The following is a 135,282-nucleotide window of genomic DNA, read 5'->3' as shown; positions in this document are numbered from 1 at the left end:
GAAGCAGGAAGAGATAACAAAGAAATCTCAAGGAGAGAGTGACTGAAGCAATCTTTTGAGAGACAGTATTTAGGGACTTTCCTTTCTGTGCCAATGACTTTACCGCATTCCTGCACATCACTGAACCCTTCCTAAGAGCTGAAACACCTCAGGCACTGCTATGTGAAATAATCCAGCAAAACATCCGAGCAGCCTGCAGCTGAGAGAGCCGAGCAGCCGCTCTGCCTGCTAGAGACACCGCAGAGCAGCTTGCAGGCAGCAAACACAGCTGATGGGGACAACTGGCAGAGACCACAGCTGACAGAGGCAGCTGCAAGCCAGCCCAGCGGGCACGGGGGTGGTGAGCAGCCAAATGCAGTTGCAAACTTCAGCCTAAAGCACAGGGTCCTTTCTGGCTTCTCCATACCAACACAGAGTGGTGACACAGTAAGATGATACAGCACCAGCCAAGCTCTCTCTTTTGGGACAACAGCTTGATTCCCGATTAGGTGGATTATATGATGACGTGTGGGGGATGACTAAAGGAGGAGGGTTCTGCAGCCAGTATGCTCCAAGGGAGGGTAGTTTTACCTGCTGCAAATTGTTTTGCGCCCAATCCCTTAAAAGTTTCTATTATTTAAACTCATGTGTGCAAAATATTTTTCGTCAATGGGGAAAAATTTTCCTTGTTTAGGTGCATTGATTTAATTCCCCTGAGTTTCAGGCTGACACTCAGACTCCTGTTCTGTATTTCCAAAGGCCCCTTGGAAACAATATCTGCTGCTTGTGGCCCGTCTGTGCTTGGGGTAAGGACTACAACTCATCTCCTATTCTACAGCACTATCAAATGTTTACAGCTGCTATCCATCTTGTCTCCACTTCCATGTTCAACATACTGCTCTCTAAAATAGAGCTTTGTATATTAGGTGAATCATCTGTATGTGTTTGCATTGAACTACACTGCACCATTATTCCAGGAAATCCAGTTTACCGTGAAATTCCAATCACTTGATAGAACTACTTTTTTTCATTATTAATGGTCTCCATCATGCTTCATCTCTGAAGTTTCCCAGTAAAGGATAAACACATGGCTTAGAACTGATCCTGCAACACATCATAATAAATACTCTCTAGAAATACTTTCTGAGTCATAAACTTTTTAGCATGTGCTGCATTCATTTTGTATAGTGCTAATTTTTAATCAACACATCATTTGGTGAGAAATTATATCAAATCCTTTAGTAAAAGCTAGATGTATTACATTACATTGTCTCCATTCACAGATTTTATCAATAGAAGTAATTATCTGCCATTATTTGTTTTCTATGTGCTCTCTGTTGCCCGTCTTCTGCAGTTATCTTTAAAATCCACATGTTGAACCTTAGCCTAATTTAATCTCTTTGAGGCAGGAACAATTCCAGTGTTAAGACAGTGCAGAGCACAAAGGGAATTCAGAGAACTACTAATAATAACTCTATGCCAACTATTCTTCAGCTCTCTGTTGTGATCTAGTTGTTTCACATTTATTGCATTATTTTGGCCAGGGCAGAATTTGAAGTACCAAGTCCAGAAAAGGACTTTGGTACCTACCAGTTACATCCTGAAGTGCCTATATTATAGGATTCTTCTTCTAAGAATTTTAAAGCCTATGTTAGAGGTTCACACTTCTTAAATGGAACATATATACATGCAGACACCTGGAAAAGACAGATAATTAGAATTTTTCTACAGATAGTAGTAGCAAGTAGTTATTCTGCATATAATGAGGCATTTGTGACCCTCACAGAATGGTGTAGTGCAGAGGAGCATCGTCATGGTGTGATAGCAAAGGCCCTGCAAATGAGGAGATGTGATGCCAGGCGTGGGAGCAGAAGGTGAAAAGAGGGGCTTGGGATGCCCACCTGCTGGGGACCCCAGTGTTGTAACAAGGTCACCAGTAGCTGGTAAAGAAGTGAAGACTGAGAGCTGGGCAAATCCAAGAGAGCTGAAAAAGCAAATCATACCATATACAGTAAATTTGAATGTAAAATGGAGTTGCAGACCAATAAAGTGAGAGCTCGCAAGAGCAGGTTTGAAAAACAGCCCCAGGTGAGGGTTCTTATAGCAGGGAGGAAGAAACCATCAATATCATACACCTCCTTCCAGCAAAGAAGTAGAAGAAACTCCATCAATAACATCACACTTCTCCTGAAAAAGGGCATGAGATGCTGATGGTAAAATAAAACTCTCTTCTTCTCAGGCAATACTGATGCCATCAAACACAGGACCAAACACAAAATCCTAAGGCAGAGCCCGATGACAGAGCTAGATAGTAGGAAGGCTTTGTACAACAGTTTTGACTCCATTGCTAATGTCATTCTGCATTAATTGGATAATTTGTACTGTGGCATGTAGAACTGTTCTGACTAGACTAATCTTAATAACTGCCTGTTGTATGGTAATTAGTCTTAAGATTTTCATTAGACTAACAATAAATTCTTGGCTTCCCATATAAGGTGTGTTTTCTTTCCTGCCTGTAACAGGATTTTGAGTGCAACATTGGTCTGAAAATTCACTTTCATGTAATAACCATGGTATGGAGCAGTGGCTACGTAAAGAATCACCACATCACAGTTTAATTCTATTAATTTTAACTTTATTTTCTTCTAAGCAAATAATTTTTAAAAGATATAATTCTTTTCCGTAGTCATAATTCCACTTATTTAGCTATGTAACTTCTGGAATTCTAAAGTGCAGTAAAAATTATGTCTATAAAATAGAAGCTGTCCCTCTTATTGCAACACGTTTTTTACATATCTAATCTATTCCTCAATATGACAAATAGATCATGAAAGTATTTCTTTCTCTGTGATTGTAAGCAAAGCATATGCATTCCATTGACATAAAGAAAGAAAAAGGATTAAAGAAATAGGACACAATTAATTAAAATCTGAACAATTCTGCAGCCCTAAAATGAGATATTTATTTTTCAAAGGCCTCTCTCTGCAAAGGGGAAAGGATATTTAGAAATGTTTTAAACATCAAAAAAAAGAGAATTAAAGAAACATGTGTATCTCCTATTTGTGTAGTAGAACTACTTCTACTATTTTTCATTTGCATTGCAGATACAATTTCTCAGAAAGCACACTGGGAAAAAAAGCCTTTGATGGAGAAGTGATATGTGTTAGTATTTGCATTTCTCACCCTATCTCTCTTCCTTTACTACAAAAGAAGATTCAATTTAATTAATTCGATTTAGATAGCAAATGTCTGTACGAAGCTTATTTTGGAAAGCAACTATAAAAGGCACAGCATATTTTGAGAGAGCTTTTCAAAGGGTACTAAAAGGGTAATATTAGAAATTCAGCTTCAGACAATATAAAGAATAGGGCAGATGTAAAGTGCAAAGATTCACTGTGTAGTGAAATATATATCTAAGTTTTGGAGAGTAATTCAAACAGACCCTTATGCTGTATTTACTTTTTAGGAAAACCAAGGGCCATGGTGCAGACATAAGGCTATGGTGCAGAAGGTGGTTATGGCTTGGTTTCTACAACCTCAGAGACTCTTTTAGTATATTAAGTTCCTGGAGTGCTTGGAAAGTTGCGCCAAGGCTGATATTAAGACCATTACATTCTGCCTATGGTTTGGACTTCTGAATGAATGAGATAAAAAATAATTATTTAGTTAAAAAGAACAAATTGAGCTAATTTTTATACTGTGACTAATTTTTATTTCTTTATGTTGTGCTGTGAAAAGCTATCACCAGACACAAAAAATCCCAACAAAACAACTGATCAGGTTTGAGAGAATAAGCAATAAAGATTTTTATCACATTGCTTTGCTGTTTGAGAGAGGCTCCCATGCCAGGCCAATAGGAGCCTCAGGGATTTCAATGCAGACCAATGCACAGACCTGTGCTTTGGGTGGATGTGCCCAGACACGGGTGAAGGAGGGGATCTGAGGAGCTGGACAGCAGCTCTGCAGCAAAGATCTTGGCAGACCACAAGCTGAAAATGAATAAGCAGAGACGTCACCCTGGGCACCACAAAGGTTAACAACACCTGGAGTTGCAATAGCAGAGCCAACACGATTTTTTCCCCCAGATCACATCCGTGAATAGCATTGAGATCCTTGCTATTAAGACAGTCAAGTGCAGAGACACATCAGTGCAAGATCATTAAGATGATTAGGAAGCTGATGATTAGAATATAACAAGCAAGAAGAGCAGAGGCAGCTCTCCTTGTGTAGTCTGGAGATGAGAGGGATGAGTCTGACTGCTGCCTTCTATTACCTGAGTGGAGCTATCTTATGATATCCGTGAGAGTTGCTTCTGAGGTGCACTACAGAAGGGACAACAGGCAACAGTCACAAGTTGCAGCAAGGGAAACCTGAACTGGATATAGGGCAAAATTTTACAGATGGTTAGATGCTGGAGAGGGCCACCTGGTGAAGCTGCACCATCCCTGCCTTGGAGAGTTTTAAACCCCAGCTGAACAAGGCTCAGAGAAACTTTACTTTGCTTTGAAGTTGGCCACGCTCAGAGCAGGAGGACTGGATGAAACATGAAGGTCACTTTCAATCTCAGCGATCCCACCATTCTTTAATAAAACCCAGTAGGTTTCCACATTTTGGATACTGTGAAACAGTGCTTTTCCTGCTAAGTTAGCTGCCATGCTGAGATGGCTTTGTGATGCAAAGCTGTAATTAAGGTTCATATTAGATTTATAGTTTGACAAACATCTACAGCAATAAGTAAAATGAAAGCTAGTGAGTTTAAAAAGCTGGATAAAACTAAGCTTTAGATAATAATGAAGAATAACTAATTTGCATCATTAAGGTGCAACTACCTGGAAGGACTATTAAGACAAGACTGAATAGAGATGTTAGAGCCGTAGAATAACTACGTAAAACATGTTTTTAATTTGAAAAGGGATGATAAAGTAGGTTTTGATGCATGACTTCTAAAATTTCCTTGCCATATCAAACTTTCATGGTGTGAGTGGCTTCTCAGCCAATACTAAGCCAAGGCAAAAGACAGTCTTGCAGAAGGTAAACTCAAGATTACTGATGAAGCTGCAAAAAGAATGCTGAGTTCTCAGCTATAGCTGAGAGTCACTCTTTCTGACACATAGTACATGATCCAGTTGTTGATATCTAAGTGGCACCAAGGAGAACACTTGAGTTGGGAGTCTGCTTCTACAAGGTGCCGGGTAGCAGAGAAATTTTATTCTGTATTGAATTAGGGCTGGTTTTTGGAATTAAGAATGCTGCAAGACTAAAACTGGACTGAGTGTTAGGATTAGTATTATGTGTAGCAATTATGTAGAATTAGCAATTATGTGTAAGGAATTTATCCTTGTGTTAGGAGGCCAAGCTTGTTCTCTCTATAGATTAATATTGAAGCATATATAATATTTTTCGAAAGGCTTTTAAAAAGGGGAAACTTTTTTAAGTACACTATTTTTTAGTGCCTTGGCCTTTTAAAGGGTTATTTATGTTTCTTGGGAAACACACAAACTGGACTAAAAATATATTTTGCAATCAAACTTCTCCTAAAATTACTGTATAACTCAGCATAGCTATGCTAATTATATCACTATGAAAAGATACACCAAAACTGTAAATTATTAAGGATCTAAAGTTAATATTTAAAGCATAATATTAATTTGTACTGAATTATCTGTTAAATTCAAGAGGGTTAATTAGTTCATTGTTCATTTCAGTTCTGTTGAGTTCCTATATGGATGAATTTGGCCTAGGGTGTTTAAAAACCAATATGTTCAAGAATAATTTTTTTTCTAATTTTTCTCTTAGTCATGCAAAGTAAGATTAATTTACCATTTTTAAAGCTACTGAACTAGCAAATTTAATTTTTTGTGTGTTTATAGTTAAAATCAAATATATAAATATGAAATGGGGAAACACTATTCAAATAATTATTTTATTTTATTTTTTATTTCAAGGAGGTTTGTGTTTACCTCTGAGAAAAATCCAGAATGCAGTCCATGTGATAATTTTCAAATCTGTCACTTACTTTTTCTTTACATTTGTTTTAGTGTTCTTTGGTGGTTTGTTTTCTTTTTACTTTTCTTTTTTACACACACACAAAAAAGTATTTATGAAGTTACTTTCTCAGCTGTGAAAAATGCTGGTTGTGCTGGCAGCTAGCCAGCATCTTTTTTTGCAGAAGAAACCTTTAACACAACTGTTCTGTGGTTACCTAAATAGTTGAATCATTTTCACAGAATTCTTGCTACTGTGATTTGGGAATGTATGCTGCTGGTATCTGGCAATTGCCCCAGACTAATTAGTTCTTTATTTTTGGAGATGAATGTTTATTCCATAGTTGGATAAATAATGTGTATGAAGTTACTTTAGGAAAAAAACTACTATTTTTATCAGGATGCAAAACCTTTCTGAAAAGAAGAGAAAATAAAGGTTCTCATTTACCACAGATACAGAATTATAGGTCCTGACAGCCATCAGCACAGCTAAGTCTGTGGTGCTGATACAGTTTAATTTTTCATATTCTCTTAATAACAGAATCTAATTTACCTCCACTTTGAGAGACATTGTGCAATTCCAAGTGGTATTTTAAAACTGAAAATAAGTAATGGATCAGGTTTCATTTGAGTAATTTGTGGATATGAGTTGGTACACTGAGACAGCAGATTGTGACTCGTGAGCAAATGGCAATATTGTACTTCTCACACAGGCAAAGCAATAGTGCAATAAATCCACTAAACTCAGCAAATGTTCAGTGTGAGCTTTACACCTCACTTAAGAGGGAGACAGCTGCTGCCCAACAACACAGTTATGAATTCAAGCATATGGTTAAATGCGTTCCTGCATTAGTGCCACAGTTGTTCTGGAAGACAGTCAAATTCATTACACTATTTGGGCTACAAATTTTCAGCCTCATTAAAACCTTAATTGCTTGAATGTTGCCATGAAATGAAGAAAATCCAGTGGACAGTGTTCCCAAAAGACAATCCACATGCTGTCAACTGTTTGTTTAACATATTTTAATGTCATGGAAATAAAAGTAAGATTCATGAATGAGGGAATAAATGAGGATGGAAAAAGAAGTAATATTCTTAAGAATTCAGTTTCCCATCTGAGATTCTTCTCTGTTTCCATGAAAAGAAAAGAAACAACTCTCTGAAATTCTCATTTCTTCTCTAGATATTTTAGTGACTTGCTAAATGTCATTCCTATAAGTCACGCTGCCTTTTTGGTAGTTCATTAATAAGGTAAAATCAAACTATATCAAAAAATAGTGTTTGGTAACTGGAATGGTAACTGTCATTATAAAATGCAATCAAAATAAATGATGTAAAGTTGGAAAATTTAATTCATATATATAAATGAGTCATGAGTGATTAAAATCAGCTTCTCAGAGAGTTGGTGTATTCACTTTGGAGCTTGCTTCTGATAAATGGGCAGAAAAAGAAGACCATGCCCTGCAGTAATTGTATTTCTTCAAAATATCTTGTGTACAAGGACCCCCTTTTGCTGCAGAGATCTCCCAGCTGTGTAGGCGATAGCCAGGCTTCCACCCCACACACTGAGGGGCAGAGCAACCCAGACCACTGCACAGCTCCTCCCCTACCCAAAAACCTGGTGTCTGCACAATGGGAGGAAACTATGGGCTCTGTAGAACCCAACCATACCGAGTAGGTCAGAAAATTGCCTTTACGCTAAGATTATAAACTTTCTTTGAGTATCAGAACAAAAAGCCCCTACTGCTAGAGGCCTTTGCTAGAGGTGAAAGCCAAAGTGATTTAACGGATTAAAGTCTGCTTCGCCAGACTGAGCATCTGACCTTGAAGCTCCTATCGAGGAATGATGATTGATAATTGTGAGAGTGGAGGTGTTTAATGATATTCCTAGTATTTCAGCTATCGTTACTTGAGTCCTTGTAGGTGGAGACATAAAATCAATTGTGGAAGCCAAATCAACATCACAGATAGTACTGGTAGGATCTGTTACCCTCTCAAGAAAGTCTTTCAGCTGGGAAACAGAATATTTTATATCCTCTCAGTATTGTGAAATCTTTCCAGACACAATTCCTTCACTTTCTATAACCCAGACAATAGGACCCCAGTCTGTGGGAGAGGTTGCACTTTCTGGTTCCGTGTCTAACAGTGGGTTATCAAATATGACAGAGTTTTTCCTCTATAAAAATAGAACCATGTTCTCTTTTTGCCCAAGGGGCATTTGTTGGTTTCTTCCACAAAACAAGTATAATCTTGGGTAAAAAATAATCAAGAAGCAAATAAAGTAAATCAAACACAGCTTTCAAAATTAATTTAGGACAGAGCTTCACTGTAAGCCTGACTGCGTGAAAAATAGTACATGGAGGGACCTGGCAACATGCTTGGATTTCATTGATCTTTGAAGGAATACACAAACACTCACCCTCATTTTTTTCAGAATTAGGAAGCAATAGACATGGTATGGGCACATATAGTGACAGTTTTTTTGAAATTCTACTATCTTGGCTTACAGTGAGAGATTCATGAAAGAAATTGCTTAAAACACAAACAGAAAAGTTTGTGTTTGCTTCTTGCTGGCTATTTAGAATACATAGTGTTACCCTGACTTCACTGGGATCCTTCTGGGAAGCTGAAATGATAAGTGAATCTGATATATCATACAGATTATATATTTATGCGAGTTCAAGTTTGTGACTATTGACAGGCAGTAGATCCAATATCTACCCAGATTAGTCCACGTCATCACCCTCACCATGTACACATTTGTCTGAATATTTACAGGTAGGTAATAGATCAGCAATTGGTGCTCCCTCACGAAATCTGTGTTGGAGTCTATTAAATCTGTGCCTATTTTGGCAGAGTTACTGATTTCTTCCATGCCTGAAACAGTGTGACCTGATGTCTCCTCAATGTTATCAGGAAATACATGAAGTCATATGCATGAGTAATGAAAGCCACAACCACAGGGATGGAGAAGGATGGTTCAAATGTAGCACTTTGGGTGTTGCTGCTGTTGGGTTCAGAATTGCTGTAATGATTTTTTCCTAAAAGAACTGAGTTTGACTTCAGTTGCCATGAAGAAAACAACTGCATAATATATCTATTAGCTGTAGAGGCTAAGTGTGCCAATTTAGAAAGCAACTTTTACATATGAAGACTTGGCCTCCAAAAATGTGTTGCTAATGGTGGCAGTGATTTTATGAATATTCTGGAAGCATACTGAGGGAAAATATATAGGTAGAGATTAAGTAGAGAAACTGTGAAGTATATTATTCCTAAAAAATTGGTAACAGTCAAATATTTTCTGCAAATCAGCTGGTATTTCTTAGAAATATGAAAAGCCTAGAGGAGAGTGGGCATGGTAGGGAAGGAAAAAATAATTTCAATCATCAAGAGTAGTCCAAAGAATGGGAATTGACTGAAGAGGAAGAAGTAGATTCTCCTCTTCCTCTTCTGAGAATAAAATACTTTCCTTAAGTGTTCAGCTGACCTTGTGACGAACATGCTGAGGTTTCGTTTTGGGGCTATCTGATCTTATGTTCATTTAAAAGAACATTGTTTTTAGAATTTCTGAGATAAATCATATACATCATATACAGACAATCTTCTTGTTACCATCCCTTCTGCCATACTAAGCACCCTTTAGCAGCACCTGAAATTTGCTGCCATGAGCTGATCATGAATTGTCTTTCTAGAAAAATTGCTTTAAATGCATCCTTACATTTTTCTGGCAGCCTGTCCATAAATGAAATTCCTCTGTTCATAGTTGTAGAGACCTTACTATGCAGTGCTATGTTTAAGATGTGAAATGGATTCCATGACACCTCCTGGATGACTCTGAGGGTGTTTCAGGGGTCTTTGCCATTTTGAAGAGCTCTTGAACAAACTGACAACTGTATCAGGAACTGGAATGGCTACGCTGACCCTATGGAAGGACACTTTCCTTAGGATATGGTTGTGTTGCTGATCTCTCTCCTCTGGCCTGGATCTAACTGGAAGAAAATTTGAAATAATCCAGGAAACTTACCTAGTGCTAAAGATGCTTTGATACATAGCATAGCCAAATCTGGTGTAGATAAATATAATATAGTGAGACAAGAATATTTGTTGGATAGCTGTCCTTTGTGTCTTTGAAGAGGGAAAGTGGTATATATAATTTGTAATTTTATTCTGCATGGAATCAGTAGAGAGGTATACAAACAAATGCATTACTAATTTTTTCATGGTACAGAAATGGTGAAATTATTAGCTGTCTCTGCACTGATGACTCACTAACCTTCCTCATGCTTATGCCACGGTGACAAGGCACTCTTTTCTCATGCAGACAGCGAGGATAGGTTTCAAAGGCATTTAAACATAGAAGGCCAAGACACTTTTTACTGACACCTGTGAGGCTGCAGACACAAGCCCTTGAAAAACTAGTATTTAAAGTGAAAACCTTGAAGGAATGGAGACATTTTCTTTATGTCTAACCTCTGAGTCTGACACCTCCTTTACACTTTACTGTCACAAAAATAGAAGTTCATCAGTATTTCTGTGTTTTGAAAGATTACAAAATCATGGAGCTACAGGAGATAATTCACACTAGAAGAATAAAGGGACTAAACATATCCATCTGCATGTTGTAGCACACATGGTTTTTAAAGCCTGTGGTCAGTATTAGACACAGTGCTTGTTGATGATTCCAGTAATGATGGTTCCACTTATCCTAGCAAATACTAAATTCCTTGTCTTTGTTCAGTGAATTGAAACAATCAGCAGTAGTAAAGAAGAAGGAAGTTAAGTATAGTAATCAAAGGCAGCAACGAATGATATAACAATTTTCAAACTGTAGTGTGCATTAGGATTGTTTCAGTACTATGTTCAGCTATCAGAAAGTACCAAGCTATGGCTGAGTTCATTCCATTCTTCAGGCTCTTGAAAGAAACTGTTTGGTAGCAGCCAGGATAAAAATATGATGTTCAGTGGATGTTACTTAAGGGAATTATTGAACAAATATTTGAAGAAGAACCAGAGAATATGGTATGTTCATTACAAATTCAGACTTAGTGTGTCATTATCATGAAAATGCTGGTGTGTCATAGTCACAGTTGTTTTGTTCCAATAATGCTGAAGCTCATTTCTAAGCTCACTCCACATACTCTATCACATCTACAAAAGAAAAGATGTCATTTCCAGTTCCTTGACTTCCTACAGATTAGTTGGTGTTGGTTTTCTGTGTGCAGTTTTTTTATTTTATTTTTTTTCAGGAGTGCAAAGATTTAATCATAAAACTTCTTTTCTTGAGATGTCTAATAATGATCTGCAAGGCAGAGAGCTGAGGGGGTGGAGGGGAGTAATCAATGTTTGCATCCTGTGGCATTTGGCTTCAATTATACTCCTGAAACCTGGAAGCAGTGATGTTTTAAAATAATCATTCGGTGTTACGCATTACAGCTATTCTGGATTCTCTAGTTTGTTCTTAGTTTATGCTATTACTGCAAGTCTATCCCTCATTCCTTAAGTTAGGTTGCAGATATTGAAACAAGTTATGTAGGTATCTGATAATTAGCAACAGCTAACAATAATAAAGTAACAATCACAAAAGAAAGCAAAGAAAATATGTCCTGCTTTCCACTGCAAAATTTTCACAGATTCACTGATGTCATTCAAATGTCAGCTTAGCATATATCACACACAGCCCTGGTGTTTCTTTTGCACTTTTGTCTGATAGGTATTTTACACATAAATTCCAGATACTAAAACTGCCTCTGTCCTAATAACTGGGTATTATTCCAGTCCCTGCACCTCAGTGCCATTTAAGAATGAGAAAATACAAGGTGCCTCTGTGGAATTATAATATTGCATATTTAGCCCCATTGGTGCACATCTTTTGTCTACCGCTTGATTTAGTTTTTAGTTTCTTTCTTTCCCATATAAATCACTTTGTGCATGAGAACTATGTACTTACTCAAAGGCAAAACAATAGAAGACAAAATAGCTGTGCCTTTATAACCATGATGACAGAAGATAGATATCTCCCCAGCAATACTGAAGATTTGAATTTCCTTAACTCCTCCATTATTTTCATAGGATGCTTTATTTATGGAATCATCCATAACCAATTATTTCCATTTTTCTAAGTAGAATAAGATACTAAGATCAGATAATATAAAAAATGATCAAAACACACCCCCACCAAACCAAAAGTAAAGTGGATTAGTAGGGCATAATACAAGATCATATCACACTTACACGATATACTTTTAAGTTACTCACACCTATAGTCTTATAACAGTTATATATAGTGATGTACTATATAAATTTTTTTCTTAATAATTGTTCTTTAGGTTTTTTGTAGCTTATTTGTACTTGGCATTAGCCTCTCAAGACACCAGTGGTCCTTCACCCATTCCTTCACACTGCTGTATGGACAAAGATAATAGTGAACTAAATTCGTCTTTGGGGTTTTTTGTGGGTTTTTTTGTTTGTTTCTTTGTTTTTAGCAATTTCAGCTGTAGGCTTACTGTTTTGGCTCCCTGAAGACATACCTAGAATATTTGTGAAGGTATGTTGTTTCTTGGCTGTACTGAAAACTTCAGACATACTGGTTTAAGAGGAAATACCTTAGAAATACCTGATGAGAAATTGCTCTGTGTTTAGTAACTGGACAAGAGAAGGAAAATAAAGAAAAGAGATTCATGTGATAAATTCCTGACAACAAAGAGCCAGAAGATTAGAAGTGGGGTGTGGTCAGAAGTTTCTGAATAAAAATATCAGTGATCTCTTCCTTGACTTTCTGCCACTGGAGCTTTGTTTCAGATGTGTGCTGCACACAGGGAGTATCTATCCTGTACTGAAGAACACATTACTGTCTTCTGAATTCCCACTACTGCTCCTTCCCTTGGCTAGGAGTTAACCAGGTGTTGACATTTGGATTCTCTCACCATCATTATTTTGTTGTACTACCTAGGATCATGCATTGAACTTGAATTATAGCAACAAAAATCTAGAAATGAAATTCAAAATGGATGTATTCAGATAATGTTTGTGCCTTTGGAGTCACATTTGTCTTTTACAAATAAACACATTAAACTTCTTTATTTCTACATGTAAAACTATTAACAGACAGAGGAGTAGAGGACTTCAGTACATGATTTGGGGTTATACTGTATGATCTTTGACCTGTCCTACATATTCTGTGACTACAGATACGGCATTTAATTTGCCTGTGCCTTACCTTCCCACCTGTGGCATGGGGATGGCAGAGCTTCCATCTCTCTCCAAATTGCTATGATGAAAAATGAATATTGGGGGCTGCTGAGATTTGGGCATTGGAATGGGCTGCCCAGGGATGTGGTGGAGTCACCATCCCTGGAGGTGTTTAAGAAGAGACTGGATGTGGCACTTAATGCCATGGTCTAGTAGATGAGGTGGTGTTGGGTCAAAGGTTGGACTCAATCTCAGAGGTCTTTTCCAACCTCGTTGATTCTGTGATGCCATTCTAATGGATGCAAATTAAATACATGACATATAAGATGATGGAGCTGTTGCAATTATTGTGAATCATTATGAACAGATCCAGGGCAACTGAACTGGTGGTCTTGAAAAAAAAAGGAAAGGGCCTACACACGTGCGATAGAGTGAAATTCCCGTTTCTCATGTGTCAATGCACTAAGCAACCAAAGCAAACCCACCTCTTTTCCCTCCAGTCTTTGCAACTGTAGCGGCTGTTGGCTTTCCGAGGGCCATCAGCACGGAGGTGTTTCCCTTTCCCGGTGACTCCCGGCGGAGCATCGCCCCGCCCCGCCCCGCCCCGCCCCGCCCCGCGGGGCCGCTCGGTCGCGCCCCCTGGGGGCGGAGAGCCCGCCCCGCAGCCCCGTCCGTGTCCCGCCGTCGGTCCCCGCAAACTCCCCGCGCGTTCCTGCCTGGGCGCGTTTGCCGTCCCGGCCTCGGGAGAATTAACCCGCCTCGCCGCAGGGCGCTGAAGTTCGGGACGTCACCGGCCAGGGCGCGGCCCGCCCGCACTATCCGCAGCCGCTGCATCCCGCGTGCGGACCCGCTCACTCACAAACGCAGGAGGAGGGGATTCCCCGGACGGGACGGGACGGGACGGGAGTTTCCGTACAGGGGCCAAAGGGGAAGAGACGAGGGAGACGCAGAAGCGAAATCGCTCGGCACACCTCCCCTGGCTCTGCCTCCACCGGGGTCCTTCCCCGCCCCGCACCCTTTGGTGCCGGTTTTCCCCCCGGGGGGCTCCGCTCCGTGCCCGAGCTTCGGCCGTCGGGCTCCCCGCGCCCAGCGCGGTCACGCGCGGCTCCCGCTCGCGGTGACGTCACCGCCCCTCTCCCGCTCCGCCGCTCCCGCCGGCGGCCGCAGCCCGCGGGTGCGGGGCGGTGCGGGGCGCTGCGGGCCGGGGCTCCGCGCTCACGGGGCTCCGCGACGCGGGCGGCGGCGCCGCGCTGTGGAGGCCGCTTGGCGCCGCCTCTTCTCTCCGTCCCTCCTTCCCGCCCGCGCCGCGCTGCCCCATGTTCGGGCTGGAGAAGCCGGCGGGGCAGCAGAAGCCGGGCAGGAGCGGTGGGCTGCCGAAGATGGCGTCCGTGGGGGATTTTAACGTGCTCAGCTCCAGCATCCCGGCCACCAAGGTGGAGCTCTCCGTGTCCTGCAGGTACGGCGGCGGCTCGCTCGCCCCGCGGCGTCGGAGGGGGCGGACGGGCGGGCGGGCAGGTGCCCGCGGTGCGCCGGGCAGGGCGGTGTTAGCGGAGCGGGGAGAAGAAGGGGCAGCGCGGGACGCCCTCCGGACGCCCGGCGCTGTGCGAGGCGCTTTCCCTCTTGCCCTGCCGAGCTGTCAGCGCAGCCTCGGGCAGAGCCTGGGAGCAGCCCGGGGCCGGCTGCCAGCCCGCTGCAGTCCGCTGTCCCTCACCGGGCGTGCCCGCCGCAGGGAGCTGCCGGCGGACCCCGGGGCGAAGCGCCCGCTCCCGCAGCGGTTTCGGGCTCTGCCGAGACGGGCAGCAGCTGCTGCCGCCCCGCATCCCGCCCGCGCCGCTGCCGGCATGGGGGAGCGGGAGTGGCGGCGAGGAGCGCGCAGAGCGCGTTCTCCGGCAGGTATTTTAACTTCTGGAGCTGTCCCAAGTGCCGTGGTGGGGACGGAGAACTCCCGTCCGGAGAAATCCTGTCGTAAGTTCTTCGAGGCGCTCTTGCAAAACTGTTACGGAAGCGGGCGTGTTCTGTTGCTTCGTCACATTTTATCGTAACCCTGGTGCCGAGAAATTACGAAAATGCCACCCCGTAACGCCAAATCTAGTATACGCGGGTTTGTTCCTCGGCATTTGTTTACTGGTATTTCAGAAATCGTTCTTTCTCTCACAGAGCGCAGAGAATTCCCTATTAGAGGTCTAAAAATAATTTTATCTGTGGGCTTTTATATTTGTATTTTCGTTCACATTCGCAACTTCTTAAGTATTCCCTAGTAATTGCAGAGCGGCGGTTCCTTTCACCAGCAGAATTGGCAGCTTCTAGCGGAAAATTTGAACTGTTAGTGTTGTTTGCTGCTGGGAAATGAGACAAAGTTTCCGCTACAGACCGTTGCATCATTTCCTAATGTAGCTGTCCGAGAGTTGCTGCTGTTAGCAGTACTTCTACTAGGACAGAACAGCAGCGCTCTAAACTTGAATTGTCAGACCACTCCCTCTCTTTCCATAGTAAATAAAGTATGATTTGATGTTTAATCAAGGGTGCGTTTCAAAAGAAGGCTGAAGCAATGAGAAATAGAGTAAGACTGAATTTCTAATACTGAAACAGTCACTAGGCTGTCATATGAACAGCCTGGTGTACTTACTGCTTGTTTCTGCAAAGTTCACGGGCGCCAACCCTGGTCCAGTGAAAGGTGTGCCGCTATGTGTAAAAGCAATCCAGGACCTTTAGTGTTACTTTTAGCTTCTTCAAATAACCTGTCACACTTACAGATGTCAGAACTCTTATGCTGGCTTTGATCTAGTTCCCTTATTCTGGGTGTACCTTTCATTCCAGGTATTCTTTTTATATACCTGCAGTGTTTTACAGTGATTTGAGAATCCATCAGGTAGTTACAAAGAAACGTAGTTATAGGACATAGTCAATAAATTCTGACTTTACTTGTAACTAATTTCAGTGTATAGTTTACACTGTTAATTTCTCTGTAGATATCATCAAAATACATGTCTGTTTTGTTAAAACTGCCTTTTTTTTTCTTGTTTAAGAAATAGTCTCCCTGATATGTCTTGATGTCAAGGGTAGGAGGATGGGAATTTCCATGGTGATTCCTTCCTTCTCTATGTGCTGGATGACAGCTTTTGATTACAAAATTGTGCTTCAAAACGGGAGTGTAAAAAAGAATGACATTGGGGCAGAGATTACTGATTAGCACATGTTTGTGATTCATCTGTAAAGACATTCACTGGCTAAAGCTTGTGAAATGTAGTGTTAAATTAAATTGTGAAAGACTTCAAGAGCAAACTGCAAAGTTCAGAGAATGCTGAAAATTCTTTAATAATTAGCAGTTGTGTATTCCTAAATACCTGGAGAGAAGTGCTTTTATAACAGTTTGGGTCATGACATTTCTTTTCCTTGATAACCAAAGAACTGTAGAACCAATTTGGTCACAAATTAACATCAACAATTATTAGCTGATAACTATTACTTCTTCTTAGATGTTTCTTCTTTTTTTTTTCTTGTTTTCATTATAGGAGATGAGGGAAGTTCTTCTAGTTTGTATAGGTGGTGTAACTTGGTGGTCGATGAAGCACTGCAGGCTGTTTGTGCCACAAAATAAACCTGGGACTCTGGGCAATGTTCTTTCATGTCTTCTTCTTCCTGTATGTCTTATTCATAAGGGTAGAGCTTCTATTCACTTAGCTTTTAATTCTGTGTAGTCTGTCAGCGCTTCCGGAGTTAATCTGCCCTGCATGCTCATGCTGCCAATGTTATCAAAGTAGCCAGGTTCAGTACTATGCAGATGGAATTGCACTACTTCTTATTCTGCAAGCCAGCCTGGTTTAGCTTCAGGGGAACATCAGGTAGGAAATGTGCATCTCATGGGATGAAAAATTGTCTATCAAAATTGTAAAATCCAGGAAATTTTTTAATATCAGGTGATATTCTTTCTGGGATTTTGCTATGACTAAAAGCTTTTAATATCATTCCCATAGCTTATTGAACACCAGCATTGGCTGTAATTTTACAAATGCTAGAAAAAGCAAGAAATTAATTTAATTCTAGCTATTACTATTCAGTGCCTAGCAAATAAAAAGTTCACAATTCTTTTCTGGCTCTGTAAGATGTAGTTTATCAGGAATTTGTAGTCTTTGGCTCAAGAGCCAGATCTAATATGGCAGAAAAACTTCCATGTATCATCCCAGAGGATCATCTGGTGTTGGAAGTAGTCCACTGTTGTCTGGATCAATTGTTCTAGTAGCCATCTCCTTCTGTGCCCTGTTGCTCCCTTTGTTGTATGCCCTGAAGGACATTCATGGTCTGAAGAAAATCTTACTGTCACCTGCCATGTGATCTTTATTAGTTTCAACCTGGCATAATTTTGCACAATTATCATGTGGTGAAGGACCAAGACCTTTTCCATCCAGTCAGTATGGAAGAGAGGATATAGCCTCTTTTTCTTCATTATTGTTTTCCAGCCCAAAGATTCCTCTTCCTCTAGAGGGGTGTTTGCACTGGATACTGATTTTGGGCCTGTGCCTAGACTTGAATCTTCTTTTACCGGCTGTGTGTGTAAGTTTGTGCTCCTATGTGAGTTTCAGGTAAGCTTCAGGCCATGTACCTGTCATCCTGTTTTCCCTCTGGTGATGTTCTTCACCGATTCCAATCTAGTTAAATCTTGGAAAAACTTCATATTCCGTTCCTATCTTCCCTAGTATGAGTGCAGTTACTATGTGTTGACTGAACTAGTGCATTTAGTGCTGAGAACACAAGTAGATGGTGGATATCGCGTATCATGATGTTTGTGCTGTGTGTGAACTTAAAGTTCAGTGAAGTTCAGTGGGCTCAAGTTTTTTAATTTTTTGTTATGATTTATATAATGATGATTTCTTCTCATCATGGTTACTGTGTGGACCAACCTAGTTTTTTTCTTGTAGTACCTGATTAAGCCACAGCCATTCTGAAACCTTATGTTTGAAAAAAGGCGAAGAGTTTTAATTTACATATTAATGTTTATTTACTTACTGAATGAGAAGTTATGAATCAATTATTTTCTTGAGAGCAATTTTTTTAATATCTATAGGAAAGTGAAGCTGAGTTTTATAATATTATGACTTCTAGTAGTGTATCAGAGATGACATGGTTATCTGAAAGATGGTAAGTGTCATAAAATATTGACACAGTACAGGGTCACTTTGCTAATTCAGAAGTTTGCTACCACTCTGAAAGGCTTTATGCTCAGTCAGGCGGTGTGTCCGTATTGTTCTGGTTTATACTGGATAGGGTCTACACTATATTCCCACACTAGGCATAATGTGCATAAAGGCACCATAAACTTCTTATCATGGTTAATTCAACAGAAATACAATTGGTTGTCCATGCCCGTTTTGGATCAATTCTATGCCGCTTCACAATTTGTACAGAAATCTAACGTGAACGAATGAGCTGAATGGAATTAAGCAACCCTTATTCTCAGTAATTAAGATAATTTAATTTCAAGTTTCTTGCACAGAGGAATAAAGCATACTACTTCAGAATTTTTGCTTTTCCTTTTCTTTGGCAGTCTGAAAGTTTTAACCAGCCACTTCCTAGTGGTTACAGTACCTAAAAGTATGTTTAATTATATCTTTGTTTGTCCTGGGCATTGATTTCTGGCAAGATCATATCTCTCCAGCTAGGATACTTACCTTCTGCTTCTTTTAGTGAAATATTAATAGTTCAATGAAAGTCCCTGTCACAGAAAGACACAATGATTAAAAAAAAGATAAAATCATAACCATCATAACAAATTATTGAGCTTGTAGCTCTGTATGGTAGAAAATACAGAATATAAAATTAATCCTGATTATAAGCCTGTTTTTGATTTTCCTGCTTTCTTTGTGTATGTGCTTCCAGATTGGATTAAAAGTCCATGGAGTGGTTATGTGTGACTGGCAACAGAAGGTTGATCTTACATGTTTTTTCTTTGAAATGAAACTGCCTAGACAACCAGCTTGCTTCAGCTGAGAAAAATTACTGTATCGTGAGAAAAAAATATAAATGGGTGACATTGTCCTTCAAAATAGTCATGGAGGTACACTTCTGATAGGCTCCATGGTTTGGTTTTCAGCTGTGTGTCTATATTGTTTGAAATTTAAACATGAAGCCATGTGACTTCTAGAATTTAAGGCAGATCTTTTGCCCTGTAAATTCAGTCTTGGGATTGTTGGGGCAGGCTGTTATGACCTGACCCTGAGATGGGGTAACTGAGGTTCTTGTTAGTAGATCCCTTGGGGCAGATTAGAGTGAAAAGACACTGAATGACCAGTGGCAGGTAATTCATATATGGCAGGTTTATTTTAGAACAAATTGGTTGCAATGGAAAGGAGGTATGTAGTCATTTTGGTTATTATCTAGAGAAATATAACAATATAAAAGTATAAAAATATCGCTTAAGAAAATATATAAGGAAAAGAAAAAAAAAGGTGGATGAAAAAAGAAAAAAGAATAGATAGTGGAGAAGAAAGGTATCACCACCTGTGGATCCAGCAATGATACTTGATGATCGCAATTTTGATGTCCCTCGGTTGAGGTGATGGGCACAGTCTTGATCTGTTGGGGGTGAAGAAGCCCTTGAAACCTAAAGTTCAGTGGGGTAATATATGTTCAGGTTCAGGTGGGAAAGTCCAGGTACCTCTCCTGGGGAGAGAGTTTTACAAAGTCTGACGCAAGGCTGTGAATCATGCACAGTCCTCTGGTGGAAGGCCCCAGAAATGAGTCTGGGGGTGATTCGGGGTCTTTGATGGTTTGTGACACCATCTAAAACATGACCACTGTTTTTCATGCCTACATAGTTGAGCCAGTTGTGCTTTATCAGAAGGGATGAATACCTTCAGACTTATATGTGAATGTCCCAATACCTCTCCCCCTGGCGGGAATTTTACAGCTGAGCCTTATCAGGAGGGAGGACATTGGCTTGACTAAAAGCATTATCCCACCTCCCAGGATCTGCTACTTACCGGCCCTTTGGCCTTTTCCCTTATCTGGCTCAAAAACCATCTTGTCACTAAACAAAGGTGTGTTTGTGTGGTTGTCCTCTGGTGGTGGGAATACACCCCGTCTGCACCTCGGCTGTTATGCAGACCAGAGGTTGCACCACCACACACACAAAAGCTCTCCTTCTCCCCTTTGACAGGGGGTGCAAACCTGGCCTCAGCAAAGCACCCTGCTGCTTTTGCAAATCTGATTGTTAGAGTCATTAACCTTAAACATTCCAATCTTTCACACAGGCCCCAGGTTTCACACTAACTGTGCAAGTCTCAGGACTTGTCAGGTTTTGTCTAAACTTGTCTTTGTCTACAAGGAGCTTTGTTTGGTTTTGCTTAGCTGCAAACCCAAACCCAGTGGACTTTTTCTAGCAACTGGGTGGCTACTCCTTAGTTTCACTTGGCTTGTCCTTGTGTAATTGTGTGGTATAACCATGTTTCTTTATACAGATAGTAGTAGCAAGTAATTATTCCGTGTGTAATGGTGTATTTGTGACTCTCATAGAATGGTATAATACAGAGGACCGTTGTCATGGTGTGATAGCAGAGGCCTTGCAAGTGGGGACACATTATGCTGGGTGTGGGAGCAGAGGGTGAAAAGAGAGGGGTTGGAATGCCCCCCCTACTGGGGACCCCAGTGCACTAAAGAGGTCACCAGTGGTTATTAAGGAAGTGAAGACTGGGAACTGGACAAATCCAAAAGAGCTGAAAGAGCAAGTCTCAAGCAGATGTTAGACACACTGCATAGAGTGTACAGTAAATGTGGATGTGAAATGGAGTTGCAGGTGGATGAAGTAAGAACATGTTAGCTCATATAGGAGTCCTCAGAGCAGGGAGGAAGAAGCCATGAACATCATTCTCCTTCTGAGACCATCTGCTCTGCCCCTACCACCACTGTAAACTTCATGCTTCTCCCTGGACAGGATGTGGGACACTGATGGGTGGCTTACTGTAACACCCTCCCACAGCTGAAGCCAATAGTCTTAGGCTTCAGAAGGGATAAAGGGAAGCCTGGCAGCAGGAAATGGACCAGATACGAGCAAGTGTGCAGTGACTTTAACTGTATTTTTATGAAGATTTTCCGTGGTAGCATTATTTTCATCATTTTCCTTCCTTCTCTGTCCATCTGAGCAGTGGCTCACCACCAACAGTCCTGCAATAACTGAGAAAGGATGAATATTACATTGATGGTATATATTTTGATTCAAAGAAACCTTTGAATAATCTGAAAAGCACTTGTATTATGGCCGGGGAATGCAAAGGGGCACATGTTTTCCCCAGTGCACTCCACTGAGCAAAGAAATACCATAGCTTTTTATACAGTTTGAAAGTAGCAAGTTTAAAATTATCTATACACATACTCTTTTTGCAGTCTGCCTTATCTAAATAGACGCTTAGTTTTACCTCCTATTCTTACTATTATAGAGTAGTTACATAAAGTTTTAGCATTTCAAACAGTTTCAGGTTCCCCACCCCTCTCTACGTGCTAAAAAGCCTTCTCTATTCTCTAAGCTATTTTATCTTAATTGCCCACAGTTTGGGCAGAAACTTTTAAGCAGTTTTACATTTTGCAAAGTCACACTTACATAGCTAAAATTAACATAGCTAAATTTTATTTCATTTTCTATTTCATTTGCTTTGTAAGTTATTTCTTTGATGTATACCTTTTAAAGAATTGTTTCAGAAAAACTGTGCAAAACCAATCGGTATGTATAAAAACATATAAATCATTAATGCAACACTGTATTAACAATACAGTCCTAAAAAAAAATCTGAACTCAAATGAAGCAGCATATCTATGGATTTGGATGGTCTGGATGAAAGTAACTGGAAAGGACTGGTGAGTTGACACTAGATTGAATAGCTGTTTTGACACTGGCAGTCCTTAGGGCTATCCCCCAGGATACATCACCAGTAGCTCAGAGCCAGAGACTATTTACCTGCCAAGACTTAGCAACATAAATATGGATGGTTCATTCTGTTGGTTTCAAATAATAATTTGGTTGGTACTGAAGCAGAGTTCCACCAATTTGTGATATTCCTAAATGGACTTTTATTATTTAAACAGGAATAGTTCACGATTGTGTTCAGGTCTGCTTCATCTGCAAAAGTGTATTTTCATAATCCACTACTTCCTGTCTGTTTCAACAGAATTCCTGCAAAACCGTTGCTATGTTAAGGTGAATAAACTTCGCAATTCTTTTGTTTTTGTTTTGTTTGTTTTTTTTTTTAAACACCAGGAGTAGTCATCAGTTGAGGTTTCATCCTAAAATTGTTTGCATATGTCTATCCAGAGAAAGCTTTCTGTGGGTTGTCATAAAACTCATGGAGGAACTGCTAGTCTAACCCTTCTTATTGCTTCTCCCTTTTTTTTTCCCTTACGGCTTCTGAATCAATATATGTTTAACTTGACAATGAAAGTTAGTGGGAGGCTGAAAATCATTTCTTTGTCTTCTTTGAACAAGAAGAGTGAATTACTTCTCCAAGGGTTATGAAGAGGTATTGTGGATGTTTTCTTAAGGTTGTATATCAGAGATGTTTGTTTTCTTTCTGGTGCTTCTAGTGCCCCAAAGAATGGAGACAATCTGAACAGAAAGACAGAGGTCATCCTAATTGCCTCTTATTAAGTAGGGCCACTGTTTTCTCACCTGTGAGCCTATTCTAAGAGAACTGGTTATTTTGACGAGAAGGTAAAATTCGAGAAGTTGTCTGATCTATTTTTAAGTCCAGGGTGTTTTGAATCTAGAGATCTGGAGGCTAATAGCTCACTTTATGCTCTGACAGAATAAATAGCTGGGGAAGGGTGACTACTTAAACTGGCACTACAGCTGAAAGTTGTTTGTGAAATTACTCTGCAGGAAGTCAAGTGGGCTCTTCACTCAAGTGAAGGTCTCTTTGGATCATCTTACCTTGACTCTGACAAGTTCAGTAATATCAGTTAGAACTAAGGGGCAGTGACTACTAGGTTAATGTTACAATTAGTAGTACAATGGCTACTATTCTGCACAGTAAAAAGTGAGGAGACGCTTCTTTTTTTTTTTTTTTCAGGCTCTTCCTTGAAAAAGGGGCATGGGCCCTTTATTGAGTAAGGGAAACAGAAATGCATTTATTTAATGAACTAAGCACTATTTCTTTTCCCATGGATTGATACAAGTATGAGAGAAGTACTATTTACTCATATGAGAATAAAACACATTGAAAATGTGTATTTTCTAAAAATTAAAAATAACTTTGCACAGGTAACTAACTTCTGTGTTTGCAGACTGCTGAGTGCTTTATTTCCCAACCTAAGAATCTTTGCATGCACTTAGATGTAATCTAAAGATGAAGAGAAACATAAAACTGTAACGCGCAGAGAGATTCTGACAAATTAATTTGAAGTAAACCACGTATTTATCATTAAGGATTTCAGAGCTGTTGAAAGCAATGTATAAATAAGTATTTTTCCAGTCAACACAGATTTTTTTTTTTTAAACTAGAGAAGCAGATTTTAAGCTACTTAGTTCTCTATTACTGTGCGAGATTTCTGTCATTTCTGAAGGGGGAATTGGATTTACTTTTGCTTAGCAGTTGGGTTAAATTAAAACAAAAAACTTACAGAGAGGGAAGTTCAGATATTGATCATTAAAATGAAGTAAAATTTGAAGTAAAGTATATGTGAACAAGATGAGTAAATGCTACTTTCTAGTGTACATCTAACAACATATGTATAACACATAGAGTACATGAGATCATGTGAAGCAACATAGACCGTGATGATGTCTGGTTAGCTACCACTGCTAACTGGATCAGTGAATCTTGAAGTACATGATTTATATGTATAGTTGTTTAGATTAACATAGTACAGGACACTTGGCATTTGGAAACATTTATTTACTGGGATGGTGGTCGAACACTGGAACAGACTTCCTAGAGATGTGATCGATGTCTGTGTTGAAGAGGCATTTGGACAGGGCCATTAACAACACGTTTCAGCTTTTGGTCAGCCCTGAGTTGGTCAGGCAGTTGGACTGGATGATCGTTATAGTTTCCTTCCAAGTGAAACACTGTTCTAAAAAACTTTCTGAAGCACTGGACAGAAACTGTTATTTTGATAGATTTTTATTACATTCATGAAACTGTGTGAACAATGTGACTCTGTGAAGCATAGCTGAATATGTTTTAACTTATCTTATTTACTGTTTACCTTTTTTCTTTCCCCGCTCCAGGGATATTGCTCTCATTATACAGAAAAAAAATTATTGCAGCATTTCTAATCTGTCTTGTGCTTTTCACTTTAGACCAAGTAGGTGTTATTGCCATGGCCCCTATTAATTTTTTCCCCTTAGTCATCTATGCTGTTGCAACTATTTTGGTTGCTCTCCAGAATGGGCAGGTGCAGAATGAATTCCTTCAGGATCTGTGTTGATAGAATAATGCTTTCTGCACAGATATTCCGATACATTTCTTTGCTGTGGGTGTTTGATGTGCATGTTTCTCCAGATAAAAACATGTGTCTTTCCCCCCCCCTTGTAATTGATAGCAATTCCTTTTCTTTTTGCATTCTTTATCTTAAAGGTTTAATGGATGTAGGAAAAAAAAGTACTCACCATGTTCAGTCAAAATGCAAGTCTGTTTCTCTTGATACTTTGATTAGGAAAAAGAAGAAGTTGTTTCAGATATTTCTGGTTTCTCAGTGTATGAGCTTTCCTGAAACAAAACAGTGTACTTCTAAAGAGAATGCTTTTCTCAGGGAAAATGGAAAAAATACACTCTATTGCTCAGCCTATGCAGAAAGTGCCATTGAAAATTAAGAGTATGAAGACTACTACAGCTCTAGAAGTATATCTGATCTTCTTTCTTATTTTGCTGTTACCATTTCTTGTGACTTTAGATTGTCCTGTGCTTATGTACCATGCAGTTTTTGCATATTTAAAGGAGCACTTTGGCTATTATCCCCTTAAAATGAAAATGCACAAATGAAATTGAGCAGCCTCTTGAGTTGTTAGGTGATTTAGTGGACAAATCAGACTTTTTCTTGTTGGTTTTTTTTTTTTTTTTGGTTGATTGGTTAGAGTTTTTTTCCCATTGGCAGTGATCTTTTAAGTTCCTTTTGAAATTGGCTGCACTGCTTCAACAGCTTGCTAAGTTCTTATGTTACTATTTTGGTTGGCTATTAATGTTTTGGATGATCAGGCATGTGTGCAAACATGCTGAAGACATTGTTTATTTATGGGAAAATGTGTGAAGGGTTGAATTGAGGATATTGCAAGCTGTATTAGTTCAAACCTGTGAACTGATGACACTGACCTGAATTACAACATTAAACTTTGGTATCTCTACCCTTGCAATCCTTTCAAGGATACTGTTTATGTAGAAATGTTCTTAATTCAAGAAGTACTTAATGGCAGCTAATGGTTGAAGACCAGGAACATTCTCAGCAGTATTACAGATTCTTACCTTGTTTTTCTGCTGTTCCCATGGTGGCTGCTTTTTGCAACTGCTGGAATAGAAGTATCAGGACAGACTGAGCTTTACAGTACCAGGCCAGTCTTTATGTTAGTATGTGCATTGGAAAACAGAGGGAAAAAACTTAAAAAGGAACACAATAAGAGTAGGAAATATCTAAAGAACTCAAAGCGCCTTATCTTCTTGTAAGAATGATTAAGATGACTTAATTTTAATTTGCGGTGGCAAACACTTAACATACCAATTATTAAGTCACTGCATAGTCATTATGCAGAGGAATTAAAATTGTTTGGAATTCCAGTGGTGAATATGAGAGGCCTATCCCAAACCCTAATGTACTATTTCTTTCATATAACTCTAATTTTGATGTTTTATAGCAATTCATTTTCGGATAATCCAATTCTATTTACCATTTATTAATGGTGTATCTAGGTAGATACATAGAGGCATAGGAGGCAATTTTCATTTTGGATTGGTAATTCTGATATTACAGAACTTCCTGTACTGTCCTTTAAAGCAGTTTGTAGTGATTTTTGTCAAATACTGATTTGAATTTGCTGATTTTCCTGGGTTTGTTAATATTTGTTAAGGTAGAATACAGTTTCTCTTAGTATAATTGTTTGCATATATGAAAATCACACTTCTAAATAGATCAGAGAAGTTCTGAAGAATGAGTGCATGCAGAATTCAGGTTCAGTCACAAGTAATAGTTTTAATGCTAGTGCTACTTTGGCTAAATTAAATAAAACAGATCCATCCAATGTTCATTTAAAGCTATCTTTTGTTCATACTGCTTGTTCTGAAATGTGAACTTGGCAATACCTAACTTTGTAATACAGTATCTTTTCTTTGTTGAAGTCTGAGTGGACCACTTAGAACACCTATATTGAACAAAATATTAATACACTTTTCAGCGCTGTTCAGTAGCACAAAAATAATGTGATTTAGATCTGAATGAGAGTAATAAATGGTGACCTTTGAAGAGGCTCTACTAATTATTAAAGATAATAAGTTGTAAGCGAAGTAAACTGGTTATTTAATCCTTCCTCTTGCTCTGGGGTACAAGCAAAGAACTTAGTAGAAATTGTTCCTCACATGTTCCTCACATGTTCTTGAAGACAGTGGAGATTTCCCATCATATCTGGCCACCTTTAACAATGAAAGGCAGTAAAACAATGGAATAAAGTTCAACTTCTGTGCCTGCGGTACAGAAGATTCAATTTAGGATTAAACGTGTTCCTATGTGCTCTGTCTACATCAAGGTCAGCTTCAATTTGCAACAGTGTTTTTCTCATAGATGTAGTCTAAATACTTCTGATTATTTCTGCTTTTGCTGAGCTCCAGAGGCTCCATGTCTGTCTTAGATTGCAAAAAATTGGAGTGTCCAAAATACTATTGCTTGACTTGAGTGTTTACCAATATTATGAAAATCAGACAATTAGTCTAAAGTAGCATTTTTGTTCGTATATTCCAGTCTGCCTTTTTCCCAAAGGTAAAAAACTCCTTACTTGCATTCAGTTTGTGGTCAACTGTGATGTCTAGAACTATTTTTACAGAACTGCTATATATCCACTACATGTAGCTATGCTGCACTTTGCTGTTAAGTTTAATACCTAACTACCTTGCTAAGTTTATCCTTTCTTATCCCTATTCAATAGCATCCTGGTTTCAGAACATTTTTCTAGTCTGTCAAGATATTTTTTTAAGTTTAATTATTCTAAATTTTTATTTTTTGAATGATGAAATGTTGGTAACTATTCTAAGACTAGTTTTCTGTTCAGTCCTGATTCTTTAGACTTACTGTTAATTTGAGTCTGCTTATCTGTGTATGATTCTCAGTTGGCTGAAGTGTGGCTACAATATTGGGACTGCATTGCATAACAAAGAAATTAATTCTTACTACTTATTCCTAGGTATTCTGTAGGTAATTAGAAAATTCCTAGTTTTGTTGTGTCCCATGTCTGCTTTAGTTCTCATCCATGACAGATTCTTACAGATATTTCCTGATGACTCTGAAATCTCATAGCCATTATTTTAAGTATAGTCTAAAGTTTTTGGGTTCAACTAGCAAGTTAATCTCTGATACATATTTGTGATTTAAAGGTATTTTTGTTCTTGATGTTCATCTTATATATAATTGTGCTTGTGGTTGCTTTTCACTTCATGGTGTTGGAGTACATGGTATTGGAGTAAATGAGCCACATTTTGCTCAAGTCCAAAATGCATAATAAAATGAAATGTAAGAAGATTCAAGTGTTAGTGCTGACTGACTTTGAGTAAGTCTTGCATATTAGGAGAGCAGAAAACTAAGCTGACTCTTGATTAAAACTGTTAAAAATATATATACATTGGTATCTGATTTACATATTTCAGAATTTTTAATACATAAGATTATTTTTGTCTTTTTTTTTTTTTTGTAGAAATCTTTTGGACAGAGATACGTTTTCTAAATCTGATCCAAGTAAGTATATAGCATTTTATCGTTTCTTCTCATTATGTGTTGCAAATGTGCAAAAAACTGGACTAAAAATTAGGTGGGTGATTTTCTTCAGCATCAGTTAGGTGCACATTGTCTTTGTGACAATTACTTAGAGTAATTAAATTACACTTAAATAAGTTACACATCATTTATGTGAACTGGAATTTTAAAGATTGCATTTAATATTGCTTTCCTGAGCTAAATAGTCCCTTATTTAGCAGTCAACCTAGTGTTAATAGGCTGGTCCTTAGATTATGGTGTCTTGTGTCATGTTGTCTCCCCTACGACTCTCCATTTGCTATTATCTGTAAGTTAATTTTCTTTTTTTAAGCCTGAGCTTTTCTTCCTTAGTTTACCATGTATTGTGCTTACTGGCATTGGAAATAACCCAGGACACATATACTTCTATCAAGTGTCTGGACATGCAACCATGTCCTGATGGGATATACTTGAATACTGAGTCATGTGACAGTGTGACTCCGTTTGAGTACTTCTGTGAGAGTATGTGTTTACATTCTTTAACAAAAATTTATTGAGAGATATTCCAAAATACCCTTTTGATGGGAAAAACTTCTACTTCCTTCAGGAAGTTAGGACTACCTTTGACATTTCTAATCTATAAAACTTTCTTTTTTTTAAGAGGAGGCATAGGCACTACCGTGCCTCTGGTGTAGGGAGATCATGCAGAAGCAGAATTGAGTGTTTTGCGTATTACTAAAAATTTTTGATTGGCTAAAAAAGACCCTGTTGTGTAGGTTAAGTTGTTTTGAAGAGTGCTCAGTGACCTAGTGCCCTGACTGATTTCAGAGGTCTCTTACGTTGAATCAAGATACCTTTGAGCAGAAGTGATAAGGTGTCTAGTTTTTATGCTCAAATATTATTAAGGGCAAGTGCTTCAAGTTCTTATCAGACAGGGAACGGTATTAGGCATAAACTGCAGGGTTTGAGTAGCAGGGGACTGCAATGTGACCTGTGTTGAGAAGGCCATGAACCACCCTGTGACTGTCACAGTTGGCTTCAGTCAGCTCTGAAAACCATGTGAGTAGCGGTTGCCTGCCAGAACTTCTGCCAGCCAGGGGAGCACACAGTGCCCCCTGCTCAAACATATTTTAGTAAAAAAGGGTCAGCAGTTAGAGCCACAGCTGTTGAAGATATTGCCAGAGCTGCACTTCTGAAGATACACTACTGGAGATGCATTCTTGGAAAGAGACGCTCCATGCAAAAGGCAGTACATCTCTGTAGCCTGTACACAGCCCAAGCCAGAGCAGGTGAGCAAACCCAGATGATTGTGGCTAGTGGGTGACCCATGCTGGGGAAGGGACACAAGGAAACAAAGTGGCAGGAAAACCGAGAGAAATCTTAATATCTATCTTTAAAATATTTCTAAGAAGTAAACTAGTGATATTTTTTTAATGGATTCAGAGATATGGAAATATTTTTAAAGTATCATAACATTGCTTATCCATGCTGTTCTTGTGTAGAGTTGGAAGTAAGGCAGAATAACTTTCCTCGATGTCTCTTTGCTCAAACAAAGGCCGTTCTTAGGCTGCTCTGCATATACAGTAATTTCATCCTGTAGCTAAAAAGGTGTGAAACCCAGCATCCGGCCACTTTCACAAGATCTACTTTTAGAGCCACTGAGTGTGCAACTGTTAGATCTCATATGAGATAGAACCATGTAGAGTCACTCTGCATGTTGAGGTCTCATTGGATTTGCTTAGGCCAATTCTAGTATGCTTTTCATACTCTCACACAGTTATCTAAGGATCATACTGATAGTGAAAATCCCATTTTATCTTCTTGGTCTTTTTCTCAGTGGGACACACATGAATATAGCTGACTTCCATATCAACATAAACAGCCTTCTCCTGAAATTAGAAAGGGAAGTCTGATTTCTGGGTTTTCTTCGGAGCTTTACTTGGCCTTTTTTTGATACTGTAATTGCTGCTCAGTATTTAGTCCAGTTCTGACCACTTCTCTGCAATCTAGAATATTCATGCCAAGAGGAATCTGTCACTTTGCCTCCCTAGAAGCAAGTTACAGAAATAACTGTAGAGTAGAGATGTTAGATATAGATGGGACAGACTTGGATAGCCCTTGTCCAGGAAGTATTTTAAACAATACTGAAGCCTCTTACTGACAGTTCTTTCTGCTCAGTGAAGTCAAAACAAGTCATATATACTGATTTATTGTAGCATTTGGACCATTCGGCTCTTCCAGTTTGGAGAGTGTTTTTTCTAGGAATATTTTTGAAAAAAACCTGTGGGGGGTGGGTTTTTTTATTACTTTCTTGTAATAAAGCATTGAGGTAAAGTAGTGCTTCCCTGATGAGGCAGGGATAAGACCTGCAAAGGAGATACAGATTAATGATTTTGGCATATTTCTTCTGTCTAATGACAGTTAGGCAGAATTGTTTTCTTCCCATGCTCTGGTTAGCCAAGCTGAGCCCCTGTGTAGCTGTGGTGGCAGCGCTGTAGTCAGGATGGAATGTCCCCTTTGGGAACCCTGTGACGCCTGAGTCTAGTCATAAGAAGGATCTGATATGAAAGACTGAAGACATAAAAACTCTTCCTCCAGGGGACCTCCCCATGGAAGACAGTGACAATGAGAAGAATCTTGTGGCAGCTGGGACAAAAACACCGTAGGGAAACTCTGCCTAGAAAGTGTAGAAGCTGGTCAGTGAAGAGTAATGGTGAGCCCTGCTAAAACTAGTACCATAAAAAGATTGTGGCAGCATGGGAAAAAGGTCAACTTTATTGTAGATAAGTCTTCCTTGAAATGGGATAGATGTTTTGTTACATTTGCGAAAACTGAGACGGGCGGTGTGGATGTAACAGTTGTTGCTCACAGCTGTTTTTTTATTTGGCTTCACAAACTAGGGAGATAAAGTAGTGCCAGAATATTTCTTTTTTTTTATTTCATGGTAGTGGATATTTTACAGTTGTGTTGTTTCTTTCTTCTCCTCAGTATTAAATCTCTAATTTTTTAATATTTTTGTTCTTGCTGCAATGCATAGGTTTTACTTAGTTTACTGTATTAACACTGATACACAGAGTAGGATGCAGTACAAAAAATAAAGCAGCTAATCAGTAGTGAAAAATACTTATGTTTAAGAAAGATCTGAATCATACAAGTATCTGAATAATGAAAGTGCATATTATCTGTAAATAGTGGCCTTTCCTCTTCTGTTTTATTCTCCACTGGGATTATAGGTATGAGAAATTTCTAACTGAAAATTTACATGTAAGCCCTTGGCAAAATGGATAAAATTCACAATTCTCTCTGCTTTTGCAGTTGGTAAGACATTTGCATTCTTGGAAACCACTGCTGAAAATTGGAAAATATTCATTATTGCAGAACTGGTAACATTAGTTTAAAAAAATGTTTCCACTGGGGAAAGTGAAAGGAATGTTTGTGAGAACCTACATGTTAGCAGTAGGGGTGTGTCCAGAGAATATTTTTTTCTTTTTTATTTTCTTCTTCTCCCAGTGTTGCCTTGACACAGGTCTTACTAGATTGGACTGTGAAGGTGGTGAAGGGTCTAGAGGAGAAGCCATATGAGGAGTGACTGAGGTCACTTGGTCTGTTCAGTCTGAAGGAGACTGAGGGGAGACCTCACTGCGTTCTGCAACATCCTCAGGAGGGGAAGATGCGGTGCAGACACCGATCTCTTCTCTGTGATGACCAGTGACAGGACCAAAGGGAACAGCCTGAGGTTTTGTTAGGGGAGGTTTAGGTTGAATATTAGGAAAAGGTTCTTCACACAGAGAGTGGGCACTGGAACAGGCTCCCCGGGGAAGTGGTCACAGCACCAAGCCTGACAGAGTTCAAAAAGCATTTGGACAACGCTCTCAGGCACATGGTGTGACTCTTGGGACTGTCCTGTGTAGGGCCAGGAGTTGAACTTTGATCTCTGTGGGTCCCTTCCAGATCAGGATATTCTATGATTCTACAGTTCTAGATGTAAAGGTTAGTCAGAATTTCAGTAACCTTCAGAACTTCCTGTAGCTGATTTCACAGCTTCCATTTCATTGTTTTCTCACATTTTCCCATTTCACTTCATTCGTCATGTAATGTACTTCAGCAGTCTACTCCACAGTGTGCTGTAAAAATAGTCTTTTTGGTTTGGGTTCAGTCTACCATAAGCAGTAACCAAAGCTGAGCACATGATTGCCAAGGGTTTATTTAGAGTAAATGGAGAAAGACAGACATCTCCAGAGAATATTTTTTTTTTATGTAAAAGCTTTTTTCATCTACAAGACATTTTAAAAAAAAAAGTGTTAACTTTTAACTTCTATGTGAGCTAAAATATTGAAATTGCGTTTTTCTGTTCCTCCTCTTATTTGCTACTGCCTAAGGGGATTTTTTTTTTTAGTGCAGACCAAATACTTTTCAAGTAAGAAGAAAATGTAGTTTGAAGCTTGACTTCATTTCTACCTTGGTCTGTTGATGATTCTCACTTCATTGCGAACAAAACCAGACCTCTACCTTTGTTGTTCAAGGCTACAGCCTAAACCAGTATTATTTTTAACTTTCTTTTAAAAAAATAATGATTGGCACAGGAAAATAATTTGTTGAGGAAAAAAAGCGTTCAAATATCTGTATTTCCATTGTTTAGAAAGGGGTTGTAGAAGAGTTTCAGGTAAAAATTTGGTTATGGTAGTTAGTTGCAACTAGATCAAGGCTGTAGAAATTAAAGTTTATAATGCTCCTTTAGTGCAAATGATCTGTACTTATAATAGTGTTTAAAAGACCTGTACCTGTCACCAGTCCCCTGTGATGAAAACTGCAGATAAATTTGTAGTGGGTGCTGTACTGCAAATACAGATGAGTGACACCTGTGGGATTGTTCTGCTTGGTCTTTCAAAAACAGCTTAGGTCAAAAGCTCAATTGATTCAATTTTTTATTAGGTTTTAGTTTAAAAAAATAAAGTATGTATATATGCGAGATACTTTTATATAAATAATTTGAAGCAGAACTAAGGAAGAAAACCCGAGAAGTAATTTATTTTCCTTTTTCAACTTCTATTTCCCCTGTCTCTTTTTTCAATTGAGTCCTCATTTTTTTTTAATTTAATGCTCTTCTCTCTTGAAGGAAGCATATTTTAGGGTAATTATGCATTAGATTATCTAGAATTGCCTGACCATCCACACTTAAAGAAGACCTGCTTTTATCCAGTTTTACTGCTGAAGATTGTCAAGTGCTTTGCTGGGGGTCAACCATAAGTGCTGCCTCCCATTTTAGAACCACTGCCATTTATTAACTCATTTCTTCAACAGCTAGACCATATTGTCTCCAATCTGGTTAGACATACTTAAAACTGAGGGAAAACATATTTGATTGTCCTAGTTACTAATTTCAACAGCACGAGAGACTACAGAATTAGTTCACTTAATTTAAGGTTATGTTAAAATCTGAAAATGACCAAACTTCTTTTTTTCTTTTCACAGTCTGTGTTTTGTACACACAAGCAATTGGAAACAAAGAATGGCGAGAGGTAAGATACATATCCATAGATCTATAAACTTTTTGAGTATACTTAAGGCTGTTGTTTTGTCCTAGCAGAAGAGGGCATGTCATAGCCTCTTGAATTCCATGCTAAGCAATGTGAGTCCTATGGGAGTCCTGTGTACCAGCAAACACTTAAAATATAGTCCTGTTAATCTCAGTTTCCATATCTGTGTCACATATTTCCATCAAAAGGGAAAACAAAATTAGAGAAAATACATGAGTTTCCCATTTCACAGTCTCCTTGAGATAAATTAAATCAGACTTAGCTATCAATCTGGATAAGGTTTGTGGATATCAAAAGAGGAAGACACTCAAACGGTACAAAATCTATGGAAGGACTCATTTGTGGCGGTAGTCAGTGCCAGTAAAACTAACCTGTAGTTGTGGTAAAGATCTGCTTTTTCTGTGTAGTGTTTCAGAGAAGTTACATGCTGCTGAATAGAGTAAACATCAGGCAACAAAGAAGAGAGAATGTTATGCATTGCTTGGACTATGTCTTCTTAACCTATCAGTGTAAACATTGGAGAGACAGGTCTTAAGATACTAAATCAAGTACCTCTGAATTGGATATCTGCAGCAGATCAACATGCATAGCCTGGAACTCTCTCCCGGTACTTAGTCATCTAATTTTTCTCCTTTAATGTTATTCTTTGAAAGAGTTGACAGCATTGGGGGAAGGGTAGTCATCTTTCTACTGATAAAATGCACTATTTACCTGCTTTACAGAGAGGATTGCTGGAACCGTTCTTCATTACAGGTGGATTGCTGTGTGGCTCTGTGTTTTTAGAGCCAAGAGTGGAATATACTATCTTACTGTTTTTCCCTGTAAAAGAGGGTAGGTCTGATATTGTTGTTTTCAGAACTGATATTTTCTGTGATTATATTGTAAAAATTCCAGTGAGAGGTGGCCAGGGACGCAGAAAACAGACCTCTTCTTTTATATTTGGTGTCCTTGCCAGTTGACCAGAGAAATATATTTTCTGCTTTGCTGAAACATGGTGGATGTTTTGTCAAGAAGAGAGAATTGAAATTGTCTTGTGCTTGGGGGAAGAGCTCATTTAACTGTTTAATACGTGAAACATTCTACCTATTTTACTTGTAGTTTTAAGTTAAATTGCTGCTCTCTGTTGTTCTTAACTTGAGACTAGGCATCCTCTCAGTATATGTATTGGATTGCACTCCTCTGATGATTTGTGTGAAGAAATGTCAGTTTAGGGATTCTACATGGGAATTCACTGATCTTAATTAAATTGGCAAATGTAGTGGACATACACAGAGTTCTAAATGTTTGGACAGCAAACTCTGAAAAGAGGAGTCTTCAGACATTCAGATGTCTGGGTGGCTTGGTGAGTTTGGTAGTCAAGCCTAGATCACTAAAGCACTCAGGTCCTCTTCTGGACCAGGGTTAAGAGGATTTTGTCAGAATTTTGGCTTTTGTTATTGTCTAAGGTGCATCTGTAACTGAGGAATTTTCTTACTTGTCTTGTGTAACTGTTAAAATAAGTACTTACCATTTTTAATATTATAATTGTCTTGATGGTAAAATTATAATATTGTCACCTTACCTAGAAAATGTTTCATGTGCTTGTTTTGAGGTGATTGAAAAGATTCTGTCTGCTTTTGATTTTAACAGATGCAAGTTTGTAATGTGTGTCACCACCTTACAGCTTTTTGTTGTCTGCTGCAGTTTTATCTCCTTTACCAATGCAAACCCACCTGAACAGAGCAGCATGCAGTGCTATTTGTTGTATTGCATCTTTGAACTTTTAGATAGTATCTTGGCTGAGGGATGCATTTTGGCATGCGGTTAGGGTATATCATATGCCAGTTTAGGAACTACAGGCATTGAAACAGACTTTTAACATTGCAGTTGCTAGAAAATCTTACTTTTTTTTTTTTTCTTTTAAACCATAATTATCTCTGTCTAGTCTATCAGGAAGGTCCAGGTATAAGTATTTACAATTCAGTTGACTTTTTATAGTTAGTGGAAACAGATAACTTCCTGAGGTCAGTTCATCAGACCTAATTTAGATGTCTTCATTAGATCAGATGAATCATTCTTTAGAAATGCCTCCAAGTGATGATCAAAAGCCTACACTTTTGACTATATCACATGTAAAGTTCAGTTAGTAGAATCCATTCCTAGTAGCGGTTATGACAGTCAAAATTTAAAGGTTGGCATTATAGAGGGGCTGAGTCAAGGTTGCATTTTATATGTTGTGGTGTATTGTATTTATACCAGTGTAAAAAATAAATAAGGTGGTAGGTAGAAGATCAGTTAATACATGTATTAGATGGGTAATCCTGTATCTTTATTTTTGTGCTTTTTCTGCCTGCAATGATGAATGCTCTAATTCTGGCTATGAGTTCATTTTGTTGCATTTGAAAACTCATTTAATACTTTGCTAGCTTGTAGAGGGGGAATTCACCTGGAACTGTTTGGAGAATACAAAACTGAGACAAATAATAAGCTCCTGATGATATGTATAGACATTAAAGAATGATGTTAAGTCATGGCAACATACTTCATGTTGTTTCTGTTCTATGTCTTTTTATGCATAGTTTTCTTCCTTCTTTTGCCTAATTACTTTATTTTGAACACTGTAGAAAATGCTTGGGGATCATGAATACAACAAATCATTTCATAATCGTCATAATTTCCCTGGCACTCTGTTCTAGCAGTGTGCTTTTTTTTCCCTTCAGCTAAGCTATGCAGGTGGATCCAATACAATAGTTAAATCAAACCCTTCATTTAATGAAGGGTAGATGTTTTCTGGGAGCTGACTCCTGTTTATCTGTGGCACAAATTCCAGTGTTTTAACCTGGTATTATTATTGCATACCAAAATCCTCAGCAGAAAATTAAAGTGTTTTGTTCTCAATGTAGTAAGGTGTTGTTTTTTAAAAAAAATTCTCTTTTCACTTACAGTGCAATCATTAGGTATTTCAATTAGTATAATAGGTAACAAACACATCATCAGAATCTGAGCTTTGGTTTTCAAATTTTATTTCCCCTTACTTTTTGAGGACACATTTGAAATATGACTAAGTATAAGTTACTGTTACCTACAGAAACCTTATTGAGAGGAAGAGGAGGAGCAGGCACTGATCTCTTTTCTGTGGTGAGCAGTGACAAGACCCAAGGGAACGGCCTGAAGTTGTGTCAGGGGAGGTTTAGGTTGGATATCAGAAAAAGGTCCTTCACCCGGAGGATGGTTGGACACTGGAACAGGCTCCCCAGGGAAGTGGTCACAGCACCAAGCCTGACAGAGTTCAAGAAGTGTTTGGATGATACTCTCAGGCGCATGGTGTGACTCTTGAGGATGGTCCTGTGCAGGGCCAGGAGCTGGACTCGATGATCTCTGTGGGTCCCTTCCAACTAAGCATATTCTGTGCTTTTGTGAAATAATATATTGAAAGAATCTGAATTTCTTCATTTTGAAGAGCATGTTAGTCCTGAAAACAAGAAGGAGCACTTAAAAGGTGAATGTTAAGTAAATAATAGACACTGTAAGATAATCAACTGCCGTTTTACTGGCAGTGTCCAACAATGGTAAGTGTTAATGTATTGCCTATGGAGAGATGCTCTGAACCTCTGGTCCATCTACTGTAAGAGTGCATTGGATGCAAACTAAATTTCTATACCTGTTGGAAATCTGTTTTCTCACTGGTCCTTGTCATAGAATCATAGTATTATTAGGGTTGGAAAACACCTCCAAGATCGTTGAGTCTAATTTATAACCCAGCACTGCCAAGTCCACCACTAATCTATTTCCCCAAGTGCCGCATTTTGAACGCTTTCAGGTGTTTCCATTCCTTTCTGAGCAGCCTGTTCCGATGCCTGACCACCCTTTCAATGAAAAAAAATTTCCTAATATCCTAAATTCTACGATAATCTGACTCATTTCGTTCAAAATAGATGCTTCCTCATGTGTGTGGTAGTTCAACATTTCACTGCAGCATCCAGCAATTTGATTACCACTTGAACCATAATAAAACATGCTTTTGAATCTCCTTTGTAGATTTTGAAGGCTATCTAATGAAAGTAACAAAGGATTGGGATTTAGATTTTTGGGGTTTTAGAGTACTGTTGAAGTTTCGTTGGAACAACAGCTTGTATCTTCTTTAGCAGACAAACATGTCTAGGAATAGGCAAACATAAATAGGAATGTAGTTTGAACAGATTAGTAGAACAATTTTCAATACAAGGAAGCAACAGAAGAAACCTATACTGTCCCAGTTCAAAAGAAAACAAATTTTGCTGTTGTATGATATTCAGTTCACTGGAAAGCTTTCTCTGGCAGATTTCTTGAAAGAACCAGCTGTCTGATGGAATTAAGACAGTTGGAATTAAAGAACATTATCTTTTCAAGGAAGTCCTGTTTTCTTTCAAACAAAACAGCAGAAAAAAGCCAAAGCACAATAAAAAGAGTTATCTTTTCTAGTTTTTATATACTTATGGTTGTACGGCCATCACTTAAAAAGCATTACATCATATGTTCATGCAGTGTACAGATTTCATATAGGTGCCTGCATGCATGTTAGAGGAATGTTGTGGGTTTTCTGGCAATTAGTATGATTTTATGTATTAAAAACATTATTCTTCCTTTAGGACAAAACCACTGTAGAACATGTTATGACTATGCTTTTTTTAGTGTGGGGTTGGCAGTTGTGAAATCCTTGCTTCCTTGGAGTCTCTGTAATTCTGATTATTTGAGACTATTAATCATTGTTATTAACAGGCTCATTTTATTGGTACTGCATTTCCTTTGCCACTATTTAAGTTTCTTAGTTGTTTTGTTCACATGTAGTAAAGCTAGATTACAAACTCTGAGGATTATCTGTTGTTGAGCATTTGTATCCGTTTTGTTCAGTGATTTCAATAGAAAGTGTTACCTGGAGCTTCCTAAAGAATTTTAAAAAGAATCAAGAACCTAGTGATTGTTTAAAGCATTTTTCAGTTCTTTAGTTTCCTAGAATTGTAACAGAATACTTGGTTCTGACTTTTCACCTTTCAAAAAAGATGTTTTAAAAACAAAAGACCAGACATAAAACCAATGAATTATTAAAAGATTAAATAATGTATACTACACTGAAAAACTTAGGCTCAAATTATTTTCCTAATGAAAGACTGAACTAAGGATAATTGTCATCAACTATAACTATCAATACTAAGAACATAAATTTCATAATGCAAAACATTTCTGCCTAAGTTACAGAAAGGTTCAAAAGATATTAAAATGAAGATTATGATTTTCCATTAACTTCACATCCTCTTAGGCTGGATTACTAGATTGAGATGCTCTAAAATTAAAATGACTAAATGAATTTTAAAAATCCCTGTCTACTAGGAGAGCTTGCAAATATGAGATGACAAAGACCCTTCATCTCAGGAAATCTAGAATAAAGTTCTGTTCTTGATTTTCTTTTTTGAACATTTTTTTTCCTTTAAATAGTTACATTAATTCTATTATCTCCTGAATGAAATTTCTGAAGGTATTTGCTTCTTGGCCATATTAAGATTTTAGCTTGGCACAACTGTTAGTGGGGAAACTGGGCCATGTGGAGAACTAATTAATTAGTAGCTATGTTATTAGTCATAAGTGACTGGATTATAGAAGTAACCTGTTCTGCTTAAAAAAGACTATAGTTAATGGGGAAAACAGATTTTAAAAAGTGCTTAATTTAGCTGAAGAGTGTAGACTGGTAATTTTTAGAGACCAGCATTTTGATGTCATCAACAAGGTAAATTCTCTTAGTAATTTGTCATTTAAGTAATTAGTTACAGTGGTTTAGTCATAGAATCATAGAATGGTTTAAGTTGGAAAAGACCTTTAAGATCGTGGAGTCCAACCATATGTGAAGGAATCATTTGTGTAGCCCTTGGAAAAAAGTAAACAGACAAAAAACCTGAAGCTTCAATTAAAAAACAAAAGAGTAATTTAAAATAATTTAAATAAAATTAGTGCCACTAAATTCAGTCTCTCTTGAGTTGTGTAACAATCTAAGTGTAACTGATGAAAGATAAAGATGGCAGTGTAATGGGTATTCAGTTAGGCCTTTTCTCATCTCAGTGTAATATGATCATCGGTACATTGCATATTTATCTTCTGTTACTGAGGTACTTCTGTAATGAATTGTAAATGAGGTCTGAAAGATTTCCCAAGGGTAACATGGTTGTAGTGTAAAGTGAAATATTGTTTATTGAAAAAAATACAGATTTGAAGGGAGGAAAAGTACTTATATATTTAGGATGTTATATTATTTTAAAAAAACAACTGATGCCATTTTATAATTTTTTTTCTTTTGAAGTAACTTTTCCTTTGAATTCATACATAGTTCTGTTTCTAATGGATCTATAAAGCTTAAACCCACCATATATGAAATATGACATAATCATGGAATAATTTAGGTGAAAGGGACCTTTGTGTTATCCAGCCTCCTATTCATCTGCTGTGTCTGGTTCGTCCTCCTGATTCATGCAAAGCTGTCTCCAAAGTCAGGCCAGGTTGCTCAGGACCCTTCCCAGCTAAGGTTTGAAATTCTGTAATGACAGAGACTGCACAACTCATTCCAGTGCTTAATCACTCATTCTGGAAGAGTGTTTCCCTGTATCCCTTCATAATTTCCTTTGTTGCAACTTTTGACTATTGCAGCTTGTCCTTCTGTTGTGCTCTCTGTGAACTGCCTGGCTCTTTTATGCTACCTAAATGCTATTTAAGTAGTAGAGGATGGTAGTGGAAATAGATCTCACCTAAACCTTTTCTCCAGTCTGGACTAACTGAGCTCCATTGGCTTTTCCTCAAGTCATGTGCTTCAACCTGCTGATTGTTTGTGGGTGTATTTTTATTTTATTTTTTTAAGGTCCATTTAATTGAACTGCCTCCAGTCTGTTGATTCAGTTGTAGTTAGAACCCCAAACCGTACCCATTTTTCTGGTGAGGGCTCTACATGCATTGAATAGAGGGAGATAATTGTTGCCTTTCATCTGTAGGCTGTGCTGACCTTAATACAATGCAATATGTTGTTAAACTTTGATGGCAGCACCTTTCTGCACAGCTCATACTCCACCACTCAGTCCCTGGTAGCACTACAGGACTTCAAGTTTATCTTTGTTGATCTTTGTGGGAGATTCTGTAAGGCTGTAGAAATAAGGTGGCATTTTTTGCTTGAGGTGAGTGTCTGTCTGAGTCATCTCAGATGATGACTTTGGAAGAAGAAAAACTTTCTTAAACTGCAGCTACCTGGGTTCTTTGTTGCTTTGTGTAGGTCCCACATGATCCTGTTACTCTCCTTCAAGCTTGTCCTAATCTGAGTATTCACAGAACCGCAGTAACTTTTCCTACCTAGTGATTAAGGAGCTTCCCAGGCCAATTTGCTGAATCTGCACAGGCTTGGAGATATTTTCATGGATATCTTTGCATATGTGTGTCTTATTCTGTTGGACTTAGTGTGAGAGACTACCACAACTTAATGTAAGTGCTTTGCCTACTTGCTGTGCCTATGGTGGCTTTGCCAGTTAGAATGCAGTCATCCTCTTTTGAAGGCCCAGAGTCATTTGCTTCTAGAGTAGATGAGTGTAGGTGAGATTTCATTACTAGTGGTAAATCTCCTCTTTATGCAGCTGATTCTCTTTGAGAGAATTTAGACAGTTTGCTGTAAGAGGGCAAATGGAAGAAACAGGACATTTGAGGGAGAAAATTACACAGGTGGGATATATTCCAGTTCAGAACTGCCAAATGAATGGTCCTCGTGACCCACTGTTTTTATTTCTTGTGTCTGATGAACTGCTGTTTACTGGTTTGTGTCAGAGTGAGGCTTCTCACTTTCAGTGCATACCTTCAAACAGTACTAAATGCGTAGGTATTGCTATATATTTCATTTTATCAACCATTCAGCTTTAAGTTTTTCTTGGCTCCAGTATTATTGAATGTTATAAAACATGCGGTTGACAGGGGAAGATTTTATTTATAAACACTGAGATTTATTTGACCTGGGAAATTTGAATGTGCATAAAATTTGAACACTGCCATTCAGAGGGGAAAGAAAAACCCTTTAGTCCAGGCAACTATTCCAACCATACTTATTCTCATAGAAATGCCAACTTTATACTCCTGTTATCATTTGTCATTGATTATTACTTGGCCATAATAGTCAGTGGCCAGTGTTGGCTCAAGAGAATGGTTTTTACAAGACTCTGACTGTCAACTTTATCTCAACATTTAGGGGAATACCCAGAACCATTTCTCAACAGACTGACTTTTTTTTAATCCAAACCAAACTATTCAAAGGATCAAACTATTTGTTTGTGTTCTGATCTGTTTTCAGGATTGTGTTCATCCTGTGGTAGTTCTCAAGAGACTCAGGGATTTTATTTTGAATATCCAGTATCTTCATCAATCTGGAGAGCTTCTTGAGATTTCTCCTTCCTATTTCCATATAATGTTCCCCCTTCCATAGCTATTGCTTTGGCTTAGGAGAGATGAAGAAATAGCAATTGCTAATGAGTAAACTTGCTTTCTAAACAATTTCTGCCTTAGGACATAGTCATAAGCCTTCTTGCAGAGGGTGTCAAAGTTCCAATGAGATCAGGGAATCATTCCACCTAGGTTTTAAGAAATGATGTAAAGTCTTGGCAAAGGAGTATGCTAATTGACACTATATGCTAAATATTACTTACCTTTTTACTCGGAGATGGAATCGTTCATTGGAAAGATGGTTTTGCTTCTGTCTTTTATGGGTACTGCTAGAATATGGAGATCTCTTAATGACACTGTCCCAACTGAGCATCTCACCGCGTAGTGAAAGTGAAGGTACCTGACAGCATTCAAGCACACTCTGCAAAGATGCAAATCACTAGTGTGATCACTTGCAAGAATTTTTCCTTTTCCTGAGACTTTATAGAGCTGTGTCTTGAAGATGTGTTAGCTTTTGTGGAACATTTTATTGTACGTGAGACCTTTGGGTGGGTGTTTTGCTTTTTTGGATTCAATCCCCTGCAGTTTGAATGCACAGTCATTCAAAGGAGGATAAGTGTTACTGACAGTAATGGAGTTTCTTTAAAGCTCACAAATAATATGACTGGAGTTCTTCAGCATTTATTTTAATAAGAATCAAGGAACGAAAGGAAGATTCTTTCTTTTGAGAGGATGGAAGAGTGGAGTATGCTCTGTCCTTTCATACCACATAAATTATGTAATGGTTGGGATAGGGAGACTCCTTTGGAGACTGTGAGGCTCTATGCACGTTATAGTGGTTAGATTCACATCTGTCATGTGAAAATATTTTTGGGAAATATGTCTCAAAAATCTTTAGTTACAATAAGGTTTATTCTTTCTTTATCTGTATATATTGATTTAGTCAAGTCCTTTTGATGAAGAGGTTGGTAGTTTTGAGTCATTCACAAGTCTTTAGTCCTAAATTGCAGTTTTGAGGATTCCTTAATGATGATCTTTCAGCAGACTGTCAAAAAGCTTTTCCATAGGCTATATTCAAATGTTTGTTGATATGTTCAATGTGTAGGACAAAATGAAGTGGTCATTTCAGTAATAACTCTTCTTTTTTTGTTTTGTTTTCTGAGTATCTTGAAAGAACAGCTAAAACAAGAACAGAATTATCACATTGATATTTTATGATCAGTCATTTATATCTGTAATGTATATAAGCTGAAGTCAATCAAAATTGGTGGGTTTTTTAAATTAAAATATTTTCAGCTTGATGAGAGCTGAGGTTCTTCCTATAAACACCAAGAAAGAAAAGGCATTTTGCCAAAAGCTCAGAGGAGAGATGGAGAGAGCTGAATTGAGGTGAAATAGGAACTGGACAGTGCAAAAATTATACACTTCTAATTGAAGGACCATGTTCCATAATATTTAAAGCTATCTGAAATAAGCAATATATGCAAACTTTTTCTTGCTGTTGGTTTTGGTGGTTTTTTTTTTTTCAGAAAGAGTGGATTTTTATGTTACTAACTTTCTTTGACAAATTTTTGTGGATTTTGATTGGCTTTGGGAGCTGATGTTTATATATAAAGTTTAGGTCGTACGATGCAGGGTGTGTACCAGTCTCTGTATTGAAATATGAGGTCTGCCACTCTATCTTCATCCACAGATAACTGATCTATTCATGTCATTTTCTTCCATGGCATCTAAGAGAATTTTTTATGGGCTCTCACATATCTCACATATTGCTGGTATTGCCTGTCTATTTAATTATACTTCATTATAGTGTTTGGCTTAAACTTATACTTTTCTTTTACAGTTTGGAAGAACAGAGGTAATTGATAATACTTTAAATCCAGATTTTGTAAGAAAATTTATAATGGACTACTTCTTTGAAGAAAGAGAGAATCTGCGATTTGATTTGTAAGTTAACAATCTTTGACTCTAATGCAGGCTCTGTAAGCGTATAAAGTTTTGTCCAGCATAAACTTAACTTGAAAAGAGATGGTATCTATTGACATGGAATAAATTACCTTAATAAACCTGATCGATTTAGCATTGCTTCCTCAGAAATAAATGTGTAACGTAATAATGATCAATAACAAGTTATTGGTCATTATTACGTTATTCGTCATTGGTCACACCAGTTGGCAGGTGTTAACTAGTCAAAGTACAGTTATACTCATAACTACTACTTTTAGAAAATAGTTAGAAAGCTAAGGATGTCAAAATATTAAAATATTCTTGCAGCATTGCCAACAAAAGAGATATGGACATACTGTCCAGAAATAAAATATTGTACAAAAAATTCTTTAATAAATGCCACTATGCATCTAAATGTGTTTCTTTACATAATTGTTCTCAGATCTTTCAACTGGCAACTCTGATATACATTTTCTTTTTTTTTTTTTTAAGCTATGATGTTGACTCGAAGAGTCCTAACCTGTCAAAGCATGTAAGTTGTTCCTTGCTATTATACTTCTTTCTTCCTTGTGCTGAAATGCTTACATTTCCTAAATACATTTACTTTATTTTGCCTGTATGTAATGCCAGACGCATAGAGACAAATGCAGTGATTGTGCTGTGGCTAATAACACAGATAATGCTCAAGAATATAATTTTAAAGGGATGTTTCTCCGATAAAGTGCATATTTAAGCACACATGTATACCTTTTCAGATATGTGATATGACACATTTTGTTGATACTTCTTTGGGTCCTAAAAATTGAAGCATGTTTTGACTGTGCCTCGGTGTTGGTAAGGGTAGTGATTAAACAGTAGCTTTAAAATTTAGAGATGCAAGAGTAGAATTCAGAGGCTTCTCAGTGAATTAGTGAATTTTTTTAAATAAATATAGGAAGGCTTTGGCAAGGGAACCTTTGAGAATCTGGAACAAAGGAAAAGAGAATAATGGAAGGAATGCTGTCTGTGTGTGCTTCACATTGAAAAGATAACACCACTGATCTTCAGGTAGATCCTCCCTGTAAAGATTTAAAGCCCCTGGAAAACTGTTTTCTGTCTCTGTAATCATGGAAAGGTGATCTGAATAACTGCGATGCTGGCTAGGAGGATGCAGAAAATAGAAGTCTTCCCTAACTGTCTTCAGCCAGGATAAAGTCTGATCCTGGGCTTCTGCCCAAGTTTATTTACATTTCTGTAGTAACTAGTTTTTCTGAATTATTTTCTTTTTTTACCCTGGAACATACTTCTTCATATAAACCCCTCATATTTAAATTTTAAGAAAAAAGATAAGACATAAGTTAGTCATTATGAAAGTGCAAAAAATATATCTTCAAATATATGCACTAGATTTTGTTGTGTGCTTACTGGAATAGGAATTGAAGGCTAGAGTATTGTGGTGGTTTGAGTCTGGCTTGAATGCCAGGTGTCCGCCAAAGCCACCTTACTGCTCTCCTCCTCTGCTGGGCAGGAGAGAGAAAATATAATGAAAGGTTCATGAGTTGAGATAAAGGCCTGATGATTTTAAAAGTGAACTAGAAGATGAGTATTTTCAGATGAATTTTAGCCATTTTAAATTATTTAATCTTTATGGAAAGAATGTTGCAGTGTTGGATCAGTCAAAGGACATAGTTCAAAGATTTATTTTTTGAAGGGTTATTTCCCTCTTCAGTGGGATTAGTTCCCAGATCCAATTTGCTATATGGAGTCATAACTGACACAGTTGAGAGATGGGAATGAAAGGCCTGGAGTGAAAGGAGATTCCGAATTGCTTGTACAGATATTTGCTACTATACACAGTATCACAAACTTATGGTTTGCTTTATAGGAATTAGAGTGTCTCCATTCTCATTACTGTTTGGGAACAAATCTCACAAGCTACTGTTACCACTACTGGCAGTGACACTGGGAAGAACAGAGCGAGCAAGCAAGCTCTTTTTACTTGCAAGATAAAGATTGGGACTGTAGAATAAATATTTTTTCAATACATGCAGTTTGAAAACTCCCTTCATATTTTTATATCACTTACATTACAGGGAGATATAATATGAAAATTAGCTGATTTTTAGTGGTATAGTTAAACTTATAAAGCATGGACCTAAAGCCTGTCATTAAACCAATGCATGTGTATAATTGTAAATCCAGGTTGCTTGTACAAATGATGCACAGGTTTGAATTTCTGCCAACATAATTCATAAAATCAGTGTAGAATCCCTTCATCAAAGAGAAAATTATTAAAATGCTCCAGTTAAAGGAGGAATAGAAACAATCATGTTTTTAATGTTTTTTAATTTTGTTTCCATTTCGGCTTTATTTTTGTTGGTGAAAAAGGCAATATAAAAACAATAAACGTAGTGCATTAGAATTACTTCTGTAAATGTAACCCAGTGTTATGTCAAATATGTAGTAGTGAGTCTGTAATGCATTATTGCATAATTATTAGTAAGATCTGGTGTTCAACTGAATGTGCTCTTCAATAGTGAACATCCCCGATAAATGGGAAACTAAATTTCTTTCAGTGTGAAATATAAAGCTTGAGTTTTTATGTTACTGTTTTGCAGGATTTTTTGGGACAAATGTTTTGTACACTGGGAGAAATAGTTGGATCACAGGGGAGCAGACTGGAAAAATCAATTGTGTAAGTATGTCATTCTTGAATGTTGGATGAATACATATTGCTTTCTGAGGTGAGAATTGGGGTTAGTGTTGAGATGGGTTTTGGGTTTTTTTTGCTGTGAGGTGTCTTGATATACAGAATTGACAAACATGACTTTTAAGAGAGAATAAATAGTTACAGCCTCCTTTGGACATCCACCTGCTCCAGCATGTGGTCCTCCATGAACTGCAGGTGGATCTCTGCTCCACAGTGTACCTGAGGCTGCAGGGTGCCAGTCTGTCTCATCATCATCTGCACCACAACAGAGGGAGTTGTGCCTGAAGCACAACTCCTCTTCCTCCTTCTTGTTGTCTGCAGGGTTGTTTCTGTCACATATTCTTGTGTCTGTCTTCTGAGTGCTGCTGGTGTTGCACAGGGCTTTTTGTCCTCCGCTCCCTATATATGTTAAGCCAGAGGAGCTACTACCATTGCTGATGGGCTCAGACTTGGCCAGCAGCAGGTCCATCCTGGAGCCGTCTGGCATTGGCTCTGCTGAACATGGAGGAAACCTCTGGCAGCTTCTTACAGAAGCCACCTCTGCAGCCCATCCACTACCAAAACCTGGCCCTGCAAACCCAGTTTAGTGCTGTGATCATTACTGCTGCAACTTCTTTTAGCAGTATGATTTATATTGTCTTTAATATTCAGAATTGAGGTTGGACATAAGTGCATTTTTTTCTGAATTTTGAGAGCTTCCAAATATAATTCAGACACCTGATCACTGTATATATGGACTCAGCCTTTATGCCAAGTCACTAGTCCCTGCTCCCTCTGCAACCTCTCTTGCCGTCCTCACCCTCTCTCCCCAAGGACTACACCAAAACTTTTTACATTAGTTGTTTTCATATCAAGAACTTAATTGCCCTATACATAAACAATTCTATTAATATCACTCTATATTCCTTATTTTTTCCCTTCTCTGTACTCACTGACACTGGGAACGACTTCCTTTTAAGGGTAAATAAATTCTTCAATTCTACAGATGAGGCAAGTTTCAGTATCTGCAGTATAATTCAGAAAACTCTTAAAAACACTATTTAGATTTAAAAACACAGTTATTCACACAATCACATAATATATGGCAGAAGTAATACTACTTCAGTGTATCACTTCCTTAAATAACCTAAAAAACTATCCAGAGAAAGATACCCTAAAACCACATTACTTTCTGTTGTCATAGTTTGCAGATGAACTTTAACTTTTAAGATGTCCTTCAGTTTCTGTGACTAATCACAAGTCTGCAATAAAATAAATATTGTAGAAAACTTAATACTAAAACAAAACAACAAAAAACCCCAACAACCCCCCCAAAATAACCCAAATAAACTCTAAAATTTACTGCATCAATAGTGTGATTGCTAAATTACTGTTTAGTAGATTATGCGAAACAGTAGGAAACTCTTAATTTTAATGTAGTTCCTGCAAAAAAAACCTGCACAAAGAAACAGTGAAGAATTAGCTGATCACGTTACCAGATTTCTAATACAATCACACAAAGTTATTAACTTAGCAAATGTTGTGGTTATTATACAACAGTATTTTATGATTTTCCTCTTAATCCCATTCTGGATAAAGCTGTCCAGGAAATAGCCTTGAGAATCTGTACAGTACAGTAATATAATAGAAAAGGTGTGTTAGGTTGTGTAATCAAAAAGCTTGTCTGCAAACAAGGGAGAAAACTGTCCCAATAGCAGGTGGGGGAGCTCAAGTAATACCTTGCCCTGGGTACTTCCAGACCCATCCCAGGAAAGTCATCAGCTCACTGAATCCCACCTCCACACCCTCAAAGAATCACAGGCAGGCAGGGGAACTCCAGTAACACAATTAGGGAAGTAGTCCCTGCCCAGCTGCAGGGCTGTCCCAGCAGACACAGAGCCTCAGCACCATGAGATGGCAACACACACTCACTACTTGTTCTGGTGTGTTTTCAGTTCTTGATGGTGACCAGGTTGGCTGCATAGTTTGACTTCTACTGGAGCACAGAAACAGCATCTTGTTGATTGGCACTATTTTGTTTACTTCTACTAAAACAAAGTTTACTGACTTTTCACTGTCTAGGCCTAACTTGTGCTAACTACCACAGCAAACTGCACTGTCACAACTCCATGGACTGGTTTGACTAGTTGTCAGTTGATTCTACTGGAAGCTTGTGGTGACTTGGTTAGACAAAGCCGCTGACTTTGAAGGCACCCATCCTAAGTTTAAAATGAATCTTACTAACTTCTTGAAGGCCATTATAGTTCTGCCCTCAAAGTTCTAAATTATTCAGCACACTACACATTTTTTTCTGATAAAATTTCTGAAATTTATTTTAAACATGTAGATTAAAAATCATCCATTTTGCAGTTTGTTATGGCTTGGTACAGGCTAAGTGAAGTCTGAAATGAGCAACAGATGAAGTTTTAAGTTTTAAATTAGCTGTGAGAATGGAAAAGATATCAGTGAAAATTCTGTGGAAAAAAGGTCTTATTTCATGGTTGTGTTGGCCTGCGTAATACATTTTCTCTTGGGTAAACAAGCATTGTTCAGGTCTGACTTCCGATACTCTGTTATATGGCAGTTACTAAATGGAACCAGTTGTCCCCCTGAAAGATTTTGAAATATAGCTTCCTTTTTTTGTATGTGGTGCAGTTAATGAGAAACTGTTTATGACTAGTTATCAGTTCTTCACAGCATTCAGATTTTATTTTGTCAATAGTGCTTTTTTGACATTGCTGCTTTTGGCAGTGCAGTGGCTAAACAACTCTGCCTGGTTGACTGTTCACTCTGGGCTCTCAGAGGTCTTGAATACGTTGGGGTCTAGGAGACGTTTCTGTCTGAATTTATTCATTCAACAATTGCATTGCATTTTAGGATTGTTTGCTTATAGGTGTGTGTTTAATGTCTCTTAATATTCAAACAACAAGAATTCAATTGATGATAGTGCATGTCTTCCCTCCTTAGGGATATTTACTGCTTTGAATTTACTGTTCTCTCTACAAAGTCAAGTCTGTGTTCACATAACATGAATGCTCTTTATGATCTTTGAGTTGAAATAAGAAAGCTTTTTCTTTTCACCGTGTTTCTAAAGTTCATTAACATTTTGCCTTTTCTGTTCTTTGTCAATGGATGTACACAGAATAGAGTGCTTCGTGCTGTCTTAGTCCCAATCAGGTACCCTACAGAAGTGGCACTCTTTTAATTAATCAGCTTGAGAAGCTTGGATTCCGTTCTCTGATTGGCATTCAAATAAGCTCTGACATTCTTTCAAAATGAAAATTAGGAAGACTTGAAGCTTATTCTTCAGATCTGTCTACTTTGGACAGTTACAAAAGTCGTATACAATTCAGGACTCCATGGCTGCCGTGAGCTGTCCAATTCCAAGTCAGATTGAAAAGTCCCCTTAGGTAGTATACCATGAAAGGATAGTCCTGTCCTTCATAAAATTTAAGGTAAAACATCTCAAGCCTAGAGGGTCACAACTGCAGTGATCTGTCAGGCAGGCTGCAACATACCTTGCACTAGTCTTCATGGCAAGTACCAAAGTGAAGATACACAATGCATGTTTTTCTTCTTTGCCTTCATGATGTGCAAGAGTTGCAGTTTCATTGGTATTACAAGCACCAGTGGATCACGCCTCTTTGTGTGAACCTGGCAGTATTTGTTCTTAGCAGGTATGAGGATGTCTCCTCAACCTCTCTCTCTGTTTCTGACACCATTAAGGGCTTTGAATTCAATGCAGTCTGTCACAGAAGACTCTTATTCCCAGTATTGTAGTGTGGTAGCCTGTTATCTCTGTGACTATGAGTATTTTTGTTCAAGGATGTACTTTAGTGTTGCACTTTAACAGACTGGCCAGGTGCAGAGGTGAACATTTGCTTTGCATAATTTCTCTTGGAAAATAAATCTAGTAAATTCAAAGCAAGTGAAATGGAGAATCTGATATTTTAAGAGGAATGTTTGCTCTGTTTACCTGTTGGGTTACTAGATTCATTAAATGCCTTCTCAAGACAAACTCCATATGTAAGATTTACTCTGAGTGGCCTTGCATACTGCAGTTGTATTACCATGAAAGGATAATGTGCAGATACATCTACTTCCAGAAATTATATGTTTCATTTTGCTCTCAACAGAGTGTCCCCTGCGCAGACGTTATCCAGAATTAGATATTTTTCATGTTCTGTCTTCCTAGAGAGAAGATGCTAGCCACATTTATAACTCTGAGCAATGTCTTTTTCAGGATCTTCTAAGTGCATTCCTGTAGGGATTCCCTTTAATGAGGAGGCAAAGCCATTGCAAAGCTTAATGAGCATTCTATGCTAGTTATTCATGTCTGAGTGCCACTGCATGCTAATGAGGCTGTACTGGAGCCAACTGGCCTATTTTTGGGAAGTTCTTTCTCCTGTCATCTTGCTGTGGACATAATTGATAGAAAAACCATCTGAATCCTGGAATTGGGACTTCCTAGGTATTTGTCCTATCCTTTTATCTGTGTGTGTGACTGCCAGAGGGCTAGGCTCTGTAAATTCAGGGGTAAGGCTGTTAATTTTTGAATGATCTGAAACATGTTCCATCCTCTGCCTCACTGCAAAACTGAGGGCTCTTTTTAACCTCTCAGGTTTGAATTCCCACATAAATTGTCATATTTCTCTGAGTCTTTCACCAACTCTGTAAAGGTTCTCCTTTCAGTCCTTGTGAAAGCCCAAGTAGCCTTCAGAGTGTCCTTTCAAACTTCTCTAGGTGCTGCAGATATGGTGTCTCAGTTGTGGAATCATTTGTTCTAAGGAGACAGTAATTACTCCTCAAGACTGTGTCTTTTCTAGAGACATGCAGATATTGTTGAAAACCTTTCATTTGATAATGGTTGTCTGTTCTGTTCCTCTAACAGTCAAATTATTTGCCTGCTCAAATAGTCTCTGAAAAGAGGTGATCACTGTAGAGAACCTACAGGTTCTGAACTTTCAAACCAGTAGGACCCACTGAAATGTAGATCTTCTTTGCTTTTTGTTTTATATATTTGTTCCGTTTCCAGCCCGGTCACACTTAGAATGGCACATTTTCTATATTTGAGTGTCAAGTCACTGGCACTGAGTGTTGGAGTTGACAGTGATTATACAATACAAATTTGCCTCATTATTACCTCAAAAACCCTGATGTATAACCCTTTCCAGAGAAACTTACCCTAAGAAATTGGTTGCCTGAACATGACTTTTCCATTATCACTTCAGTGCAATAGAACCAATTCCAGGGCAGCTCAATACAGCTATCCCCGAGAGCTAAAGAAGATGGGCAATGGCCTTACATTCTGGAATTAAACAGGTGGACCTCTTACATACTCCTCTTCAGGGTAATATTAGTCAGTATTTCTCTGCCAATTAGAAAGACTGGTCTGTAATGCTGAATCTCCAAGTAATTATTTTTTTTTTTTTTGTACAGTGGTAAAACCAGCTTAGAATTATTTTGTTATTTTCTTACAGGGCATTATTGCTAGTTAAAGTTTGTTCAATTTGCTTGATCTGTGGTCACTGAAGTTTTTGTCAGGATGCTGACTTTACATTTAAGTTTTTTTTTCTTAGTGAATGGTTTGTAAGGGAACAAACCCTTTAGTGTCTGCAAATGGTCCAGTACTTTTTTGATGCTTGTAGACTGAAGACAGGCATACAAAGTTTCTGCTTAATAGTGTCACAAACTGTAGAGGTCTTTTGGTAGAGTTTTTTGTAGAGTTTCTGAATAATGAGAACTTTTTGTTCTGTAGAGAAATTCTGTGCTAATCTTGATTAAGCATTTCACCTCTTCACCAGCCAGGACTGGTTATATCATGTTAATATCATCCTTGTTTTATAAGGCCCAGGTGCTCAAGAACCTTGGTGATACGTCAAGCCAAAGCTTACCCCAGGTGCTTTCAGATATGACTATGTCTGTACTTTTCATATCTACTCAAAAATCAAGAATTCATTTTTTTCTGACATACCCTCCCGAATATCTTCAGAAAAATGCCTCTCCAGTCCCCCCCATCCTTCAGAGTGATAATTCCAGACACCTCTATCTCTTAGAGCTGGACATCTTTTGGCCTTCATGTTCTTAAGGTAAAATACATCTTTGCATAAATGTCTTCACGTGCAAATCTCAGTTTGAGACAGGCAGATATCAACTGCCATGTGTTATAACTGCAGGCAAGGTAGCACAAAGTTCTGTATCAAGTGGCAACTGCTTGGTACCAGTTTGTCAGAAATGGGCTTGGCTTATCAACAGCTTACTTCAGGCCTCCAGCTCTTCAGGAGGAGATCAGAGTTGGGTTTTTTACCATCAAGCAGCTGACACAGTAATTTTTTGGAAGTTTGTTGTAGACGACGGGATATCAATTTACACAACCACAGAATTGATCATGGCTTATCCAACTTTATTGCTGCAGGCTTTGTGCTTATAAAGGTTACTAATTAGCTTCATACATATTACAAAAGCTAAGCTCATCATTGGCTTCTAATTACCTAAGTTATATATTGCGCAAATGCTATTTCTTTCACCTTCTTATGGTTACTTGTTTGCTATTTGCTCTGCTTTCCCATCCACTATATTCTATTCTTCTGTCACTTACCCAGTTTCTTAAATACAGTGACCTTCTAATAGTTTTTTCTTACCGTGGGACCAGAGCTAAAACTTCTCTCTCATGTCCTCTTTCTATCAACCGTGTTTCTGTAATACTTTCCACAGAAGTTGGATAAATCTATTTGACTTTTCATACTAAAGAAAATGTTCCACATTTTTTCTTCAAGTGCTATCACTGCCCACACTAGGTCTCAAATACAATGGCACCATTAACTGGGCTGAAATACTTCAGTAGGAAGAATTTGGGTTCGCATAGTGGTAAATTATACTATGTGCGCTAAACTTATTTAAAGTTGTAGAGCATTGTAGAAAACTTCAAAAATAGTAAGGAAACAAATGAAAAAAGTGTTTTGTCATAACAGAAGTACAGGAGTGCCCTCTAGTTCTCTTAGAAAAACCTAAAAAATGCAATAAATTTGAAAATATTTTTACTTAATGTGTAAAAAATAATGTGGAAAGTAATTTTATTGAAGTAATTATTTTCAAGAAAGGCATAAGGAATAAAGAACTAGAAATAAAGTGAGGATAAGGAATAGCATTAGTTTTGAAAAAAATATGGAAGTATGTGCCAAGGTGTGTGCTAATGGGCACACAAGTAGACACTAGGATATTACAGAGCTTTTCATTTATAGTACAGCATTATGCAAAAAGTTGCATCTCAGTATTAGTACTTCCTCCCACCATCCATGCTGAGCGTGTCCCCCTCCAAAAGGCTGGTAGCACTGAATATCAGATTATATGTGGCTTTTCTGTTCCTCTGTTCTTTATGCTAAGAAACTGTTTTGTGCTTTCTGGTGTTGAAGCAGCATGTTTTTAATTGCTGTCTGAGTGAATTATAATTTATTTTGCAACTCCTGTATCTGATGGTAAGATTACTCATGTTTATCGACATTTCAGAATAAATGTTGTAAAATAAGCCTCGTGTATAGTTTTAAATATATTTTAGGTATTTTGTTTAATGAAAATTTGCAAAAGGATGCTTTTCACAAATCAGTTGTAGAGTCATCTCTAAATGAAACATCAATGGGACACAAGTGGCAGAAAAGGGAAACTTTATTTCGTGCCATCAGCTTTGCGACTTAAAAGCTTACCTTGTGCTGTGTCAGTTGTGACTTTCATACATGATATTAAGGAACTGAGGTGATGTAGTTGTATTTTCTTGCAGGGGAATTCCTGGGAAGAAATGTGGAACAGTCATAGTAACAGCAGAGGAACTAGGCTGTTGCCGAGTAAGTGTGTTCGTCACTTTTTCAAAACCAAAATGGAAATTATTTTGTGATTTACACTACACTGGAGTGTCAATGGTGTAATGTATAAATTTGCATTCTCCGATTTATGTAGAAGTTAGGATACCTTTTTTGTAGAAGTTGCTCTTATTTTTAGGTGGAAGAAGCAGAAAGAAGCAGAAGCTGATATTCAGTCTCGCTCTCTTTTGCATTCTCTGTCATGCTCTTTCATGTACTCGCTCTCTCACAGCCTCTCACCAGGTGTCACATACTTTGTGATATTTTCCTACCTAAGTTTATTTATTATTTGGATTAATTCTTATCTGATCTTCTGGGTTTTTATACTTTAGTCAAACTTTTATGTTCAGAATGGCAAAGAGTTTTGTAATCACTGAATTGCTGAGTTTGGAAAAGACCTTGGGAGATTGTCTAGTCCAACCCTCCTGCTCTTCTTAGAGCAGGTTACTCAGGGCTCTATGCAGCTGGGTTTTAAGTCCAAGCCAGCTCTACAATCTCTCTGTTTCAGTGTTTTGCCATACTCACAGTAGAAAGGCTTTTCTTTGTATTTAAATGGCATTTCTTTCATTTCAACTATGTACCTATTGCCACTTGTTCTTCCACTGGATACCACTAAGCAGAGTCTGTTTACTCTCTCCCATGAGGTATTTATATAAATTCATAAGATCCCCCTGAACCTTCTCTTTTCCAAGCTATATAATTCCAGCTCTCCTCAGATGAGAGATGGTCCAATCCCTTAATCATTTTAGTGACCCATTTGCTGGAATTGCTTCAGTATGTTCATGTCTTTCTTGTACTGAGGAGCCTAGAACAGTGCTCCAGGAGTGGCCTCACCTGTGTTGAGTCACTTCCTTCAACTTTCTGTCAGCACTCTTCCTAAGGTAGCCCAGGAAGCTGTTGACCTTCTTTGCTGCTAAGGGCACACTGGTCAACTTGATGTTCACCAAGACCCTCTGGTCCATTTCTGTAGTGCTGCTTGCCAGCTGGTTGGCCTTGCAGCCTGTGCAGGTGTATGGGGTTATTCCCCTCCAAGTGCAGTACTTGGCATTTCCCTCTGTTGAGCTCCATGAGGTTCATGTTGGTTAGTTTTTCCAGCCTGTACAGATGCTTCTGAATGGGAGCACAACCATCTGTTGTATAAACTGCTGCTTCTAGTTTTGTGTTGTTTACAAACTTGCTGAGGATCTGGCCTGTCCCATCATCCAGGTCATTGATGAAGATATTCAGCATTCTTGGCCCATTCCTGACAGTTTTCTAGTCTGTAATTCATTAGTTTGTGAACAAGGATTTTGTGGGAGACAGTGTCTAAGGCCATGCTAAGGTCAGGAATAAACAACATCCACTAGTTTCCCCTCACTTCATGAACGAAGGCTTCCAGTTGATCAGGCAGGAATTTTCCCCTTTGTAAATCCATACTGATGTCTCTTAGCCAGCTTACTGTCTTTCTTGTGTTTGGAAATGTTTTCCAGGATTACTTGCTGTATTGTCTTCTCAGGGATTGAGCTAAAACTGACCTGGATCCTCTTACTTGTCCTTTCTCAAAGGCAGGAGAACTTCCCCTGAAAATCATTACTTTACAAAGATAACTGAAGGTGACCCCACAGTGACAGTAGACAGCTCCACCAGCACTCTCAGGTGCTTCCTGTCAAGTCCCGCTGTCTTCTGTATGTCTAGTCTGTTTAAATGTTCTCTTGCCTGGTTTTCCTCTACCAAAGGCAAGTTATCCTTGTTCTAGACTTTCTCAGGTCTGGGTCTCAGGTTTCCAAGATTCTTGAAGGCAGATCTTAGCAGTAAAGACCAAGGCACAGAAAGCTATGAGAAACATGGAGTTTGCAATGTCCTTTGTCACCTGGTCCCATGCCCCACTCAGTGGTGAGCCCACATTTTCCCTAGTCATCCTCTTGCTGATGTTACACCTGCAGACTTGTTTATGGAACACAGTCTTCCAGCAGGCCCAGCTGGTGAGTCTGCAGGTTTATCTTTGCATTTATAATCCTTTTTGCATTCTTGACTTTGCCCAAGGAGGTGATGATGTGAGATTGTCAGTTTGCCTGACCACAGCAAAGAAACTTTTCTCCTTATTTGTTGTCAGAATGGGCATATTTGGTACCTTCCATCCAGGCTCATTTTCTTGAAGGTTCTGGACTCTTTAATAGCAAGCTGCTAAGCCATTTGCTTTACATACAGCAGGAGCAGACAATAGGTTTAAACCACTGAAGGAATGAGTTGTGTCTCCTGGAGTTTTTAAAATTAATTCTAATATCCTTTTCTTGCCTGTGCGTCTTCTTCCCTCAGAACACAATATTGAATGTTAGAAAATACTGGAAAAATCCAGAAGCATTTAGCATAGAAAATGACTCTTTCTCTGCAGCCCCCTACAAAGGAATTCTTGATTCCAGACATTCAAACTGCACTATGAGGACATTGCACGAATGTAAATATTTAGAGATCATCTAGAAGACAGATACCCTCATTTATTTTGTTTTGTATTTGCATAGTTTGGTCAATGATTTTTAATTTTTTTTTTTGGAATAGTAAACTGCATGCTGTATGTAATTTTTCTGTATTACCCATTTCAGGATTCAGTTTTAATGCAATTTTGTGCAAACAAACTAGACAAGAAGGACTTCTTCGGGAAATCTGATCCTTTCCTTGTATTTCTTCGAAGCAATGAAGATGGCAGGTAGGTGCCTCTTAAGTATTTTGCTGCTAAACTTTAAACAATTTAATTGTAATAAAATAGCTAAATAGTGTTACTTTTGCTAAGATGTAGTATGCCTTTAAATTAAATAGAATGCTCCAAGAAAATTGTAGATGCAAAACATATTAATGCTTAGAAATTGTGTTTGATAAAAACATTTTATACTGCAAATTTGGAAATGTTTTTTAACTTTTTAACAGCGTTCTAAGAAATAGAATTCAAAAGTACCCTAAAAAAAGTTTTTTTTATTTTTTACAAATGACTGATTGCTACATTCATGGTTTAATTTGTTAAAGTAGACTAATCTCTTCTGTTCTACTGCTAAGACTTGACATGCACTGGTCAACACAGTGCCTATGTGGGTCTCTACTGGCAGGTTAAGTTTTCCTGGAAACTGAAAGTCCTCACCTCACCCCAAAACAAAAGCTTATGTTGTTTACATAAACCTATATATGAGTATGTGTGTCTGTTCCCTGCACTTTTCCTCTCGGAGGCAGATTTTATGAACAGTTTCATAAATAAATACTGAATATCTTAAATTGCAAGCCTGGAGGAGTTATGGCTCCTTTGCGAGTGGTATTAAGGTCAGTGGTGGAATTTTTCTGGGAGTACTGGTATATGCAGTTTCTCTTGGCCTTGCATGCCATGGTTCTCCACTTTCATTCCAAAAGGTGAGTGTTGAGCCACTGATTCTTCATTGGTCTCCTGAAAACAGCAGGAGATTGGGACAGTAATTCTGCACCTGTGGCAGAGGGATGCTTCCTTTTCTGTTTCTTATCTTCAGGCATGTCTTCTGAATCATAGCCAGGATAAAAACATAGGCCTTTGGAATGTGAGGAGGATATTCCCCCAAAGGACAACTTTAGTTACAATTGTATGAGGAATTTCACCAGTAGTGATTTCACCAGTGACCTTGCCTCCTGTTTTGTTTTGAACAATTCAGTCCCTGAGATGTGAGTTTAAAAAGATGAATTTCAATTTTGCATCATTTAGAGAAAGCAGAATGCATTAAACCACTTCACTGGATTTCACCTGAGAGAAGGTGATCATGGGATCTCACAGAAGCTTATATGTTTTACCTGAGACAGCCCTGGTTAAAAAAATCTTGGACATAAAATAGGGAATAAGAATCCAAAAGCCTTGGCTTTCACTCCCTTGGCTCAGTTTCTTAATCTGCTAAGCAAGAGTCAAATCCTTACAGGACACTTTCTTTCTGGGTCTGTGACTGATTCCTGGCTGTACAAGATCTGTTTAAGCAAGTGGGATGGAGTCTGCTCTTGCCTGAAATAACTCACTGAATGGTTTTAATTCTTGTTGAAGTTTTGGGTAAAAACATTTTAGGTTTAGAGTTGTTTAGCACTCTACTCTGTAATCTCTCTCAAATGAGTCTGTCCTCTTCAGTCTGCCCTTCATGATTTCACTGTGTTTCTTTTTTTCTTATCTTAAATTTTATATGGACATTGTATGAATTATTACAGATTATGGCTCTTCTGATTCCATGTTAGATGACACAAAAGAAGAAGTAAATAAATGCAATATATATTCTTTTTTTACTTACAGTTTTACAATCTGCCACAAAACAGAAGTTGTAAAAAATACATTAAATCCAGTGTGGCAGGCATTCAAGATATCTGTCAGAGCATTGTGTAATGGAGACTATGACCGGTAAGCTATAGCTTAAGCTTTCTTTTTTCCCCCCCCTAACTCATGTATTCTTTTATATATGATCTTTTCTATACACTTCAGTTCCTGGTGTTATTTAATCAACATTTTGAAAGGATAATAGGTGTTCAAAACCATTTGTCCTGTTAAAGAATTAGGACAAATAAAGCAAATATGTTAAATCTGTAGGAAATGCTAGTGGTGATTTCTGGAAAAAATTCTTTGCTCCATATGGTGTGATTTAGAAACAGAAAGAAAAGACTAATTTAAAGAATGGCCACTGTGACTAGTGTGCACAAGTATTTTTTAATAATATTTCAGTGAAAAAGAATGATGGTCTGTCTTCCTTGAGTGACATTGTAATGTCAGAGAATGCTAATAAATGAAAGCCTTTAAAATACATAGGTGAGTAGATGGGAAACACAGAAGGTAATCGTCTCCAGATTTGAAGTTTTCAGTGATCCCATGCAAAAAGATCCATCTTTGAATGGTAATACCATGTTTTTAATGGTATTAATTTTACCAATTGTAACAGGGAAATTAGTTGAGTAACGATGGATATTTTTAGACTTCTTAAGAATGTTCTTGTTGGTTACTCTCTCAATTAGGTGCAATAAAATGCAGCAATTTCATAATAAGTACATTCTAATCAGATAGAATTTTTAACTTGAGGTTAGGTTTATGTGCATAATGCATAGGCAAAATAGTACTCATGAAGCTAGTCTCTGGACACTGCACTATTTGTCATACTAAAGAAAAACAGTTTTCATAATAATTAAAAATGATATTTTGGCGGAGGTATATTAAAATAACTCCAGCATTCCAAAAGAGAATTAAAAAGCATAATAGCACTCCTCAAACTGTTGTGTATCTGCCATTGTCCCATGTTGATTCTACTTTGTATGCTTTGAACATAATGTTCTTGTGAATAAAGGCTCCATGAAACTTCATAATCCCACCTACAACAATCATGTTTCAAATTAAGAAATACTCATTAGCTGTCAGAATAATTCAAATTAGTGTCTGCTGATAGTCCAGAAAAAGCATCCAAAGTTTGTTTTTTTAATTTGAAAACGTTTCTTTCTAAAGATAAAGATTATGTTCCTATGATCAACGTGGTAATACATAAAAACACAAACCTGAAAAGTCTCTTTCAGATAATAGTTTTATAGATCATATTTTGGTGCTCCAGGTGCTGTGATAGATGTAAAAGGTGGGAGTCATGGGTGGGCTTCGCGAACGAAGATTTGGGAAGGGCTCTACCCACGTTTGTTGCAAGTGTGTTGGTGGCTAAAAAGGCCAATACGAGATAGGCATGTCCGGTTGCAAAAGGCACAGCAGAAAGACTCCTTAGATGGTGTATTCTGCAAGGCACGATTCTTTCTGCGTTGAAAAGGTGGGAGTAATGTCATTAGATAAGTATATATCACAGTAAACCTTTATTTTGATTTTATAAGACTAAATCTTGAGTTAGTGCATGCTTCTGAGTAAGCTCTGTCCACTTTTTCGTTATAAAAAGACCAGGATTTGCATAATTTTTTTCAAACTATATAATTATACAATGTTTTCAGTTATCACGAGGATGGCATTTCAATACTAGAGCAATACATAGTATCTAATATTTTTTTCTTTCTTTCTCTTAGTATGAGCTCTCAAATAGCACTTACACACAGTTATTTTCTGCATAAAAGTTTTAAGACCGAGATACCCATCTCTAACCTTGATTTTTGTTTTAAATTAAAGATTTTTTTTAATGTTAAAAGAGGGAACCCACCCTCTAAACTGTGTCCTTTAAGATAAAGGTTAAATATCTGTATGTGAAGATTTGAAAGATCTTTCAGTATCTTGCGTGTCATGCAAAACAGGTAAAACTTGAGATCTGTGATCAATCCTTTTAGTATGAAATAAATTTCAGGAGAGAGGACCTTTATTCAAGGAGTAATTGACTAATTGCTCTTATTGAAGTTGCATATCTGAATAAGCTTCTCAGGAATTTATTTTGATATTCTTAAGAATTTATTTTAATAATTTAAGTTTTCTTGCTGAGATGATTTGGCTATTTGAACACAGGTTTGAATCATAATTCAGAACTTAAATCCCACTAAACCTTATGTAAATCTTAATTTAGTAGTGTATCCTAACTATCATAATAGTAACAGGTTTTGAAACCTGTAAGTAAAATAACGGTTCTCTAGGGAAAAAACTGTGATATTGCCTTTTTTTACTAAATTAAATATGATTTCCTTTCAAAAGTCAAATACTTGGTGGGATAAAGTAGGTTTGGAGTTGTTCTTCACTTCATTCCACAAAATAACTTTCACTTTTATCAGCTTTCATTCTAAGGTAATTTAAACCCAAACTGAATTCCACAAGAGCTATAAAATATAACAAATGGTGTGGCCAGAGCCTTTAAACTTGAGTTGGAAAGAGAAACATCCAGATAAAGTTACTCATCCTTTACCTATTTTGGAATATCATAAAAAATGTGAAAACAACTAGGTATTAATTTCTTGGTGTATTTAATGTCAGCTTTTGATCAACCTTATCCCCAAAGAGTCCCTTCCTGGTAAAAAAAATATTCAACATGTATTTGACTGTATGTAATAGGAGGGATGGGGAGCAGCTTCCATGGAAGCACATTATAAAGTAATTGCTTAGATTTCTGTCCCAGTTCTTAATACCACTGACCTGATGACTTCATGTGAAACTGTTCTGAAGAATAAAGGAAAGTTAAGTTGTTGCTTAAAATGTAGGAGGTCTGGAGGTGTTACTTTTTATCCCATGTTCAGTTAATTTTAGGCCAGATAGGATTCTCTGTTACTGATTGTTGAATTGACTTATCTGTGTACACTTTCTGTAGTAAAAGGAGATAAATAAAGCTATATACTATCCCCATCCTCAGGTATGTTTCCTGTTTCATTAATGATGGTTGTGGTAATAGGCTCTGTAGTATTTGCATTTTAAGAAATCCACTCTTCAGCTAACTATGTAAAGTAAGATTGAACCTTTACCTGGTATATTTTTGTTTTCTACATTTTGTCTGTTTCCCAGTCATCCCCAAAGCAAGAATAGTTAGAGCTGTCCTCAGAGGTTCACATTACTCATAAGGAAACAGACAAAATATGTTTTTAAAAACTGTGATAATACTTTAAGTTTTAAAGAATCATTTATTAAAAAACAGAAAATTCAGAGCATCAGCAAGCAAAATATATTGGCTAAACTTCCAATGTGTTTCCTTAGTTTCAACTGTATTTTATTAGTAATTTATGAAGATGTGTTGCATAACCTGGGTGATTGGCTATTTGCTGCCCTATGAGAAATGACTGAAAAATTCTGCTTTCTGGATTTGGCACAACTGATGCACCCATATGCCATTAAACTTAAAGGCAATGCGGGTACATTTTAACATATGTTTTAATAAGGTCCTGTTGTTGATTTATTTTTTTATTTTCAGGACAATTAAAGTAGAAGTGTATGACTGGGATAGAGATGGAAGGTAAGACATTAGTTCTGTTGTTAAACTTTAGGGTTATCTGTGCATACTTATACACATTTTAAAAAGTGTAAATATTTAGTGTCCAGAACAGGATTAGAGAATGTTGTTTACCAATATTTAGGGGTACAGGTGTTAGGAAAAGAGTTCTGCTGTGATACAGTTATTTTTTATTTTCCAATTGTGGTAAATACTGATGCCTATTTCAAACATGCTGTGTGTATATTTATCCATGGAACAAGCAAGATGGAATGCTTTATGATCTGTAAAATCAGTTTTGTGACTCTCATTATGGTACCAGTTAATGTACCTGTATGAAGAGAGGCATCATCTGTTTTATAATCTACTTTCTTTTGCTTAAAACACTGCTTTATAAACTGTTGCTTTTCAAGTATGAGAAAATACATGTGCCTGCAATTGCTACTTCATGGTTGCCTAGATATTGCAATGTAGAAGCCACCTATTAATTGTCTTAATTTCAGATTGTGTTAGAATGTTCATTTCAATGTCCGTCTTTATCAAAATGTTATAAACTCTAGAGTTGGAAGACCTGGGTTTTATATAACTAAGTTGCTGGAAAGAGGACGGTGGAATATCCCTGGATTTTCTGTTACTAAATTCTGGAGGGATATCTACTATTATTCTGTACTGACTGTACATTTTTTTCTGAAGAAATTAGCCTTTCAAATTGCCTTTATTCTGATAAACAAGGTAGAATTACTTTTTAACACACTGGATTGATACCTCCTATTCTTTTAAAAATGTCTGAGCTCGTATCTTAATACTTTGGTTAGAAACTCATAAATCATGGTGCTAGAACTAAGACTAATATAATAATATGTTGATTTCTATTTACCTTTAAGTTAGTCTGTCTTAATTATTTCCTATTAATCTTAATTTATATTTTAAAATATATGGATATGCACATGCATTTTCATTTATAATATTATTTATTTTACAGTAATGTCTTTAATACTACCGATGCAATTTGCTTCTAGTATTATAGATAATGGTATTGTGCTTCTGTGGCAATGGATCTTTTAACCATAACAGGCAAATTTATCCTGTGCTACCTTTCATTTCCTTGCTGACAAGATCCAAAAGCATATTTAGCTTTCTCAAATTCTAATTTTGTCTTTTTGGTTCCGTCATGAAGCCTGGTGATTTCTAAGCATTCTTATCACATATTTGCCCTCTATAAATACCTGCTAGTGCAAATTCGACCTTCTTAATCAGATGTTCCCTGGAGAGGAAAAATAACATATTCTGTCAATTAAAATAAGTGTATTTAAATTAACAAAGGCATATGCAAAAAATCACTGCATCCCTGTTAGAATTTCTATTAACATCCTTTCCTCACTGATATTTGTCAAATCCTTGAAAATTTGATATAATTGTACTTTTGTGTATAAGCTACAATATTTTTTGAAAATAAACTAACAATGAAAAGTTAATTATATTGCCAAGTTAATTAAAAATAAGGATTATATTTTTTCAAGATATCAAGCCCCATATACTGTCCCATTTTTTCCAAATTCGGTAAAGTTAAGAAGAAAAGGAAGAAATCTGACAAATAATACAGTGTGGCTGCAATTCTGAGTGAAATCTTCAACATACTGTGGATTTTAGGCAATCATTAGCCTATCCACTCTCAAACAGTTTGAAAGATTATCTGCTTTTGCTCATATCACAATTTGAATACCTATAAAATTAATTTATATAAAAACAAAATGTGAAGGATACTATTTACGTGTGTTCCTTTTAATTCTAATTGTATGAATTTTTTTGGCTTTTTGCTTTCTGTCTTTTTTCAATTTAGAAGCAGGCAGAACACTGACATCTTATATGTTAAATTCCTCTGAAAGATGAGACAGCACTCATCTCATGTAACTTCAGACAATGTAAAAATCAGACAAGTAGATTGAACTAATCATTTAAGCTACTTCAGTAGCTTACAGGGGGAAATGGTCTGATTGAATCCATCCTACCTGGAATGAGTTGGCAGCTGGTGGTGCTTATCACTTACTAGTGATCATAGTGAGAACCTAATGGCCTAATTTAACTTTTCATTGCCAGGTGTTTCTGAAATGAATCCCATTCAAGAATTACTCCAACAATTTTTTGTACAAGTCTGCTGTTACTCAGTTTATATTAATTTCCATTTTTGATGGACTCTTTCTATAAACAGTTGTTATACTAGCTGATCACCTCACTATGCTGAATCTGTTTGCTCCAAAAATGTGCAGACTGGGCAGGGACAACCTTTGAAAGATTGCCTGCTCTCTAGATAGCAAAGCAAATTATATTGAATTTTGCAGGCTGTTCTACAATCAGGAAGGAAACATTACTGTGTATATACTTGATTTCTGAATCTTGTCTTGACCTGATTCTGACTTCAGGAGTCTTGACTAATAAGTTTTTTTCCCTTTTCCCTGTTCTGTGTTATCTGTGTTTTGAAAAAAGAGGTACCACGTTGCTTTGGGTTGAACTTCTTACTGTCATGTTCCTAAATTACATTCTTAAGAGTAATTGTCATCATGTAATATCATAATCAAATAACTCATTTATTTTCAAACATCACTTAGAATTTCTTGACTGAAAGTAATACAGGCTCTTTGTAACATTAACACTGTTAAATATTAAAAGTTTCTTTGTCTCAAACCAGTTTTTGCTCAAAAATTGTCAAAATGTGGACCACTTGTTCTAGTTGATACCTTTTATTGTCACTAAGAGCTGTGACAAAACCCAAAACATTTGATGCCATAAGAAGTCACAAAAGGTAGTTTTGTTATTTTGGACAAGCCCACTCGTGTGAAACAGTCATGGGTTTTTTTGAGTGTCCTTATCAGTGAGGTACTTGCAGACAGGTATAACAGAAGGAAAAAATAAGATGACGGGCAACTTCACATCATCTATACTCTGTTTTTATTTCTCTCTGAAGGCCTTTTCACTTAATTTCAGAAAAAAATATTCCTTAGCATACATGGTGCAAAAGCCATTTCATAGTCTTGATATGGTTGTTACGTACAAGAAGTGTTTTTTCTCGAGTTTTAAAGCTGTAAATATTGCTGTGCTAACCTGAGGCCACTGAACCATTCATCTGAGAATCTCAACACTGCAGGAGAGATTTTAAATCTCAGATTCTAGGCTCTTTCACCTTATTTTTTGTCCTCCCTTTTCATTCTCCTTCTCCAACTAGATAGTTGATTTTTAAATTGTTGCATTTTTCCCTTACTCATTGACATATTTCTGATTATGATTGTCCTTTCCTCTATTTTTTTTCCCTTTAGATAATTAAAAAATTCAAATTAATACAAGTTTGAAAGTGATTTTCAGCACTTCAAAACATAGGGCTAAAAGTGGAAGATTTAGGGAGATGGGCTACAAGCGATACTTTTGTGTTCTGAGAGTCTTTGGTTCAGTGTTCTGATATACCATTCATGGACAAAAGTCTGTATATCTAGGATTATTTGGTGTTAGGAGGACAAAGAGAATAACTATTTTGGATTCTCAATCCAGAGACTAATAAGGAGATCTACTTGGTGAAGTGTAATCATTGATATTGGGAGGCATCAGTGCCTCGTTTTTCTTTGAGTTATACATCTGGCAAAGGCAAATTTTGCCCAACAGGCACTCATCCTTCAGAGCCAGCCTAGGGAAGGGGCACACATCCATCTGAATACCGAGTGTTAAGATCCAAGTTGATGATCTTTTAAGTGCAGAGTACTCTGATACTGCTTTTATATGCTCATACCTTTTTAATGTGATTATTTCAGAGGAATTATGTCTTTCTAGCTCAGGTCTTGTCAGTGTTTGCATATAGCAACAAGGAAAGGAGACTTTCCGGTGTCTCTTAGAATTAAAGAAGCAATTACTTTTAAGCAGTATCGATTTTTTTTTTGGCTCCCCAGAGACAGTCCTGTCTAGAATTGCTTATGTTTCCTGTTTGCTACAGCATGTTTGTTGGTAGTCATTAAGCTATTGTTTGAACTTCTGCCTTCGAAATATACAAGCTCACTTGAAAATATAAGGTTAGAACTGTTACGAAAGGGAAAGGTTCCAGTTTAACCAATATGCATATTTGTCCAGTACCATGGCTACCCGAGGTTAAATACACCTTATGTGCTCCAGGCCACATAAAACTCAAGTACCATAGCATGTATGGATGGCTTCCTCTGTTCCCTGGTTGGATAGCATTGCAGTCTGGAGAGCATTTCATCAAAATATGTTTCTTAAGAAAAGTCTTTGTCTGTCTTGGAAGCAATGTCCTTATCTCCAAACTGAAAGGGGAGTGTTTCATGGCAGGTGGTCCATTCTGAAAGTGACTAATCAGGAATATCTTCACCATATAGTATTTCACAAACTTACTTACAGAATGCTTTGCTTATTTCGTGTGCATTAGCATGATGACTGGACCTTTCAGTTGTTTGATTTACGTATTTTGTGATTCATGCTGATTTCAGAAAATGAGATTTATATTTGAGGTGTGATTTTGTTCATTTAATTTCATTTCTTTATGAACAAAGTGAAAGAAATTTCACGTTGTTGTGGATTGTTTCCATTTTTCCTCTTCTTGCAACATTCAGATTTATTTAAATTTGCTGTTAATATTTATAGCTTAATTAGAAGTGCGCTGCATTTCTTAAAAAACAAGTTTTACAAGTCGCAAAGTCATAAAACTTTGACTTCCTATTCTAGTTTACCACTGGAGGGAAAGTAAAAAAGTTAGTTTCATATCTCTCCAGATGTGAAGGCAGCATGTAGAGGAAATACAATGCCTTGCTAGGGTACAGCTGGGAAAATTTGGAGCAGCAGTGAGCAAAGTTCAGCTGGGCAGAGTGGAGAATGGGAACAGGTCTGGTGACTTTGACAGGAAGCTGAACATGAGCCAGCAGTGTGCCCAGGGGGCCAAGAAGGCCAATGGCATCCTGGCCTGTATTAGAAACAGCGTGGCCAGCAGGACCAGGGAAGTGATTCTTCCCCTGTACTCAGCACTGGTGAGGCCACATCTCGAGTGCTGTGTCCAGTTCTGGGCCCCTCAGTTCAGGAAGGATATTGAGGTGCTGGAGCAGGTCCAGAGAAGAGCAACAAGGCTGGTGAAGGGACTCAAGCACAAGTCCTATGAGGAGAGGCTGAGGGAGCTGGGGCTGTTCAGCCTGCAGAAGAGGAGGCTCAGGGGAGACCTCATCACTCTCTACAACTCCCTGAAAGGAGGCTGTAGCCAGGTGGGGGTTGGTCTCTTCTCCCAGGCAATCAGCAGTAGGACAAGAGGGCATGGTCTTAAACTGTGTCAGAGGAGGTTTAGGTTGAATATTAGGAAGAAATTTTTTACAGAGAGAGTAATCAGACATTGGAATGGGCTGCCCAGGGAGTTGGTGGAGTAACCATCCCTGGAGGTTTTTAAGATGAGACTGGATGTGGCACTTAGTGCCATGGTCTAGTAACCACAGCAGTGTTGGATCAAGGGTTGGACTTGATGATCTCAGAGGTCTTTTCCAACCCAGTTGATTGTATGATTCTATGACTGCTGGAAGGTGTGTAGCTGACTTTAGGTACTCACCCCTGCATTCACTTCCACTCCAGGTACCCGAGACATATGAACTCGCAGATCAGTCACTTCTGGCACAGAAACCTTGCGATTTCTGTGCCCCAGTTCCCTGACCCCAGTCTGGCCTTTCTCAGCAATGCTTCATCCACTACACTCCCTCTGGCCACTCTGCTCACAGTGGGTCCTTGGCAGCATGCCAGCCCCTGTTTAAGAGTTGACAAAGCAGTTTTCAAAATGTGGATGACAGTACAGGAGTGCCAAATGTATTCTTGGAGCAGGAGTAGAATTTAGAAAGAAGTTTGATAGCCACTGCTTTACTATTAGGTTAAGATCCACTTTCCAGTGTTGTCTAATACCATAAGCTGAGTAGCCTCAGTGGATTGCTTTTCTCCTCACAGATGGGAAATAAGTTTTGGGTCTTTCCCTTAAATTTAGGTACCATTCAAATGTCATGTTACACAAATTGGTAGGGCTGGTCTTTTCTGGTTTAAGTTACTTTTTTTTTGTAATCCCCTTCTCTCACGTGGTCTCACACATAGTTCAGAGTCTGTAGTGCCAGTGGTCGTCCAGTGAGGAAATGGTGATAGTCTTTGGCAGCCCACTCTGTTTTTTCAGATTCTGTAAGAATCTGAAAGCTTACTTTGGGGTCAATCACTGAATATACAACATAGTCCTCATTGTGCAGCAATGAGCAAAAGCTGTCAAGAGGATTTAATCTAATACTTTCCACCTCTACATTTGTATTACTGATAGAGTGAACACACAGCAGAGGGAGAAATAGAGATTTTTAAGCAAATTGTATCTGTTGCCATTGCTCCTTTCTTGGATGTCAGTTCATATTGGCCATGCTTCTCTTTTTCATAAATAGTTAAAATACATGTTTAAATTACTAAATGCTATGTATTTGAAACCCTTTTTTTTTATACAGCCATGATTTCATTGGAGAATTCACAACAAGTTACAGAGAGCTGTCCAGAGGGCAATCTCAGTTCAATGTGTATGAGGTAAGTACTGTGAGTATTTGCTCTCTTTCAGGAAATGAATGAGAAAACAACAGTGGAAAATATTGAAAACAATGGAAAGATATTCTTGCCAATAATGAGAAGACAAGCCTATGTGGCTGTAGCATGTTTTTTTCTGTATAGTGTGCAGATCTTTGTCATTCCTTAAGGTATCCTTTAATTGGTCTCAGATTACTGTCATTAAACCTAGTTGTTTTGTCAACTTTCATAATGGTTGACAAATGGTTTAGTTAAGCACAAATGGTTTAGTTAAGGAAGGGAAGGAGGGTGCTCCAATTGTGTGCTGCAATTTTGTTTTAAAGATGAGCAAAGTTGCTGCTGTGCAGAGCAGGACAAAGACATGGGGTTTTTTTTCTTATTTAGATCCAAGATCAACCCCAGAGTTACTGTAATTTACAGAAGTTTCCTATGGATAGTGTCACAACACACATTACTGTATGCAGTGGAAATGTCCTCTTGTGTTGTGACTCCTACCCTACTATGAATATTCTGTCATAACATCTTAAGTAATTTTTCAGTTTCTTAAATATGGTATCAATATCATACTCCCAGCATCAGCATACATTTCCTGAGCATCTTATGTTTGCCTCCCTACATTGCAGTCCTCCATGTACTGCTTCTACTTGATTAGTCCATAAAGTATCAGAACAAAAGAGACTGAACAAATTCTTTTTAAAATGTTTTGCATTTACAAACTGCCCCAAGGCAGGTAGAGAAGTTTGTGTTTGAGTGTCCCATATTTTCAGATTAGAAAGAATCTGCTAGAGCAAGCTCTTTTTAGTTGAGCTTTTTTTAATAGCTAAGATTTCATGTAGCTTCCTAGGTTCCTGCAGGGGTGTAAGACTTTCAGAGGCTAAAAAATGTTGTTTAATTTATAAAGTTATTTGAAATTTGAAGAAATACATCAATATTATAACAATTAGAGTACCTAGAATTATAGGAGAGAAACAAGCTGTTGTTTAATTCATCTTTGCTCCCAAGTAGATGCCTTTTTTCCCATGATATTTCACTCAAAGTTCTGGTGTAGTTCCTTGAAATTATTAAGAAGCCAGTTGTCAAGTTACCTGAAGCAGAAAGTTCAGATGAATCTCCTTTGTGGCATTTAATGACTGCTGGCAAGCAATATGCTGCTAATTCAGGCCTGACCATTGAATTCTGGAGAGCAGTGAATGAACTGCCATAGGGCAGACAGACAGTCTGTTACCTTCATTTCCCTCTTCCAATTGTCAGCAGGACTCGCTTTCTGGCTAAGGTTTTGGTTCAACAAGAGTTACTGCATTGTTTAATAACACAGATATAATCCATTGCTTGCCAGTCAAAGCACTGTTAAATTGAGGGGAGGAGTTACTTGGGATTTTTTAAGTGTTAAAGGGCTTATATGCGTGTAAGGGAGTAAAAACTTTGAAGAATACTTACTGTATAACAGTGTACCATACTGGAGGGAAAGAAAGAGTCACTTGTTTAGCCTGTTTGGGAAGACCTCAAATGATAGTTATCTGTTCCTGCCTTATGTTTCATGGCTTTTCTGTGTTGTGCAAGGAGTAGGATCTTTAAATGTAATTTCATTTTGGTTAAGAGGTGAGAATTTTTGGAAGACCTATATTTCTATTTTTTCCATTTTCAGGCAAAATAGTTTAAGTATTTTGCAGCAGATAAGTGACTAACATTTCAATGGGGAATGTTCTAATTCCTTATCATTTGCAGAACATCTGCGAGTAGTTTACAGTAAAACTTGGCAGTAAGCCACAAGGATTTAAGCTTCCTAGTTATACAGTTGATCGACCTAATTACCAAAATAATGTTTTACTTCTAATTCTATGTGCATTTCTAAAAAATGCAGGAGTACATTTTAATGTGTATGTAATGAAATTGTCTGAGACTTGCCTTTGAATGGGTAGGTACCCATAAGGAATACAGTTTTTATTGTTGGCTACAATGAGAAAGTTTATAGGTGTAGGTTCCAGACATTCAAGAAAACTGTTTAATGCTCTGTAGTCCAGTTCTATGAAGATTCTTGTGTATGGGGAGTGCATTGAGCCCCCACAACTCCACAGTCAGGTGGTGGTCTTTGCCATTTTCATGAAATGACTTATGACACAGTATGATCTGTGCCCCCAGTGGCTCTTCCTGTCAACAGATCTGTAATTGCATCAGATGCAGAAACTGGGACTAGAACAGCTCACATGTTTCTCAGATAATACTGATGAGAAGATGGAAATAGATTAACTGGATTGTGAAGAGGTGCATTGTGAAATGACAAAGTAGTGACACAGGACACTGAAATCCTGGAATGAAGAATGCAGAAAAATGCAGAATCTTGTAAAAATTCAAAGTGTTTGAGCACTCAGATATAATGAACGTGCTCACCTCTGTTGCCCCAGTCCCTTATTTGTCAAATGTGAACACCAGCAAGGACTTACCTGACAGGTACTGTGAAAATAAATTTGCTGGTTTTCAACATGCATATATCCCAGCATCGAGATGCATAGGTAATGCAATCTTATGTAAAAATACACTGAGAATCCACTGAATATAGACTATGTTCTACTTTGAAAATATTGTAAACACTTATCTTTATATTAGATCCCACTGCTTTGATGTTTGTATCTGTGTTTCTAGGTAATAAATCCAAAGAAAAAAGGAAAAAAGAAAAAGTACGTTAATTCTGGAACAGTAAGTAAATATATTTTATGTTACTGGATGCTTTCTTTTTGCTTGAAACAGTGTAGCTGACTTGTAGTTCAACAGGATTAGAATAGAACCTTTTGTGAAGGCCACAATAACTATTTACTGGTATGCAGCATTTATTTTCAGGGTTTTTTTTTAATTTGAAGAGTCTGATAAAAAACGTGTCCAAGTGTGCTCTTAAGTTGCTAATGGCAACAGGTTTTTTTTTTTAAATATATGTTGAAAGATCTGTTAGTATTGTTTGGGATGAGAGTTTATTGTCCTTTTGTTTGTATTGCATGTTCTGTTCTCATGTTTATGAACCATTTGCTAGCAAAGCAAATATTTCCCTTCAGCACTTTCTCATCTTCCACTTCCTGGTATCCGTGATATTCAGAACATAATTTACAAAAAAAAAAAAGAAGATAAAAATTGAAGATTTGTATATTGAAAAACCTAATCAGATATATGTTTTTTGAAAACACATCCAGCATGTGGGTTTCTTCCACTTGAATAGCTCCACTGAAGTCAGTAGGGCTACTTCTGCACAGAACCATAGCCTTGAAGGAATGTTTTGACATTCTCATGTTCTTGTGTAGGTCTGTTCATCAGTAGGAAAATAAATACTTGATTTTCCATCTCTGCTTTAAATCGTAAAAAATAGGCAGAAACAGCTTACCCATTAAAATTTACCATTCAGTATCTAATTCGTTTTTTTAGCATATTCCTTTTACTAAAACCTATCATGTTAAAATAAAGTTCTATTATGCTAAATTAGTGAGTTAAAAACTTATGTACAGTGATTATTTTCAACCAACGCTAAAAGTGTACTTAAAATTGTAGGTATGAAATCTGGCTTAGGGTTTAAAAGAGCAAAAAAATACTATTTCATGTTCAATTTTTCAGTTAATTTTGATTTAAGATATTTTAACTTCTTCACATGTATCTGTCTCTGTTTGAAAGAACATATTTTACCCATGTTTGAACAGAAAAAATCTTGTTATTCTTTTCTTCTGATTACATCAAAATTTCCAATAAACAATCGTTAGCAATTTTCTTTCCTTTGTCCTTCTCTACCAGTGTTCTCTTCTGTTGGTCTTTTTCTTTATCAAGTGATTTTTGTCCTCATTTGCCCTTACTTCTACTAGTCCTTCAGGCTTCCCTTATGCTTCTCCAAATGGTCACTTCCTTTCGTGTTTGCCTGCAGTTTTGTTTTTCTTCTCCTCGTTATTCACCCAAGATATTCTTCATCCCACAGATTTCTAAATTTTCAGGCCAGGCACCAAGACTATCATTCTCACTAATAGGAAGTGAACTACTGGAGAGCTTAAAGTGGATATAGATCACTGACTGCTATCTTACTGCTGCTTTACATACAGTACACATCTCAATTTGTTATTATTTATGGGGTCATTTTAAATTGAGACAGATAAATTGCATATTAAGGAGAAATGTTTCAGAATGCAGGATTAGTTTCAAATAAAGCCTAGTAATAAACTTAAAAATTCACTGGATAAAACTTGACACATTGGTAGTCATTTTCTATTTGGTAGTAAACCCTTTGGCCACTTTGGGAGTTGTTTTCTTTCCATTTTTTACCTTTTAACATCAGATACACTGAAAACATTTGCTTAAATTAATTAGGAACAAGATGACCAGCTGTAAGAACTGTTAATATTACTGTGTCCAGTGGGAAAATGCATAGAAATTTCAGTCTTATATGCAAGTCTGTGTTACTGATAGCCTGGTCGAACTTTGTCGTGGTCTTCTGTTCTCAACTAGATCATTTTAAACTTTGCTAGTCCCTAAAAATCAGAGGACCCGTGGCAAAGGAAGTAGGATAGAAGACAGAATCTCATTCTGAGTCTAAGTTTACAGCATAGAAGTATTTTAAATGTTTATATTTTGCTGCATGTGGAGGTAAATCAAATTTGGTGACAAACTTCCATCTCATTTCTATTCCTTGTATTGTTATCAGTGGATTTCTTTGAGTAGTTACTTAAACAGTTTTCATTGCCTGCCTGCTGGACTTACACTGTGAGAGAGTTTTGTAAATAAAATTTAAATAATTTGAATTTTTTGTTTCATAAATACTGCACAGGATATGAAGATCTGAAATGATGGATCTTTTCCACTAGAGTTTACAGTTCTGTGACTCAATTGCTGAAAATGCCAACAACACCTTTAGATGGATCTCTGTGTTTTGAATCTATATAATTTCTGAGCGATAAACACTGTAACTGAAGAAATTTCTTATCTTTGTATTTATATATATATATATAAACTTAAATTTTTATATATGTTTCATATATGCGTGTAATTTACTAGATTTTTGCATCCTGGGCTTGCATCAATACTCAATGCCACTTTTAATGCGAGATGAGTAATTACATAAATGATTGTAATTGAGTTCTTCAAACAGTGTTGAAGTGCTCATAAAATAGGTGCATTTTCATTTAGCCTCTAATATTCATTTGTAGATGTAGTACACAGTGATCAGAAAATATGTATGTGGTAGCCTGCTCTGGAATACAATCTTCCATTGCTTACCTTTCCTTATTAAAAAACCAAAAAGGCAACTGTAGTAGACTTCCCAGTTTGTCTCTTCCCTTTCAGGAACTACCTATTGAAATTATTTAATATCTTTTTTAATCTTCTTTTTTCCCCTAACACTGTAGGAAATTACATCTTAAGGACAGAACTCCGAAAACATTGTGCTTATGTCTCTACTTGTTCAACTGGGAAACACACAATAATTCATGTCTGACTCTCTTTTATTTGCTTTCAGGTGACATTGCTTTCCTTCCTAATTGAAACAGAAGTTTCATTCCTTGACTATATTAAAGGCGGGTATGTGATTGGCATCAGACCTTTCTTGTTTTCACAGTCTCATTATAGTTCACTAATAATTTTTTTATGTACTTCACGTATGATCGCTCTAAGTGGTATCTGTAAGGAGTATTGTTTCCTCATTTTAGAGGCTGTACTTTCCTACATAGAGCCTGTAGATAGCTACTGACTTTATGGAACCTCACTTAAAATGTTGGAATTGGTATTGATCAAGACTGATTGGCCAGAGAAATTCCACTTAAGCTTTTTTCCACTCTTTTTACAAAAAATGAATATAATTCAGTAGAATGCTCTGTGTTTAAAAGTATGAGCAGTAATACTTATCATTTATTTATCTTATACAGAATCTTCTTTGGTGATTCATACTATTATTTCTATGTACATCTCAGTGAAAACTATAGAAATATTTGTATAAAATCTTACCTTTCTTTCTACAATATATGCAGTTATGTAAACATGACAAGGAGACTCAGAGTCAGAGTTATTTCCTTGGCTTCTCCCTTCTTTTGTTTGTCTGATTTAATATTACTGTGTATCAGTTGCAGTCCAGTTGACAGATTTTGAAGGAAGAGGGAAGAGAAGATTTTGTCATTATTCAGTCTGTTTTCCCATCAAGTATATCCTCCAAAATTGTTTTTTTAGTTCCCTGGTTTTCTTCCATTTAGTTAGAAAATGCTGATTCTGCAATAGACACAATATTTGCTCTTATGTAAATGGATGCTTATGAAACACTTCATGTTCAGAACTTTTATTGTAATTGATTTGAGGTGTCTAGAATTAATACTGATTTAGTGGAAATCTTGACAGCTTTAATTGTAACAAATTGGGAGTACAGTATTGATTTCATTTATGTTTCGAGTCTACATCTGTTTAATTGGGGTATTCCATTATCAGTATCATCAATATGACAGTTGTTTTCTTAAAGAACTTTGGAGAATGAAATAGAGGTTTGTCCATAAATTCTTATTTTGTTTTATTACATAAGACTGGATTTTATAGCAGTATGGTGGGAAAGAGGTGAATGTCTCTTTTGCATCTGAATATTACATCAAGTGGTGCCATCTTAATAGCAGGCTTTCCTTACATTTTGATACTTAATCACATATTTTGCTGCAGTGACCTTCCCACATTTAAAATAGGTACATTGTGCTAAAATTAATGTATATTTCAAAATCATATTTCTCCTGCCACTTAGCAGTTGATAACATATTCCTATCAAAACACCTCCAAATATATGAATAAGCTCAGGAATGTAAGGGATACAGCCTTGAAAAGAAATACAATTGAATTTAAGGAATGACTGTCAAACCTAATTTATAGTCTGCTCTTTTTTTTTTGCCTGGAAGAGAAAGAGACACCAGGAGCCACAAAGCTCCAAGATTTAGTGGACAGAAACGATATTTCTGTGCAGAAGTTTCTGGCCTGTTTGACTTACTAGAATAGGAAGTGAGCTAGGCATTTGTAAATCAATAAAATTCAGGGGCTGAATCTTTTTGCAGCTCAAAAATATTGTCATTTCTTCTGTCCCAGCATAGTGGAAGATAAGAGAAAGTATTTTCCTCCCATCGTGTTAAAAGCCTTACCTTCATCCACGTTTTTGGAAATGAATACCTATGCATTGTTTGGATTCAAAAGGCTTTGGACATGCATTTTTACCTGAACTGTCTTGAATCATTGATGGTCAAAATGGAAACTCAGAACTCCTTTCATGACAGCTGTTTAATCCAGAGAGTACACCATATAACATAATGGGATGCATATTTGATGTTCAGAAGAGACCTGACATGAGAAATGGTCACACAGCAAGGGATGCCATAGCTTTGTATTTTGGAGGCTTTGCCATGTATTTCTTGGAGAATATTAGGGAGTAATAAGGCTATGTAAGAGGAAGATCTTGTGGAGACTTTATCTTAAAAATCTTCTGTATGTTGATATGGCATTTGGCCAAACAAGCATCTGCAAAGGGGAAATTGTAAAGTAACTGTTGCTAGGGACTTAAATGCCATGGGGAGAATGGAGCCTCTTGGTAGTGTGAGTTACTCCATTAGCCCTGTTGCAGAGTTCTGCACAGTAAGTGATCCTCAAACCTTCAACTGCTCCCTCCTGCTTACAGACCAGCTGGTTGTCATTCTGAAGCCATGGGAGAAAATCTATGTTTCTTTCCAATGTACTGTTTAAAAACCCGTAATCATTACAAATGCTATCAAGCCTGGTCAAAAGCTACATTCAAGCTTAATTTGTTCCCTTATACATATCAGAGCTGATGGAGCTGCTATTGAAAGACGATAGGTTTCACTTTGCTCTCAAAAAAAACCAAACAAAATGGTTGCTCTGTGGTTGTGAGGTGAGGAATACTGTTCCTTTTAAGATACTTGCTTCATTTCTTGTGGAATATAGGGTAAAATGACCTGTCCACTGCTGAAGTAGATCATGTCTTTCTATACCAACTAAATTCACAGTGACACATTCTTCAGCATGCTGAAGGATTTCTGTACTTGATGTACCTGACATGTAGTGCTTGGAGTAGTCTTGTTTTACTCTTCAAACACTGCACCACACTGAAGCTCTTAAAATTTAAGTACAGGGAGATTATAGCCCAAAAGCAGTTTTTCTTGGCAATGCCAATCATGACTCTAAGCATAAATTTAGGCATAGTTTTTATTAGTGTTATGATAATAATAGTTGTATTAATAACTATAGCTCTTAATTATTATAGTTATTATTATGTTATACTAGACTTTTTTGTTGTTTTTCCTAAATTTTTCTTACCTGAGGAAGACAACTTTTCTGCACAGTATATTGATTGTGGTAGAAAACTAGTTGACATGCGCTTCCTAAATCTTTCTCCTTACGTCTAACTGACAGTGCAGAAGGACATTGTGATTAGGAAGCCACGGGGTCTGACATGTGAGTACATATAAAACAAAATCTGACTTGTCATGCCATTAAATTTTTTTTTTTGTGAAACTGCATAAAGTAGGATGCAGAAGTACCAGCAGAAAACTTCTCTCATAAAGCTCAGGCCTCTGAACTTTTCAGAGACTGAAGCAGTTTTCACTGGCTTTATTTTTTGTTGTTGTTGAAGTCTGTATTGAGGTCACAGCATTTTGAGACGTATTTCGGGATTCCAGTGTTCCGAGGACTCTTGATACTGTGGGCACTGGTAGGCTTTTGCTTAATTTTGGAGACAGAGTCCACCCATAATGCAACTTAATTTGTGTTAGCCTTGATCAGTATGATAAGGTGATTCTGTGTGAATCTTTTTTCATACACAGCTTTCAGTGAAATAAATAGTATTTTTTCTGGGCACATCAAGTTATTTGAACAGTAAAACCACTACTGCAAGGACATGTGTCAGATTGTTGATGTTTAATCTGAATGCACATGAGTTAAATCGTATGGAAGTTAATTATCTTATTAGTGATTTAGAAATTTTCATAACAAATGAAAAAAGGAAGGATGGAGTCAAGTAACTGTTTTCAGTGTGTTAATAAAATAGTGTTGGGTAACCCTTGGCTGGAACCTTATATAAGAGTATTTTCAGTGTTTATTTCCTGTATTGGAAAGTCAGTGACCTATAGTTTGTCCACAAATGATGTTACCATCTCTTGTTTATTTTCCTACATAGTAGTACAACTATTAATAAGACTTGTGTTTGCTTTTTCTACAGAACCCAAATCAATTTCACAGTCGCTATTGATTTCACAGCCTCAAATGGTAAGAATAAAAATAAACGTCTTGTATATGTTTGTGCTGTCATCAGTTTTAAGTGTACTTATGTGTGTGTTTGTGTCTGTATCAGTATTCAGCTGGCACCACCTGGACTCAGGATTCCATTTTGCTGAGCAATAGACTAGAGGCCAATTCCCATCTAGAACAGTGGGGCAAACAAAATATATAGAAGTTGGAAAAGCTACATATAAAATTGAATAAGTAGGAGCTGTTTGCAAGTATTTGTGTACTTTCTGATTATTATTTTTTTGTTTCTTTATAACTACTGAGAGAAAACTTATAGGATGCCATTGAGATGGACAAAAGAAAAGAGTTTCAGGTGGAGTGAGGCTGAAGTGGGGTGAAGCAGAGATAAATTGTGATCCTCTTCCAAAGCTGCTTTCAGAAAGTCATAATACTTTAGTAAATTTCATCTTAAAAGTGTATATCATGTTATAAATGACACAAATCTACAAGTTTCTTGCTGCCCTTTCAATGCTGAAACACAGCTACTACTGTTAAAATGTATTCAGAACTACTGAAAAATGACTACTATTAAAATGTATTCAGAAAACTGCATTTTTACCTGATACAACTTACCTTTTTTAAGAGAGAAAATTCTTAAGCGATTCAATTTAAAAGTAAATCTGATCCTTGCTTCAACAGGTAACCCTTCACAGCCGACTTCACTGCACTACATGAATCCCTATCAGCTGAATGCTTATGGCATGGCACTGAAAGCTGTTGGTGAAATAATTCAGGACTATGATAGTGATAAAATGTTCCCAGCTCTAGGTTTTGGAGCTAGGCTGCCTCCTGATGGAAGAGTATCACATGAATTTGCACTGGTAAGTAAATAAATATTTATATATTGTTAGAATTTCTTTACTACAACAAATTTTTGGGAGTTAGGACTGTACTCTTGAGCAGTCACTGGACAAGTAAAGAACAGAGATTGTGATAATTATTCTGTGCTAACTCTAGGCAGTTGTTTCAGAATTTTTCATCATAGTGAAGTTACTGAGAGAAATCCAGAGTCAAGAACTCCCTGTAGGCCAAAAATGGTAATAAAGAAAAGTAATTATCTTTAACCTCAGCTGTAGCAGCATGAGAAGCAGACACTCAAAAGGCTTCAGATTGAAGCTAATCTATCTTAAGAAGTGAACAAATCATGAGCCAAGATAATATTTCGTTATCGTTGTTATTGCTCTGCCTTATTTTCTGGCATCTCTTTATCTTTGATAGGCTGCTAGTTTAGAGACATAGGGATAGCTAAGTGGACTGTTAGCTGAGGTGACAAGAACAAATCTGAGATTGATCCACGTGTCAGTTAAATTGCAAACCTAAAATCTACCAGGATTTGCCAGAAAGATTGATCTGGTATAACTGATACTTGTGATTAGTGTGGACATTTTATCTACTTGCTTATTTGGACGTTTTTGTTCTTCTCAGAGTAGGACAAAGTTGTCAGAATTACAGCAAATGTAGGTGTATCAGGTGAGTTTTCATAAGATAGCAGCAAAGACATGGCAGAAGATTGGTAACTGTAGGTGTATATTTCTTCTGTCAGCCTGTGCTAGAAAACAATGCCATATCTTACCTCAAGGAAAGGTTTTCCACATAGGAATTTAAAACAGGTGCAATTGCAGATACTCATTTAAATCACAGACTTTTTTTGGACTTTGTGTAGCAAGTTCAAATATATTGATACATATTTCAGTTCCAAGAGTGTTTCTAAAATTGATTTAGTCAATTTATGTGCTGTTGTGGTGCTTTTACAGAGGAAAAAGCACCACATACATATTATATATGTATACACAATATATATAATATATATATATTTCCTTCCTCCATATGTAAACATATATAGGTATCACCAATGTAATGCTAAGCAGTGTTTTCAGCTCTCTCTTTTAATGTTCTAGACCAATTCCATGAAAAATCTGCTTTGGTTTTCTAGATTCTGAGGCAGGTACACTCTGCCTCAGAGTGAGATACTGGCACACTAAACCAGTGAGATGTTGGCACTTGAAGGAGAGTAAGGTGATTTGAAAGATTTTGAAGCCTTACATAGATCATTTGTCTAGTCTGGCATGGGTCATAAATCTGGAATGTAGCTTACATGTTTGTATTGACACCTGTAAATAGGTATCCTCATTATAGAGTCATTATGGAGATCGATAGTAAAATGCCTACCCTAAGAATTTACAGTACAGCCATTTTGTGGGCTCTTAACGAGAAAATTCCTTTCTTCTTCTGCTTATACTAGGTCAAAAATAATTTTTCCAGTGCAGAAATATTGTACCAAAACAATGAGGAATTTATAGTTTGCCTTATATTCTCATAGTGTATGAACATTAGGGTCTGGCTACCATTTCTGCTTATTCATATTTTTAAATAAGAAATCATTGAGCCTGAACTGTGCTCCTAAACATGATTCTAGTTTTACATCTGACCTGTAATTCATACCTTAAATCCACACAGGAAAATGCCTGTTAATGTTGTGTGTATGCAAGAGTGTTTCATTACACTTAAGATGCTATTTACGTCTAGGAACCAGTCCCAGTGATTCAGACTGCATGTAACATGAGGCTGCTAGAACCACCTTCCCTAGATAGCACTCACAAGCAGGCATGGCACTTCACTGTGCATTTGTAGTGAACTCTCTGAATAGATCCTAGAATGCTTAGATCTTTGCCTTTTAAGAATGTACACTGGGTAGTATTCATTAGCCTACATAATTTTTACTTCATAATTACTTTCAGTAATCTCTTATTTTCATTAGAATGGAAACCCTCAAAATCCATACTGCCATGGAATTGATGGTGTAATGGAAGCATATTACAGGAGTCTAAAATCTGTACAGCTTTATGGACCAACAAACTTTGCTCCTGTAATTAATCATGTAGCCAGGTAAGCATCACCACAGGTAATTTGCAGAAACTTCTTACTGTCATATAAAAGCATATAAAAGCCTGACAGTTGCATGATGCAAAACATTGAAAAAAGGTATTTACAGTTGTTTATTCAGTCGAACGTGATTAACTCGTGTTGTTGAGTAGGTTTGAAGACCACATGCTAGTATTATGCAGAATTCCGTCGCTGTTTAAAAAGAAATAGAAGTGATCCAGTTGATCTTAGCAGAAATCATAATGAAAGAAAATTTTTGAGATCATTCTGTCATGTTTCTTTTTTGTCTTTAGAGCACAGAGTTATTACCTCACAGAAAATGCAAGAATCTATCCAAAAAAGTTACGAAATCTAAATTTTTTTAGGCATACATAGTTCCTCTAATCTCAAAATGTCCAAACCGTCAACAAAATCTTCAAGGTCTCTGTGCCAACAATTCCCAGCTGGTAGCAGTACTTTTAAGGCAATAGTACAGCAGTCACCATTGGGGAGCAGTGGTGCTGTATTATGCAACACCTCATCTAACTTCTGAAAGTAAAACCCTTCTTGTGTTATAGAAGTTTCTTAAGAAGGATAATGTTGCCTTATGTTGGCAGATAAGATCTTGGCTTAGAATCTTGAGATCAAGATCTTGACAGTATAATACCTCCATGAATTTATATAGAAAAGTGATGTGGCTTAGATGATTTAGCCGAGTAACTACCTGAACAGATTTGATTTTATTTATAGACACAGAGAAAGAACTAATGTTTACAAAATAAGGCAGTAGGGCTGCATAAATAACTGTACTGTTAATGTTTTATTTATAAGCTTGCAAAACAGCTAATTGTTGTAGCTATTTATTTACTATCTGGTTTTGCAGTTTTTAATTCTACAGACTAGTAAAAAAATAATTTGTAAATTCTGTGGTGCAAAGAATTTTCTGTGGATGGTTAGATAGCTGATTTCAGTTGTTTTTCATTAGGATTAGTTATTTCATCTTCAGATCATCCCATTAAAATTATGTACATGCATATTAAATTGCTTGTCATTCGCAAGTAGCTATCACCTTTAATCACCTTTGACATGATCTCTCCAGTAGCAGTTTTCCATATATGTGGCATTTGGCATCTGCATTAGCCATGTTATCTGAAAATCTAACCCATCAACTTTTCTGGCTTTTTCTTCTTCTTCAGAGCTGGTCGTATCAGCTGAGGTGCCTGGCTCAGAACTTGGCAATTAACCTCCAGCCTCCTGCTTCTTACAAAAATTGAAATTTTTGATCTAGTGTTACCAAAGCATTGGCATAAATTCAGTTCCTTTTCTCCCCAGTTGTTTCTCAGGAATATTTGTCAACTTTTGCAGAGTAACAGGATCCTGTCCAGCAGCATTTGTAGTCCTTCCACTGAACTTTTGTTAAAATATCAAGTTGTTGCAAGCTTTGGGAACTCCTGGTAGCAAATCACACTACACCATAGTGGGAAAGCTAAGTGTCTCCACAAGGACTTCTACTGCATGATCATCCTTAATACAATCTATATATCAGTCCAGTTTTCAGTAACATCATTTTCCTTTAAGGTTCAATTCTGTTGACTCCCATAGATATGGTACTGGCCTGCAGTTACTCTTTGAACCTACCTTCAGTCTCAAAGAAATTTATTCTTTGTGCATCCCTCCCACTTAAAAATATGCCTCTGACTCTGATGAAATCTCTGGAAACAAAGTCAGATATTACTGTCCTGTTGTGATCTCAGAACTCTTCAGAGAGTTTAATGAGAAGCTCATTAAACGGATAATGAGTTTATTATCATTCCCCCAGTTACAGAATTATCTAAACTGCATTAGATGCAACTTAGTTTCTTCTCTCATCTCCCTTCCACATACAAAATCTTTCTTGTAAAAGACTTCTGAACATTTTAGTCTGTGGAAAATTTAAAATAACCAAATTTCTGTTCCATTTCTTCAGTGTAGATATGTAGACAGTATTAAGTGCTCAGAAAGGATAATAAATTTTTATTTTACTCTCCCATCATCCCTTGTCATTGCAATCATGATTGAAAAGATTATAAGCATTGTGGAAAAATGAGATAAAAGAAGTCTGTGCATTGTGGTGAAAATGTATTCCACACTAGGTCTTGCTAATCTTGATATTTAACTACAGCCAACCTGCAAACAGATGATATTCAGCAGGTTCACTGTCTCTATGGCTTCTCTACCCATCTGTATCTTGGGGAGGACAAGTGAGGAAGGTGATGGCTTTCTCTGAGTTGTAACTTCCTCCAAACTCTATAAATGTTGTGGTTACAGCATCATATTTATCAGCACTACTTGCTGCATTTTCTGGGCATATGCAGTCATCATGACCATCATTAGAACGTATCCTGTTCAGTGACCCACGCCTTTCATGTTCAATGACCAAAAAAACTATGAGTTCTTTGAGAGTCATATTATGTATTTGGCCATGTATGCAATAGTATTCAATAGTAGTGGCAATTAATTTTTTTTCTTTTACTGCTCTCCACACTACTCATTGCTTTTTTTATGACAAACTTCTGCTATTTGACTTCTTCACAGTACCAAGAACCTTCATAAAAGTAGGAACTATAGTGGCCATTGTCACGTGGAGCAACCAACTTCACACAAAAAAAAGCTTCTAATTATACAGGACACTTTGACCCTTGGGATTTGAAAGATAAATGAACTGAGGTATTAGTTTTTGACCTGCAGGCCATAGAGCTCAGTGTGGCTGCTATGGGCTCTCTTTTGAGACTTTCCAAATATTCAAGAGCTGCTCGTTTTCATAGAGCAGGGACTTCTTGGGTCCCTTAGCTGAGGTGGGAATGGCAGTCAATGTATTTAATCTTTCATTCATGTACAGCACAGGGAGAAGCTTGAGTGTTGAAAGGTGGGTGGTGCACAGAGATGAATATCTAAGCCGGGGTTGCAGGGTTTCATGTTCAGCCATTGTACAAATGTGCACATAAGTGTTTAATCTGCAAGTGTGGTCAACAATAAGTAACCTGGTTTTCTAAGACAAAAAAACCAAACCAACCAACCAAAAACCAACAAAAAACACAATCTGCTGATTCCTGATAAATTTTATTCATGCTATAAATCCAACCATTCAGTATTAGTGTATGCCCTTCATACCAAACTCTGTTCCCCAGAGGTAACAACTGTTAAACAACTAAGACTTTCTAACGACTCATGATTCTATAAAGGACATTCTGCCCATGATCTTCTCGGTAGTGAAACAATTCCTATTTTTCACTGACACAACAGATGCAGATTATCAATATCAATATCGTATTAGCTGTGTTTTTTCAATGCTTTCATTTAAAAGTAGAATATCAACCATAATTATGAATGTCTTTACTTTTGAAATTCACTGCATTATGTAGTAGTCAAATTTTAAAAATACAGCTTATATTAATTCCTTTTATTAAGGGCTTTTGTTTATGACTATAATGTTGCTTTTTTTTCCCTTAGATATGCTGCTTCAGTAAAAGATGGCTCCCAGTATTTTGTTCTTCTGATTATTACAGATGGAGTTATTTCTGATATGGCTCAGACAAAAGAATCCATAGTGAATGTAAGTTTTGCTCAAAGTGTTGAAATTTAAAAGAATTATGTTTCTAGGAATTCATATTTTAGGCAATAAAGTAAATCCATTAATATGTCAGGCACTATATTTGCACCGTAATTAACCGTCTTTACCAAACAGCAAGTTTGTTATGCATAAAGACAAAAAGAAAGCAAAAATTGAACCTCAGCCTAAATAGATAGTATTCTGTGGGAAATTATGCTCTTCTCTCTAGCACTGTATATTTGTATGATTTTCCTCATCTACTTCTTGCCTCTTGCTTTCTCAGGCACATCCTACCATGCAGTTTTGCACAGTGAACTGTTCTTTATCATTCTCATAATTGCAGACAGCTTTGATCCTCCCGCTTTTTGAAGACTGTCCCCAACTTTCTGATCCCAAATGACAAGCATACCAGTCATCTGATTTCCCTCTAAATAGCCCCTTAGAATTCAGAAAATTCTTAATTGTTTCTCAATTTCTTCATTATTTTCAATATTTTTTCTCTTCAAAACTGCCATGTATATAAGTAATATTCTGTATCATGAACAGGTTCCGTTTTGCTTTTGCCCCTGGAAAATTTCAGATGCAAGTACACACAGAAACACTTTTAGACAGGGTTGGAAAAGATCTCCACCAATAGCTTTTAACATAGCACAGCAGATCTAGTTAATAACAAAGTGGTGAGTGAAAAGCTTACATTACAGTAATTAAGCATCGTGTCAAAGTGAACAGTGTAGAATTAGGTGGCATATTTCTGAAGACCCACTTTCACTACCTCCTGCAGAGATTCGATACCATTCCAGTTAGTAGAGTGCATGTGAAAATACTGCCACAGTGTTTGGTCTTTCACTGGGGAGCAAAACCTGTGTATTAGTAAGGACTCTGACTGTACTAATAAACTTACCAGCCCACCTGGTGAGTTTTTACACCCAAAGCTGTAACTGTGTTCAAAGGCACCACTTTACTTTCTCTATCTTCCACCTTCCAGTTTTAAAGGAGGATAAAGTGACTCTCACTTCTAAAGGGGATAAACAAGCTTTTAGCTTGGATGTTTGTTCTCTAGTCCAGCCTACAAGTTTGAAATGTAGTTTCTTTTAGATGAGCTGCTTTCAGGTGACAAAAAGGCTCAGTGGAGAAAAAAGAGCAGCTCTTGCTTCACACCCCCATTTAAAGTCCGTAAGAGAGCAGCAAGTGTGGTTGGCTGATATCTTGTAAGATTAATTCATTTACCACTAAAACGTACAGAAAAACCTTGTTTCCAGTAATAGTTCATTTCCAGGAATAATAGCTGTTAGTCTACAACTGTCTGGAAATACAACAGCTGTGTTGTAGGTTGGAATAACTGGAAGTTTGGTAATATTTGCTGTCTTTACTTTTTATGAAGATACCTTCATTTTTCTGCATACTTCTTGAAATGTGAGCACAGTATACCATGACAGAACTAATTAAATGCTATTCAATAGCAGTTTTTCTGCCTTAATAATATCCAGAATACTAAAAAGGACAATCATGTTCAATGCAACTTGATGTGTATAAAACTCAAAAAGAATATATTTCAATTTTTAACACTAATTGTGCTTTTAGGCATCTTTCTCATTACAGCATATATGTCAGACACATTCTGTATTACCAAACTGTTTAAAGGTTATGCTGTCATTCAGGAAATGCCAACACTTAAGTTTATTTGCAAGAGTTTAACTCTTTGTCTTTATGCTGTCCTTGCCACTTACTGTTTCATATATGATTGTATCACATAAATCTGTGTCTGTGTGAGTAGGAATCTCTTTAAAGGATGTTTTCTTTACAATCAAGAAATAAGATTCTAGAAAACACCTGAAAAACAGGAGGTGTTCTGTTCTAAGAGATCAGAAGGTGTACGTCTCTGATTTTTTTGGCCAGTGTGTACTCCTGTTTAATGTTTAAATGTCCTGTAGACATTTCATGGTTCATCAGAATAACTCAGTAAGCAATAGTTGTCAACCCTGACATTTGGTGGACGTTTTTTTATTTGTTACTCTCTTCATCAGAGGCAGTTTCAGATTATTTCTGTAAACTGGTGTTACTGTCAGGGCAGGAGAGTCTAATATTTATGACACTGTCTTCATAATTTTAAAGGTTTTATAGAGAGTTTATTCAGGGAAAGCCAGATACCGTCTTTGACTTGTTTCATTGAATGAAAAAAATTAAATAAAATTGAAAATCTTACCATAAGCCAGTTTGATATCTTGTTTACTTTGTGACATGGATGACTAACTTGAATAAAATTTCATTAATTATATAAATATAAGATGCATATTGCTCAAATAGATTAGTTATTTCCTTTTTAAAATTGGCGTCAAGTCAATGTAAAAATTGTACCCATAGTACCAAGCATCTGTGTAATACCAAGAAACAGCAAAGTACATTTAAATAAATGTCAGACTATCACTAGGTACATATTTGCAATCATCAGTTTACAAAAGTTTCCCGGATAAATTTGTCCTCTTAGTTGTCATATTAGTATTAAACCAGAACATAGTTTGTTATGTTTAATTAGCACCCTACATGATTCAAAGATTTGGTAATGAAAAGATAAATTAAAATAATCATCTGCCTTTCTATCTTTATCCAAGATGCTTTGTATCACTTAAGCAGACAGTTTACACCCCTGAACCTTTTAGGGGAGAAAAAATTTACTCTTTGAAACATAACTTATGCATGTTTTTTATTCAGATTGTTCTCATATTATTGGCAGAGGTTATATAATGCATTAAACCTTTTTTTCTTCTTCTTTTGAAGGCTTCAAAGCTTCCAATGTCCATAATTATAGTGGGGGTAGGACCAGCAGAGTTTGATGGTAAGTGTTCTAGTGTTCTTTCTAGATTTTTTTTTCCTGTATTTGCTTACATTTTAGTAATATGTGGCTTTTCAAATATTGTTCTTTAGAAGAACATAATATGAAACAAGCAATATGCTCTGTTGACATTTCCAGCTGGATTGATTGATAACTCAGTGTGATTACAAGCTACCATGTGGAGCTGTGTAGCCCCTCAGGCTCTCTGTTCAAGTCACATAACCATATGGAGGCTCAGCATTTACAGAGCTCCAGAAGATCAGCTGAAAAAAAACCCAATGCAGTAATTAAGTATAATCAAGTAATGTTGAATTTCTTCAACATGGATATTTGGATTCCTTGTGAAGGCTGGAAATACTGATCTTATTGCAGTAATAAAATTTTGAGAAAAAAATAGATACATTTGAGGTGATCTGGGGTTTAATTTGGTAAGAGGATTGAGTCTTACTGTGTAGCAGCACTGAAAGGATATTAAGGCAGGAGAGAAATTACCAGGTTATTTACATATTCTTTCATATGATATTCCAGAATACCATTCATTATTGCAATAACTAAGATGCTTCCATTATGTGTACTAATTTATTAAGTGCCATCATATATATCACTGCACTGTGAAGTGTAGACATTCTGTGTGTGTCTGTTCCTCGAAGTCCTAAATCCTTTCTTTTTAATTCTAGTACGTCTGATTAGACAGTATGCCTTCTGTTGTACATTAAGTATACTTAGTACTACTGCCACAGATGTTTAATGTTGACTAATGACTTGACATGTTAATTCTCCTACAAATATTTTAAGAGTATGAAAAAAAGAGGAAAAAATAAAACAAAAAAAAATTATTGGGAGTTGACTTTCTTAATGCTTTTGGGGCAAGTGGTATATTAGTGATAGTTTTAAATATCTTATTCCTTGAAGAAATTGTTGAGGTGGACACTTACACTTCAGATGATTGTATGCCACACTCAGTGAGAAAAGATAGTTTATATTCATAAATGCATATGACGGAAATTGGTAAACTTAATTTTTACTCCTGAGAATTCCCAAATTTAGTCCTGTGTTACTTACTTTTCTGTCACCCTCCTTTGCCTTTTCCCTTTTCTGCTGTTCGTCTAGTCCTTGGGTTTGCCCAGGCTCTCCTTAACTCAGTCAGGACATGTTCTTGGGGTGTCATCCCCACCGCTTTTCTGAAGCTGGAATTATATTTGTACTGCAGGATACAGTTTCCATGTTTGGATCCACAATCCTTGAGTGTGCTGCCTCAATGAGATTCACCCATTAAGTGTATGCCAAGTCTGAAGTCCTGCAGTGCCCAAGAAATTCCTTCTGGAAAAAACAATGGACTCCGTGTCTGATGTAGATGCTGAAGAAGTGTGTCTGCAGGAGGGTTTATGTTCAGGCAGACTGTCTTAAAATTCAGGTGTCACTGAAGCTTCAGTTCTGCTGTAGAGAGACTAAGCTACTCCTCTTCAGATATGATATCACTGTTCCTTAGATCTCTCAGTCCCTGGGGGCTACCAGAGGGCTCAGACAGATGACACATACGTTTGGCAGAGCTTTACTTAAGGATGTGAGGATGATTGTAATAGGTCACATCAGGGGGCTGTTTTGCCCAGTAGTCTGTATCTAACATGGCTATGGGTGGCTTCCTAAAGAATGTTAAGAACAGACTAGGCAAATAGGATAGTTCTCTGAATACCGTTTTTAGGTTTGATTTTCTGAACAGCATGTATTTTATATCTGTTTTGGAAATTTTGAGTGACTCTCCTTTAAATACTTGTTCAGTCTCCTAGTTTGAACACATGTATGTTTTTGCAACAACATCATTGGGCATCATGCTCTACAGACCTAATAGTTTTTTTCTTTGAACAAATATGCTATCACTTACTTTGAATTTGGGTCCTGATAATGTAATTTTTGCTTTCTAGTTCTTGCTTCAGAAGAACTAGGTTTTGAAATGCTGGTTTTGGTGAATTCAGCCCAGTTTGTAACCCCCCAAGAAGCTCAGTGATGCAAGGCTTTGATTTTCATAGCATACACTGAAAGAAGCTTTGTAGAATTGCAGATCCAATGTCTGAGCAATAGTCTGAGATCCCAAATCCATCCATCTCTACACTTACCAGAGAGTGGCTATGCCTTTCTACCTAGAATAGCTTCCAGGTATCTGGAAAATTTGAGAGTTTTCCTGGATCCTGCTCAGAAGATACAAGAAGAATTACCCAATAAGTTTAAGAAATTTTTGTAAGCACTCCTCATTCCTATGCATTAGCAGATACTGCCTTTTCAGTATGAATGTGACTTACTACCTCTTTGTGCTGCATCCTGTGATAGCTTCTGTAACAATAGCTGCTGATGAATTCTTCTCCACCTATGAAAGTATAAATATAGCCTTACAAAAACAGATATACTTGCTGGTTTGAGAGCTGGAAGGATAGGGACTTTTAACATGATCTGTTTTGTTCTGAAGATGACAATAAAGACAAAAAGTATGTATTATCACCGTGAAAAAGTGCAAAATAGCTACAAAACATAAGGTATTTTATGGTGCCAATGACCTTACAGAGTTACCTAAATAACAGTTGTTGGTTTTGGTGCCCTAAAGTGTATATTGTCTGAACTTTTTCTCAGTAAGACTCTTTAGTTGTGTGCCAGAACTCATAGATTTAATTTTTTATTTTTTTTTTTGTAGCTATGGAAGAACTGGATGGAGATGTAGTCAGGATTTCTTCAAGAGGAAAATTTGCAGAAAGAGACATTGTGCAGGTGGGAGAGAAAATATGAACTAATATATTTTACTATTCCTGTTTGGTTTGAATTCTTGTTTCTAACTGTATTCCTGCCTCTCATTTTACCTTAGCACAGACATACTTTATCTTGAGGTTTTCATAACAAGCTCAGAACCTCTCTGCGATACCTCTAAGCCTTTGTGTAACACATAGTAGTGGATCTGCATTCATTAGGAAATGACCCCTAACTGGCAAGACACTGTTATAAAGTCTTAGTGTTATACATCTGTGGGAGAAGAGTTAGGTACTGAAAATTTGGAGAAACATGGTATCTGTAAAAAGAATGGTATCTGTCTAAATCTTTTATGGAAAGCATTTTATTTTCCTGAAAGTGGCTGAATAAATTTATAAAATAGAGTATTTTAGTTGGAAGGGACCTACAACAGACATCTAGTGCAACTACCTGGCCACTACAGGACTGACTAAAACAGGACATTATCCAAATGCCTCTTAATAAACACTCACAGGCATCCTTAGATTCAAACCTCACCGTAAATCAGCCATTTCTTCTTCTCCCTTTATTCCTCCTATTTGTCCAACTTTACAGTGTTCGCTTATTTTTCCTCTTATTTATTTTCACTTCTCTTCAAGACAGGTTGGGTTTTTATGTTGTTGTTTAGTAGCATATGCATAGAGAGAGAATAACTGAGCTACATGAACAGCTTGTATTGCATGATGATTAAGGTCAGATTGCAGCTGATGAACCTTGGAATATGTATATTTGTTTTCATTGATATCTGCAGGAACTGAAACTTCAAAATATTTAATGTTACAAATACTGATATGTGAATGTTTAAGGATTGATTGATGACTGACAGTGGATACAATATTTCAGTCCAAGGAGGTGTTCAAAATAAATGTACATAAATATATGGAAACTAAAATTATGAGATTTTTTTCTCCAGTTTTAAAGATTCTCAGATCAATGAACACTACATTAAAATTCCTGAACTCTAATAGTTGAAAAAGAGACTTTTTTCATTTTTACAACATACAGAGATAACAAGTGATGGGAAAACGACATACAAAACTCTTAGAAGAGTAAAACATGCTGTCTTTTTTAATTAGTGTTGTCAAAAAGGTAATTATAAAAGTAGGGATGATTTAGGACAGCTGAACAGGAGACAAGAAAGAATGTTTCTCATTTTGTCAAAGCCTTTGCAGTGTTCCTTAGCAGTCCATATCGGGATGGAGAGGGGCTGTCTAATCTGTTATGCTGTATATGTCACTGCTTTCAACAGAGCAATATGTGGAATGGACCCCGAACTAGTATTTCAGCAAAGCCTGTGCCTTTTCAGATTTTTTTGAAGCTAATTCAGGTATCTCTGGAATGCATTGCACTTATGTTTAAATGCATTTAAATATAAGCAACATAATTTTCCCAAGAAACAGTGTCCCCAAAATCTGCAGGTTTTACATTCAAAGAGCATAAATTGATAGAGTTCTTAAAGTGTTTTAAGCAAGATTTGTGAAAAGGCTTTGCATCAGAGATATACTAATTTCCACTGAAAAATAAATAAAAAAAGTTAGAATGAATACCCTTTGGTATTTCTTTAGAATTCATTGCGTGTCAGAAATGTAATAAAACATTTATTTAGTATTAACATATTTAAATCAGAATGTTGCCCCAAGCCATACTGAATTACCTGAAGGCAGTATTATTTTGAGCTCTTTTTCTGTCTAAATACTAACAAATACTTCATAGGCTAGCTAAATAAATAAAAAGGGATAATGTCAAACCCTTTAAGTTTGGTATGACCTTATTTTATATCTGGCAGGATAAAACTGACTTGCCTTCATAAAACTAACAACTCAAATATAAAAAAGTTTTATCTTTTTTGTGTATTAGGTTAATTAAAATTAGCTAACGAAATTAACTATTAATTCTAACAGTATTGTCAAATATTATGATTAAATTAGTAAAGGAAAAATTTGCCTGTTCACAGTGAGTTACTACATCTCTTATATTTACTACTGACTGCAATTCATTTAAAGACATATCCTTCACTATTCCTTCCTCACTAGTATATATACATACCCCAAGGACTCTACTTCATGTATACCAATTCTTCCTCAGTTTATTTCGTTTCTACTCCTTTATGTTATACTTTTGTTGTTTAAGACATTTTAGGAGAATACTTGTAGTACTGTATCTGTTGTTCGTCTCGAAAATTTTGCATATTAGCCTTTTTATTTAAACACTAAAACTATAGAAAAAGCAGTTGACCTTCCTTCAGTTTCCCTTTGGCTTCCCTTTGATCTTCCATTCTATTCCTTTGCCATCTCTACTTCTTCTACATGTTTGCTGTCCTTGTGCATCTCTATGTTTGATTATCTGTTCATAGTTTTCTCCAGCTCCTCCAACATCTATCTACCGAGGGGGGAGGGAGAACTAAATCAGGCCATCTACATTGTATAATTACACTGTTGAAATAGCCTCACTTTGCTACAGAACAGTGGGGTGAGATTTCATGTCTGCAGACTAATGGGTAAGGTGAGCTCTTGGGATGGGACACATTTTGTTCTTTGACTCAGACTGTATGTGCTTTTTACATAAGACAGACATTGCATTAGAAAATGAATAACATGAGGGGGAAATGAACGCCAAGCTGATTCCATCCTGGCTGAACGTGTAAACCAGAAGGCTACAGAGATACTTGTTTTGTTTTGTTATTCTTCAAACTCCATGGTTCTGGGGACAGTCAGGTGTATTCTTACAGGAAAGTTAACGGAGTTTAAGAAGGAACAACCACTTGAAACAGGGCAGTTCTGGGCTGGCTTTTGAAAACCGATAGAGGTTTTTTATGAAATGAAGTAGTCAGTTCTAGTAAATGTCACAGTATTGAAACTTGTCCTCTTGTATTTTGAGAAGTTACTGAGTAAACACAGGAATGGTTTAGACAGCTAATTATGGGACTGCAGATATCTTGCTTCCTGGCTTAATACCCTAAAATTAGGTTCCTTTTTGCCTGTTCTTCTGCCCTTATGCCTGATATGCTCAACCCACTGAAGAAGTGAAGGATGCTTCTGTCTGGAATACTACTCTTTTAGTCTTGCTGGCTGCGGCAGCCTGTGCTCGCTGACTCTGCTTGAGCAGCAAGGTTGGACTAAAAGACCTCTGTGAGGGCACTTCTAGCTTCAACAATCTTGCAACTGAGTCATTATCTTCAGAGAAACTGCAGATATACTGCTTCCTGGGAGCATGCCCTAATCAGTAGCTGGTTACACTTAATTTTATTTCAGTTTAATGTAACATAGTTAAAATAAGAAGTCTGGAAGCCTTTTATTCTGGCTGCTTGAGATCCTTTTCAGGAAAGTTATGCAGAGAATAGTTTCTTGCTTGAATTCTAAACATCTTTTAGTAGGAGATTGATGCCTAGATGGCTTCCATAAGTCAAGGGTGAGAAGTGCTTTCCAAAGTTGTTGTAAAAGTTATTTAAGTTCATTATTCCTGAAATGTTGTCTTTGGGTTTGGATGTTTTTATAGTTATTTTTTTTTGTCCAAGAGGTTGTTGGTGTTTTTTTCTTTGTTTAATATATTTACTAGATTTCTTATATTTCTGTCTTTTCTGGGAAACTCTCAGGATCTCAGAAATTAAGTGTAGGTTAAACTTTCAGTGTAACTCACTGTAACACTGTAACCCCTAAATTTTGAAAACTTCAATGCTTTTAAGAAAAATGGAACGTAGTCTGTGGCTGTGGTTGCTGTGCATCCAAGAAAGCATAATTTGTGTGGTTGGTATAATGGGCAAAAGATTTGAGAGTTGAGACAGGTGATGAAATATCTGTGGGTCTGACTTAACAATCAGTTCTAGTTTTATCCTGAAGAACAACGGCTAGCAAACAAATAGGGACAATTTACTTGTTGGTTTGTTGGTTTTGGGTTTTTTGAGGGATGAGAGAGCAGAAGGGCACCATAGCATAGCCTGACATATCAGCACCAGAATTGGTTTGGGACATTGAATCCCAATTTTGTCATCCAGCTGTTTCCCTGAGATAGGCTCCAGAATCTGATCAAGAAGCAGAATTTCAAATCAGGCTTTCCTTTGGCATAACCTATTAGCAAACTTAACCCACTGCTTTGCTGTGTGCTCTCTGTTATGAATAAAAATCTAGGAACCTGGGTTGTTTCTTTTTTCTATGCCAGTAGCACAAGCATCTCATAAAGTATTATGAAATCCCAACCAGAGCTGGGTAGCTAACTGGTTTAGGTGTTGCAGATCTGAGTATCACATAAAAAGTTCCTGTTTGAATCCAATCCTTTTTGCTTAGATTCTTTATGCATCTGTTAGTATAATATTAAAAGTGTTCAGGTGGTTCATAGTTCTACCAGGTATAATGCAAAATGGTCAAAAATATAAAACCATCCTTTCTGTTTTGTTCACTTCAGAGGGAAAAAAATCTATTCACAAAGTGCCAGAGGGGAGGCAGCCTGGTAGGAGAGCCCCAGGAGCAGGGAATGTAAGCTAAGGATAGTTTTCTGAGACAAAAGTACCTTTTTGTATGAAAAGGGTTGAGAGATAGAGTACATTAATATGCTACCTTACCTGTTTTATATGTACATATGTTGTGGTTTATATGATATATTTGACATATATATTCATTGTATTTCAATTTTTTAAAATCTGTCTTGTGGTAGAAACAGCGTTATGCTTTCACTGTGGGTGAACCTCTTCACATAAGCCATGGCTCACTCAGATTGCCCAAGACAGGTTTCATTGATATATTTGGGTTATCTCTCAGTTCCCTCGATAAAACTTTATTTTTAGGTTGTAAGGTGTATTCTGTGTTTGCATAATGATCTGAGTGAATGATCTGTTAATGATCTGTTTTGTTTTGTAGTTTGTGCCATTCCGAGATTACATTGACAGAAGTGGTAATCACGTGTTAAGCATGGCAAGACTCGCTAAAGATGTTTTGGCTGAAATTCCAGAGCAGTTTCTGTCCTACATGAGAGTCAGAGGAATAAAGCCATTACCTGCACCACCACCCTATACACCTCCAATTCACGTGTTGCAGACTCAGATATGACTGCTCTGAAGCATTTATCACAAGTCTCTGGATGCAGCAGTAGCTTCTGATAATTTTTTGGAGCTAGAAAAATTCTCTTTACATACCAAAATTCTCCTATAGTTGCATAGCAACTGGAAAGCTTTTAAATGCTAAGAGTAAAATGTTGATATGTTGATGATCTGAGTCCTTTTTTTTTTTTTTTTTTTTTTTTTTTTTACAAAGCATCCTACTTTTTTGGTGTATTTATTGGAGGGGGAAAGCACAAGTCAGGTTTTCAACTCAGAAGATAGTGTCCTCTCTGAATACTGTGTGTATATAAATGTATAGGAATGCTATTACTCTGTATCAATGTTTACATGTTACTATTTTTAAATTTCAGTACTTTTATAACTATTCTTAAGAATAAAAGTTTGGAATATTGATTCACATGTCTTCTAGCTTGCAATAGTTTGTCACAAGATAACAAGAGAAGCAATATCTCTTTGAATGTTTGTCCAGACAAATACAAATGAAAACTAAGAAAAGGACAAATATATCTATGTGTTTTCAAGTAACTGAATTGCTTCAGTCAGTGCTCAGTAATCCATTCATCTCACAGTTTCAGAATAAACTCCTGAAATGTGAATAATATAATTGCATATGACTTGTAACTAACTCCAAACTCTGAGGGGGAGGTGTGTATATTTTTTCAGAGATTCTCCAATTTCTAAGTTTATCTAAGTTTACAGATTTTTAAACTAGCTACTGAAACAAATTAGAATAGTTACTTGCTTTAATTAATTAAAGAAAATTACCTCAATTCAGAACTATCAGAGTAATATAGTTGAGTCATCGAGCTCATTCAATCATATCATGCATCCCTTAAAGCACTAGAAATTTTGCATCAGAAATGTCTTTTGAAGTGATTACAGCAGATGTTTTATAATGGACCATTTTAAACTTTAAAAATTTAAAATTATAACCTTTTTTTGTCTAGATTACCCGTTCAAAGGGATGCTGACTCTTAATACTTGGGTTTAATATTGTCATTTAATCACATTTTCATTCAGGGTGCATGAATGATAATGTTAATTAACTCGTTTAAAAAATGCACAACTCTGTTGCTTTGTGCACAATTTTGTGTACAGAACTACCCAAAAAATTTTAGTATATGCCTGTTCGTATATAATTATAAAATGGTTTTGCATGTATATTTTGTACAAAATACACGGTTTTGTGAGTTTGTGTCAGATACGTTTTATTTAGAACTAATGGCCTTAAATTTCACAAAATTCCTGAAATGATTTTGAATTGCCTTCAAATACTGTTAAAACTGAACATTTTAATTTTTTTGTGTCACAGTTGTAACTGTCTTGTATATGTAACATTTTTTCTTTGCATATGACCTGTTTACTACTTCTGTTTCTTACTACTGAATGTTGTAATGTACAGTATAAAACTAAGGTGCATTTTTTAAGCATGAGAAGTTTTTTGCCAGAAAGCATATCTTCAATATTAATGACATATAACTATGTAAATGCAGAATCTTCCATTTTTAAATGTATTTAACTTCCTTTGACTATTTCATGTGGGAAATTACATTTTCCAAATAATTATTCTGTTAGTAAAAAAAAAATAATTTTTTTTTTGTAAAATAAAGATCTTGTTTTATTTTTATTTCAAAACAGTTTTTACATAAATATGGACTTTAATTTTCTCACCAGAATATGTATTTCTTAGTGGATTGATGTTGCATGAATGAAATTTGATACTTGGCAACTACAAATTTTGATGAAAGTGCATCATAAAGAGTAAGTTTAAATCTACTTATTGGTGGTGGTGTTCTCCTTCCATCTTCTGAATTAGTTTCTGCACTTACAGTGTTGGCACTTTAGAAATAACTGAAGTAATGCTATGTTTCTGTTGTTTCATTTGGTTAGACAAATCTTGTGCTGATACTTGTATTGGTTCCCATTGACTCATATATTTAACAGTTTGACTCAAAGACCAAAATACAAACTTCTTTCATTCAGTTTAGAGTAATTTATTAGTTCTCATTTAGCCAGCACCTTTTATTAATCTAAAGATTAGCCTCAAAACTAACTTAACAACTCGTGGAGGATATAATTCAAGAGTGACTACTTTAGGTTTGATTCAGACTAGTGAGGAGAAGTTTGCTAATCTGGAAGAAGAAAAGGGTTTGATCCTGGTTACAAATACAATTTTTTAATTTTAGGCAAAGATGCAAAGCTATAGAATAGAATTTAGATGGACTTCAAATCAGTTCACTTCTCTATACAAAAAGGTTTGTTTTGTGGTCCCCCCAGGTACGTGTGTGAAGGAGAGGAACTGGTTTCAGGAGAGCAGTATTCTCTGAAAAGTTTGAGAAGCTGGAATGTCTTACCTAAGTGGATGAAATGCACTCCAGAATACTTTATAAAATGGCTGAAACAAACAGAATGATAAATTATTATCATCTCTGAGAACTAATAAAAGGACACATAGTGACAAATTATGCCAGTGCAATGGGAAACCAGAGATTATCATAAGAGGGCATTATAACTGTACCATAAATTCTTTAAACAGAAAAATCAACAAGAATAGACAGGGAGAATATGTATCTATGCATAAATGTGAGAGCACAGATATGTGTGAAAAAGGACAGAAAACCACAAAAAAATTTGACTGCTAAAGCCTAGTGAAACCTCTACTAGAAAGGGAAGTTAAATCAATTACACACAAAATGATGTGCATTTAGTAAATTAGGGAAAACTGAAATACTCAATGTCTTTTTCCTTCAAGCTTCACGGAAGAGGGATAATCCTTGAATTAAATAGTAAATTAAAAATAAATAAGGCTTGGGTTTACATCTACCAATAAAAATTTATTACTAATACACAGTTTTAAAACAATTTTATTGAAAAGCAATATAATGAGCTTCAGGATAAAAAAGAGAAAGCACTGCTTTAACACAACATTTTAAAAGCAAAGCAGAAGATAACAGCCTCATTTGAAATGTTATGAAATACTATAAAGTTGTTCAGAAAAATGCTATCATTGTTTCATCATCAAACTTGAAAATAGAACAATTGATGTTCCTTAGGGACCTGTATTGCTTTTGGTATTACTCAATCATTTCCATTGATGAAACCAGTTATAAAATAGGGTTATTAAGTTAATGGATTATATCAACTGCAGATAGTTTAATCAGTTCCACAGATGGGACTCAAACTTCAAAGTTATGAATTAGAAAAAATACTTGAAAGAGGAGCAAATTCAATCAGGGCAAATAGGTATAAGTACTACAGTAACTAAAACCTACCACACAATTACAGCAACTCTGCAGAACAGTGTCTGGGGTTATAGGGGATCCCAAAATAGATACTGAGGGGAAGGTGTCTAAGTGGAAGTTTTGAACACAGGCCACCTGAAATATTAAGACCTTGGCTAGTGTACCACATCCAGTTTTGAGACTTTAAATATCCTATGGGTCAACTGGAAAAGCTCAGAGGACTTTTGGGGCGCCGAGGACTGCTGGAACAATTTGGGCAGATGATCAGGGAAGGTTTCTGTGGGGTTGGTCTCTGTGCCAGAGGTCATCTCCAGCTCTTTGATGACCGCAGTGAACTACCAGAGCAAGGGTCGCTGTGTGACATCAGGACAGGACCTACTGGATGACTGTGTGGGGAAGCAGGTTGATGCCATCGCAGCAGAAATACTTTCAGGAAGAATAGACCATGTCTGTTCCCAAACAGTTGGGTTACTGTTTCCTACTGCTCACATTTTTTATGTGAAATATACTCTCTCTTTCAAACTGGCTTATGGCACTAGTACACATTTTCTTCAGCACTGCACGGTGTATTATTGTTTCTTTGCCACTGGGTTGGTAGGGTATGATTTCAGGTTTTATTTCTAACCAGTATTGTGAATTACCATGAGAGTGCAAGTGACTGTAGATGATTGGTATTTTCAAGCTGGCTGTCTAACTAAGGGGTATAGAGTACTATTTATAGAGTACATTTGGGTCCATGTGCCTATAGCCAAACATTTGACAATAATTAATTTCATCATTGGAATTTTTATTTGATGATTTTATTTTGCAAACCATTGAAGGCATTGAAGTGACTGAGTATCCTTATAGATATCCCATCCTGCAGAAGGTGTATAACTGCTGTGAGACACCTGTCCTGCAATCATGCAGTGTGGTTCGTGGTGCAGTATATGCCTCAGGTGGTGGGACAGCCTTCCCAAGCCACAGCAGACTGTGCCTGTGCACTGAGCAATTTCATCACTTCTACATTGCTCTGTTCCCCAGGGAGCAAAAATTCTGCCCATCCTTGAGAGAAACATGATTGTCATAATAACTGGGTGGCCTGTGTGTCCCCCTGCCACAGGCAGCTCTGTAATTTGCTTTGCTTCAGGCTGGTCATGAAATCAAAGCAATTGACTGAATGTGCAAAGTGATTAGTGCTGAACTGCTGTGTCTTCAACTGAGTGGGCCATCAGGACGCAATCATCAGCAAGAGAGAATTCAGAGAGAAGCGAATTGGCTAGTTTCCATGAGCACAGGGCTACTACAGACTGGTGAACTTCTCTGTGGAGAAGATTAAATACTTCCACTGGTACTGGCAGAAAGCCCCTGAAAGAACAGGAGCGACCACGCAGCCCTGGTTGATGGTTTTTCTGAGCAGGAGGGAATGGAAAATGTCAGTAGGTAATCAAACCTGGAGGAAAGGAGGGGAGCCCAGCAGGAGCCTGTCATGGCTGTTTCTGGCAAATATTGTCATTAATGTAATTAACAAAGGGGTAGAGGCTACATTTATAAAGCGAACAAAAGTATCAGCTCACCAGGACTGCAGGCTGGGAGGCCTGAATAAATTAAAAAGTGGTTAATTGGAAGGGAGGTCAGGAGTCAGTAAGATAAGCTGCTGTGGAAAAAAAAAAGTGGAAAATACTGCATTCAGGAGGGAAATAAATAAGCACAAATGAAATGAAAATGAAAAATACCTGGATAAGCAACAGTTTGGGACTTAATAATCTGCAGATTACAGCTGGGTTGCAAACAGAATATGAATCAAATTGTGACAATGCTGCATAAAAAGCAAAGTTCAGCCTGGAAGATGCTAACAGCGGTTGTGTTCACAGGGGGAGGGAGGTAATCACTGCTCCAGGTTAAGCCATTCTGAAGCCTGAACTTGGCACTGTGTCTGGTCTACAGGACCACACTGTAGGGCACAGACAATTTTGAAAGAGTCTGGTAGAGAAAAAAAAGATGTTTTTTAACCTGTGAGGAAAAAATTAAAGCACTTGGGTATGTTTCATATTCAGATTACCAGAAGGAATGTAATAAACTCTGTGCCTGTGCAAGGGGTGCTGTATTCTCAAAGGTCGGAGATGACGGATGATGTTATCATCTTTGGCAGCAAGAATGGCTTATACGGGTGGATAGGCAAACCTCCCGAACTAACTGGAGGCCACTTCTAGTGCATCTCAGGGAAATTACATCATCTCTGTCTTAGAAATTGTTCTGAACAATTCTCTCTAATTCTCTCTCCTTAGCAGTCTGGAGAATTGCTAAGGATGGCCTAATTGTGCGGCCTCCCTCTGAGCAGGGAAATAATACGTTGAATAGTTAAATATCCTCCTGAAGCACCGTCTGTGAGTCCTGCAAATGTAGGTGACCTAATTAAGGTAGAGGCAAGGATAATACATTGGGAGAGGAGGACTGGAGTGGGTGGGTGGGTAGGAAGGCATCAGGAGGGCTGAAGAGGGCCCTTGTCTGAAATACATGTGTGCTTCCAGTCACCCGTTTCCAAAGCAATGGACTCAACAGGCTGGTGAGGAGAGAGACTCTTAGGAGACTTCTCTTCAGTGGGCAGATGAGATGACCAACCCCTGTGTGTGACCAAAGGCTACGAGGAGGGAAATGTCTCATGGTAGTCACACCGGGATGGTGAAAGTCCCTGTCTGCACACCTGAGGTTTCTAAACATAACTGCAACAAGGTGTTGGAGCAGCAGTAAAATTGTCACGTTAATAATTAAGTACAGTCAATTCTACAATCATGACACCTTGGCTGGATGTACTCGATCAGCTATCATTACCAACCAAAACCCAATAAACCCCAGAAATATTCCCTACAATTCCTTTTACAGGGAAGGACACAGAATATACCATTGGGTCCTCAAGATTCATAGCATTAGGCTATACTGAAACATGCAGTTTCTTCAGTAACGAGAACTGGTATTTGCCTCGTATCTCTGATTCACTCACTCATAATAGACAATTAAGTCTCTGGATAAAAGAATTGAAGAAGCATTTAAGGGATGCTGGAATAAAACCATAATTGGATTAACATTATCAGATGCCCTTAAATCTGTGCTTTGCATGTTCATCATGTTAAAATTCAGAGATAAATGCCTCCTTGGTGTGGAGGCATTACTTTACAATGTAAGCTGTCCTCACTGACCTTATATTGAGTTCATGGTTTGCTCCTCCAGTTGGAATCTCAGACACTCACTTTTGTTGCAACCCTGATAAGTATTTGATAAAAGAAACTCCACTGGTTTTAAACATGAGTCATGTCATTTTCTCCCATCTAGACCTCCTCAAAACTTGTCACCTTTCTATAACTTGGACCTACATAAATCTCAGCAAATACCACTTTGCTAGCCTGACAAAAAGCTTAGAATAAAACTCCTTTTTAGCATTTTACTCTTGTGACTCAATCAGTTGAACTCACACTGTGGAGGAGTCAAATCCGCTAATGAAATTAACTATTTACCTGTTGCTAAATGCCCTCCAGCATAGGAAGACGTGTTAGAGCAGATAAAGCCCCAAACCCACAGGTCAATTGCAGACACACCGCAGTTGCTTCTGAAGTAGCTTTTCTCATCTTGCTAAGCCTCTTGGAGGAATACAAACAGGAGGCAGGCAATGCCACTGTGAGTGTGGAAAACCATTGAATCGCAGCATTTCATTACTGGAGAGATGTTGTCAGCTACACTGCAACATTTCCCACTGCCCTGGAAGAATTAGCAAGAAAAGAAATACATGTTGTAGCACACACCCATGGTGTTAGCGTGGGTTTTTTTCTGTCACTGTTAGGTATTTCACAGTACAGAAGGATTATAAATGCTCATTCATGTATGCTCTGTGTCATTATCAATAGATCTGTCTTTTACCTGTCATTGTAAGGAAATACCAGGCTTCCAAAAACTCTTTTTCACAATGGCAAAACCATGGTTGCTTTATTTAAAACTCATTAGACTGAAATAGGAAAAAGTGCATATTTAAAGTATTGCTGTACTTTGTGGGCAGGTACTCCCCTCCTCTCCCTCCTTTTCCTATCTTCTCTTCCATCCCCAAGCCCGTACTGCAGAGATGAGCTCCCTCCCGTTAGCTCTATGTAGGCATTTACCCTCACCCCATGCTAGGTGGGTAGACCCCCACAGGCACCCCCTCCCACCAGCTGTCTGGGACTGATGGAAAGGGACCACATGAAATGAATGTTGAGCTCTTGGTGCCACAGAAGTGCTGCATCACAGGGCATGGGGCAGGAGTCCCTCTTCCCTGCTTGCCCGTGGTTTCCCCACAGTGATGGAAGCATTTGCAGAGCCAGATGCTGCTCAGGCAGGGGTAGACCACGAGGTGGTAAATGAGCTCGGACACCAGCCAGCACAACGCTGCATCCAAGCATATCTGCCAAGTCATGTCCCAGAAGCTGGGTGGCAACTTAAGAACAGCATTTCTCTCCCAGTATGCGTATCCTGGGCATCCTGAGCTGGCAGGACTCTGCGGCTGGTGACCCGGGCAGCACACACAGCCCCAGCTTTGCTTTGGGAGGGGCAGGACAGTGCTCGGGTCTGAGGACTCTCACAGGTGCATCACAGCAAACAAGGTACAAGTCAACCATTTATAATCTTTGTTTCCATGGGTTTTCTCACAGAAAACTCCCTGTAAGGCCATCCTGGAGCAGCAGGAGTATCAGTGAATCAAAGAAAGCTTCGGGAAGCAAGGGGAAAATACCCACCCATGACCAAAGAGTAAAGCAACAGAGTTGTCCTACATTCATGGTGCACTAACAGCTGCTCAAGGGGAGGAAGGCCCAGGCCCTATTCTCTGGTCTTTTTATCAGTAAAAGGGACTTTTTGGTTTTCAGAGCAGGAGTCGGTGATGGTGCAGCTTGGCTGAGCTCTGTGCTGTATGTTAGGCACATGCTGCTGCAGTTCCTGCCTAGCGGAGGAGCACCAGCCCTGCTCAGATGCATAGGAAGTCCAATGAATGCTCTCTGGCCAACATAGGGCACCAGGGGCTTTGCTTTGCAGAGGCAGCTGCAGGCAAGTCTGTGCTTAAAATATATAAGCAGGTGCACCAAACTCTGTGTTGATGGTCTCTAGGTAAGATTTCCCAGCCTGAAGGCAGTGCTCTCCATGCCTGCTGGCACTCCCCAAGGGCCAACATGCCTCTGTACTCTGGCTTCAGCACTGAAGGGTGTTCTGGCCATGCTGGGCACATATGCAGGAGACCAAGGGCCATGGGAAAGGCCCAGCTGAGTTAGTAGGAGCTGAAATAGCTGCTTTTGTCTCCAGAAGGTGCTGGCTCTTGCTGTGTGCTCAGCTGCTGAGTGCTCTGAGAGGTGCAGAGGGGCAGTCAGGGCACCCGGCTGCTGGGTGGTTGTGCCTCAGGCCAGCATGGTCAACCCCCAAGAACAACAGCAGGCAGGTTTTATTGCAAGATAGGACTGCAAAGCCGTGTTCCTAACATGGCAGGACAGGGCCTGCCTGCCCTCTGTGCTGAAGCTCATCAGACCTGAGAAACCGGCAAGCTCTTCCAGTTCTGTTCCCTTCTCGCTCCTATTACATTACAGAGCATCTAAATTGCGATTACTGTAAAGAAAACGAAATGATCCTGTCCTCCAGGTGCCTCATTATGGCTTCTGTTAGAAATAAGCCAGTGACAGGTGGAGGAAGCTCCAGACATCTCAATCTAAAATTTGCATGAATTTCATTAGGAGTCAAAGAGCAGGGGTTTGGGCATGTGCTGCTTTGCCTTTCCTGCTGGCTCATGCCTGTGCCCACACTCCCAGGGCAGATCTCACAAGAGCTGAGGAAGAGGGCAAAGTCCCTGCATGATTTGAAAACTCTCCCACCTGCTTGTTTTAAGTTTCTATGCTGTGTTTAACCTCAAAGGAGAGCTTCAGCAGAGACTCAGGATAGGGGCCCCTTACTCTGCTCTCTTTCCTCCTACTATGGCTTTCACCCCTTGACCCTCATGGCTTGTCTAGAACCTTCTCCTGCCCATGGGGATGGAGTGTGGGAACATTGCAGTAACAGCCACCCCACTGGTGCATCATGGTCATCTACCTCAGCCCCACATGCAGGTGCCCAAGGGAGCAAGCCCCAGTGGGGCGTGGTGGGCTCTGGATGAGGGGAGCAGGGCTGGCAGTGACCTCCTGCTGGACTCCCATTTGGCCAGTACAGCCTTGTGCTGCCTCTGCCCTGGCCATAAGGGTTGGTTCTTCTCCTGGGTTTTGGAGTTTTTTTAGAGCTTGAATCATTTTGTATGTCCATCATATGGACAATCTGTTCTGGGAAGAAATAATAGCCCTCTTTACCCAGAGCAGCCAGCTGTACCTAAAGCCAGACTCAGCAGGAACATGAGTGACACACGGCAGTTCAGAGCCACACAGGGAGGCACTATCTTTGGGAACACATTTGTTTCCTCCAATATCCATCTGGCAGAAGCAGAAAAGTTGATGTCTCGAGACCTGTGGGCCGGGTGGCTGGGAGAGCCCCACTAGCCAGGTGAATGGGGCAGGTCTTGCTCTGGCAGTGGGCACAGACAGCCCAGGAGATAAGGGGGCATAAACAGTGACATCACAGAAATTTGTTTCAAAGCCTGTCCTGAGAGGCGTCTCTGACCTCCTGGACCCCGCAGCCCCATCTCTGCCTCCTGAGAGCAAGAAATTTGTGCTGCAGCAGCTGAACTGGAGCTGGAAAGCTGTGAAAAGCGTATTAAAGGGAAAAAACTGATGAGTTGTCAGTGACCTAAAACCAGTGGTGGGGAAACTGCTGTAACACTGGGTCCTTCTCCTGGAGCCTGGTTTGCAGCCAGGTATGTGCTGCTCCTGCAAGAGCAGAAGACCCCTGGCTGAGAAGCAGATATCTTGGGAAGAGCAGGGACTTGTTCAAGGGGATTTGAAATTTCAATTAACCATATATTTTATTTTTTTTTTTATTTTTTCTCTTTTTCAGCATATTCATGCTTCACTGGAATCAATAGTAACCTCAAAGAAAAGAGGTGTTCGTTTATTAAATACATATATTACTTTATTTGATTATACTTTATATATTTATCTATAAAAATAAACAGGGATAAGCTGTTCTAGTAAGTGCGTTTTCAGTTGTCCAGGGTTGGTGAAGGGTTCAGTAAGTCGGCAGTTGGTTTTTCTCAAATTGATAAAAGTCAGTGCCACTACTTCTTATAACCAGATTTGAAAGGAAGATTGTGTGCAAGATATTTCCCCTGGCAGCATTGCTTGCTCGTGTCTAGGAGGTACAAGGCTGCACTCCTCTTATGCAATGTCTTGGCATTTTCTTAATTAAGAATAAATAAAAAAAAAGATAAAAGAGCGTTCTTTCATCTGATTAAGCAGATAATAAAAACACAGACTACCCTTAAGCATAATCGCTGATTAAACACTTGGATGCGGAACAAACAGGCTGAAGAAAATTTTCATACATAAGCATGGGACTGATCTACTAAACAGCCAAAAAGCTATCACTAATTGGGAAGATTCTGCACAAGGAAAAACCAAGCCCAAAGGGGAAAGCACATCATTTCTGTGAACAGCAATTTACACGAGGGCCAGGTGGCTGGGGGCTGGTGGCTCAGGCTGAGGATGGGTCTCCAGTGCCGTGGCACCCACAGGCACCCAGGGCAGCTGGTGTGGGCAGAGGTCTGGGGGCTCCAGGAGGCCAGGAGCCCAGCAGTTTGGGCAGCAGGAGAGAAGAGAGGAGACCTTAGCATTTTCACAGCCTGGCAGTGGGATTGCCAGCAGCAACATCCTTCTACTCTTCATCCACAGGGATGATTTGACTGGGCCAAGTCTGATTTTCTAATATTTCGAGAAGTTCAGGAGGCAGCATAAAAGTAATTTGGATTTCAGCCAGAAAACAGACCTCCTCTATTAATTTGTCCCTTAGTGTAGCATTCATTTGTGGCAAGTGCAATGTGATTTCCAGCACTAAAACTTACAAACCAAAGATCTCAGTAGTTTTTATCTGCTTGCAATATACTGCATTACCACTCACCCAGAAGTGTTAAATAGGCTTGGATGCACCAGCAAGCTCTTTGCCCTACTCCTGATAGTGCTGTTTCATTCCCAAACTCCAGTACTCATCCCTGCCCTGCTCTCAGGTCCTGCTGTTCCATTTTTAAGCACGAGTGGTGGCAGATGTCACTGGCACCGGCAGTTGCCATTTTGATACAGCTCTCAGCAAGTGCAGCACTGAGAGGGGCTGAATCCCGGTCTGCACCAGTAATGCCATGAATTACGTTGGACAGTGGTGAATTTGAAGGCAGCCATGGCAGCCTCCTGGACAGAGGAGTGCAGAACAAAACCTCTTGCAACTATGGTTACATGAGAAGACTTAGCTCTCACTTAGCTGGATGCAAGACAGCATCCCATGTTTCCAAGTGCTGGGAAAACAGCATTAGTTTTCCTTTCCATTACTAAGTGTATTTTTTGTTCATTCTTTTAATGAATGAAGTTAAATAGGAAATGTCTTGGAGGATGTGGGATAACTGATCAGATACATACCCAAACCAATGACTTTGCATAATTTATTCCAAAGCATATCTGCAAGGACATTAGCCAGGACAGATCCATTGGGAAAATTTCATTTTTCACTTGGGCAACAAGTAATGTCCCCCAAAGAAAGTACTGTCTTGTTCTTCTCTGGATATTTTATCTCCCAATTAGCGTAATCTATTTAGTCTACTCTGTTTGATTTTTCACCCATAGAGGCTGCAAAGCTTCTGCTCTTAAACTTGGACTTGCAGTTGTCTCTGCTGGGTAGCAGTGCGGGCCATGTGCCACACAGACTCTTCTTCATAGGAGCTGGGAGCAGCAAGGGGAGCACTGTACCTCACTGCCTGCCTTCTGCTTACCTCACTGTCAGGAGAAAAGGGCAGAGGGGCAATCCCCACTAAGAGCAGGCTGATGCCGAGGCAGACCAGGGCTTAGATGGATATCTCACCATGGCTGCTCACACAGGTTTCTCACCTGTGTAGACTGCATGACAGCCAGTGCCACTGAGGTTCCATCTGTGCCACAGCACTTCTAGTGCCTTGCCCTCCTGCTGCAAGAGGAAGATTTAGGGTGGAGAACACGACTGCATACCTTGTATGTGCCACAGCAGCAGCAACTCCAATTTCTAGTCTGGGGAAGGGATCTGTTCCTGATCTCTTTTCTGTGCTCTTGAGAAAACCTGCTTGACAGTGACTAAGAAAGCAAGGAGAAGCATTGAACAGGGCAATACATGGAGACTGCTCCATGTATATCAGCCAGATATAAGAAACCTTGATGGGATACATTCATCAGAATTCCCTCCCCTGGCAACTCTTCACAGGGTAGCCAAGCCTGTCAAATGCGGCGCTGACACCACCATGATATGCACGAGGCCTGGGGTGGTGATGGTTTTGAGATAATAACTTTATAGCTTTCTGGAGCAAGCTTCAGTGGCGAATGTCTCTTTGGCTGCAGCTGGGAAAGCCGAGTGTGTACCAATCTTGATGTGTCACACCTAGAGATCATGGACCTTTGGTGACTCTCGGGTTCTTGCAGTCCCTTGCTGTTAACTAAGGACTGGGTAACTTAAGCACTCAAGTGGGACCAGCTTGCTGGCTTCAAAGACCACGTTCAAATCTCATGGGCATCTTCTCTACTGTACTAAAACTGCATTTCATCCAGTGAATGCCTCAGGTAGAAATTCAGTATTACCTTTTGCATCATGTATGGCAAATTTGCATATATTATCATGTATACTTTCGAGTTTTAATTGGGATCAAAAGCATGTCAAGATAGCCAGTCTGGGGCATACAAATGTTGAAAAGTGTAAGTACTTGTATACTGAGGTGAAGGATATGAGATGCAGCAGATATGTCAGGGCTAGTTACACCTTACTGCCTCGTTCAGTGGGTTTCACTGGAAATCCTGAATCCCTAGACTGAGCTAGATTATTTTTAACTGTTTTGAGAATGAATTTCATATACACTACTCTTTTTCTGTAAATCCAGAGTGCTTGAAAGCAAGCAGCCAAGTGTTTTTGACATGATTACAGAGGTGATACTTGCATTAGTTATTTAGAAGGTGACTTTGGAAAATTACTGAGAGGAAAGTGCTCTAGCAGCAACACTTTGAACATTTCGGCCGCCTTACTTCAGCTTTGTTATTTATTTTTTTAAAAAAATACTATAAAAATGGCCTTTTGTTCTTTCACTTTTCTGTTCCCATCTTGTCAGGTTTGCTCAGATTACAAGTCAAAACAAGCTTTTTCTTCTGTTCCATGGCGTAGATTTACTGTCACAGAAAAATTGGCCTTTCCCTTGGTTATAAATGCCGTAATAGACAACAGACAGATGGTAATAAACCATGTTGAATTTCCAATGTCTTGCTGGTGGTGCAAGACTCAATAGCTCTGTCTAGAGAATCGGGAGTCATCCAGGAGCACAAAGGTGTCAGGTGAGACACTGTACTTTGTTTGCTGCCCTTGGCCATTACCATATATTTCAGGTGACAGCTGGTTCTTGGCTCATTTGCTGAGCCTTGTGAGCTGGGCCAGGTTTAATGTCACCGACAACTAGGAAGGACTTAGGAGTTATCTTTTATTCACCAGTGATATTAGACACTGAAAGGACACATTGCTCTGCTTGGCTGCCTTGGAGAGCGGTGTCTGTGCATTAGTGGGAAGCCTTCCCAGCTCCTGGCTGCAGTGATGACTGTACCAATAGTAGCTACCAGAGGATTTTTGCCAAACCTCCAGATGAAGGAAGGTGCCTTTTCTTGTCTTCTTTCCACCCATAGAATTGTCTGCCAGGAGTTGCTATAAGAGATATTATTGTCTTAGTGGAGAGACTTCCTGATCTGTATGTAACCCAGGTCAGGGAAATTCCTATAATGGTGCCTAAGACATCCTCAACAGGTGCAGGCTGAAGTGTGCTATATTTTGCAAAAGATAGATTAAAAATCTTTACATGAAGAAATGGTGCTCCATCACTCTTCTCTAGTACAGCCATGGCCTTCTGAAATCCTGACACTCAATACTGGTTTCAGCTCAGGGCCAGAGCTTTCCAAATGCTGGTTGAGCTCACTCTGACAGTGAGTTCAGGCACTTTCTGCCTTGCAGAGGGCAAATCCTTCGTCTTAAGGAGGATTCCTTTGGTGGAGCACATGAGAAATATCCATCAGCTGGACCTGCTACAGGTTCATGTGATTTCTTCTCCAAACCATCTTCCCTGCCAGAGACACTGCCAAGAAACAGAGCACAGAAGAGTATTTGGGAGCAGATACTTTCCCTAGTCTGGAAAAGGACAATACTGCTGCTCTGATATATGTGGGGGATGTGGTAGAGTGTGGTACCAGACCCCACTGCTTCACCTCCCTGCTTTTCCAACATGAGCACATCAAATACCAGATGTTGATATCCAGGGATGTCAACAAACACACGTCCTCTGAGTAGGTGAGGCACAAACCCACTGCAATCAAGGGATCCTATCTGTCTCTATGCCTGAGGTGTTGGGTGGCTCCTGGATCAGCAGCACTGAGGTTTGGCAGCACATAGGGCAAGCAGGGTCACATGTGTTTTAGCATCTGGACATGAAGATGGACCTTCAAAAGCAGCTACCTGATCCATGTGTCTGTAGACATCACACACTCCCTAGAGCCCTTGCTGTTGCTGAAATGCAACGTATCAGCTCTAGCTTACCCAGGCCATGAAGTAGGAATCTTACCCAGGATACTCAGAGGTTAAAATGCAAACAGAACAGCAGGAAGGATAGAGAGAATAGCATAGATTCAAAACTCGTCCTACAAGTCTGTGAGAGAGATACCAACTGTCTGGTGTTCCCCTTAGCATGGCCTACACCATAGTATTTCCCTGTGGACTTCCATGTGATAATTGGTGTTTCCACTAGAAGAAATAATTTCCAAAGTATGCAAACCCGGGGGGGAGGAAGCCAGTAAAAGAGAATTCCCACATAGATTTAAAGACCAGAAAAGAAATTCAAGCATTTCACTCCTCCAAAAGGGGACATCTGATCTTTAATATACACAGTATATTTCATCATCCTAACCCAGCCAATTAACTGATGAATTATGATGTTGAAAGTCCTTGTTTTCCTGCTAGCTTAAATTTATCCAGGATCAGCTTCCAGTCACTAGAGTCCCATTTTAATGTCATTGCACAAATTGATAGTACATGTCTTCTAGATTCTTGTACCTTAGGCGTCCCCCTGGATCTCAAAAAGTTTAATGCCAAAATATAATTTGTTCTCATTAGCAGCATCTTGGGACTGCTGTGTGAAGGGACCAAGAAGGTTGGATGTTATTAGGCTTTAGTTAAGACACAGAAGGGGATGCAGCAGTAAGCACAAAGCAATAAGTGTTAGAGGGAAGATAAATCAGGTGCTTCTGTGAGCCTTCTCCCCAAAAGACAGGATGATACAGTGAAAGAGCACAATGCAAGCCCTGTCCAAATTAAAACTGATAACAGAAAATAGGCCTTATAGGCTAGGCAATAAATCTTTGCCGCTCACTGCTGCCAAAGTGCTACCAAGACCTTGCCTGCAGCCTGTGAGCCCCACTATCCCCAGCAGGGTGATGCCTGCTTTGCCCACTCACCAAAGCACATGACCATTCATGCAGGAGAAGAAAATGGTCCTTCTGGCCTGTGGTGGCACAACCACCCCCCACACTCGAGCCACACTACGACCTCAGAAATGCTCCTTAGGTCTCGACACCTGAGCTAAGCTGGTCTTGAGCTTGTCAGAAGCACTGTCTTCTCCCAGAAACTAGATCTGTCAAACAGGCTCCTGGTTTTCACAAACAGCCTTAGGAACTAATTTTTCTAGTCTGAATAACAACCCAAATGGAACAACAGTTTTGTTATTGACCTTTCAAAGAGAGTTACCAACCCAAATTGCAGCCAGGATGGAAAATTACTGTGACTAAAGCCAGCTCTCTTGCAACTCTATAAATAGTGGTCCTAAGTGAGACCCTTTGAGCTCTCCTGGACTGCAGTGGTGTGTAACCAGCAATGTCCCCCTGAGTAGGACACTTCTCAGAGCCAGCGAATTCTCAAGTTTGCCATACTTGGAGGACTGTTGTTGAAAAGTGATTATTGAGCAGGGGCTGATACCCCCACTCCTTGAGGCTCTACCCGTTGCCCATTGAGAAGAGGCAAGGCATCCAACATGTGTATTTCACTGAATGCAAGAGGGGTTTTTCACAGGGGATTTTTCACCTTGAATAAACTCCTTCAGGTCTGTGTGCATGCAAGTGTGAATACGTTGTAGCAAATGTACTGTGAATGTTGCTCTCTTAGATTGTTAAGTACGTTAGATTCATAAGTAAGTTAGGCCTATAAGTGAGTTACTGTTGTACTTATAGTAAATTCCATAGAATCTTTTGTTAAATTGTTTAAGTTAGGCTATCAATAAAATGTAATGAAGTTTAAGTGTTGTTAAAACCTTTATGCCTAAACCACTGGTCAAGTCCATGGCAAAGTTTGGCAAGGAGGTCCACTCTGAACTTTGTGACTCAGCAGGAGGTTCTCCCTCCTTCCTTTTCATCCTTACCCTTTCCCATCCTTACCCTTTTCCCATCCTCAGCCTCCATGTAGATCACTTTAGATTGATTTTAGTTTTAGACTGATTGATTTTTTTACTTTAGTCTGATTTTTCTCTGTGTGCTTTAGCCATCTAGTAAGTAGTAGAGTGAACCTTGCCAACATACTTTGTTGTGCTTTCCCTTTTATATTAAACCTGCTTTTGCCAATATCTTTGCTGGTAATTCTTTGAGTGACCTAAAACACTCAGTTACAACAGGGTCCCACTGTCTGCCATTGGCACCAAGGCTGGGATCTTTTAGTTTAAAGACTCTATTAACCTTGGATTTTTTTTTTTTTTTTGCTTAAATCTGGATTTTGCCAGGTTCCGCGAGTTGTGCTAAATGATCTATTCCTGTCCTACCTTTGTGCCACCAGTCAACTGTGAACACAATTTTCATGCTTGTGGTTAGCCATGGACAACATGGCTTTTCCTTCACCTCTTAAGCTGTCCTTTACTGATTGAATCTGTTTTAATTTCTCCTCTGGGATCCCAAAGCCCTACAAGATTTCCTTCTGATTGTAATGGACCAAGGACCACAGACCACTTCTTAGTAAAATAACTGTGAAGTTGTTTTCTTGGATCACATACCATATATTTTGTTCTCTCTCTCTCAGCTTTTGGTCCCATCATGTCAAACTGGTCGTACCAACAGTCCAACATCCAAGGAGAAAAGAGCTCAGAGCTGATGGAGAATCACCAAAACTAATGTCCTTCTGGACAAACATGAAAACCAACACACTGTGGAAGGAAATTAAACATAAGAAAGTGCTTATATGAATAGGATGTTCTGTTGTATTGGGTCACTGCCTACCTCTTTAAAGAGTTGTTGTTGGCTGGGATATTCACTTTTAGAAGATCATTAACACCAGCTTGAATGTTCATTAGACTCAAACATCCAGGGAAAGGAAAACTGCTGGGAGAGCTCTGAACACTGCTTCTGGGAGCCTGTTTTGGCTACAGCTTGAGTGGCCTCAATTTTCAGGGCAGTCAACAGGTTTTCTGGACCCTGCACACCTCCAAAGATCAATTTCTCTGGCAAAGAAATTTGCATGTCTGTACCATGGTAGAAATCAATGTCTGCTAGTAAAAGGAGAAAGAGGCCACTTCTGAACTCAACAGCAGCAGACAGGCTGCAGACTAGCACAACTGTGCCAAAATTATCCATTTACAAGGGCTTTAAATACTGACAGGTTTTTATCTCATCTCATTTCATCCAAATCTATTTGCTATATCAAGAGGGCATGGCTCATTTTTGATCAATTTTATTTGTTCTTTCCCCAAAGAAGCTTATAAGTCATACAGTACTTCTGAAGACAGGAAAAAATACACATAGAGGCAGGAGGTGTTGGAACTGAAACCAGCTACAGAGGAATCAAAGGATTCATCTGCCTTAATGTTAGATGTCTGTGGTGCAAATATCTATAGATGAGTCCGTCACCCAGACCTCCCTTTCTAGTGAAGAGTGACAAATGGACTCTTATAGGGTGTGACTCAGTTAGACTATTTCAGGCAGCTTCATTAGAATGGAGTGTTCACACAGGCTGTGCCTGTTTCTCTCTGGTGACTATAAAGGAAGACCAGTTCAGATGTGAGTATTTACACATGTAGACTATGGTTGCCCTCTGACAGCTCTGGGTCTTTCATCCCTACCAAGACAGCTTATGTCATTCTCTTTCATCCTCAATTTTAGTTAAAAAGAGTGAATCTTAAACCAGCCATCCCAATAATGTAAGAGGCTTGAACCTTCCCTGCAGGTGCATGAGGATGTGGGCTATGTTGCAGGGTGAAGGGCCCAGGACAAAGTGAGATGCCGTGCTTGCCTGCAGTGCTGGATCTTTTCATAGTCCAGCTCACTGGGCTCTACCTCTGCCTACAGGCAGCAATACAATAGAATCATAGAATTGTTTAAGTTGGAAAAGACCTTTAAGATCAAGTTCAACCACTAACCCAGAACTGATAAGCCCATATCTAAACCATGTCCCTAAGGGCCACATCGATATCTCTCTTAAATATCTCCAGGTATGGTGACTCCACCACTTCCTTGGACAGCCTGTTCCAGCACTTGATAATCCTTTCAGTGAAGATATTTTTCCTAATGTTCTATCTAAAACTCCCGTGGCACAACTTAGGACCATTTCCTCTTGTCCTATTACTTGTTACCCGAGAGAAGACACCAACACCCACCTGGCTAGTTGCAGAGAGTGGTAAGGTCTCCCCTGAGCCCCCTTGTCTCCAGGCTAAACACCCCCAGATGCCTCAGCTGCTCCTAGTCAGACTTGTGCTTCAGTCTCTTCATCAGCTCCATTGCCCTTCTCCAGACATGCTTCAGCACCTCAATGTCTTTCTTGTAGTGAGGGGCCCAAAACAGAGCACAGGATTCAAGGTGCATCCTCACCAGTGCCGAGCACAGGTGAATGATCCCCGTGCTTGTCCTGCTGGCCACACTGTTCCTGATACAAACAGCACTGTGGGAAGCTGGAGGTAGTAAACCCTGAAAACAAAGTCAAACCTTTTAAAATAGTTTAACTAAAAGCTTCTGCCTCTCTCAGTTGTTCAAATGTCACTTTCTTTGTATTACCAACACATTTGCTCTCCAGTCTCGCAGAGAAATTTCTTGTATGATCTGATTATAAATGTTCACACCTAAAAGTACAAAAATGCCCTGTGAAAATCAATTAGAAATTCCCAAAGAACAAAGAAAAATCAAAAATAAAAAGCCAACAGGAAGTATTATACCCTCCTTTGTGATTTTAAGAAAAGGGTGCTTACTTGGTAATGAAGCAGAACTGGTATGGCTTCTTTCTCTTTCAGGTCATCTTTAAAGATGTCCTAAACTGATTTAGTTGTCTTTAATCAATTGAAATTGAGTGGGGTCACAGGCTTAAGCAAGAAAATTTGCTGTGTTGAAGATCTTAATAGAAGATAATTGTTTAATACAGGAGGCAGTAGTTTGCAATACTCCTCCAATATATTTTCTTTTAGTCCTCATTGCCTGATAATACATCAAGAACATTTACACTTCTTCTTACAGTCTTTGTTTTCCTCATACAATACTTTATTCTTTCACCTAATTTCCACATACCTATACTTTCCTATTTTTCTATACTTTGCTGTTATTTTTCAGCACCAAAAAGTTCTCCTTTTTGATTGGCACATCTCTGGAGAAAATACAGTGTGTTTCTCTGCAGCAGATAGGCCCCAGGGATTTAGCGTTGCTCGGAGGTATTCACATTTCTTGGGCAGGAGAATATTATTCCTCCTTTCTCTTTTATATCCACCAAGAAAAATCACTGATCTCCAGCCTTGATCATGTAAGCACAGAACTTATGTCATTACAAAACACAATGCCCAAAATCTGCTGAGAAGATTGTGTAGTTCAACTCCAATATATCTGTAGGAAAAGTACCTATGAAAATGTTAATAGACTTAAAAGCATGGGGAGGCAACTTGACATACTTCTAGGAGAAAACAGCAGTGTTACCACATAAGCACCAGAAAAGATAAGGTAAGATATTTTGCCATGGTTACAAATACAAGGACAATGAATGTCTGATCCTTTCCCAAGAAAATGGGAGAAAAATAACTGGCAAGGTGCCTGCTTCTAAAACCAATTTCAATGTATAAAGGAGCCTCTGAAAAGGATTCTGACTAATACACTGCCAGGCAGAGAGAAAGAAAAACCATTTCTGGAAGCAAGAGGCATTGAAAGTGCAACCAGAAATAAAATAATATATCCTTAAAGCTCTCAGGAGTGAGACCAACCCAATAAACCTGCTAGTACCCACTGATCTCAAATACGCATTTTGTATCTCTGGCAAACTCAGTTGACACCATCCAAGAGCAGCTTCACTGCCAACATGACCCACGAATTGTAACTTTGGCCATCTAATTCTCTTCCACCTGGGAGCTAGAGATTCAGCTGGAGGCAGCACAGGCATCGCTGGGAGGTCAGGTCATTTCTCCTTCTGAGGAGGAGTCAGCAGGAGTTTTCCTCTAAAGAGTCTACACTCAATTCCTGTAAAGAGATTCTTACAAGTTTATCTTGTAGAGGCAGATCATTTCCTTTGCAGTTTCTCTTGTCTACATGGAAGAGGAGATTGCTGTAACTGCGTCATGTCAAGCTGACACACTTACTAGTATAGAGCTACTTGCAGGTAGCTGTCATACCTATAGATAAACCCTGACTCACATGCTGTTTTCAGTCATCTCCTCTCAGTTTAAGTCAAAAGTAGAGTCCAAGAGTCCCTCTTTCCCTGTATGGTCTCTGATTCTCTGTTTGTGATGGGCTTTAATTCTCTCCAGGGCATTCAGTCCTGTCTGTCCCAGCACATTAGGTATAGCTTAATACTCTTACCTCCAAGAAAGAACCACGACACTCTCTCCAGCCTTCTCAGGTCAGCTCCTTGTGACGTGGCCAGACATGACATTTAGTGTTCCATTCAGGTAAATGTGGTAGACACTGCCCCAGGCTGGTGGATATGCCACAAGCTGGTGCTTCTGGGTCTCTGCAAATTAAGGGGGAGAGTGGTATATTTTTCAGAGTACTCTCCATACTTGCCTTGCAGTCAAAAAGATCTAGAAATACTATTTGTCTTATGCAAAAGGTGTGGGAAGAGATTCCCTGGGCCACTGATGGCAGCTCGGTGCCTGACACCCATTTTTATAATGGGAAAAAAAAAGGCTTTTCATCATCAGATTCTCCAGCTGAGCACCATGGGCCAGGGACAGCTAATGAGTACCTTAGCCCCTCTTGTTGAATTCTTTACAATGGTTAAAATGATTAAAAATAGCAGCTGTGATGGGGGTAGCTCATGGCAACTTCTAGGTCAGAGTATCTGAGCATTTTCATCCTTCCAAAAGCCATGTGGTACTGAACTGTCCTCAGCTACCTCCAGCCCCATGACACTTGTGTCAGGTGTGTCAGTGATGCTGTGACAGCTCCAGCTGAGTGGGCAGAACCAGAGCCATATCTGCCCTTACACGTTCAGGGTGCACGGAGCAGTTGCACAAGCATTGGCTCTCCCTCACCTTGCTGCAGCTGGCAAGGCAACAGGGATGCAGCCACCAGTGCTGAGGTGGCTGAGCATCATTGAGAGCCATCCTGCCAGAAGAACTGAAATAAAAGAAATGGGATGATACTTCCCTACTTTTCAGTGCAAAAGCAGAAAAGGGTTAGGTTTCCAAGAAGTCCTGCTACCAGCTTTCATTTAACTCAACTGGATGATTTCCATGAGAGTACTGGGGAGACCTTCTCCAACAGCACAGTTTGAAGAATGAATCCTGAATCCTAATTCAGTAACCAATTGCCACAAATATTAACCTAGTCATATTTAAAAGGGTGGGATTAAGCTTTTGTCTTTGTTGTTTTAATATATCTCCCATTGGAAATGGGAGCTTGCACAGCAAATCTGTGGCGAGGTTCACCATCTAACACAAAGGCCATTGTCAGGTTTTTTTGGGCTGAGTGCCAGGTACCAGTAGGTGGGAACCAGCCTCAGTTGCTTGTGTGCGCTCAATTGCAGTTGTAAATAATGCAGTGTTTGGAAGCAGTTCAGAGTACAGCTGCAATCAGATAGCCTCAATATCGGCTGTTCAGTGCCAGAGACACAGTGATTGTGTGAGTGCTTAGGGTGATGGGGTGAGAAATGCTGGGAGCTCAACCTCTGCACAATTCCTCTACAAGTAAAAACGTACCTGTAGCCTCTGATCACTCTACTTTCCTATTATCAGCTAATCTTAAATGTCTCACATATTTGACCCCATTTACATCGGCATTTGCAGGAATAATTCCCGAACAGTGAGTGCAAGATTGTATGTTCTGAGGTCAAGAGAAGCAAGATAGCAATTACAGAGATAATTGTTTTTAATGCATTTTTCACCTCCAGAGTCCCATTAAAATGTTCTTTGCAGAAGAACAGAAAGGAACAATGTTTTAATATTAGGTTTACAAGAAACACTTTCTTCCTCCTTTATTATATCCAAGTTCCTTGACAGCAATCATGAATTAATTTTCACATTGTTCAGTCTGATTTTCTGATTTTTTCTGGAGCAGTCTTTGCTCACTGCATCTGAGTACTGAAACTTGGAAAACATTGACAGTGTTTATGATAAAATCAATTGAAGGACACTGTTCAGTACTCTAGCTAGGATTAAAATTCCTTGTATGTCTCTTAAAAATGAACCAGGAAGAAAAGGCCAAATTATTAAGACCTGTTATGCAGGATGCATGTAAACCATTTTTATCTCCATCATTTTATTGACGGTGTTTGACAATTACCTGAATTAATTCCTATATGCCCTGCAACAGCTTTTGTCTCAGTCTCACCTACATCCACATTGGACTGGTTATATTTTGTTTGTCTACTTCTTTAGTGTCTCCAGGAACAAAACTGGTCAGGTTGCCTGCAACCACGATCATGCTGGTCCCCACACCAAAGAGGAGAAGTACTGCTGGGGTAGGGAGTGGGAGAGCTGCCACAGCTGAGATCAGGGCAGAGGGATCCCTCCTGGAGTACCCATGGATGCAGGTGCTGAGGGAGTACAAACAGGGAACTGGTCTGGACCCTTTGAAGTTGCTTCCACATCAGCAGTGGAAGAAATCAAAGAGCTGCCACAAGCACTTGCTGATATCTTGGTAATACCCACTCCACATGGCAGGAGAGGTGTCTGGAGTAAATTCTTGAATATTAACCATCTTTCCTGTATCCCTCTTCCCTCCAGGGCTTTATCCCCTGACACTCTACCAAACAGATTCCTGAATAGGCCAAATCTACTCTGCTGAAGTCCAGGGTAGTGAGCTTGCTGTGCACCCTCTTCATTGTCCCAAGGATCTCAAACTCTTCCACTTCATGGTCACTACAGCCCAGGCTGCCCTTGAGCTTCATATGCTCCACCAGCCTCTCTGTTGGCTAGAACAAGGTCCAGCATAGCAGCTCTCCTTGTTGGCTACTCTATAATTTGGAGAAGAGATCCAGGAACCTTCTGGATATGCATTGCTGTGTTGTCCTTCCGACAGATATCAGGGTAGTTGAAGTCCCCCATGAAGATCAGGACTTTTGAGTGTGAGAACATCCCTATCTGCCCAGACAGACGGTCATTGACATAGAGGGTAACACCCTCCCCTCATCTCTCCTGCCAGTTCTTCCTAAGGAGCCTGTATGCTTCCATTACAACACTCCAACCACAGGAGCCATTCCATGACATTTCCACGATGCCAATAAGATCACAACCCTGCAGGCATCCACCTCTAACTCTGCTTGTTTATCCCCCTTGGTGGGTGGATTTGCAAAGAGGCAGTTAAGTTGGGCCCCAAATTAAGGCAACTCACTGGCTGGAGTGGCTGGAATTCCTTTGTACTGTCCTTCAGGCACCATCAGCTCCCAGTAGCCCAAGTTTCTCAAAGTTGGACCACTGCCTAAGCAGCCAAACCTCTGCCTGTGGCACCAGTCCTGTAACCATTTGTTGATTTGTCGAGTTCCACTGGCCCTTTCAAATTCCTTCCCTTTGACCGGAAGGACTGTGCTCACTCTCAGCATTTTCTAGGTGTTATCCATCTAGCTCACTACTGAAAACCCCATGCAAGATGGTATCAAACACATCAATACACACAATTAGTGTATGACAAATTTACAGGGGCTATTACTTGTATATTTGATATATTTGAAGCATTTAAAAATAGGATGTTTGTTTGTTTCAGTGCTTCTTCTGGGACTCAGAAATAAGTCAAATGATGTGCATTTTACTAGAGCCTTCTTCTGTCTTTTCTTAGTGAGAGATACAATATTCTTTTATGGAGTTTCTTGGTTCCTCACTTCTACTCTGAAATTGTATATGCAGTTCTCGAAGTATCCTTGGAGAGTATCCAACTTTCAAATTCCATCAGGCTCCAATAATTTGAAAATATTTTATGTATTGCTGTACTTTCTAACATCTTTCACTTTCCTGTTCTTTCCTTTTAGCCTGAATTTGTATCATTTCCCCTTTGTTACATTAGCTGTTTGATCACTACTGGAGCCTCTTGTGAAAACTCTCAAAAAAGGCATTCTGTCTCCTCGGTACCGCTTGCCATTAGCTTTTCTTCTGCAGTGAGTAGTGAACCAATGTGTCCTCTGATATTTCTCTTTCCAGTAATGACTCCACAGATTGTGGGGTTTGCTATTCTTTATTTCTTTTTCTCTTGAATTTGATTTTCTCCCTTCTAGCACATGCTGTCCTTTGATATTCGTCCTTGCTCACTTTGACCTCATGCCCATTTTCTCTGTACTTATTTTTTGTATGAGTTTACTGAAGAGCTGAAATAATCCACATCGGTCTCCTGCTACAATTTGCCATGTGACTACATGCTGGTAGAATTGTATCGTAACATCATTTGGCACAAGGAACTGACAATTCTCCTGAACTATTTAGCGTTTTGAAGTGTTTTTCCACTAACTATTATTTATTATCTTTCTTTGGGTACCGAAATCTGTTTCTTGAAGCCAATTGACTTAATTCTGTTTGGTTCGGTTCTCCTGCTTTCTTTGTCTAAGGGCCATTACACATAATAATCTGTCCCTTAGCAGTTAACAGCAGCCTATCAATTGCACACTGATGATGCTGAAAGAACTTTAGGAAGAAAGCAATAGCATAATACAAGCAGCCATGAAAATGACCATATTAATTTGAATTATAAAATGAAACTTAAAAGATTTCAAGTGGACTTGAACTATTAACTGATCTCTCCCATCTACCTGGGCTCTATGTGGTGCTTCATAATGCACTTTATCTTCCTAACATTTCACTGACACAGCAGGAGATAGACTAAAACTTAACCTACCTGTGCAAAGATATATTCACATCCTTAATGGTAACAACTGCAGCCTTACCTTCTCCTGACATCCAGGGGGAAAAAAGGCAGTATCCCTGTACCATCTCCAAGAGCTGAGACTCCAAGAGCACTGCCTCCCAGTAGCAGTGCAGAACAGCTTTAGCAATCAAACCCAACTCTCTGTATTCAAAGCAGAGGAGCAAAATCCCCCATGGCAGTGGCAGAAGTGGTGCTGGTGGGAGAGGACACACCAAGCCTTGCTGCCTGGCATGTCACCCATGGTAAGGCTGCACTCTTCATCAGATCAGTAATGGAGAGGCTGCCCATGGGGGCTGTGGAAGCCCCATCTATGGAGATCTTCAAGATTCGGGTAGATGGAAGATTGATGGGCCTGACTGTGCTTTGTCCCACTTGTCCTCAAGGATGGCCTGGATGCCTCCAGAAGGGCTTTCCAACCATCATGCCTGTGAAGCTTCTAAACCAGTTTCCTACCCTCCCTGAGCCATCACAAGACTGGGATTGAAGCAGAACCCCCACAAGAGCGGTTAGAGTCTGCCTACCTCCAGAAACACTAGCAGCTAGCTACTAATGATAGGTTTGTCACTGGGAATAATTCATGCTTCCAAAATTTGTGTAGCTGTGGTTCTTCCTTCTCCTCCTCCCTTCACAGCCTTGCTTGTTTAAGCCTTTCTTTGAACTTTGTTGTTCAAATGTGGCTGAGATTTCTACAGGTCAAGTCAGCACTGAAGGGGATGTTTTTGAGAAGCTGCCCTGGAAATGAGACATGGTCCAGGCTGCCGTAGGTCAGAACTTAGCATAAAGGTGACATATGCGGGTAACATGGTCCCAGAAGATGCAGGATTGTACCCAGTCACTGAGAAACATCTTTGGGAGGTCATGTAGATGTAAGGCAAAGGCAAGCTCTGGGCTCCTCCCTTGCTGTTGAAGGGCATAGGGAAGGCAGGCTTGGCAGGTTGCAAGGGTCTCTGAAAGCAAGGCAAAGCCTGGCCCTTCTCCTTCCCTTATCTTCATAGTCATCATCCAAAGGCATTCCTCACCTACTGCAGATGATTGCACCCAGGCCTTTCCCAGTTAAACCAATTCCCATTTCAAATGGCATCACAAAAATGCAGAGATAGAAAAGCTGCTAGGAAGAGCTCTGTCATTAACTCACCAAATATTAAAAGGCATCAAAGCGCTGCAGATAAAATTATTTCAAGGACTAATTACTATACCAATCCTTCTGGCTTTAATTCACAGTACATGAGACACATGGGAGAAGATTCAATTTGTAATGATAATTTGAAACTTTTTAATAGGATTTCACCAGCAATATGAAGACTGACAGTTTAATAATCTGTGGAAATGAAGAAATAAAGCTCAGGCCCCATATATAAAGCCTTCCTAAAATATTGGGAACACAGTACAGGATAATCCAAATACCTGGCAAAGTCCTGAATCTCTTTGCAGAGTAAGATGTACTCCAACTGCAGCCGTGTGGCTCTCGCTGCAAGAGTTAAGTGCCTGAAGTTGACAGGAGAGAGGAATTTTAGGCTTAAACTCTCCAAAGCCTTCGTACCAAAGCACTCAACGTTCTCCTGTCTTTGCAGAAGACATTTTAAGGCTGTGTTCGAAGAAGCTGCTTGGGTGCTGGACCAAAAACCTTACAAAAGATGGGAAGTAATTTTCTATAAGGACATCCTCAGTTCAGCAGGAGAGCAGCAGAAATTATCAGATCAACCACCTCAACTTGCAAGAGCACTGTTTTAAAAAGCCTTTAGTTTAAGGGGAAACTTTAAAAACTGCATGCAAAGAATAAGCTGGGACCTGACCAATACTTCCTATCCTCTACAAGAGTACTGTAGACCTTGGGCTGGTGCTGTGGGATGCTCACAGGATGCCCTTACTCTCAAGAGGGATCCATCTCTGACAGCTGCCACTTTGCAGATGCAAGGAGACATGAGAATTTCTCCTCTGGTTCCTCAAGTCAGGACACCTGAATACTGCCTCACAAAGAGGTGCAAAGTACCTGCTTTGCCCTGGCAAGCCAGCCCCTGGCAAGCCAGAGTTAGGCAGCTGGGGACAGCAGTATCCCAGGGATCAACAGTGATAGGAACAACATACACATGGTCTTGGGCACTGGCAGTCACTCCAGTCTAGTATTTTCTGATCTCAACCCACACATCTGTTCATGAACTAATGAGAAGCGGCAAGAGACTTCAAGCCTGTTTTGTGCCGTGCTTACCGATAAAAGAACATAGTAGCTTTATTTTATCTGTACTGCATTAAAAGATGCCTATGAAAAACACAGTCTAGGTCTACCACAGGTGCAGAAAAAGTACATGGAATGTCTTTGCTGCTGTAAAAGGATAATATTTTGTCAGTGTGGTTGCTTTGGCTGGAGTATAGCTAATTTTTTCACAATAGCTGGTATATTGTGCAGTTGTGCTGGAAACAGTGCTGACAATTCAGGGATGTTTTAGCCACTGCTGAATTTACACAGTCAAGGCCTTTTCTGCCCCTTACCCCACCAGTGAGGAGGCTGGGGGTGCACAAGGAGGGGACACAGCCAGGACGTCTGACCCCAACTGACCCAGGGGATATTCCAGATCATATGGTATCATGCTCGGCATATAAAGCTGGAGGAAGAAGAAGGAAGAGGAGGAGAGCAGTCAGAATGATGGTGTTTGTCTTTCCAGGTCACTGCTATGCATGATGGAGCCCCACTTTCCTGGAAATGACTGAATGTCTTCCTGCCCATGGGAAGTGGTGAATTAATTCCTTGTTTTGCTTTGCTTGTGTGTTCAGCTTTCCTTTACCCATTGAACTGTCTTTATCTCAACCCACAAGTTTTCTCACTTCTACCCTTCTGATTCTCTCCTCCATGCCACTGTGGAGGAGTGAGTGAGTAGCAACATGGGACTGAATTGTCAGCTGGGGCTAAACCATGGCACAGAGGACAACCAGGCATTTGAAGAAATCCCCTAACTCCATGTACTTTGCCAAGCTGTGGGAAAGCAATACTGTATAAGGGAGACTGTAGTTCAGTTGGTGATGATACTGGCTTTTAGAAAAGAAAATTGTTGGATTCCAAAATATAATATCTGCAGAGTGGTCTTTGCAAAAAGTCATGGGCTACAGAAGCTGGGAAAACCCCTTTTTCTTTGACCTCATCCCTGTGGATTCTTCCTGCCTTCTCCAGCAGAATGTGAAAAGACCCCTTGCATGATGTTATCTCATGCCCTGCCCAAGCCAGAGAGACCATATCCTGATCTCATCAAACTTGTGCAGAAAATCTTTTGTGTTTTATCTCTGTGTTCCCTGGATCCTGTGCATTCTGCAAACCTGAATACCTTTTTTCCCTTGTAATTCCCCCAAGATAAAATAGGGTTTCCCCTTTGATGAATGTGTAAGACCTCAAGTTTGTTAACCCGGGTTTTTCCCTTATGTCATTCCCTGAACCCCCCTCCCCCACCCCCGTTTGTAATTAATTGTAATAGTTACAACCCCGTGTTGAATACATAGATCCTAAACCCTTTAAATATGAACTTGTGAGTCCAATAAAGCATTCCAGTTTTCTGCCTCCACTGGGATCGTTGTAGTTATTGACCTCCGCAGAAAATGAAAGAAAAATACAATTATTAAGTTAACTCAAGACGTTTCATAAAAAGCAATGCTACATGCTGCTCGACTGATACCTGTAGGTTTGGTAATTTTGTTGATGGAGAGGTTTCATATCTCTGTTTTGACATTTTCGGAAAGTGACTATAACAAAATTATAGCCTTGCTGAAACGCATCCACCACGTTTCAGGTCTGGCTTTTCAAGCTACACAACATGTGAGACACCTGGTTTAACTTATGCAAAATACCCTATGTGAAGCTGTATTGTGGTACACAGAAGTTAGAAAATAACCTTACCTAAGAAATCATATTTTCTGATTATTTTTTCAGATACTGTTGCTGCTAATTAACAGCCTATTCTATGCAGCTGAAAGACAAGGAATGTCTGAAAACCTGCTCAGTTTGTAAGAAGCAGGAGGAATGAGTGGATCAGGCTGAGCTGGGCTTTGCCAGGGTTGTTCATGCTGAGTACACATTTGCAGTCCATCAGTTCTGAGATCAAATTAGGAGCTTTGTGTTTGCTGCCAGCAATAGCTCAGCAGTGGGTGCGTGACTGGCCACCACCTCCCACAGATGCCCAAACACATCTCTTGTGCTGGAGAACAGATAGAAAGCCCCCAGGTACCCCACAGTGGGCTGCTGGGACTTGGCATTCACACCAAAGCCCCTGTGAAGGATGGGACCGTGATTTCATTTGTAAGCCTAATCAAATAGTAAAATAAAACCAGAGAATCAGCATAATTAATTCAAATCTATGTCTGGCAAACAGGTTCTCTGTATGAGCCATCTTTCAAGTCAGCATAAATTGAAGGTTAAGCTGGCCTGCCCTGTTGTAATCAAAGCAACCCATGGGCGGCTTAATTTTAATTACAGCTCCTGGGGACCATTTAGGTGCTGTTCTGGATGCTGCCTAGGCTTCATAAAGATGATTATTAAAGTTGTCAGTCAGAGATCATGAAAGTTCATAAGCGCAGAAAGAATTGATTGATACCAGCTTGTCCCTATCCAGAGCATAAGGAGGATTAAATAAAAAGCAATGTAAAGAGCCATCTTGGATCTGTAAAGCACTTTAGACTTCTGCCTAAAAGTTGCTATATAAATGCAAGTGATTATTCCTGATTTGGCTGAATGAAGAGGAAGAATGCTTGAAAATGAGGCACTAAAAATATTGCGTTTCAGATGTAGCGTTTAAAAGATGAGAGTAAGCTTCTTTCCTTTGCCTTGCCCCAGTATCTGGGCTCAAGGGCAGCAAGGGGCCTTCTGTGAAATTACAGGTTGCAGGGTCTACCCTGGAGGTATGAGGACTGCCATCCTCCTCACAGCTTAAGCTTCGTGCTGGATCAATTATACGCCTAAAAAGAAGTTAAACACTATCTCATGAGCTAGTCAGTGGAGTTCTCCCTGTTATCACTGAGAAAGATGGGAGAGCAGCTCAGCCCGTCTGTTTATTAACTGTTCAGCCATCTCTGTGTGGGGCAGCTGGCACCCAGGTAGGATGAAGGAGGGACCTTGGCAGTCAGATTAAGAAGATGTCTAAATTGTAAGTGTCTAAACTTTGCCTGATGAGCCTTGCCCTATGGCCCAAGCAACCTGCAAGCCACTACGGAACTCCACTGTTGAGGATGGGGATGGGGTTGGCCCCACAGCAGTGGGGCAAAGGAGCCATTCAGCCTCTCTCATCCCCATGCCCAGCACTGTGTAGCTGAAAGGGTACTTATTTTTTTGCTCAGATCTCTCAAAGCCTGTTCAAACAAAACCCCAAGGCTGCTGTGTTGTTGCTGGAGGGAAACACTTTCATAGGACAAAGGGCAGTAAAGCACAACAGAGCACTGCAGGATCTGCCCTTTTGTGCAATATAAATAATTTATTAATGGCAAATAGGAATCTGATAATGTACATGTTATGCAATATATATTAAGAGCTGTACATATACGAGGTGGAAAACGGATAATGCTTGTTTAAAAGACAGTTGCCGACATTTTTGTTTGACATTTCTGTGCACAGCTCTCCAAAGGGAGGAGGTTGTTTATTCTCTGTGTTTCAAGGAAGGAGAGGAACATTTTTCGTATACCTTTTGCTCGCTAGGTTTCCTCATGAATTTCAGACACTCAATAATTTCAGGTTAATAGGAAGTGATAACTCAGAGCCCAAGTCATTCCTCTTGCAAATGCTAATGTTAATCTATAAATAAAACATACATTGTAAAGAAACAACTCCTTCCTGATGGGGGGTAGTAGCTCTTAAATCTTCAAATCTGGAATTTGGTGCAGAGTGAGACCCGTTGGGGTGATGGACATGAGAAGCATGCCACACCCCAGCTGTCCCCATGCCAGCACTGGAAGAGGGCTCCACTGCCCCATATCAGTGTTCATTGAGGGGCAGGAAGAAACACCATCCTCCCTCACTGACTTTCTAGGTGTTCACTGCCCTCGTGGTATCTGGAAGCAGCTGGTTAACCACAGAGGGTGAAGGAGGGTGGCTGAGGAGCTTCTTCTGGCCAGGGTCCAGTCAGGCTTTTTCAGACCATCCAGACTCTGATATCAGAGCCAGAGGAGCAGCTCGCAGCACTTGCCAAACATCTCAACCCCCTATCCAGGCAGGAGGTCCCACTGCTGCAGTCGTTCACCACAGCTGTGCAGTCAGATGCTGGCTGGCTCCAAACCTCATGTGCCCCAGACAGTGCTGTCTACTGCCTGGCTGCCAAGGCGGTCAGAGGAGACAGAGGGAGATACCCAAAACTGTTTTCTTTCCACATCCCTCAGGTCTTATTTCAGTGCCCGATCTGTGGCTGGGTGTCCTGGTGGAGAGGGAGGGTGATGGAATTGGGATCAGCACCATCAGAAGAGAGGGATTGGGATTTTCAGATACGATTTTCCCAATCCTGATCAGCAGAGTCATTTGAACACCCAGGGACATGTAAAGTAGCTTGCGATTGGTATTTTAACTTTTCAGGTTGCATTTAAAAGATTTACCAAAAGTAAGAAAATGTAGGTGGCAAAATGTAAGGCACATCATAAATTGATGAGAACCAGTTCTGAGAAAGACCAAAGTGATAAATGTTTCAATAATACATGGACATTACTAAATGAAGCTTTCCTCAGTTTATACCACAAAAGAGAAATTTGCATTACTGCCTTTTCCCTACTGGCCACAGAAATGCTGGGGGGTGAAATAAACAGTTTCAACTCCAAAACCAGACCCTAGCTCACATGTACTGGTATTGAGCAGAAAATAGCACCAGAGAGCTTTAGCTGTTTAGGGCATTACTCACCCTTATATAAGTGTTGATGTTGATGCTGGTATGGAGAGGCTAAGAGCTTGTTTTGGACCCAACATTACACTGCACATGGGCACTGTGCCATTAATAAAATACCTGGAGTAGTTTTGACACATGGCTTTGCAGAGAACATGGGGAAGTTATTTTTGTTGAGTGTTGAAACAGTCCCTTGCGAGCAGTTTCCCCACAAGAGGCAGACGAGGTTGCAGAGAATGCACAGGGTTGAAGAGGTGTGTTGTGGAGATTTCTCACTCCAAAGGTTTTCTTGTCTCGTGGCTTTCCCTCATTGGTTTCAAGAAATTGTTCACAAAGAATGGTACTATTCAGGGGGATGGAACACGACATGGAAAACTTCCCAGTGAAGCAGCAGTTGAACATCCAAAGGGAAATTATTGTCTTCATGCAAGACTGCTTTTCTCCCTGCTTGTTTTATTGCTTTATGGAAACATCTGTCAGGCAATAATCTTTGATTTTCATGTTTTCACTCTTGCAGAAAGAAATAAGAGCTTTATGACACTGAGACCTAGTCTCTGCTCTCATAATCTTTTTGCTTAATGTTTACTCTGCTTGGAGCAGGGATTGCCTTTCCACTGTGCCTGCAGAGTGCTTTCCCCAGCAGGGACCCATTCTGTGCCTCGACTGCTAGAAGCTATCATAATGAAAATAATTAATAACAATAATAAAATGTCATTTCTTTCTCTCCAAGGCTTACTCTGTAGGTTTACTATTAACCTGTCTGAAAGTGCAGCAAGATAACAACAGGCAGAGACTGTTGTTATCATAAACCAATGTAACGGTGAACATCTGACCACTGTCATGGTCCCACTTCTAGTAGTGATTGAGGAGGTTTATTTAGGAGTCCTACCACATCCTTTCACTTTGAAAAGAAAATCATCACCTCTTGCTTCAGTGGCTAGCAAGTGGGACCTCGGTACTAAGACCCATTACTAAAATTAACAGAATTTAGTAATAACATGAGTGAATTTTTAGTCCCTAATGTGCATTGATTGAGACACATTCAAAGACCTTGATTCCAAAATCATTTGGGCAATACCTCTGTGATACAAGCATGACATGTGGGCCAAGCTCTGTAGCTTAGCACCAGCAGTGATGTTTCTAAAGCAATTTATGTTGCTTGTCTGCTCACGCTGTGTAAATGTTTCCCTTCATGACACAACTCCTCCTTACCCACTGGTGCCCCCGTGGTGCTGTCAGTCACCCGCAGAAAGTCACAGGAGGGCATCGAAGAACCAGCAGTAAAGCAAATGGCTTTCTAGTGAGCACAGAGGCTCAGGGATAAACATCTGGAGGAACTGTAGCCTTTTACATCTAAACTAAGAAACACGCTCTGACATGGGAGGCTCACTCATTCATGTGGTGCAGAAGCAGCCTCCATCCCAAATCCCCACCTGACAATATGTGTCATATAGTGATTTTGTCACTTCTTGCTGAGGTCTAGAAGGACAGGCCAGGTGAATGCTGGTATCAGAAAGCCCTAGGCAGAAGCAGAGAGTTGCAGACAGTGTCAGGGCCAGCAGCCATCCTGGGTCTCACTGGACACTCAGCTGAGACTGACTGGAAAATCCCATACTGAATTTTACAGCAAGGACTACCCAGACCAGTCTCTGCTGATACTTTCACTGTCACCTGCACATTTTGCTCTACAAGTTGAAGAAGAATGGCAACACTCAGCCCATTTTTCTTTTTTGGACTTCCCAGCTTTGGAGTATGCATGTTCTGCAACAGTTTCTGCTCTCCACCCTGGCAGAAACACACTTCTGAGATGGGCACAGCAACTTTCCCAGCATAGAAAGAGATGTGCACATGTAGATGCAGCACCTGCTCTGTCACTGTCTCACTTGTTAATTGAAACATAATCCTGACCATCCAGATCCTCAAAAGCCACCATCTCCTCTCTGCAGCTTGAGGTACGCATGGTTCATGGCCTCCCAGATGAATAGTACCTAGGCTAGTGCTATTCCATATCTTTATCAATAACTTGGAAATGGAAAAATATGCCCAAAACATTGGATGTCTTCCTGAGAAAGTCTGGTGAGCACAGGAGAGTTGTACAGAGCTCCTTACACCTTCTGGCAGCCCAAATTCACTTGGTAGATCACCACCATTTATGTTTAGCTGAATCTTGGGTTCAGTGCTTTCAAAAGGCTACATGAAATGTTTTCAAGAATAACTAAATTTTTTAAAAAAGCGTATTGATGAGAGCTTAAAAAAGTTCAGTTTTAAAAATTGAATGTTGTAAGGTTAAGGAAGAACATGCTCTTTGTCTACATGGACTTGGAGACTTTTTCTCCTCAGCTGCTTTATATTCCCCTTGAGCAAAATCTATCGGAGCAGCTGCTGAAAGTGATGAAAGGAAAAACATGGAGCTTCTGCCCATGGTTGTAATCTCCAGAGGGGGAGAACACTGGCTTTGGTCAAATCCATGGAAGGATCAAGGTACCTTCTGAGGGGGTGGCATGGATTCCTGCTTCCAGGGAAGACCTTCTGTGGCAGTTTGGAGCTGGCTCCCTGCCAAGTCCCCAGCATCACAGCAAAAACTTCCCCCCCCTCAAACCAAGGGGAAGGAAAAAACCCAAGAGAACCAAAATAACAGAACTAATGCAATATATATATATATATATTTACATATATTACATTTATATACAGTTACAATACTATATACTCATAAAAAGAGAACCCCAAACACCCACAAAAAGAAGAAAAAGAAAAAAAAACCAAAACCACACAGTCAATAAAGAATGAGCAAAACAAAATCTCAGTACTTTCCTTGAGAAAAACAGAAACCTCTCAGTCACCGCATCTCCCTCTTAAACTCAGAAAGAAGGCAGCAGCCTCTCGACAAACCACAGGCCCACACCCCCATGGCTGGAGGAGCCACAGGAAGGGCTGCTTTCTCCAAGTACACCGGAAGAGAAGAAGAGCTCAACCTTCTCTCCCCTCCTACTTATATGTCTGCTTACAGAAAGAAATAGAATGGAATACTGGGATATGATACTTCCTTAGTTTTGACCTGGTTGCCGGGAAGAGGCCTAGACCAAACCATTACCCCTTCAAACGGAGTGTGTTGGGACAGTAGAAGAATTTTTCCCCGCTCAACAAAAACAATGATCAGAGTGAAAGGGCCAAGGACCAGTGTCATCCCTAGAGCAAAAAGATCCGTCACCTCTGCCAGGGCCTTGTTCTTGGCCTCAGTGTCAGAAGTTTCCTCTGGAAGCATTGCCGTGTCCTCAGGCAAGACACCATGTGTAAATCTTTAGGTGAAAATAATTAGCCACTGGAAACATATACCTAGAAACACAGCAACATCCCATTCAGCAGAAAGCTTTAAATCAAAAGTGAGTATCTGTCTAGATATTTTCTACTGGGAAGAAAGACACAGAGCAGGTGCAGAAACTCTTTATTGAAATCCCATGACTGTGTGTGAAGAGCATTACACATAATAAAGATGATCCCTTGTAGTCTTCAAGGATAAGATTTCCCTGAGACCAAGTGCTAAAAATTGAACGGAGCAACATGGATGGTGCTTGAGGGAAGTGTCCAACGATCTCGTTGTGTGTCACTTCTTCTCTCTGTTACTCCGGAATAAGGTCAGCCTTCAGATAAAAAGAGAACAACAGGATGCTCTGAACTGCTTAGTGCAAAGCTGCAGGTGGCAGAGCTGCTGAGAAGATGACTGTGAGCTTTCAAAGCTTGTGAGAGGCACAGGAGAGAAACTTCGCAGATTAAAATCCTTGTGTGTGCAATAACTACATTCTCAAAAACATTTAAATGAGACGAACTAATGTCAGAGGACAGATTTCAAAAGTTACTTAAGCATCGGAAGAGGCAGTAAGGCTCCTCATATTAATTTTTTAAAATCCCATTTATGTCCCTGCACTCCCACAGTTTCCCCAGTACACAGCCCTTGGGGAGCCAAAGCCAGCAAGGCTGTGGCTGAACCTGATAGTAAAGGACACACAAAGTCTGAGCTATGTTACAACATGGACTAACTAGAACTGAGAGTACTTTGGGGATTACAAATCAGCAAGGCACTGTCAGAAAGGGACTTGACTTGAAACATTACAGAAGGAAAGCTATGATGTGATTCCCGAGACATCAGACAGCAGCAGTGCAGATGTGCACCTAAGGAGAAACGAAGACAGAGCCCAGGGTGAACACACAGCTAGGTCCAGAAGCCATAAACAAGAGGACAACAGTCACAATAAAATGCAAATATATTCAGCACAAGGGGCAAATTCTTCTATTTGCAATCAAAGCAACTTACTTTATAAAAGGGTGACACTTCTACCATTAAAAAAAATAGCACAAAGATAACAGTAGGACAAAGCTCTCATGAGAAATACTATGTCAATACACTTGCAAAGCAATGTTCACCATGAGATTGGTTTGTGACACAGGAAATAAATGAACTAATATTGTGTTTCAAAACAGATACTGGAAATGAGGAAAATGTAATCATAGCAAACAAATACAAAACCAATTAGTGACAGACTGATTCTAGGGCAGAGAATTCAGCTTGCTTTTTACAGTGGGTACATCATAAGCTGATCTAGCAGATAGATATTAGCATGGAGGTATAAGAGCCATTACATTTGAGTTGGCTTCTAAATAGCAGGAGAATTCTTCCATGTTCTGGGAGTGAGAATATGGTGATACACAAATGGATACATCTTCTGAGTAGAAGGCAAGAGACATTCTTACAAAATGAATGAAAGCCAAAAACTGTTGCCTGAAAGAATCATGAGGGAGCCAGAAAATAGACTTACCAGGCAATTATTATAGAGATAGGATAATCATGGTTGGGCTTGCGAACGAAGATTTGGGAAAGGCTCTATCCACATTTATTACAAGCATGTTGGTGGCTAAAAAGGCCAATACAAGATAGACATGTCCAATTGCAAAAGACACAGCAGAAAGACTCCTTAGGTGGTATATTCTGCAAGACACGGTTCTTTCTGCGTTGTCTTTTCTCTTCGAGAGTGATCCTGCGGTCGTTCTCGAAGCAGCAGCGTTATAGATGGCGTGTCTCCAGGCCTCCCAATTGGAGGCCAGAGTAGACCAGTTATGATGATCAATATGGCCAAGGCTGAGATGTTGTTTCAGGGAGTCCTTGTATCTTTTCTTCGGGGCTCCTCTCATGTGGCAGCCAGTGGCAAGTTCACCATAAAGCAGGATCTTAGGGAGGCGGTGGTCCTTCATCCCATCATCCGATGGGACCCTGCCCATCGCAGCTGTGTTCTCATCAACATGGCCTCAATACTTGTGACTGCTGCTTGTTCTAGAACAGATGTATTGGTCACATAATCTGACCAGTGGATGTTTAGGATTGTATGGAGACAGCGTTGATGGAAGCGTTCTAGGAGTCACAGGTGGTGACGGTAAATGACTCATGATTCGGAACCATACAAGAGAGTAGACAGCACTATGGCTTTGTAAACACTGATCTTGGTACTTTTCTTCAGGTGTTTATTACACCATACTCTTTTATGGAGATAGGATAATAGAGCAGTTTTAATAGAAGGCATTCCACCACGGGGGTACAGAGACACGCGCGCATGTCCAGGGAGTTCCACAATTTAAGGTATGATCCTATCCAATCCCAGATTTATCCCCCTCCAGATCCTCCCCCCCGGCACATCCCTCTGGAAATTGGGACATGTGGCTCTGGGACCCCCTCTTCCTCATCTTCCTCCTTGTCACAGCACATCCAATCCTTGGAGCTCATCCAAAGTCTGGGTTTTGAAGGATGTTTCGTCTGGTGTATCTTGTTGTTCAAGCCAGGGTGCAAATGTTCTTAAATAGAAAGAAGGCCAGTGTTGAGGGAAGTCTAAACAAGCTAAGGAATTTAGAAAGTTAGATATGAAATGGAGTAATAGGGTTGGGTAAATGTGATAATGAGCTGAGATACACTAGGGATATAGAAAATCACACTGATACTAATCCCATGAAAATACACATCATGTGAAATCCCATGGCATTGAGAAATAAAGAAAGCATAGCTGGATGTGAAAGTTAGTTGTTACTGAGCAACTTCTGTTAACAATATGCTCACTAAAATAAACTCAAATATATTTATAAGTGGGAGGTTTAAATACGAACAGTGCCACAGAAGAACAACCATGTCTGGTTTCCAAAAAAAAAAAAGCATTTCTGACCATAAGGCAAAGGTTATGCAAAGTGAAGCATCTTCAATTCCCTGCTTACAAAGCAGATGTCTAGAACTGCCCCAACACTCAGCCTGGCTGTTGCAGCCGCTCTCTATGAGGTCCTCAAGGGAAACTGTGAGGCAGGAGCTGATCTGTTGACATACATACTAAAAAAATGGTTAGCACCTTTCAGGAAGGCACTTTCAGCATAATTCTACATAAATGGCCAAAAGAGAAAATAGGTAGATACACATAAATATAATTTTTTAGAAATTACAGCAATGTTTCACATGATGTAGTTCAGGGCTAAGCACCTTACACTGCATTACAGAGCATAGAAATGAGAGTGTATTTCACAGGCTCACCTGCATCTGGAGGTTGGTAAGAAGAAACCACAGTTTAAACAAGACTGAGAATTAAGACTTAAAAAACCTGAAAATTCATTAAGTTCTGGAAACAGATCAGCACAGCATCTTTGAACACAGTGCTAAGCAGCCTTATTCCCAAAGATGCCCTTCCATTCAGCTGCAAGTTAGTGGCCTGATGGTGATCAGCTATGGAGCAAGAGCAGTACTTTTATGCATTGCTGATACTGAGTGAAATTGTGTCAATTAACAATTAGGTCAACTAACATCACAGTGGTCCCTCCTGTCCCTAAATTCACAGTATTATTGCATCCAGTTCTCAAATTCATTAAATCCTTCTTCCCTTGACAATGGCTGGAAGTGGTGGGATATGCTGGTGTTTTGGCATTTAGAGCCCAGTGATCCCACAGGTAACTCAGCAGCTCACAATATATCACTGTGGATAGTACTTCAGGATAAGGAGCATGGAGTCCACAGCTTGTGTGTCTTATCTCTTAGGCATATGTCAAGGCTTCACAATGCATTGCCAAACAGGTTTGCAGAAATATTAATGCAATGCATAGCTTGATTTACAAAAGAAGTCCATATGATGGATAATTGTTTTTCATCATTCTGACTCATGTCTTGTGTCAGGATCCAGAGAGAAAAGCCACTCTAGGCTTCATGTCATGTCACGGAAGAAAAGGACCCAGTCTTGTAAAAGGTACATTCAGTTGTGCCTGACAAGCCTGGGCTCTGCTCTTGGCTCACACAGTGAGACAAAGAGAGTCACTCACTGTCCTCCACTTTACTTTCCTTGCCTGAAACACTGATATCAGCCTCCCTTTGTAAAGTTTTTTCAGTGCACTAGTGAGAAAACCACGTAGAAGTTCATCACAGATCATTTCAACTGTATTGTCTGCGATTCTTCTTCAGCAGCTTTTTGATGACTTCTTTTCCCC

At 38.8% G+C, this 135,282-nt stretch overlaps 1 protein-coding gene across 2 annotated transcripts; it reads left to right on the top strand.

Annotated features, from left to right (window-relative positions):
• Nucleotides 1-13,883: 13,883 nt before the first annotated feature.
• CPNE8 (copine 8) lies at nucleotides 13,884-97,037 on the top strand. 2 transcript variants are annotated; one of them, XM_027731995.2, is made up of 20 exons: nucleotides 14,328-14,607; nucleotides 28,024-28,064; nucleotides 33,534-33,580; nucleotides 43,854-43,957; nucleotides 44,450-44,489; nucleotides 46,555-46,631; nucleotides 54,400-54,463; nucleotides 57,058-57,161; nucleotides 58,740-58,844; nucleotides 62,296-62,337; nucleotides 68,811-68,886; nucleotides 71,524-71,577; nucleotides 74,360-74,421; nucleotides 78,092-78,138; nucleotides 78,799-78,980; nucleotides 80,918-81,045; nucleotides 84,511-84,613; nucleotides 87,386-87,443; nucleotides 90,124-90,197; nucleotides 95,063-97,037. In XM_027731995.2, the coding sequence occupies exons 1-20, from the start codon at nucleotides 14,468-14,470 to the stop codon at nucleotides 95,249-95,251; spliced, it is 1,737 nt and encodes a 578-aa protein (XP_027587796.1). In that variant the 5' UTR covers nucleotides 14,328-14,467; the 3' UTR covers nucleotides 95,252-97,037. The 2 variants fall into 2 exon arrangements, 1 of the variants encoding a protein (XP_027587796.1); XR_005562859.1 differs by lacking the exons at nucleotides 80,918-81,045; nucleotides 84,511-84,613; nucleotides 87,386-87,443; nucleotides 90,124-90,197; nucleotides 95,063-97,037 and adding an exon at nucleotides 77,287-77,328 and having other exon boundaries at nucleotides 13,884-14,607; nucleotides 78,799-78,839.
• The last annotated feature ends 38,245 nt before the right edge of the window (nucleotides 97,038-135,282 follow it).

Source organism: Pipra filicauda, unplaced genomic scaffold (genome assembly GCF_003945595.2).
Source record: "Pipra filicauda isolate LSUMZ 115617 unplaced genomic scaffold, ASM394559v2 scaffold167_size3244652_pilon, whole genome shotgun sequence".
Classification (NCBI taxonomy): domain Eukaryota; kingdom Metazoa; phylum Chordata; class Aves; order Passeriformes; family Pipridae; genus Pipra; species Pipra filicauda.
The sequence above is the reverse complement of the archived record's forward strand: the minus strand, read 5'-3'. Positions and strand labels throughout refer to the sequence as shown.

Coding starts and splice junctions, on each gene's coding strand:
- CPNE8 (XM_027731995.2), top strand. CDS start 14,468: ATGTTCGGGCTGGAGAAGCCGGCGGGGCAGCAGAAGCCGGGCAGGAGC. Junction 28,065..33,533: donor GTTTTCTAAATCTGATCCAA/GTAAGTATATAG, acceptor TTCTTTTCACAG/TCTGTGTTTTGTACACACAA. Junction 44,490..46,554: donor GTCCTAACCTGTCAAAGCAT/GTAAGTTGTTCC, acceptor ACTGTTTTGCAG/GATTTTTTGGGACAAATGTT.